The 144,179-nt window shown below is 36.8% G+C and overlaps 1 protein-coding gene across 3 annotated transcripts; it reads right to left on the minus strand.

The window, feature by feature from the left end:
- Positions 1-17,547: 17,547 nt before the first annotated feature.
- Positions 17,548-118,845, minus strand: LOC110460985 (FMRFamide receptor-like). 3 transcript variants are annotated; one of them, XM_021514242.1, is made up of 3 exons: positions 118,731-118,845; positions 59,807-59,889; positions 17,548-20,279 (listed from the first exon to the last, which is right to left on the minus strand). In XM_021514242.1, the coding sequence occupies exon 3, from the start codon at positions 19,134-19,136 to the stop codon at positions 17,607-17,609; it is 1,530 nt and encodes a 509-aa protein (XP_021369917.1). In that variant the 5' UTR covers positions 19,137-20,279; positions 59,807-59,889; positions 118,731-118,845; the 3' UTR covers positions 17,548-17,606. The 3 variants fall into 3 exon arrangements, with proteins under 3 accessions (XP_021369917.1, XP_021369918.1, XP_021369919.1); XM_021514243.1 differs by lacking the exons at positions 59,807-59,889; positions 118,731-118,845 and adding an exon at positions 34,060-34,221; XM_021514244.1 differs by lacking the exons at positions 59,807-59,889; positions 118,731-118,845 and adding an exon at positions 33,894-33,952.
- Positions 118,846-144,179: the final 25,334 nt, after the last annotated feature.

Here is a 144,179-nt window from a genome sequence, read left to right on the forward strand (position 1 = left end):
AATTGTCCAAAACATGCTTTCCAAGGTCATTTCTGTAAAATGCTGTCACCTTATATTAGTAAGTCTCATATACCTATCGTGTCCATTGTGACATCATGATATAATCAGAAAGTCTATTTGTATATTAAATTTCATTACCATATATTTACATTTCCACGACAAGTTCCTCTATAAGCATGACCAGGATAAATTGTGTTCATAGAGATATGAACGCCATTGGATCAGTGTCATTTTGAAGCTTAATTTCTCCTCGCGCCTTGAGTAACATGAGACAACCGTTCGAAGCAAACACTTTGATGACGTTAGGCTGTTCTAGGAATCTCGTTTGCATTGGCAGACACTTCAATATCGAAATAGAAGGTAACATCTATATTTAGGTCAATGATAACAAAATATTTAGAATGTAAAGATAGGTTGAACGGTATTTTTTCAATGTTCATGCAGGTATAAATGCCAATCGGTTATTACATACTTATTTACTACCAGGCCCGAGTTATTTCATGATGTCACGTACAATGGGTTATATATAACTGGACTTCATACAAAAATATATGAATAGAGTGTTCGCAAATTACAAGTGATGGGAATTGGAAATATTTTTGTAGTCAATTATTGGAGGCATGTAACTGATCACTTATCGATTATAAACAGTTTGCATGCTAATTTTAGAATATTTTGTTTGTTTCTCTTGTTAAAAGATAAAGGTAAATTTTGAATTAAATGTTGCAATCACAAGAATATGAAAGCTTTGAATCCATTCTCTCTAAAGCTCAAAAAGTCATTAAACGGGAATAAAGCCTTCCAGTCTGATATTGTTTAAAACACCTCTGAATAACTTAAATTAAACGAAAAACTATACCAGTTCAAATCACTTTTGAGACACAAAAAATGATTTACTGCATTTTCTTTAAGTTTTCCAAAGGTTGCTTAACTTTACCAACAGTGCTTTTCAATTTAAGCATTGATTAATTAGATTTATTCTTTTTATCGATTAATTTTGTATCATCTTTCTATCACTACTAGATACCACAGTTATCATGTGATGAATGTCAGGTTTCACTACAATTTACAATCTGACAACAATTCAAAGACACCCATTGCAACGATACCGCTAGCTGCCATTACAGGGATTTAAAGCTAAATCATTTAATCACACTGTCTTACAGAACGGAAGCCTGTAAGTGTTCGACAGTTGTCAAGTGTTTCTGATATGGACCCGTGTTACTATATTTACCCAATCAAGGGGAGAGAAGATAACCTACTAAGTTCGGGTTCGAAACTGTTGACAGCTTATCCTTTATTTCAACGTCAGGATAGAAGTGTCGAAATGCTTGACCTTTTGTCTGTGCGTCGTCCACAGAGCCCATTTAAAGCCTATATTATAGACATTTGTAGACCTTTTTGTACTCTTGTACAACATAATGGTTTCCTCTAATATGACACAAAGCTTGACCGATGAGAGTTTATGAAACAAGAGATATGACCAAGGAGGAGAAAGGATAAACTAATTGATTTTTTATGGCTGATCAATGCACAAAAAGGTCAGAATAATATCGTGGCCATTAACTCATTCACCCCTGTCTTCAGGGGTAAATGAGTAAGTGGTTAAGAGAAATGATGTTATGGGTGTGTTTCTTTGACGACAATGGATTTGTCTAAGTAGGCTTTTGTTCTCCTCTTACTTTTTTTTATCATCATATTTTTAAAGAAATTTCGGTGCAAACACAATATTGTTGACCATTTAAAAAAAAATCATTAATTAAAGAACAATCTTTCATAATTATACTTAATAGATCTTTATTACAGAAAAGTGTTTAATAGATGTTCACGAAGAATAATATTTTAAATGTGTTCATTAAAAAAACACACCATTTTATAGACATTCACTATAAAAGAACAATATTAATTTTATGACATTCAGTAAAACACAGTATTTTATTCGTGTTCACGAAAAACAGTATTTCATAAACATTTACAAAAGAAATTTATAGGTGTTCGTAAAAGAATTATATTCAATGGATGAACAAGTTTTATAGAGAGTAAAGAAGTAGTGGGTTAATTACCTGTGAACTCTATGTGAAATAATCTAGCAACTTAGCGGTATTTGGTTACATGTGGAACAAGTATGTAACAAATGCATTTGAGAAAAAAAAATTAGTTGAAGAATATTTTAGAATTTCTCAAAAAGAATGACATTATTAGAAGCCCCTGTATTACTGTCTTATATCTTCAACTGTACTTAATTAATTTTACATCTGTTTGCGTTCGTGACAAACCCTGAAATAAATTAAATGAAAGTCATTAAAACCAGGTCTTTGCTGTCAGGTAATGAACCAATTTAATCACATTTCCATGAAATCAGATTTCAGAGGAGTAACAACTTATGCACATTTTGCACTCTTGCAGAATAAATTTGTTTCTGATATTGTCAAATGCTTAACTGATGTCGAGTTCATCGACCTGAAGCATCTATCAGTCTATAGCTACATATAATGGGTTCTGTCTCTACAACGACCCAAACCATGCCTATAGGGACACATACCCACAAACTGCTGGCAAAGAATTCCTCCCTCGAACATTAAATAATGAAATGAACTCCCTCCCCCCCAAACTAGAAATTGAACAAAAATGTTTTACTCAATATTTTGTCTTAATTCCATTACATTTAACCAGTTTTCAAGTTATCTTTCCGTGGCTGACTGACCATTCCTGGCCCTGTCAAGCTTCAAAAGTATCTGTGTCAATTTGTCAATTTGATTTATAACAATGCAGAATTTCTAAAGTCAGAAAGAACGTTCCAAGCCATTTCAGTGGAATTGAAAAGGCAGGGGCTTGGAGGCATTGAACATCATCCGTCTTACAAAGAGGCCTTAATATCATCATTTATTATTGTTGAAGCATATAATGAAAAAGTTATGTACTTTTGTGCAGCAAAAATGATGTGATCTAAACCCAGCTTCACATCAGGTCTATATGAATTTTTCAGGTTCGTATTGTTGTAATCATAATTATTGAACATCACATAAGACAATTACTGTACGATATCACATACTTGTTGTGAATATTTCAGGGAAGATAGGCATCACTGCCATAATAACATAGAATTTCTTTAAGATTTTTTTTCATTCAAATTCACAAGATGAATGGTTTTAATTCATTACAACAAATTGATTTGATTTCCAGATTGAGTAACATAATTTGACAAATCCATGGTTGACAGCAGCTTTTGATTTATTTCCCTTGTTTTGGTCTATCTCCTGGCTGGCATTAGTGAAGGTGTAAATAAATTCTCATTTTATTCAGAACCCTTGTAGGTAATTAAGGTTGGTATTTCAGCCAGGATTAAAACAGGTCCAGTAGCCATGTATTAATAAATCCTGATTTTAGTCACACCCCTGGTAGGTATTTCAGCCAGGATTAAAACAGGTTCAGTAGCCATATATTAATAAATCCTGATTTTAGTTAGACCCCAGCTCTGTATTTCAGCCAGGATTAAAACAGGTCCAGCTGTGAGCCATGTATCAATAAATCCTGATTTTAGTCACACCCCTGGTCGGTATTAGACAGGACTTCAACAGCATAATTTCAACTTCAATAGCTATTTTCATGTATAGATAATTCCTGATTTTAGTCAAGACCCCTGGTCGGAATTTAAGCCAGGACTACAACAGGACTGTTAGCTACTGTCCATCAATCTGTGGATTGAGAAGCTGATGATAAAGAACATAACATTATCAACATCTGTAACTGACATCTGTAAAATACAATTATTAATATTCATGTGTGCAGACATACTGAATTTGTCTCTTTTATCGGGAAACATTGATTGGAGTTGTCCTATAACAGATGTACTATTGATGGAGAAATTACAGAAGGATCACGGGACAGGTTATGTGTTACTCCTGTGGCTATCGTACACAGAGGCAAACAATGGTATTCAGGTTGTTTACTTCTGCATGTAGTCGTGTAACAGATGCATATCTATTGTGACAAAGAGCAGAGTCATGCCAACTAGCAAAAGCTGATTTCACTGTATAGCTTAATAGCATGTGTGTCAGCTCCAGTAAAGCAGTTTCTGATGCACATCGGAAAAAACAACATTCTCCCAGGTCTTAGGAGATTCAACAGTACATGGTCTATTTAGAGCAGATCTAGATGCAAGTGATCACAAGAGACAGGGGAATTGTAAGCTGGCGGAGTGTCTGTCTAGAGTTCATAGGTCCTCGATTCAAATCTTTGTCTGTTATGTAAATGTATTGTGACTTAATTTTTTAAATATCCTTGTCTTAAGATTTATTTCTTGCCATGACAAAATTGTTCAAAGCTGACATTTGACAGTGCAAGTTAAGGACAACATCAGTGTTATAGATACAAGAATAAAAATGGCAAGCCATTGATATCAATTCCCTTGCATGCAAAACCTGTTTTGAAGCACATATACCTTGCATCTTGTAAAAAGTTTATAATTCATATAGTTACTTATCATTTGGACACCTTCATTCTATAATAATGAGTTTTTTTCTATAAGTCCACAGTTTATAAAATTGATAGATACAACTATATATAATTCTATAAATTGTACCCTTGACTCTTGCTGTAATACAATGAAACACAATCTAATTCTAAATATGTTAATACTTGACGTTTGCTCCAGTACTGTATCATTTGGATGAGAACCTTTCCGTCTTCCAAAATCTGATGAAGAAGAATTTAATTAAACAAAAGCAAGGGAGATAACTGTTTTCTCTCATAGATATAGATGTACCAGCCTCCCAGGTAAGATATGTACTAGGTAACACCCCTTATCTCACAAGTACTGGATGTTAACTGGCATCAACAAAGCAATTACTACACAACTCCTAACCCTCCTTACTAATTGAGGGTTATATTGAAGTGGAATTCAATTACACATAGGCAAGACAGATAACTGTTTTTCTCAATCAAGTAAGGGCAAGGGAGATAACTGATTTTTTTCTCCCATTTTCTCTCCGATACATTATTTATGCATCAGGTTGTATGATTTTTTTTAACAATGGAACATGATTAAAGAGAAGACCAGAAAGTAAGGGGAACCCCAATTAAGAAAAGGAGACCACACTGCTAATAATGTTTATCTCCAGTGAATATCAAATAAAATATTAATTTCTATTTGGTTTACAAAGCGGATAAGATATACAAGTTTAAATTACTGGTAACTTAAACAAAATTTACCTCTACTTGTTAGGTTACAGTTCATGAATCAGTATTGTATAAAATACCGGCATAATTTATATACAGTACTTCAGTTTTCCAAAACCTCAATGTTGGGGGAAATTAATTCAAATTAGAGACACTGACATCATCTAAAGAAAATGAAGAAGTTCTTTCTTTGCCTCAAAAACATTAATAGAAATAGCAACATGTATGCTGACACTAAAATAGTAACTCGCAATGAGCCCATGTAATGGTATCTGTCCCAGTACAGGCAAAAAACTTCAGAAATCTACACACAGTAACCTCCCCTTAATTTCACTTGAATTGATATAAGGACTCGCAAGACTAAATCATTTACTATATGTTATTACTAAGCTTTTGAGCCAATAGTGTTAATATTTGAAGTTAAATAATGGTCTAGATTCACAGATACATACCTTACAAAGGTTACAAAATATATTTTTGGGTGGGTTTGGTAGCATATAAGAGCGCTACAGGCATCTGCTTTTGACAACCGGAAGTTTACACGCCAAACCGGTGAAGTGGGACAGGAACACCCCCTGACATTTGACCTCATATCAATCCGCCATTACATGTTAAAATCTACTAAAACTATACATTTTTGTGAAGATATCATTCAATGTAAAATATGTCAACAATAACCTATCTAAATTAATCAAAGGCACTGATTAAACCAAAATAAATTTTAGGTAGGGATAACAATCGTATGAAACACTTACTGATTGGCTGATTAAGTTGCATGAGTCCTATAGTGCCTGCCAGGGTCAGGACACTTACATTAGACAGCTAGCTTAGTTGGTTAGAGCAACAGTTTAATGATCTGAGGTCCAGATTATGTTTACCGTTGGAACACCTTTTTTTTTGTATCATTAATATTTGTCCTATGAAAGTCCTCCAAGGTATGGTTTCCATTTTAGAAATGATTCATCAAAACTACGTCTTCAGGCATTTCAAAGCAGTCTCAGCATCAGCACTGTCTGTTATTGTTCCATCCACCCTTCACCACCTTGCTTGTTCAAGTTTATTTATTCATTTATTTTGTTGAATTATATAGGTACATCATAATATTTCTTGCTGTATGTTTCTATCTATGTTTTTATTGTATCATGTATATTTTATTTTGTTTTTTGTTGTTGCTTTTTGTGTGTGTGATGTTACTTGTTCAGGAAAGAGATAAGGCCATCTAGGGTGAGACAACACCTGGTCAGCTGGTCTGAGCATTGGATAAACCTACCTCCCTGTCCATAAAAATCAGGTTGGGGCCGCTGGCTCGCAGCACTTTGTTTGTTCTACAGTTTCAAGCATACTTGGCATTTTTCTTTCACTTTCCAGATTCTCTATTGTAAATGAGTTGCTCTTATAAGTGTAAGGGACATGCACGCCTGCTAGCTATTCATCAATGATTCTGACTCCGACCGTAGTGATCGTGACGGCTGATACAGGGTACCTGAAGCTCCTGTAGGTACTGGGGAGCTGTTCCATTCAGTGCCTTGTATGTGCGCACCAATGTTGTATACTACGACCTGTATCGTACAGGTAACCAGTGCAACGAATAAAGCGTAGGTGTGATGTGCTCCCTCTTTCGATTACGAGTAACTAGCTGTGCTGCAGTGTTCTGGACCCACTGCAGACGACTAGTCAGTTTGTCAGATATACCACAGAGCAGGGAGTTACCATAATCCAACCGAGAGGTAAAAAGTGAATGCACCAAAATCTTGCATTCATCTGCAGATATGAACTGCCGAATACAGCCGATGTTCCTGATCTGGTAGTAACAGGATTTGGCAATAGCGTTCACTTGTTTCTCCATGTTCAATGAACTATCAAAGTATACCCCTAGGTTTTTAACAGCTGGGACAGTCTCAATAGTTCTGGCACCGACCTTGAGCTGGAGAGCCATTGTTTGCTGACACTTTTCCTGATTAAGCTTTAGCATGTTGGCGTTCATCCAGGTACTGATATCTGTCAGACGAGCTTTCAGATTTTTTGAAATTGTATTCCAACTGTCCTTTGGTTTCATGACCATGTAAATTTGTGTGTCATCAGTATAGCAAAGATAGCGAAGGCTATGGCGACGACAAATCTCTCCAATCGGTTTGGAGTACAGGCAATATTGTCATGGTCCTAACACCGACCCTTGAGGAACCTCGAAATCTAGCACTTTGTCATGTGAGGTGGTAGATCCGATGGCAACACACTGTTGTCGTTCACTCAGGTAAGACTGTATCCAGCATAGTGCTGTATCAGTCACTCCATAAGAGTACTCGAGACGTTTATAAAGTATGCCATGGTCGATGACATCAAATGCAGCTGACAAGTCCAGCAAGACAAGCAACGCTCTGCACTTGTTATCCAATGCAGAAGCTATGTCATTAAGTACATGTAGAAGGGCCGTCTCAGTAGAGTGTCCCCTGCGGTAGGCCAATTGCATGTTGTCATGGAGACTGTTTGCATGGATATGAACTTCTAAACGCCGGGACACAACCTTCTCCAAGATCTTTGACAGAAAAGGCAGATTTGATACTGGGCGGTAGTTCTTCAACTCCTCCTTGTCCATTCCAGGCTTCTTCAACAATGGTCTAACATTTGCCTTCTTGAAACACAGTGTAACCTTGGACTCAGCCAATGATATGTTCATGATTGAGGTAATCAAAGGGAGCAGGGCTTCAAGACATTGCTTCAATAGGTCTGTAGGCAGTGGATCAAGCTCACAGGACTTTGATTGCGAGGTCATGATGATATTGCGCAACTCGTCCTGGGTTGTTGTTGAGAGCTTTGTCATTCTTTTCTCTCAGAATCTTGCCACAGCTACATGCTTGTGACCTTAACAACTGACAGAGATTTACCTTTGTTGTTAGTCTGTACGGCAAGACAGTATTTACCAATCTTTGGAAATCATCATCCAAACCTTCTTAGAATAGAAGATTTCTCCTCTTATCATTACATTGTTTGACCTTTGAAATCCAATTTGACTCAGAAATAGATATGGTCTTGGAAAGTTGAAGGTTTATGAGCAAGTTATTGTGCAAAAGCATGTACACAAGCATTCCATCATCCCACACCGTGGGACTGTGACCACTTAAAAATGTAACTAGAACACAGACAGCTCATGATCAGCAGCTAGGACCGTGTGGTGTGCCCGACCATAAATATCCCCTCAATTACAAAGCAGCAGCCACAGCAATCATTTCGGACTTAGGATATGGGTTACAAACATTACACATGTAATTATGTAATTTGACATCAAGTACAATTTACCACCAAGTATGAACAAGTTATAGCCCAAAAGGTCTCCGCTATCTTGAATTTATGGATCCTGTATATATCATATTATTCATGTTTGATATTCACCAAAAACCATTTACCCTCATGATCAGAAAAGATATTACAATATTTTTTTTGAAAGCATATCCCCATTAGTGACCTTGACATTGGGAACATTAAACTCCAATTACATATCTGCATATAACAGTGTATTGTCATGTGAAATTTCTGAAACAATTTCTGGTAGTGAAAGTGTGGGCAGACGGACAGACACTGCGATTGCTATAGGGTACCCACATCTCTGTTGTAAGATCTTCATATTTAGTACCTTAATCTATAAAGTGCAAGTTGGGTCCATATCTAATACCTCTTCTTAAGTGCAACTTTTATTATCCTCTGACCTTGACCTTTGACCTCTTAAATCTAATCAGTCTAACATATTTATAATGGTGATTTTTTTATGTGAGATGATTGAATACATGTCCAACTGGTCTAAAAAGTAATGTCCAATTTTAACACCTTTCCAATACACAACGCTGTGACCCTTCACCTTCAAACTCTAAACTGCACTTTCCATTAATGGCTACTATAGTGAGCAATGCTTGAAAAAAAGAAAACATATCTAGAGGCATTATTAGAACTGATGTTATCTTTCACTCATTAAATCTAACTATTTGCAACACCCATGGATCAAAATTGGTAAATATACAACAATTAGTTTTTTGAAAAGTCGTGTCCCACAAATTTTAGATTGTCTGATAGACTGCTTCACAATATGAGGCAGAACAATAGAAATATGGTGACAAAGAATACACCCTTAAGGAAATATCAAAGGTAGTATACACCCTTAAGCATACATGCCATAACTTTTCGGTGCAAAATGGTGAGATCATTTAGTGAGATTTGGTCAAAATTAGTGAGATTTTTTCTTAGAATTAGTGAGAAATTTGTGAAACATTTAAAACATACATTATACTGCATATAACATTGTATTATCTCATTTTTGTTATTCTGAAGCCTCCAATTACTTTGTAAGAACCAAAATTGAAGATTTATTGACATTTTAAAGGATTTTAGGGAGGTTTACACGTGACATGAGGTCCAGATAAAGTAATCAACACTTGAAAGTAAATATATCACTTCCATCAAAGGCAAAAAAAAATGAATAATGAAAAGAAGTAAAACTTATAGAGGAATGTCCTCGTTACCCAGGTTAGAAAAAACATATATCTTAAAACATTGGAAATATTTAATATTCATTTGCTGAAAAAAGTAAACCAATACATACTACTTCCACTATTTTTATATATAACTTTATATTATTGTAATAATTATTGCAAGTATATAATTGTGAAGAAACTTGTTTTCTTGTGTTTATGTTTTTTTCATCAACACTCAAACCCATCACGACGGCAAGAAAATAAATTCTGGATTCAATGTCATGAGGGTCCGGTTTCGATTTTATAGTCATGACTTCCATTTCCGTTTGGGTAAACCATGCATGTTTTTGGTTGTAGTTAACAGCTCTTATGTTGCTGTTTAATGTTTATATCAACTGTCATCACATACTAACTAGCAACTAGCCCCAACTGGATGTGGGATCATTGATTTAATTGCTTGACAATTCACACATCGGTGAGCAAGTCAGGCACTGCTAAATCGGCCAGCCGGGCCATTCACAACTTTCACACCTATGCTGCTTATTAGCCTGTCCTGTAATGTAAGTGGCTGGCGTGTGACTTCAGACCTCTTAGTGACCTAGGTCAGTGTGAATCCATGTAGCTATTGTTTATTCACTAAGATTGACCAAATTTAGTTTCTTTTCGTGAGACCGATTGAAATTCGTGAGAAATGGGTCTCACGCCGTGAGGATTTTTTCGGAAGCAATTTTCGTGAGTCTCACACCAAAATCGCTAGATATGGCATGTATGCTTAAGGAAATATCAAAGGTAGTATACACCCTTAAGGAAATAGAACAGGTAAGATACACCCTTAAGGAAATAAAACAGATAGGATACACCCTGAAGGAAATAGATTTTTTGCTATATTAGAGGATTTTAATTTTATTTTTCATTTGTCCAACAATCAACCATTGACTTGTTAACCTGCTCCAGCAAACACATCTACAAATGTTTTGGGAAAAATTCATACAGAGGGTCACAGCATCTCCTATACAGCTGTATCACTGTTCTAGGGATCTTAACTTACTCAGTATATATTATTCACACAGAGGGTCAAAGCATCTCCTATACAGCTGTATCACTGTTCTAGGGACCTTAACTTTACTCAGTATATATTATTCACACAGAGGGTCAAAGCATCTCCTATACAGCTGTATCACTGTTCTAGGGGCCTTAACTTTACTCAGTATATATCATTCACACAGAGGGCCACAGCATCTCCTATACAGCTGTATCACTGTTCTAGGGGCCTTAACTTTACTCAGTATATATCATTCACACAGAGGGTCGCAGCATCTCCTATACAGCTGTATCACTGTTCTAGGGATCTTAACTTACTCAGTATATATCATTCACACAGAGGGTCACAGCATCTCCTATACAGCTGTATCACTGTTCTAGGGACCTTAACTTTACTCAGTATATACCATTCACACAGAGGGTCACAGCATCTCCTATACAGCTGTGTGTGTATGTATCACTGTTCTAGGGACCTTAACTTTACTCAGTATATATCATTCACACAGAGGGTCACAGCATCTCCTTTACAGCTGTATCACTGTTCTAGGGATCTTAACTTTACCCAGTATTTATCATTCACACAGAGGGTCACAGCATCTCCTATACAGCTGTATCACTGTTCTATGGATCTTAACTTTACTCAGTATATACCTTCACACAGAGGGTCACAGCATCTCCTTTACAGCTGTATCACTGTTCTATGGATCTTAACTTTACTCAGTATATACCTTCACACAGAGGGTCACAGCATCTCTTATACAGCTGTATCACTGTTCTAGGGATCTTAACCTTACTCAGTATATATCGTTCACACAGAGGGTCACAGCATCTCCTCCTATACAGCTGTATCACTGTTCTAGGTATATATCATTCACACAGAGGGTCACAAAATCTCCTATACAGCTGTATCACTGTTCCAGGGATCTTAACTTTACTCAGTATATACCTTCACACAGAGGGTCACAGCATCTCCTCCTATACAGCTGTATCACTGTTCTAGGGTTCTTAACTTTACTCAGTATATACAATTTTCACAGAGGGTCACAGCATCTCCTATACAGCTGTATCCCTGTTCTAGGGATCTTAACTTTACTCAGTATATGTCATTCACACAGAGGGTCACAGCATCTGCTATACAGCTGTATCACTGTTCTAGGGTTCTTAACTTTACTCAGTATATACAATTTACACAGAGGGTCACAGCATCTCCTATACGGCTGTATCACTGTTCTAGGGATCTTAACCTTACTCAGTATATATCGTTCACACAGAGGGTCACAGCATCTCCTTTACAGCTGTATCACTGTTCTATGGATCTTAACTTTACTCAGTATATACCTTCACACAGAGGGTCACGGCATCTCCTATACAGCTGTATCACTGTCCTAGGGATCTTAACTTTACTCAGTATATGTCATTCACACAGAGGGTCACAGCATCTTCTATACAGCTGTATCACTGTCCCAGGGATCTTAACTTTACTCAGTCTATATCATTCACACAGAGGGTCACAGCATCTTCTATACAGCTGTATCACTGTCCCAGGGATCTTAACTTTACTCAGTATATACCTTCACACAGAGGGTCACGGCATCTCCTATACAGCTGTATCACTGTCCCAGGGATCTTATCTTTACTCAGTATATATCATTCACACAGAGGGTTACAGCATCTCCTATACAGCTGTATCACTAGTACTGTTATAGGGATCTTAACTTTACTCAGTATATATCGTTCACACAGAGGGTCACAGCATCTCCTCCTATACAGCTGTATCACTGTTCTATGGATCTTAACTTTACTCAGTATATACCTTCACACAGAGGGACACAGCATCTCCTATACAGCTGTATCACTAGTACTGTTATAGGGATCTTAACTTTACTCAGTATATATCATTCACACAGAGGGTTACAGCATCTCCTATACAGCTGTATCACTAGTACTGTTCTAGGGATCTTACCTTTACTCAGTATATATCATTCACACAGAGGGTTACAGCATCTCCTATACAGCTGTATCACTGTCCTAGGGATCTTAACTTTACTCAGTATATATATCATTCACACAGAGGGTCACAGTATCTCCTATACAGCTGTATCACTGTTCCAGGGATCTTAACTTTACTCAGTATATATCGTTCACACAGAGGGTCACAGCTTCTCCTATACAGCTGTATCACTGTTCTATGGATCTTAACTTTACTCAGTATATACCTTCACACAGAGAGTCACAGCATCTCCTATACAGCTGTATCCCTGTTCTAGGGATCTTAACTTTACTCAGTATTTATCATTCACACAGAGGGTCACAGCATCTTCTATACAGCTGTATCACTGTTCCAGGGATCTTAACTTTACTCAGTATATACCTTCACACAGAGGGTCACGGCATCTCCTATACAGCTGTATCACTGTTCCAGGGATCTTAACTTTACTCAGTATATATCGTTCACACAGAGGGTCACAGCATCTCCTCCTATACAGCTGTATCACTGTTCTAGGGTTCTTAACTTTACTCAGTATATACAATTTACACAGAGGGTCACAGCATCTCCTATACAGGTGTATCACTGTTCTAGGGATCTTAACTTTACTCAGTATATATCATTCACACAGCATACCTTGATGGTGAATGCCATTTCAATTACAATATTCTTAAGATGATATTGACGTCAGCGTAGAAAGAATTCTATTTATATATAAGTATACCAGATTGAAACAAGTCATGATTTTCATGACTTTGGCATTCGGAACCAAATCATGCAGACACGATATTGTTCAGGACTCAATCTTTCCGCTGCCAAAGCATAATAATTATGAACTACAAATTGAAGCCAGTTTCATGTCCTTTTTAATGCTTCAGATTGAAATTGATTGATTTTATCATTTGATTTTTTTCTAGATGGAAGTTTGACTAAATTCTGTCTTGCTCATCTAGAAAAATGCACAGAAATTCTAAAACCTAGTTAGGTGTAAAAGATGGAGAGGGCATACAAAGATATTTTGTTGGCATCACGATCGACATTCTTTATTTGCAGAACGAGGCAATAGTGGTTACTTTTATACGAACAGTAATTACACCAAAACCTATTAAATTGAAAGAAATTGATGCCTAGTAATCAATTTTATATGTAGCCTAGCTAACTGTAACTTAATTCAAAAATAATGTGAGTCCTCACCTACCAGCGCCAACATAACAGAGACAATTTGTTTTTTGGGAGGAATTGATGGCCGGTGAAGTGTCGTCTGCTCTGTCTGATAGAGATAAGAGAAACTAAACTAGGCATCGGGTTTGTAACCATCATGTAAGTGATTTCCACCATTCTGTAGGAGCTTTGTCAGATTAACCCTCAAACACTTTGTTGTTCAATGAGAAATTCACTTACTGCAAATGCAAAAAGGTTAATGAAATGAATGTTTTCTCACTTTTCAAGTTAAATTTCACAATGTAGACAAGATGTGCCGGCAAAGTAAGGTTAGACTATATGGAGTAAATAATTAATGTTTTGAACAAGAGGCTCAATAGGCCTTTATCACTCACCTCTTTGTCGACTCACCTCTATGACCTTCAGAGAATTTCAAGGTCAGATTTACCAGGTATTTAAATATTTCACTACACATAATGGATCTTTGTTGGAAGATTTTATTACTCTACACCTTATGAATATTCCTTGAAAAATTTAAACCTTATTTACTAATATGACCTTTAAAGTTGGTCTAGGTCATTTATTCAGAACCCATACTTCAAAGTATTTCCACATCATCAAGCTACAGGATAAATTTACCTTTCCCTCTGGATTATGCAGAAGATTTCAATTAAGGTTTTAATTATTTTACCCCTGTGACCTTCAATGCAAGTCAAGGTTATTTATTGTAACAAAATTGATAGCCTTGTCCAGGCATGCTACTTTTAAGCTGAATATAATCCCCATAGTCCCTTCTAAAGGTCATTTGAAAACTTTCAACAAATTTTACCCCTGCTGCCTTGAAAGTCAAGGTCATTAATTTGAACAAAGTTTATAGCCCTTCCTCCCAGCAAGTAACTGACCAAATATAATCACTCTGGGCCTCTGTGACAAATTTGAAAACTTATTAAGGTAATATATTGTCCCAGGAAGCTATTGGCCTATTATTATGACTCTAGGCTTTTTGGGTTTTCAGAAGAAGCTGTCTGAAGTTTTTGACATATTTGACACTATATTTTATTAACGGACTGATGGAAAATGCAAGCACTTAAAGCAATATAGCCACAATGTTATAGACTATAAAACTGAATAAACATATATATCAAAAGCCTTTTTCCAGTGTTTAATCAATGATAATATAACAGCCATCTGCAAGCAAAGTCAGTGATATTAGAAATAACAACAATTTGTGATGCCGTAATTAATGAAGACATGAAGTATTTGGCAATGTCATTCATGTCATGATGTGTGCAATAGCTATTTGGTTAGTGTATAAAGCAGCTAACACCAACATAAGATACAAATGTAATGATTGGATGTCTGTGACATTGGAAACACTGGTTGTAAAGATACAAATGTAATGATTGGTTGTCTGTGACATTGGAAACACTGGTTGTAAATGATTGGTTGTCTGTGACATTGGAAACACTGGTTGTACAAGCATGTCTATTGTAATTGGTTAACTTACAAACACATAGAATGTCTACAAAACACTAAACACAGATTTTAAGTTGATAATTGTTTTTAATTTCAATTCTTGGTTAGCTTCCTTCACAAGAAATCGTTCATCTCTTCATCAAAACTTTGAACAACTGAAACAAATATACATTTAACAAAATATAAATTATACATAACGTTTGATATAATTTCTGTTGGCATGGCAAATACTTTGTGTGCTGTAAAACAGTAAATATTCATACATCCAGTACTATGATGTCCAAAACAAGCATATCATGGACCAAGTTCTAAAACAAGAATCTCATGGACCAAGTTCTAAAACAAACATCTCAGGGACCAAGTTCTAAAACAAGCATCTCAGGGACCAAGTTCTAAAACAAGCATCTCCGGGACGACTCCAAGGACAACTAAGTGACCAACTTTGGATTGACTCAATGACCAACTCAAGGACAATGCAATTTGAAGACCATTAACTTTTCTGTTTTTAAAACAGTGGTTTTTAAATTACTTTGGAAGAACTGATGTAGAATAGAACTTTAGAGCTGATCAGCCTCTGGTAAATACAAATTTCCTGATTACATACAGTACCGTCACTGGACCCAAATCAGGAAAGTACCCAAAACGGGACACTTGTGGGAAAACGGCCCATGTATACAGTTTTCATTTGATAATACTTTAAATGACAATTAAACTGTATTGAGCTTTATTGGCTGCTAATTATCGCTACATAGACAATTTAAAGATAAGAATAATTACCAAAACAAGACTTTCCTGATTTTCGTGCCGTGCGACGGTATTTATTTGGATATGATTTTCCAAAGTCTATTTTATAAAAACTAAACATAGTTTAGAGAAGAAGTTTAATCAAACCCATCGTTGACTCTAATATATTTCAACTATGCACATTTTCTGCCGATATTGATCGTTTATCCCCATATATTCGCCAAAACACCTGAAGTGTCCCTTTCAGGATACAGTAACGCCAGTTCAAGGGCCTACGTAACTCTGATGGTATTTGGCGTTCTTTTTATAGAACCACGCGCCCGATATATCAAATTGTGATAGAAGTGGAAAGTGGATAGTATCTATTTATGAAAAATGAACAAACATTTTTGGAACTTATAGTATGGTATAAAGAACATTGATATTTATATAAAAAGTGTCCCGATTTGGGTACAGTAGCGTTACAGTTTACCGGATTACACTGTATACATTACAGTATATTATTTCCGTTTAGTGTTATTATCATGAGCATCATAAAAAAACCTTAATCCATGTAAGGATTCCTGTCCAAATGCAGGTAGTACACTAGAAAATGTCACTTGGTTTGTCACAAACACATTCATCTCCCCTTAATTGTATTTTGGCTATAAAGGCCTAACTGTAGAGTATCTGGTTCAGGGTACTATTAATAACAGCTGATCAGAACTAGTTCGTTTTGTTAAAGCGACAGTGCAATGATCAGAAGTCCTGGGTTTGAATCCTGGTGCGCTGCATGGTAACTTTTACACTTAGAACAATATTTGTTTAGTCTTTTTATTTATTTCATCTTTATCATTTATTTTCATAAGTTATAATTTTTTGTTCAGAAATACTTAATCAAAGAAACAGTAATACAAGAAAAACATTCATTAACAAGTTTTTTGGCAGTGGTACAGGGATCCTTACATAAAAAAGTTTGAAAAGCTTGAAATGATGTTGAAAATGTACTAAAGCATCATGGGATATTCTTGTAAATATTCCACAGGAACAGGAAAGGGAAAATGGACAGCAATGCTGTAGGAAGTCATGGACAATGTACAGAAATGAGAGTTAAACAGAATATTGAGTAACATAAACTCTGACACAAGAAAGATAGATCAAGTATTGCTGGAAAAGGTAATGTACCATTATAAGCTTTCACATATATCTCCGAATTCTATTCCAAAGATTGTGTTTTCAATATAGATATATATATTTATATGGTTCAAAGAAGTAATATAGACGGTAAAATCCCATATATAACACTGGATCCTAATGGAGGTATGTCCGTAGGAAACGAATTACTTAAAATATTATATGGGGCAAAGAAAAAATTCCAACAGTGTGGACAAGTTTAGGAACGATATGATGTATATGTACATGTAACTGTTCTGTTTCACTGTGTCTTGAAAAAGGAGCGGATTGCTCCGAAAATTTGACAACCTAAACTTGTCCACACTGTTGGAATTACTTCTTTGCCCCATATATATATATATAAATATATCATAATTATCATTACATGTCATTAATTGTTTTCATTGTCATAATATGGCGTTATAGTTTTGACACTTGTCACACGAGACTGTCGTATCGAGTTTAATCATCTCACAGTTTCCGTTCGTTTCTAGATTCACCATGAGCTTGCATGGTTCAGCAGAGGCACCAGGATCAGGAAGTTCATGTCCCGACCCAGTGGACGAGAAACTGTCATGGTTTCCAGTGTATGCTATTGGCGGAACATTTAATTCCTCGAATGATGACCGCTGGACGTTTGGTATCAGTGGTACGGCGATACTGTTCTTGTGTTTTTTCCCATTCTCCCCCATACCTCCTCGACAGTGGGTTATGTGCTGTGGATTACTGATATTGCTGGCCCTGCGATTGTCTACTGTTAAACTAAGGCTACGCGCTAGGCGACGAATCTCTTCCTTTGTCAATATACAAGAGCAAAATGTTCGCCAAAACTGACGTCTGAATTTCTTCCCGAAAAAATAATATGGCACTATGTTGATGGCAGAATTGATTATGACAAGAAAGTTTGACACTTCGCTGAATGTATACCACGATAACGAAGTGAAAGCTGCATTGAAATCCAACGCCCAAATCATTCGCGACACTAAAGCAGGCCCTTGACATAATAGGAAAATGATCACAACACCGATTAACATTATTGTGGTGTCATTCCTACGCTTGTCTTTTGAGTTGAGCTGCAGTCCTTTCTTACGCGACTCGTGGACAGCCCTTATTAGAAATGTATTAAGAACTACTAAGGCCAAAAATGGAATTCCGGCAACACATATGAGATAGAGCCATGAATGTATGATTTCCCGGAAGAGGTTACTTGAACCAAACTTTGTCAACTTGATCAGCAGTGGCGAGGGAATTGTAAAGTTTGCAATGATATCAGCGGGTAGATGGAACTGTTCTTGTTCAGCTTTATATTCGAAAAATCGTGGAATGTTATATAAAAAACCAGCAGTAACAAGGCCACAAATCACTTTCCTTGCCCGGGACACGCTGCACCAGCGTTCTGCCTTAAACGGGTGGCAGATCATGATATAGCGGTCTACCGTGAACGCGAGAGTCAGCCATATTGACGTGACTTGGAATGTGAGAGCTGTTGGGTGGACATATGGAAACATGTACACATAATAAGGCTCCATCCATCGAATCTCGGATTTGACGGGCTTTTTCGTGTCTTTGATAAGAAGTAACATAGTCATAAAGAGGAAGAAAGAATCACTTAAGGCTAAAGCAGATAGGTAGGAATATGTGGAAGATCTCATCAGCCGCTGGCTAAGAACGATCACAGACAAAATATTGCCGATAATTCCCAAACAGCACAGGCTCATACCACAGATACCCATAAGATAATACATGAGCATATCCTTCTGGTAACCAAGTTCACTGCCTGGCGATTCATTCAAGTTGAAATCGTCAAAGAAGTCAGTGAACGGGTAGTTGGACAGGTCAATTGATCCATTCAGAGGAAATGGGAAGTTTAAGTCAGACAAATTCAGTCCTGACAAAAACGATTGTTCATCTGAAGTGTTGTCATTCTGGTCCGGCATACTAACAATTTTTTCTGAAGAATTTTCCTAAAAAAAAATCAACTCCATTAATAATATGGAATTTATAAAAATGTTCACTAACCACTCAAACAAGTTTTCATTCCAATCATTTGAAAATCACCGTTCATTGAATCAAATTCCTGTAAATTCATCACTTTGCCTTTTTCCTTCTGCTGCAGTTTCTTCATAAAAACTATTCAAAGCATGATTAAAACACAGCATTATGACATCCACTTGAGGAATGTGCCTCAAATCCTCAAAACGACGCTGTTATCAGAGAAACGTTTCCTTGGCTTTACAAAAGCTTGCAACAAGGTGAATGATTTCCCCGCTCCTCACAAGGATATCTTTTGAGAAGGAATTTTCCTTTAACTTCACAACAACAGCCAAACACAAAATAGTATTTCTCCTCTCTCACAATGTCTTCTGTCACCTTCCTTGACCTTACGATGGCATTCAAACAGAGAAATGGGTTTCTCTGTGGTCACATAGATGTCCGACTAGAGAAACGTACTTTGTCACACTCAAAACTCTTCCCAGTCTGAATCTGATTCACTGCTTTGAAGTTTAATTGAATTTCGAAAAAAAAATGCTTCGTCATAGTGTGCACATTATGTCGACTGAGGTTATTCTCTTAACTAACGAGAATTTCCTTTCAAGTTCATTGACAATTTTTCTATATTGTATTTTTATTGTTCATTGGGTGAAGTCCTTTCGAGCAGAAATAATGAAATCTTAATCACAGAGACGTGTTGATGACACAGCGGCCACAGTCAATATCATATTCTACTGGTAATCATCAAAAAAACTCCTCCGTCAATTTTCTTTGTGTTACCAATAGGTGATTGATGTCTTTGGTGAGATATTCCATAAATAACTTCAATGCACAATCTTATTTTTATAATGTCTCTTTTCATATACCAATGACAACTGATAATCCTTTTGCATGAAGTGGACCCGATTTATTTCTCAGCTTTTCCCTTTTAGAACAGATTTGCGTTGTATTTAGCTGCAGGTTATTTCGAAAGCTCTATAGTTTCAACACGTTGTTCCACGATTTCTGTCAAATATTCCAGTTTCGACATGTCGTTCTATCCAGCACACAGCGTCCATTCTTAGTGCAGGTTTCCCCGTATAAGGCTTCTGAAAAATACAAAAAGTAAATTCGTAATTAGTTTCATTCGTTCATGCAATTGAAATCATCCTTCTTGTTGAATATATAAGGTCATACAATCGTATGTAATGACAATGCCTTACTGTTAGTTCAGAACGGGCAAAAAAGGGTTGGAATTCACATACAGGTATATCCTTCATCAAGTTCATACCTTCCAAATCAGCGCATAACTTTTGTTGATTTAGTTGCTGTATAGTAATTTTTATTTTGTGAAGAGTATTTTTGAGTTGTGACCTACCACTAACTATTTATCAACCATCTTCGCTAGCCAAGTGTTCGCTTCGTATTAAGTGGAGTGAAGTGTATACGAAGCGAACACTTGGCTAGCGAAGATGTTTATCAACACGAGAACTCAGAATTACATGTAGTTAGCAATTTAGCACAAAACAATGCAAATTCACACCAGAGGTCAAATGTCAATGACAGAAAATGAAGTCCTAAAATTCAAAATTGAATGTAATTCATTTTTCCATTTTCATTCCAAAATGTGAGTTAACTTTTTAACATTTGAAATTTAAAAATGAAATCTAGGCCTGTCTTATGTTTGGGCAAATAACAATAAAGTTGGGCCAGCCCAGTAAAGATATGAATGGTTACCTTATTGAAGAACAAAAAAAAATGAAAACTTGTACATGTCAAACATCACATACGTTTTTCATTTTATTCCATCCATGTGAGAAAACTTTCAATAAGCGGTATATGTCTTTACAAAGTGCCATGATAGGCCCCAACGAACATTAAATGTCACAACTTCTGAGCATTCCTTATGCCATCATCTATGAAGGCATTTAGCCCCTCCCTGACACATCTTACACAAGGGGGGTAGAACAGTTGGGGATTGTTACTGACAGCTCCCACGTCTTGTTTGTCTGATATTTGTCTAAATTGATGGCTATATAGCCTATCAATGTCCCCCATACAAGTCACAGCCAATTATCAATGCACCACCCACAGAACTCCCATATAGCGTTAGCTAACACAAGAACTGGCTCACTGATATTTGTGATAACTGCATCGCCAGATCAAAGCTGAACTATGATGAAACTTTATAAATGTAAAAACCATGTTATGAATTTTGAAAATTGGCGTGTCATTTGAAGTAACTCAGTTCTGGAAAATATAAAAGAAAACGTTCGAAAAAAAAGAGGTTACAGATTATTTTTTAATAGGATCCACTCTATAATTGAATAAAGCGGCACACAGATTTTCAATCATAATATGCTATTTTGTTTTGTTTTTCTGCGTTGATGTCAAAGATACCATGATGAAACAAAACAAAATCAGTGGTTGTCAACACAAGGTCTGGGCAAACAAAAGGGTTATGTTTTCTGCATCTACCACAATAATTCCATCATAGAGACAAATCTTGATCCAAAATGACCAACTAGTCTATATCATACTTTACTATGCCCTTCATACGGATCACTGTCAACTTTTTGCACCAGAGAAAAGAATGAAGTGTGTCAGGTTTTTCCACTTCACAGCTAAGCTGTTATTATAGTCTGTTTATATGCCGCAATCTAGATGTACTTTTATGCATAGCCAAGTAACTCAATATTACCCTGTGTTCCTATTCCTAAACTGATACAACAGTTGGTAGCCATCAACAGAATCTGTTTTTCCTATTTCCAATTTTCTGTGGGTACATATCTACAGCAAGGAGATCGTATACATTAATAAAGGTTCTTTGTTTTCAATTTGTTTCTGAAAATATTATCATTTATAGGCTATCATGGTCTTTTTTTTTCATCAGCCAACCAACTGAACAGTTTTTAATGAGAAATAGACAATCTATATAGCCAACTTTCAATGAGTGAAATGGTTATGACAGGAGATGACTCAAGAAGATGTGAGAGACACCAGGCATGTAAGAATGATACCACACCGACATAAACAAAGTGTATTTATCAGATTACCCGACCGATCATAGTGCTGCATCACCAGGACCAGCCTTACATTAGTGTGTGGTAGTGTGGCTAAGTGGTTAAGGGTGTATGCTACTTTATTACTTAATTGTCACACTTACCTCCTTTACAAGAGAGTTCCACTTAGTGGTAAAATATCAATGTGAATGAAAAACTCATGCTTGATAATAAGCCCAACCTTCTGTTATATGCATAAGTCAATATTCAGGTTTATTAAAGAACAATAAAAAAACAAAAACACACCTCTGTTCTTTTGTGTAAAAATGTGCTTGTATTTTGCTTTTTCATAAATATGTGCAGTAGTGAATATTTTTTGGTAAAAAGCAGAAAACACATTCTGTTGGATTTTCATTTTTTTTCACCATGAAAGCCAGATTCACCTAGGATACTTATAGATGTAATCTGTATACAGTAAGTACCAGGAAATGTGATCTCATCCACACGGTACCATCATTAGTCAGGAATCACATGTCCTGTTTGTATCTGGAGACGTGACAGGAAGAGCTGAATGTACGGAAGTGTTGACTGGGTCATTCAGTGTAAACAATATCCTACATAACCAGCTATTGCACACACAGGTTGCTTCCTTAATTTCTGGTGAAAACATTCATGTTTGGTCTCTAGACACTTACGTTACTGATAACTCCCAATGGTAAGATGTCTAGGGATGGATGGTTATGATATTTCATACAAACCTGTGTAACATATAGTACCCAAGGGGGGCCAAACCCTCTATATATACAAAGTTGAGTCCCCTTTGTCCAAGGATGCTCTACACAAGTTTTTAAAAGATTCCTCCCTAACATTCTAACATTTATAACTATGTTCCCCACATTATTGGGCCCCACCCCTCTGCCCCCAGGGGGGTGGGGGGCTTTGAAGTGGGGCAAAACTCTCTGTTTATACAAAATGAAGACCAAAATCCACTGAGTCAATTAGGACTAGTAGCATTTTAAAGGAAAAGATGACGGATGGACGATGGACAGGTGAGCTAAAAACCTGACTAAACGGACACTTCCATGAAATAACCTGTCTAATCTGACACCACACATACAAAACATTCCTTACCTATTATGACAGAAGCTAACCTATCAGAGGGTACGGAAGGCCCAATTTACTTCTAGTCGGTTCCTAATTATAGGTGTTAGAGAGTATGACCAGGCAGTGACCCGAAAACCTAAGAACGTAGTTGATGGAAATACAACTTTAGCAGCCGCAGCCCTGCCAGATCAATCAGTGTAAGGCCGGCACTGACCCATGTCACTTTAATTTGTACATCAATAACTGCTAACATACCTACAACACGTTAAAGTATCAGAGGGCAAGTATTTAATGTATCAGGAGGCAGATATCAGAGGAATCAGTGGGCAAATGATTGTATATATAGAATGAATTGAGAGAAAAGTTTAGTGGAGGACAGGTATTACAAGTGTCAGAAAGCAAGCATTACAAGTATCAGGAGGTAAGTATTACAAGTATCGGGAGGCAAGTATTACAAGAATCAGGAGCAAGTATTACAAGTATCGGGAGACAAGTATTACAAGTATCAGTAGGCAAGTATTACAAGTATCAGGAGGCAAGTATTACAAGCATCAGGAGGCAAAAATTTAAATATTAGGAGGCAAGTATTAAAATATCAGGAGACAAGATGTGGTTGAATGAAAGGCCTTGAACTGACAATGAGATGACTATATGTGTATAGTTTAACAGAGAAAGGTCTTGGAACACAAGATGGCATCATGAAAGTTTTTTTCTCAGGGAGGCTTTTGTCTGTAAAACTGAAGCGTTAATTGGCCATATTAGAACATTTAGCACTTGGTATGTTCAGACACTGTCGTCAGTGACCTTTTGACATCTGGACATTCCCATTCCAGCTTCGTACATATCAATTAGAGTCAGCTTCCTTGTTCAGCCATCAACAATGACCTGTTACCCCAAACTGAATGTGATAAGTACGACGTTGCCATGTTACCCAAAATAAGATGTTATAAGTACTACATGTACATGTTACCCAAAATAAGATGTTAAAAGTGCTACGTTGACCCAAAAAAATCCTGATAAAAAATCCCCAAAGCTACATAAAACTGTCATTCTCATAAATGGTTAGATTCCTCCAAATACCTAAATAAAGAACTGTGATTATATTGCTTAACAATGTCTAGCTTCCGCCATGCCATCGCCTTGAAAAAAACGAAAAAAAACGAAAATGGAACTTTCTGTGTGTGAAATAGACAGGAAATTTCCGCTACCCTACCGACACATGAATATTCATCAAGCTTCAATCTGGAACTGAGTGATCTCCGGGTCTCTAAGATGTCTGCTATTATTCTTTGACAAAACCTAGGAGTCACTAGCCTTCTCTCTACAGATTAAACCTTTTCCCCCCGATTTTTTCTTTTTTTCCCAAAGCGACACCATGAGAGAAAGCGAAATCTTGACAATTGAAGATCCAATATCTAGTGTACTTTTACTTCAGCAGCCATTTTCTTTATATCATGTTGTAAATGTTGTAGATAATGATGTTAAAAGTAGGGAGATGACGCCATGAAAAGAAGGCATAAACTGATAAAGGCTCAGGAAAGGACAGATGGAGATGAGTAGGGTCAGCAATAGGGAGGTGTAGAATGGTTACAAAGAGGGAAGTGAATGGGGGTTAGGAGGAGGGAGATGTACCCAGGTTACAAAGGGGGAAGTGAATGGGGGTTAGGAGGAAAGAGGTGTAAGGGGGTTACAAATGAGGGTGGTGATGGGGGCTAGTAAGAGGGAGGTGTATAGGGATTACAAAGAGGGCAGTGAATGGGGGTTAGGAGTAGGGAGATTTAGGGGGTTACAAAGTTGGTAGTGGATGGGGGGTTAAGAAGAGGAAGGTGTACCAAGGTTACAAATGAGGGCGGTGCACAGGGGTTACAAAGAGGGTGGTGAATCGGGGTTAGGAAGAGAGAGGTGTACCAGACTTACAGAGGGTGATGAATGGGGGTTAGGAAGAGGAATATGAAACAACTGTCTCATTTGATCAATTTTTTATAACCTTTGCAGTTTTCCAATATTACTTTCGTTACACCTATAAACATCCTTTACTAGATGTGTGAGAAATTGAGACTTCCCCTGTGTGTATCAATTTGTTATGTCAATATAGTTCAAGGTTATGGTCGTAATGTAGACGTCCCATACCAATAGCTCGTGCCACAAACCAATACATCAAGTTAAAACAGTATAAAAATGGTATGTTATAATAGAGTGACTGGCCACATGTGTCTGCCACTCGCACAAACACAGACAAATTGGCCTAGCAGGACCAATTTACACGTTTATGCCTTGTGGTACTGGACAATACCTCTCCGATACTGGAGGTGTATTTGGACCAGTAGCATAGTCAAATTAACGACAGTTTTCTACCTAATTACCCACACTTGCAATTAACATATTAAAGAGAGGCTGGAGGAAATAATGTTGCTCTATTGCTAGGGTCACGTCCCTTAAACCAAGTGTCCAGGCAATCAATCAACGGCTCGTGTTAAAGAAATATAGGAATTGACATTCAATTTATAACTTAATCAGGAAATCATTAAAACTTGCTGCCAATCATGAAGAGAACTCACACCAGAATTCTTATTTTTTGTTAATATTCCTTCTTGTTTTATAAAATTCTGATAAAACTATTGAATTCTTTCTGGTATTCGACACGACTCCAATTCTCCCAGGATCATCAGTTGTACCCATATGGACACCGTTCCAAAAATCCTGGATTCTCGTTTTATTCTATAACCTACAGAATTGACTGGGGAAATTCAATCAGTTTTGCCAGCATAGCCCATAAAATGTAAATTTCTGCAGGTTTCCCTCTTAAATGACCTAATTATATCAGAGTCACTCCTAGGCCTGATGAATGCCCTCCCAAAACTCTGTGTCTTATTAAAGACCAAGACAAATGGGGCCGTTTTGCAGTCAACGTGCCAAGCTCATCGCCATCTATGATTGGTCGATGGTTCTATTCAAGGATGTGTTGGACATTTTGAGGTTATCCTGACTTGTGTATTGTAACAAAATGATGCGTTAAATTCTACACTTTACTGATTTATACGTTCCTGACGGCCATCTTTACAAACAAGTAACTTCAGCAATTCTGTAGAATACATTGTATTATTTGTTGACCCTAATAAGGTCACCATCTAATCTATCCAACTTGTGACGATAATATGTAGTTTTTGTAACTATTTACACTGATTGAATGTATACTGCTATCGTGACGACGAGTCCTTACTTCATTCAATCAACACCCTCACACTCAAAATGTTCAATTGATCAAACTGAATGGGTATAAATATAAACTTAATTTATTTGACAACAATTATGAAACAAATTTTTACAACTTATATTAATCATTCTTGTTGACCCAAATGTTAGCGCGTGGGGGTCTTAATGTGGGAAGAAATCTGAGTAACCAGGGTATTAGGGAATCAAACCCCGGCCGCCTTGGTGAAAGGCAAGTGCATCATCCACTGCGCCACCAGACCAACCAATGGATATGATCATAATTCATTGTTATTCAATATATCTAATGAAGTTAAAAATCTACCAATTTTACGTCTCTGTCGAATAACCATCAGCATATTATATATATATACAGTTATACTACAATGCATTAAGCAAAAAGGATTTTGTTAGGTTTGTTTGTGTTTTATGTCCTATTAATAGGTGTGGTCTTTTAAGGATGTGCCAGGTTTTGGTGGTGGAGAAAAGCCGGAGTTCCTGGAGAAAAACCACCGACCGAAGGCCAGTACCTAGTGACTGCGCCAAGTAGGCCAAGGAGGCCCAGTGGTGGAGGGCTATAGTGGTACAGGGCTATAGTGGTACAGGGCTATAGTGGTACAGGGCTATAGTGGTACAGGGCTATAGTGGTACAGGGCTAGTGGTACATGTAGCAGAATTTCAGACACTTGGCCACCGGGGGCCCATGAACGGTCAGTAATAGTTAGTAGTGGGCGTTTTGTAACAGCTGAGCATTCTCAACATATTAAGCAATTAGGCCATTGACCTGTATATATACAATCATTAATATAATAGTCTCACAGTGTATTCACCTAACAAGTAGGAAACCAATACAAATTCCTCGTATACAACTGAGTTAATTCACATTTACTTAGATTTGTTAAAGTTATACATTGGCACATAAAAGTAAAACCCTTCGCAGCACCCTATCAATTTATAGAAGGAAACTTTTCTTTAAAGCATTTGAAAACAAGAGGCCCAATGGGCCTGAATCGCTCAACTGGTATTAATTTCACACTTGTTATCTTAAAAGTGGACTTAAATACACCTACAGGCAGAATATTGGTGTTTGATTAATAAGAACCTATTAAAATATTTAAACATATGACACCTGTGACCTTGAATGTTGAACAAGGATATAAGGTTGAACAGAATTTATAGTCTTCCAACCCAGCATGCTTCTAGCAAAATATCATTACCCTGGACTTTTTGGTTATACAGAACAAATCATTTAAAGATTTAAACATATATTGACCACTGTGACCTTCAAAGTTGGTCAAGGTCATTCATTTGAACAAACTTGGTAACCCTTCATCACAGCATGTTAATGGCCAAATGTCATCACCCTAGGCCTCTTGGTTATTCAGAAGAAGTTGTTTAAAGGTTTCATACATATTTGACCCCTGTGACCTTGAATATAAATCAAGGTCATTCATTTGAACAAACATTGTAGCCCTTCATTCCAGCATGTTATTGGTCAAATATCATTATCCTAGGCCTCTTGGTTATTCAGAAGGAGTTGTTTAAATGATTACAACAAATTTGACCCCAGTGACCTTGAATATGATTCAAGGTCATTCAATGGAACAAACTTGGTAGCCTATCATCCCAGCATGTTTCTGGCCAAATATCGTTACCCTAGGCCTCTTGATTATTCAGAAGAAGTTGTTTAAAGGTTTTAAACATATTTGACCCCTGTAACCTTGAATATAAGTCAAGGTCATTTATTTGAACAAAATTGGTAGCCTTTCACCCCAGCATGTTACTGGCTAAATATCATCACCCTAGGCCTCTCGGTTATTCAGAAGAAGTTGCTTAAAGATTTTAACATATTTGACCCCTGTGACCTTGAAAATTGATGAAGGTCATTTATTTGAACAAACTTGGTAGCCCTTCATCCCAGCATGCTTCTGGCCAAATATCATCACCCTAGGCCTTTTGGTTACTGAGAAGAAGTTGTTTAAAGTAAAAAGTTGACACCGGACGCCGGACGACAGCCGGACGTCGGACGCTGCACCATGCCATAAGCTCACTTGGCCCTTCTGGCCAGGTGAGCTAAAAATTGACCTGAAACTAAAATATTTGTTAAGATGAATGTTTGGAATAAAACATTCAAAGTATTGCACAGTATAAAACAGTGTAGGTTGAATTTCCAAACTTTGTATTTAGGAAAATCCAGTCAGATTGAATTATCAAACAGTCTATTTGGGAGTATCAAGCCTGAAGTGGTTTTACGAGACTGGGTTACAAAGACTTGTTATCAAACAAGAACAACACTTAAACATTTTCAAACAATGTTCTCCAGATATCAACAGCTGCTAGAGATTAGGAATTAAACACTTTAATGCGTTTAGGATAATCCTCCTAATGCTAACTCTTAACACCTAGATACAACAGTTATTTTAGTAAATTTAATTCTAGCATATACAGATTACATATATGAATCAGTCATTAGGTGAAAAGTGCATGGTCGATATTCTCCCATATAATGCATTTATGAAACTAGAATACAATTACAACTACAATGAATATTGTAAAAGTTTAGAATGATCGAGCAGGCATGAACTTTTCTAAATAATGCAATTAGACATATCAAAATATGACTTCGGTGAAATATTCTATGAAATGATATTCTCAACACTTTCCAAAACAGAGACCAAAGGTTGGGTTTTTTATTCTAACTATTTATTTATAAAGCACCACTGAAAAAAATAATTCTTTGATTGAAAAATGTTGAAAAATAGAACAAGATTGAAAGGTCTTGCATCATTTAAGTGGATATGGAAACGATCATGGTGAAATATTATCATTAAACGTAAAATTACATATTTTTTCTGATTTAATGAGCTCCACCTCTTAGCATCAAGGGAACAAAACCCTAGATCTACACCCCACTTAATTTACTCCATGATCACAAGGTAACTTGATAGCAACTGGTTGAAATATGATATGATCTAATGTTCGAGAAGAGTATGCTTTTAATGAATGTCAAACACTCAAATAACCCCCATTTCACATTTGAATCAAATGTTATGCAAAAGAAGCATTTATGATTTTCTAGTTCTTCTGGTCCATTTACAGTACATAGTTTTATATAAGAATACTAGCTGATTTCTGAAGAGACATATTTATATGTTTTGTCCGGGCCTTAAATGACCCAGTGACAGCTAAAAGTCATATATGCAAATTCTATGCCCACTGATAATTAATAGGTCTCACCCCTATATAAACAGTGAAATACAACAGAGAATGTCTGCGTTCTGTGTTGTATGTCCTACGAAGAAGTACCAATTTATTTGGCAGTTTCCTTGCCCATTATTAAAGCTAAGATTTATTTTCGAAACAAATTCATTTATCATGATTTACTATTTTATAAAAACACCTCTGCAGCCGGGATTTATCCCCAGCCATCTTGATTATAAAGCAAGGAATCTAATCACGCCCTACAGACCACACGGACTGTGTAAATCACGCCCTACAGACCGTAAGGTTTGGATGGTCAGGTGACACGGATTGACATCAACACCTAGTTTACATCCACAGAAGAAGAAACTGACTACAGCCCAGACTTAAACCCGAAGTCCTAGGCTCAATCAATGGCCAGTATTTGCCCACATGGGTCACTGCTCCTCATCAACAGATGTGTGTGTACTGAAGTGCTTCTTCTAATAGACCTGCTATCACTTAATCATCGATAGCATGTCACTTTAAATAGACAGAGAACAAGAAACTTTAATCATTGATTGCAATCTTTGTTCCGAAGGTTCCCCTTTTGTTGTCTGTCGACAAACTGGGCCATATTTCAGGGACACTCTTGGCAGTTGTTTTTAAATCTGAAGCATGCTCCAACCACCCTGCCAAAAATTAGGGAGCTGTCCTATCACATCACATCAAACGGCATGTAAAATGGAGTTTGTCTGCGGTCACTGCTCCCTGGCCAATGGTCTACGGACACGGATCCTGAATGTTGTATATTTTCAATAAGGACATATACTTTAGCAGTTTTATTTTTCTTAGGATATATTTCACTGGCTGGAAATAACATCTGAATAAAAAATGCCACATACGATGTTGTTGTCTATCTGAATTAGTAAAACTATTCACTTTCACTTAGTAAGATGTCCACTATGGACAGGTAATAATTGATCCAGTCAATATAGCCAGGTGACCACTATAGACAGGTAATCACTGAAACAGTCAATATAGCCATGTGACCACTAAAGACAAGTAATCATTTATACACTCAGTATAGACAGGTGACCATTATAGACAGGTATTCATTGATAGTCACTATAGTCAGATGACAACTAAAGACAGGTAATCATTGATACAGTCACTATAGCCAGGTCAGGTGAATACCATAGACAGGTAATCATTGATAGTCAGTATAGACAGGTGACTACTTTGGACATGTAATTGTTGATACAGTCACTATAGCCAGATGACCATTATAGACAGGTATTCATTGATAGCCACTATAGTCAGATGACAATTAAAGACAGGTAATCATTGATACAGTCACTATAACCAGGTGACCACTAAAGACAGGTAATCATTGATACAGTCACTGTAGCCAGGTGATTACTATAAGCAGGTAATCATGGATAGTCACTGTAGCCAGGTGACCACTATAGACAGGTAATAATTGATAGTCACTATAGCCAGATGACCATTATAGACAGGTAATCATTAACATAGTCACTTTAGACAGGTGATTACTATAAGCAGGTAATCATGGATAGTCACTGTAGCCAGGTGACCACTATAGACAGGTAATAATTGATAGTCACTATAGCCAGATGACCATTATAGACAGGTAATCATTGAAACAGTCACTATACATACGTTAAACATATAATCATGAATAAAACCAGTATGATGAGCTTATCAACAAATTATCACTATATAACATGGTATGACTTTAGCTTAATGATAAGATGGCCACTATAAAATAATTATCACTATATAAACATGGTATGACTTTAGCTTAATGATAAGATGACCATTATAAAATAATTATCACTATATAACATGGTATGACTTTAGCTTAATGATAAGATGACCACTATAAAATAATAATCATTATATAACATGGTATGACTTTTAGCTTAATGATAAGATGACCACTATAAAATAATTACCACTTTATAACATGGTATGACTTTAGCTTAATGATAAGATGACCACTATAAAATAATTATCACTATATAACATGGTATGACTTTAGCTTAATGATAAGATGACCACTATAAAATAATTATCACTATATAACATGGTATGACTTTAGCTTAATGATAAGATGACCACTATAAAATAATTATCACTATATAACATGGTATGACTTTAGCTTAATGATAAGATGACCACTATAAAATAATTATCACTATATAACATGGTATGACTTTAGCTTAATGATAAGATGACCACTATAAAATAATTATCACTATATAACATGGTATGACTTTAGCTTAATGATAAGATGACCACTATAAAATAATTATCACTATATAACATGGTATGACTTTAGCTTAATGATAAGATGACCACTATAAAATAATTATCACTATATAACATGGTATGACTTTAGCTTAATGATAAGATGACCACTATAAAATAATTACCACTTTATAACAGGGTATGACTTTAGCTTAATGATAAGATGACCACTATAAAATAATTACCACTTTATAACAGGGTATGACTTTAGCTTAATGATAAGATGACCACTATAAAATAATTATCACTATATAACATGGTATGGCTTTAGCTTAATGATAAAATGACCACTATAAAATAATTATCACTATGACATGGTATGACTAAGCTTAATAAGATGACCACTATAAAATAATTATCACTATATAACATGGTATGACTTTAGCTTAATGATAAGATGACCACTATAAAATAATTATCACTAAATAACATGGTATGACTTTAGCTTAACGATAAGATGACCACTATAAAATCATTATCACTATATAACATGGTATGACTTTAGCTTAATGATAAGATGACCACTATAAAATAATTATCACTAGTACAGAGTTGACAGCAAATAATATGATAATATAATAATAATATCTCGATACTCCCTACGTTATGTAGTTTTCTGTGTAGAATTACATCTCACAGGTGATATTTCACATCAAATGCTTAATACTATCTGTGTCACACATTAACCTATTAACATCTGATGTTAAACTAAGAAACCAGAGTAGTTTTTACAACCTTTAACATAAAGTTTGGCTCATATACACAATTACTCAAACCTTTTCTCTTGATATCTAAAACAACTGCTTTGAAAAAGGTGTTTAATATCAGCTTCTTTCAAAACATTTTTGTGATTTCCTAACTGACATTTAACCAGAAAATTTGAGTAACTTCATAACCTACTAAAAATAAGATGTTTAACAACAAAATCTCCTTACTTATTTTACATATGATGGTTAACTACAAAACCAGAGAAATTTTAAAGCCTTTTACATAAAGCTAAACGTACATACACAAACACACAAATCTTCCAACCTTTTTCTCCTGATATCTAAAGATTTTCTTTAGCATAAATAAATACAAATCATTCTTAGAAATATTTTTTGTAGTTTTTCATTATTAACTTGTCATGCTTGGGTTTCTCAAAATTTAGGAAAAACATTTCAATCACCCATAAAATTGTATGATTTTTACATATGATAATAAACCTCGTAAATACACTACAGTAAGAAAATGGCAAAAATCGTTTTTTTGTGAGGAATTTGATTTTAACTATAAGAGTATATTCTGTTCTGAACATAAGCAAAATCGTTTTTATGTCCAAGTAATGTTGATCACATTCCAAGAAACAAAACAAACTATATAAAAGGAAAGTTCCTCACATCAAATTTGTTCACACTGATGTCTTGCTGTGTTTCACTAAATGTATAAATATAAATGTTTTACTAGTTGTATATACTGTATATTGAATAGTTTTAATTTTTTCCTTTGAAGATCTGAATCTGAATATGCAGATTTTTTTAAAATTACATGGGAAAGTATGACTGGCATGTTTAATCATATTTATCCCAATAAGCTGGTCAGTTGTAAAAAATATTACGCCTCAAATAATAAACTCTCCATCAACACAGTAGAAATCTGTTATCTTATCAATTTAAAATACATTTGTCTGTTGTTGGAGAAATCATCTATGTTGTATCTTGCTGTAGTTAGGGACACTTACCTGTAGTTAGGGATACTTACCTGTAATAACAAGCCGTTAAGAATACTATTAAGTAAATGTTAATTCCAAATTTTAGGACACATATGGTCAAAATTGTCCAGTTACACCGGATAAAAACATCCTCGAGACAACAGGTAAGGTTATCACCACACTTGATAGGATAAAACATTTACCTGTGATCAAAAACAGAATTTCCTAAGAAGAAGATTAACGGGAGGTGGACAGGTTACAGTGTGAACGTTAATGTAACTCTAATTACAGTACACATCCAATAACAAGTCACCTGTAATACACCTTAATAAGCTCACACGGTGCTGTGTGTACGGTTAGCTAGTTTACCTTTCTGGCGTAGTAGTAGTAGCAGTTGTAAGTATATACACGTCAGGTGCTGAAGTAAAATCCATAATAAAAAGTCTGATAGGGGGAGAGCAGGAAAACTACTGTGTAGGAATTCTGTCACAGTCCCTGCCTCATAACATCATCACTGTAGTGTGTGCTGATAGCCACACACAGATCTCCTTAGCATCAGTCCAACCAATGAGAGAGACTTCTGGAGCTCTGGGCCACACTTCTCTACATACTTTTGGCTACACTACACTACACGTAGGTAGCTCATTCACGACGGCATCCTCCTCGCTCAGCACAACTAATTGCTTATAATGACATTTTGTAATTCCTTATTGGGTGCTTACACCAAGTTAAACATTTCTTTTTTCAATTTCTGCCCCGCCCTCTTCCCTTGGGTCAATTTAATAAAAAGAGATCAAATGAAACATTAACCCAGCTAGCTGTCATCTGCTGAGCACTTAGTTTCGATTAGTTGTGATCAGTGAGGTATCTGTTTAGATTAAGTGGGGGAGGCGGATGAAAGTACAACTTCTTGTATCTATAATAATGGAGTAAGTAACATCAAGCTCATCCTCAGGTCAACCTCTGTTTCATTCTTCAGGAGAGCCGATTCCCACGTGTTGTCCTCAGCGGGGACAAAAACATAGAAATTTACTGTTAGACGCCTTGATCTACTTAGGGAACAGATGACAAAGTAGGAGTGTTGAAAGTACGAAGGCGTGTTTGCTTCATGAATTGTCTATTTAACGTCGCATACAGGTAAACAAGGAACATTAGCTTTTGAGAGCTATTATTGCGACAAAAATGTAAAAATAACAATAACATATTATATTACAAGTAAAGGGAGATCATCACATATATTAATAAAAAAAACCCAGTAATAATCATCACAGAAATAGAAAGTATACATATCCCAGGTTTCTAAGTGATTGGGAGTCCCCTACCTACAAAAGCCCCCGGGATATATATATAAAAATAGTGTTAATATATGAAAAGCATTAAATGTGATCACAGATAAGTAGTATTCAGAATAGTTAAATAAAAGACATAGTTAACAGTGAATGAATACTTGTATATCACACAAGAATTACTTAGGACTTAAAAGAATGCATTGTGGGGTTTAATTTACAGCGGCAGTTTTGTATCTATGCTATCCAATTCAGTATGCAGTAACAATAATTAATAATCTAGACCTACATTTATACATTTTGGAATTGATCCCCAAATTTCCCATCCTCGATATCCAGGGATTATGCTCACTTTTGCTCTCTACACCCCTGGAATATGTCATAGCAAAATTGAAGGTGCGCAGCAAGCTATTTGATTGGTGTCAGGTAAGAAAACCTGACCAATCACTAGGCTGATACTTGTCCTTTGAAGATTAGAATGGAGCTATGCCCGACTTCAAAGCCTGTCAATTTTTACCGTTACGCAACCGCGAGATTCTTTCCACAAGGTGTTGCACATTGAGCTTCAATTTTGCTATGACATATTCCAAGGGTGTAGAGAGCGAAAGTGAGTGTAACTAACCCCTGGATATCGAGGATGTAAAATTAAAATTTTTTGAAACACATTTCTTTGCTACCGATAATGAGCTATCAAACCATCGCTAACAATTCTACTTAAGATGGACATTTAAAGACGGTGTGAATTTTAACATGCCAATTGTACAACGCATCATTTTGTAAATTGAAAGATCTTATAAAAAACAACGTTTTTAGACCTGATTGGATTACATTTTATTTCCAACTCTGTCATTCATCTGGAGTGATTGATTTTGTTTGTTGTGCAAAAGCCGTTATCATATTTTAATTCTCTCGTGTGGCACGACAGCTTGCCATCGTTCACAGCATCCTCTTGCCGTTTTGAACATCTGATCTTCCTCTTGCTGTAGTCAATGATTCCACGTTTAATTAAAGAACTAATCCCGCGAAAGCTAGCAGAATGATGGATATGAATACCACCAACAGAAATTTCATTATTTTATAATCAGAATTTAATTGCTTCAGATTTGAGAGCAAACAAAATCGAAATCCTATCCCAGCAATGTAAAATATATTGATCATTATAAAATCTGACAAGCAGATTTGTTTCTAAACTCCACTGACATTATATGACCAATACAATTAAATTTCCATGCAATTAAAACACTGTCATCAAAAATACTTTAAACTAGAGATTTTTTTTATATCATATCAGTAATTAATTTTTTTCAAACCATGCACAAATTATAAATTTATTGATTTTTTTTTAAAATCAGTATAATGCAAATTAGTAAAGCAAATGAAATTAAGATGGATAAATTGTACAGTTTTTGAATGTCTGTTAGTCACATTCCTTAATTTTTAACGTATGACAAATTTGTATCCGAACACGCATACTACACATTATCAGGACACATAATGTCATACAACATATTATCAGGACACATAATGTCATACTACACATTATCAGGACACATAATGTCATACTTCATATTATCAGGACACATAATGTCATACTACCCATTATCAGGACCCATAATGTCATACAACACATTATCAGGACACATAATGTCATTTACTACACATTATGAGGACACATAATGTCATACTTCATATTATCGGGACACATAATTTCATACTTCATATTATCAGGACACATAATGTCATACTTCATGTTATCAGGAGACATAATGTCATACTTCATATTATCGGGACACATAATGTCATACTTCATATTATCAGGACACATACTGTCATACTACATATTATCAGGACACATAATGTCATACTACATATTATCAGGACACATAATGTCATAGTACATATTATCAGGACACATAATGTCATACTTCGTATTATCAGGACACATAATGTCATACTTCATATTATCGGGACACATAATTTCATACTTCATATTATCAGGACACATAATTTCATACTACATATTATCAGGAGACATAATGTCATACTTCATATTATCAGGACACATAATGTCATACTACATATTATCAGGAGACATAATGTCATGCTTCATATTATCAGGACACATAATGTCATACAACACAATATCAGGACACATAATGTCATACTACATATTATCAGGACACATAATGTCATACTACATATTATCAGGACACATACTACACATTATCAGGACACATAATGTCATTTACTACACATTATCAGGACACATAATGTCATACTTCATATTATCGGGACACATAATGTCATACTTCATATTATCAGGAGACATAATGTCATACTTCATATTATCGGGACACATAATGTCATACTTCATATTATCAGGACACATCCCCTCATACTTCATATTATCAGGACACATAATGTCATACAACACATTATCAGGACACATAATGTCGTAAAACAATAGTCTCATAGGAACCTCTATTTCAGATTACACAAGTCTCTATGGACACATAATGTCATATTTATTACACCAGCCTTTATGGACACATAATGCCATATTTATTACACCAGCCTTTATGGACACATAACAAAAAGTTTCAAAATAAGGTTTCAAATAATTTCTCTGAAGTTGTTTTGTTGTCTGCCTCTACCGCTGTTGATGTTATCAGATGTGTTCCCGAGTCGGTTTGGACTGAAATTACCCAAGAGATTGTGTTTTTTTTTTAAATCCTACATTTTCCATAGAATTACCAAGTATGTACATCTTAAGTGAAGAAACCCATTTCCTAATGCCGATATGTCTGATTACTGTCCTTCCCACGTACTGATCGCATGACAACAGATTCGTGCATGCGCTCGGACGGACATCATGCAAGTCACCTGTGAAGGTAGTTATCCTGGCTTCTCATTGGTCCAACAAAAGGTTGAGCATCTGAATCCTGAAAGTGTTTGTGTTCCCTATTCACTCGTATATAACACACGGCACGAGACACTGTCAGGTACACATCAAAGTTCCATGTTTTGTAGTGTAAATGAATTTCCTAATTAAGTCTCCCAATGGTGGGAGAACACTGGGCCCAGGAAGTAAGTGATTAACCAGAAACCTGTTCCATGTTCAGAAACAAAGTCCCACATTATATGAAGGTTGCATGCTAAATGAAAATAGGATATGGACCTGACTTCCTTTCTATGGAAATGCTGTCACCTTCCGTGAACTATCAGATTACTTCATCATGCCATAAAATTTCGAACATTACAGAAGCATTATCCGATACTGTCTCAATTCCGATACCAAACCCGATAAAGCCAAATCCTTTGAAATACTGCTAACAGGTATCATTACAGCATCATGGTAGGGGTATCTTTATATGCCGTGCTGAAAATTAATTCAATTCACAGACACGATTCATGAGGAAGGGAAATCCAACCAATATCCCAGATATATATATCTCCAAAGTACAGGTGTGTCAAATACGAAGGAAATCAATTATTGCTATGTTGGCCCAAAAAGGTCAATCTGCTAATAAGTTTAAGAACGCAAACAGAGGTCATACAATAGGTTACGACTGTCATGATCCCCCACACTTCCCGTTATGGCTTACTTTGACTTTTTATGACATATTCATTATAATACGACATTCTGCTCCACAATAAAATAGGAGTACTAAAGAACAAGTTGCAGAAAGAGTCTGACTCCAATGTCTAGTAACATAGGGAAAAGAAAAAATCGGGCTCTTATATTATCTTATCATGCTAGACACAATGAACTCTTATTACTTTTTGATATCAATTGTTTTCGTTTTCTTCTGCGAAAGGTTGGTGTAACATTTTATTGACATGTGCTGTAACGACTTCAGAAAGGGCTAATTGTCTGATATCTACTCTCAAGGAAAGGTCAAAACAATCTGAAAAGTATGAAGGTTTTCTAAAATGAAATAAAAAGACTTTTTTATCGGTTTTTCAAAACTTCTCAAAATTACATAATCAAATTAAGAAACATTGAGAACTAATTAACAGTTTGAGTGTAGTGTAATAAAAGATAATTGGGGATTAAGGAACAAAAGTTTAGGTAGGTGTGCAAGCTATGAGTTTCAAGGTCATTTTAACGACTTTGCACATTTGTCCTTTTGAGTACATATGTCAAAGACACCTGATGACCTTGCATATTTGAAATGTGAGTATATATGTGTTATGGTCATTGCAAAACCCTACACAATTGTTATAAATATGATATATTGTTATTTGCTTAGCAGCCATAGTGAATAACTATGTTACCGTGGAAATCTTATCCTTGAACCTATCTTTGTGTTTTTTTTAATAATTGATTAGGACACCAAAGACATGGATTGACATGTGGGTGAAGCAAACATTTGCTAGTCATTAAATAATTTGGGCAGCTCCTAAATTCTTCAATAATTTCAGCAATCCATTAAAATCATGAATCATTTTAGCAGTTCACTAAAGTCATGAGTTGTATGAGTAGATCACTAAAAATCTGGATGAACGCCAACATGCTTAAACTTAATCAGGAAACGACGGAACTAATCGTCTTTACCCCAAAGTGTCAGCAAACAATGGCTCTCCAGCTCAAGGTTGGTGCCAGAACTATTGAGACTGTTCAAGCTGTTAAAAACCTAGGGGTATACTTTGACAGTTCTCTGAACATGCAGAAACAAGTGAACGCTATTGCCAAATCCTGTTACTACCAGATCAGGAACATCGGCTGTATTCGGCAGTTTCTAACTGCAGATGCATGCAAGATTTTGGTGCATTCACTTGTTACCTCTCGGTTGGATTATGGTAACGCCCTGCTCTGTGGTATATCTGACAAACTAACTAGTTGTCTGCAGTGGGTCCAGACAACTGCAGCACGGCTAGTTACTCGTACTCGAAAGAGAGAACACATCACACCTGCGCTTTATTCGTTGCACTGGTTACCTGTACGATACAGTCGCAGTACACAATTCTGGTATGCACATACAAGGCACTGAATGGAACAGCTCCTCAGTACCTACAGGAGCTTGTTACCCTGTATCAGCCGTCAAGATCACTGCGGTCGGAGTCAGAATCTTTGTTGTGTGTCCTAAAATCTCGTGACCTACGGAAACAGATGTTTTGGGAGGGTTTCGGCTACGTTGTTGAATAGCTTACCATCTGCTATTAGGAAGTCAAATACCCTGGCCAAGTTCAAGAGGGACGTCAAGACGTCATGTAAATACCACCCTTTTATTTGTTCAATTATGTGCACATTGCTTGTTAAATGTATGAAAGTGATTGCAAGCCTTTGTTGTTTGTTTTCACAATTGTAACCATTACTTTTATCCATATGTTGTAAAGCGCCTTAGAGTAATTTTACAAATTATATAGGGCGCTTAATAAATGTTGAATATTATTATTATTATTATTAAAAAAATGAATTGTTTGAGCAGCTGACTAAAGTAATTAAAAATCATTAGAGCAGCTCACTAAAGTAAAGAATCATTTGAGTAGCTCACTAAAGTAAAGAATCATTTGAGCAGCTCACTAAAGTCATGAATCATTAGAGTAGCTCACTAAAGTAAAGAATCATTAGAGCAGCTCACTAAAGTAAAGAATCATTAGAGCAGCTCACTAAAGTAAAGAATCATTTGAGCAGCTCACTAAAGTAAAGAATCATTTGAGCAGCTCACTAAAGTAAAGAATCATTAGAGTAGCTCACTAAAGTAAAGAATCATTTGAGTAGCTCACTAAAGTAAAGAATCATTTGAGCAGCTCACTAAAGCCATGAATCATTAGAGCAGCTCACTAAAGTCATGAATCATTTGAGCAGCTCACTAAAGTAAAGAATCATTTGAGCAGCTCACTAAAGTAAAGAATAATTAGAGTAGCTCACTAAAGTAAAGAATCATTAGAGCAGCTCACTAAAGTCATGAATCATTAGAGCAGCTCACTAAAGTCATGAATCATTTGAGCAGCTCACTAAAGCCATGAATCACTTGAGCAGCTCACTAAAGTCATGAATCATTCGAGCAGCAGGAATACTGAACTTTATCATAGTTTTGATGCATGTTTTACCTAACATCTAAAAGACAACTATTTTTATTGTGTTAAAATTTACAGCTTAATAATGGTCAAGTAGAGGATGGTATGCGAAGTCCCTTAATTAGCTACAAAGATGAGCTTTATTATCATTAAAGACATACAACAGTTAATTAGGTGTGAAGGTTGATGCTTACTAAAGTAATGCATATTTAGACAACCTAATACTATATTATAAAGGCACAAAACACTTACAATATATTGAAGTTATTACCAAAGGATTACAGTCTTTGAATCCCATACAAAATTCTACCCATTATGGGCTAACTTCCAATTTCTTACAATGTCTTTCATGAAAATCTGAATACGATAATGAAGCTATTTCATGCTGAACTAGACATGGGTAGTGTAAGAGTTTTATTGGAACTATAATCTATTACATAATGAGTTGACGGCCATGAGAACGGATGGATCCACCTGATGTATGTAAATTCCGTTGATTCCTGTTTACCCACTGTGACAGAGGATGCTAATGTGTGTGTATCCAGCGCAGCATGATGGATGGGGTTTTGATGAAATTATTAAGATTATTCATTCATTGCTTAAGTTACTCATGTAGAATGGAAAATGGACTTAACACCTTCATGAACTTGAAATGATATTTTGATGAAAATGCTGTCAATCCTGCCTGACTGAGTGGAAAACCTTTTGTTAGGAAGAATATGACTGATGTAAAAGATGGGGCTGAATCTGGGGGTGCTTGATTTATTTAGGTTGGCTGAATTAGGACAGATGGTTGACAGTAGGATTTGGCTGATCTAGAAAGGGCATTTGACAGTAGGATTAAGCACAATTAGGATGGATATTTGACAGTAGGATTGGGCTGAATTAGAACAGGTATTTCACAGTAGGATTGGGTTGAATTAGCTAGGACAGGTGTTTCACAGTAGAATTTGGCTGAATTAGGACAGGTATTTCACAATAGAATTGGGTTGAATTAGGACAGGTAATTGACAATAGGATTGGGTTGAATTAGGACAGGTATTTCACAATAGAATTGGGTTGAATTAGGACAGGTATTTGACAGTAGGATTTGGCTGAATTAGGACAGGCATTACAGTAGGATTTGGCTGAATTAGGACAGGTATTTATCAAATTCAAATTAACCCAATTTAACTATACATCTGATTCAGTGACCTAGATATTTGACCTACTTAATGTTGTTTGTTACAGAAGACCTAGAAAGCCAGGCTACATGAAGACATGATCATTAAATGATAACTGGTGATACCCACGCAATGTTTGATATATAGTGTCACTTTACCCACAGGCACCTTCCAGATCCTGTTCAGGTCACTACTGTAAACACCTACATATCTTCAAGCTTTGTTATGACCCTAATGATTTATGTATATATTATCATGAAAAGTATCTATTGATAAAAGATTTAAATAAAATCAAAGATTGTTTTCCCATTTTTGTCACGATGATTTCTTTTCCTCTTTTTTTTTTGGTAGATCAGTGTTGATTTAAATGTGTATCTAATATGGACCACACAAAAACAATCCTATTAGTTATCCATTATCTGGCTTTTGTCTTCCAGCAATGGTCTTAACCTTTCATGTTCCCCTTTTATACATAACACAATTTTTGATTTTCAAAAACAAATATTTGTTGAGAAAAGTATCCAACTGAAGAAAATGACATAGAGTCAGATACTTTTTTTTGTACAGTAAAGAATGTAACTAAATTGTGAAATGTAACCACAAATATTTAAGACAAAAAATTTAAACAATTGCAAGCAATCTATAAGTTCTCCACCTCTAGACAAACCCCAATATTACAAACAAATAAAGGGCCATTACTCTGTATGCAATTAAGCACCAGACCTGATTTTATTACACAACACTCTGTCATCTCAACAAGTACTTACATACAAAATCTGGAAAGTGTAGGCAATGTAGTATAGGTTGTATAATATGCTGCGGACAAGGTTATGCACAACAAAGGGCTATAACTCTGTATATTTAACAAAGGGCCATAGCAAGGGATCCACTCCAGTACATGGCACTCTGCCTTCCGAAGAGGTTGTCATACCAAATATGGAAGTTGTAGGTAAGAGTATATCAGATTTGCTACGAATAAAGTGGTACTAACAGACAGAAAGTCTCCTCCGATACTGTATGGTTATTTAACCAGTCCTGTAATTGTCATTGTTTCAAGTACTGAGGTTTCTGTGCTGTAAACACATCCAGATGTTGAATGTTCCGCATCAAGACGATCATCCACCGTTGTGTACAAAAATTATTTCCTATGTTTATATCAAGACTATATGTCACTATGTCTGTTGGACATTTTCACAGAAACGTTCACCTTTTCATGCGAGTTTAATTTTTGCATGTAGACTCCGTCACCCACTAACCATATGTTGAAGTCACAAGGATGAGCGAACAGGGTCAGCAAGCTAAGGACAATGACCACAACTTGACACTGTAGAAGAAACTTTCAACCCCGAGCCCCAATTAGGGACACAAATGTTGTAGGTGTGTCCGACAATATGGAGGTTTATTCTACTCAAGTCACCAGGCAAATCAGTTCTCACCCAACACCCACATTTTTGAGACGACCATCTAGTCAACATTAATTGATCACGACAATGAGGACACTATCGAAGCATTCGAGCAATCAGATAATGTCATACTCAAAACTTACCCAAGTCTGTCGCTATTATATTTTATATCATCAAGCACTCCAATTTAAAAGACTCCTATGTCATAACTTATATGAATGGAATTATAACATTACATATTTTTTTTTAACAATTTGGAAAAAAGAAAATTGCCTTCTACCTCTTCAGGCAAAATAAACATTTTGAGTAGTGCTATTTCCACAGTAGTTACTTCTAAAACACACAGTACTATTTCTTACATACAGCATTTCACTTTGCAAATGGTTATAGCCAGGCTAAATGAATCCAGAAAAATCTAGAAACCTGTATAAACCAGAACCTCCAAACACCTATACAAACTGTTATCTCTAAAAACCTGTATAAACCATACCTTCAAAAAGGGTATATAAAATTATACGTTTATAGGAACTTTTCCCAAGTCACATCTGTTTGAGATTGGTTTTCCTTTTACACCACTATTTTTAAGAGACCTTATTTACCTCAGTTTTTGGTAAACATACAGTTTTTAAACTGTACAACATTTGATACTCACAAGTGTGAAGTATTTGGAGAAGTAAGGAAACTGATCATGATTGATTTGAGTTAAAAAGTCTAGTAAACAACCACAGATGTGTTCGTGTTCATCGTCTCCATTAAATCTGGATTTGTAGACAGCAGTATGTCTTTATTAAGGATTCATCACTCCCCATTATCAAATACTCGCCAACCACTCACACAATACACAGAAGGTATCACATTTATATGGCTTTACCAATTGATTGTTCCAAACGTATCCCCATAACGTAACCTTTGTATTGACAGCGTGACGTCTGGTTTGGGGGAGGGAATCCCGATCAGACATAAATGGAAAAGATGAAAAATCATCGCAAGCGTCAAATCTATCATCCGTAAATCCCGATTTGGGCGGGGTGTCTTCTATTGGTCATTCCCTTGAGAAAATAAGCCGTGCTCAATCATGGAGCATCTCGCACTTTAGACAATTATCACAGTGCGAGGTGTTCGTTGATCTAAGCAGACCTCAACCGTTATCTATATGGTGTGTATTAAGGATATTAGCCGAAGCACTGTCTGTCACTGTAGCTAGCTTTGACACTATGTTGGTAAATAATAAAACTTGAACTGTAAATCTCATGGTGATCGTGACAGATACTGGATCTCACAATTCATCACCAACGGCAAAAAAAAGAGAGAGGAAATAATAGAATTAAAAAACAAAATTCAGGAAAAGGTTTAAGGATTTGGTATCACAGTAAATTCTGACAAACAGCATGTATGTGCAAATGTTAATTGAAGCAATATTTTGATATTTGCTTTAAAAATGAATTTATTTACTCAAAAATAAACCACAAATATCTTTAATTTGAGTATGAATTGAAGTTCGATTTATGTACAACTTTATTTGTGTTATTATTTTTGGCATTTTTAGGATCAGCTTTTTATTTATTTACCTGAAACAAGTAACTTGTGCATATATTTATATAAATATTTTAATAATGATATCAACAGCATTATTTGTGAAAGAAAATTGTCTAATCAGCATTAATTCAAAACCGATTTTACTGATGTATAATAACGACTATGAGATCCAATTCATAATCAACTACTGGAACTGAAGGTAGAATGCTAACAGTTTAAACATTTATATTTCGTAGTTGACAATATTTTAGCGATTAATAATTGACTGTCTACATGAAATATAAACCTCAAAAACAGAAGAAGATCAAGAACATCTCACCCACGAAGATCAGTCATTATTGTTAGACGGATTCGATATCAGATAGATTTCACGCAATTATTCAATTGTGTGAAATAAAATGTTTCATTGTAACCCTTTAAGTACCGCTGTCATAACATCTGCATATTACTCTTGGAAGACTATATCATCCAATCTCCGAATTATCTAGAAATGCAGGAGAAAATCACCTCAAAAACAAGATCTGTTAGAATGTGATCACGATTTTAATCTCCTGTGAGAAATTGTCCTTTCCTACCGTTCAATTAATTTAGCCGTAAAAACTATATATGCACACCCTGACACTCCTACTAACATTATTTGACAAAATTACAAATAACTATCATTACATTCTGTACAGCCCAGTCACATTGTTATTGCCACACCAGCTTGAAGACATTCATTATTTATTGTAAGTGTTCCGATCGTAAAATTAAACAACCGATGTCCAGCGTGAACAATAGTAAAATTTTCCTTTTCTTGTGTCTGTATGTATAATAAGTAGTCTTAAAAGAGTGCTGCTTGCGATCTTCATGGCACCAATGCAAGACACTGCATTTTTTTGTCTTTATGGCTGTGCTTTTTGGTATTTCTGACAAAATTCCTTACGTATCTTTTATATCTTAATGAGTTGATGATATCTTTTCCATAAGAATCCTTGAAGACAATTTTACACCACTAATTCTGAACTAAAACACCCCTGTAAGACATGCTGAAAGCCTCCTCGTCCATGAACTCTCTGTAAACTGATGACAGTGAATCTGTTGACAAAATAGCAATGGTTGGCCTATAAATAGTAACAGCGACCTTGGTGTTGACCTTGGGACACCGAAATACAGAGTTTGAACTCGTCTGGAGTATATCCTCATACCTAACCTCTGTATAAGAAGTTGGTAGAGCCATAACAATGAATTGCGATGTGTCACGACCTGACGAGACGGACATGGGTACATTATGTTCCCCCCCCGATTTTTATAGAGGGCATAAAATAACGAAATCAAGAATTGTCATAAATGTCTGTTTTATTTTAGTATACAGATATAATTTATGTACTCCTCTATAAAACGCAAGATCAACAGTTTTCTACACGATACCTGTATGACAGGTTCTGTAATTTGTTTTGAAGAATTTCAGTGAAAATAGGGAAAAAGAAATTGCTTTTTAGTTAGGGAACCTTAAAATACAAATTCACACGCTCTTAAGACACTTCAAAAACAGATGATTATTGTCAATCCATAACTCTTTACGCCATTAATTTGTTTTTCAATTTCAAAAGCAATCTATTTTAATAGCAGTTTTAAAAGATTTTGTCATGTTAAAGTCATTCCTTGATCACATGCAAATACATAACATATTTTTCTTATACTCGGAATGAGATTTTACTTACATACAGTAATAAATCTGTTCATATTTCAATCAGAATGTTCTAACTTCAATTTTTTAAATCCTTCACTGATTGTAACTCATCATAAATGTGTATATAAGGATTGACAGATAAATATCACCACATGAGCTTTTAATTGAGGAACAGATCCTGAAGTATTCAGTTTTCAAGAAACCGCTCAGGATGAGAAATTATATGTACTTTTAAAATTTGTTTATCGTACACAGAGATAGAAGTGTTTTGTAACTGCCTAAATACATTAAATACTCCGTAAGTAGTATTTCAAATGTCAGTCAGTGTGATTACTGAGTAGCTGTAAATATTGTACATTTTATCATACATTGTATCTTGACTATGTGTAAGATGAGCTTCATGCTCAATATGTTATCAAGAATAAATAAAGCCTATTATTATTATAGTATTTAAAATGTCAGTCAGTCTGATTAATATTTAAGTAAATTAATACGTACAAATATCACGCACACCTCTGAACAATGAAAAACTGGATCAGCTTAAAGAACTAAATGAAATAAATACCAATGTAAATTTCATCTCAACTGGTTCACTTTGTGTGATGTTGAAATATACCTTCTAATATATCACTAAAAGCTATTTCTGGAACATTAATTGTTACCTTCAAGTACATAATTTTTGTGTGAAAATTTATCATTTAGTTCACTATCTAAAAAAATTAGCATTCAATTGTTATTTGAATAGAAATAAATTGATGCGTCAAAACTTGGTTAAGCTATACAAGCATAGTATGTCTATATAAGTATTAGACTTGTGTTACTAATTGAACGGCTTTAGCTAAGTACTGGTCACACTTCTATTCAATTACCGAAGGTGCTTATACACACAAATTGCAATTTATTTAATCATGTAAGATATAAACATTTGGCAAGATTACAATTCCTTCCAGAAGCTTAATTATGGAAGTCAATGAAATATTAGAGAGGTATAACAATTCTCATACACTGAGAATATGATTGAAAATGAAAGAGATTAGTATATCTATGTGAACTTAAATCTGGGTATTTCATTGTGGACTAAAGCAGGCCAAACTCAATGTTTTTCCATTTGTTTTAAGTATCTTCTGAAGTTCATTTATATGCAGAGACCATGAACTCATCTCTTACTTAATATATATACAATATCGTTCTTGTAACTTCAGTAGCTTAACCTCACTGGTGATATTTGAATCTTATATAATGATCGTAGCCTATTCTTACTTATGAAGTAGGCGTCCTATTCATAGTGGCTGTAGTCTTACTTTCAAAGTATGTGTCCACTGTTACATCTTATGTCTGAAGTAAGCGTCCTCTGTAGTTGTAGCTTTTAAAGTGTCGCTGTAGTGATTATTTTGGTATCTGTAAATGTCTTTTACATAAGCACTGGGCCATGATGAGACCTTTATATTATTGTCGTATCTAAGGAACAATTCTACCAGTGGCTGAACAACTAGACAAGTCCGTCTAACTGCTCAGGGAGAGCAACCCCTTATATCCAAACCAATCTGAACAAAGTAAACCATTGATGATCGGGAGGCACTTTCAAAGTACACTTATTTCATGCAGCTCAGCTAGTCAAAATTGAATCTAGCAAAATTGAATACAGAAATCTTAGAAACTGTTCATATTTATCACAGTTATCTCTCTTGTGATACATCACAGTTACTTCCCTTTAATTCATCAGTTATCTCCCCTTTGATTCACTACATTTTTCTTTATCACTGATCAGTTATATCTCTTTGAATTATCAGTTATTTCTTTTATCACACTTATTTCCCATTAGATTCATTGCGGTTATCAAATTGATGCATGGAAAGTTGGACAGAGTGCAAACCTATAGATTCTAATGATAATGAACTGCCCAAGATAGCCAGTAGCAGATCAGGACGAGATAGCCATGCAGAGTTCCTGTGTAAAGTAAAAGTACTCTTAGTCTCCTGACAAAAAAACAAACCACGGGCTGTTAAATCATCAATGTTCTGTGTGTAAACAAGGGCAGAGAACTCTTCAAAGTACGAATCACGACCGACAGTGATCTATACAATATCGGGAAGCTGTATCCAGCACCATAGAAATAGTTATGATCCAGACCTAGGGTCCAGCACCATAGAAATAGTTATGATCCAGACCTAGGGTCCAGCACCATAGAAATAGTTATGATCCAGCACCATAGAAATAGTTATGATCCAGACCTAGGGTGAACACCAGAGTTCCAGGATTTTGTCACGCATGATCAGAGATTCAGATAGAGCAATGTGCAGCAAACCTCAATAGAGAACTTTCTCAGAAATACAATGCATCATATAATCTCGTGTTATTATAGTAACAACAATCGGACGGCAAGCCACTCAAAAAATTGTATACCAGCTCGTAATGAAATTAATGGAAAGTTAATCTTGGAGAAACGAGAGGCCCATGGGCCTAAACGGTCCTGTATTTATTTTTGTTGTTAAAATATGTACCAATTTGAGTAAAAAATAGTTGAGTATAACGTTAACTTAATTTTTCAGGACCATGAGCTGATCATTCCTAGACCGAGTTTCAGTTAGATCGGCCTATTAGAACTTGTTTTTAAGTTTGAAATAGTTATTTTCAAAATACCTGCCATGGCAGCAAAATTGTATTTCTGATCGACCGGAAAAATAACAACACTTTGTCAGGACCATGAGACGATCATTCCTAAAAAGTTTCAGTTCAATTGGCCCAGCAGAACTTGACTTTAAGTTTGAAATTGTTTTTTCAAAATGACGGCCGTGGCGACCATATTGGATTTGATATTGACTTTAAGTTTGAAATAGTTTTTCAAAAAGGCGGCCATGTCAGCCATATTGGATTTCTGATCGACCCAAAAAATAACAACACTTTGTCAGGACCATGAGTCGATCATTCCTACAAAGTTTCAGTTCAATCAGCTTAGCAGAACTTGAGTTTAAGTTTGAAATAGTTTTTCAAAATGGCGGCCGTGGTGGCCATATTGGATTTCTGATCGAACTGAAAAATAACAACACTTGGTCAGGGAGATGTCAGTAACCTTCCCATGAAATATTAATGAAATCCCTTTGCTAGTATTTCAGCTTAATTTAAAATGTAAAATGTTAACGGACGACGGACGAAGACGGATAGCAATAAGTCACTTGAGCTAAAGCTCATGTGACCTAAAAATTGGTACTCTCACTTTCGACTTTAATGTTAAAATATATTGGGAAAAAATCTGTTTCTACAAAAATAACCACTCTGAATTATTGCTTATAACATTTCAGGAGCTTGTGAGGTCTTCTGACGAACATGATGAACAGACAAAATAATGGACAGAAATGAATTTCTTGTTTGATATTATTGCTTCTTTATCATATTTCAAAGACCAAACAGATGAGAAAATATTATCAAATTTCATGCATCCAGCTGATGATATCAATGAAAACATCCAGACACACCAGCTCTGCTTAATTGTATTGCCACCTGCATGTAAGGTTGGTGAACCTTTGAACTTTTGAAATCTGACCATTCAAATTTGTTCCCATATTCATGGTAATCAGCATCTGTGTTTATCATTAGCATGAGAATCCAAGAATATCTTGACATTGGATGCCACACAAATCCTGGCAGCCACACAAAATATTTGAAGATCACTTTCATTACCCTAAAGGTAATGAAAAATACCTGAACTTACAAACAATACCTGAATACCAACAATACATGGGGATGTACAGACAATACCTGAAGGTCATCAACAATACATGGGGATGTACAGACAATACCTGAAGGTCAACAAAAATACATGAGGATGTACAGACAATACCTGAAGGTCATCAACAATACATGGGGATGTACAAACAATACATGGGGATGTACAGACAATACCTGAAGGACACCAATAATACATGGGGATGTACACACAATACCTGAAGGTCAACAACAATACATGGGGATGTACAGACAATACCTGAAGGTCATCAACAATACATGGGGATGTACGGACAATACCTGAAGGTCACCAACAATACATGGGGATGTACAGACAATACCTGAAGGTCACTGACAATACATGGGGATGTACAGACAATGCCTGAAGGCCACTAACAATACATGGGGATGTACAGACAATGCCTGAAGGTCACCAACAATACATGGGGATGTACAGACAATACCTGAAGGTCACCAACAATATATGAAGATGTACAGACAATACCTGAAGGGTAGAGGTTCTGGTTTAAGGTCATAACTATTTTTTATCAAGATTTTTAACAATAAAACCCTATTACTTTACCTACTAAGAGTTGTGTAAAATAACTATTTAAACTGATGGCTTGGACTGGTAAATTGATAACAAATTCAAAATGAATATCCCAAGGAGTGAAAATTATTGTTGGGTAATGATAATTACAATTGCTCAAGGGGGATAACTCTGATATGAAGTTTTGAGAAGCATATATAGAATCTGCAAACTTGGAAACCTGAATTTCCATGAAGATGACTGGACATTAAGTCTATGTATGTGAACCTCATGTCAACATGAAGCTGATTGGATTTGGCTCTATGTATGTGAACCTCATATATGAAGCTGATTGGACTTGGCTCTATGTATGTGAACCTCATGTCAACATGAAGCTGATTGGACTTGGCTCTATGTATGTGAACCTTATGTCAACATGAAGCTGATTGGACTTGGCTCTAGTATGTGAACCTCATGTCAACATGAAGCTGACTGGACTTGGCTCTATGTATGTGAACCTCATGTAAACATGAAGCTGATTGGACTTGGCTCTATGTATGTGAACCTTATGTCAACATGAAGCTGATTGGACTTGGCTCTATGTATGTGAACTTTATGTCAACATGAAGCTGATTAGACTTGGCTCTATGTAAGTAAACCTCATGTCAACATGAAGCTGATTAGACTTGGCTCTATGTATGTGAACCTCATGTCAACATGAAGCTGATTGGACTTGGCTCTATGTATGTGAACCCTTCATCAACTTGGTTGTCCTAGACTCCCACCAGACAGATGGTGGTCAGTGTTGTCAGTGGTGTTTCTGACCCTTTGTCAATACTCCCCTCACACCAATGACCGCTGAGGGAGCATTTTATGAAGTTGTTGAATGCTTAATACAGACCAGTATTGTCCTAAACGGAAGTCAATCATAAAATAAAGTAATAAATATTATGTCTTTACAAAGCTAAAAGCATGGTGTGTCCCCTGTATGTGTGCTTTAAACAAATACCAGCATTAGTGTCAGATAAATCGTTATCTATGATGATAAAGAAGCAACAATACATCCCTGAAGGTCGATAAATAACACACCTTTACAACATATTATATACATGAGAACAACTGAAGCCTATACAACCACGATAATTAAGATTCTGTCTATAAGTAAGTTGCGACGCCCAGTGCTCAGAGGTCATTTCAAGGTCACTGACTGATGAACAATATCTGAGTCAATCAAGAATGCTAACCAGACCAGAAAAATATGAATGAAATCGGTTGATGAGTGGACTATAGAAATGAAATTTAAAGGATAAAAGTAATGTCGACGGGTGGATCATTTCAATGGTGGTAACCGAAACATGGATCGACATTGGTTAATGAGTGGGTTAGTTTTAATTGATTGTTTAGTTTTAATTGATTGTGATCCTGCTCAAAGTTCACACAGGTTTGACTGCATTTTCACATCATTGGGAAACACCATTCCTGGGAAACAACTGCAGTGTTACGAAATTGTGAAAACTTCTATCCTGGTTGGATACGAAATCAGTGGCACAATATAGCAAAAACACCATTCATGCTAGGATAATCAAACCAAAGGCCAAGAGGGTCTGCATTCCTCACCTGAATATTTAATCCATCATTGCGAAATGTTCTTTTTGAAGATAATATTGAGATATTATAATATACCTCTCAAGGAGGAAACAGTCTTTCTTTACAGAACGTTTGGGTTCCTGATATTGATGATGCTTGATAGCAAATTTGTTTAAAATGTGATCGACAATTCAGGAGGAGTATGATTTTAAATATTTGAACACCCGAATGATCACCCTTAGAATTCAGTCTCCAGGGTATCTTCATGCCTAGTAAACAGATATATGCTTACAGGGTAGTGGTCTCAACCATTTCAAAGTTATGATCTAAGGAACCCAGTCATCTTGAAAATAATTCAAGGTCATTTATATGATGAATTTTAAAGAGCTTCATCCCAGGTACCTACACATGTAGTGCCTATAAATATCATGAAGCTGTGAATTATTGAACTTTTTCATCCCTTGTAATGTTTTTTACTAAAGTGAAATTGACAACATTTTAATAATCTGCATGACCTTAAATGACCTTAGCTGTTAATAGGACGTTAAACAAAATTAAACTAAACCAATCCAATAATCCGACAAGCAGTTCACACAAGGTCACTGACCACTGTCCAGGTGTTCAAATAAATGAACACCTGTTCAATTTATACAGGTACCACTCTCAAGTTGTTAAAATATCTATCATTATTCATCAATTAGTAACCTGGCACTTAAAACATGCTCTAAACACATGTCTCTGTCAATGACCAGTAAACTTACCGTAATCCACCTTACAAAAACACTCTAAACATATGTCTCGTCACTGACCAGTAAACTTACCTTATTTCACCTAACAAACACGCTATAAACATATGTATTCATCACTGACCAGTAAACTTACCGTAATCCACCTAACAAACATGCTATAAACATATGTCTTCATCATGATCACTGACCAGTAAACTTACCTTATTTCACCTAACAAACACGCTATAAACATATGTATTCATCACTGACCAGTAAACTTACCGTAATCCACTTTACAAAAACACTCTAAACATATGTCTTCATCACAGACCAGTAAACTTACCGTAATCCACCTAACAAACACGCTATAAACATATGTCTTTATAACTGACCAGTAAACTTACCGTAATCCACCTTACAAAAACACTCTAAACATGTCTTCATCACTGACCAGTAAACTTACTGTAATCCACCTTACAACCACACCTGCCATAACGAATATTTCTAGTAGCAGGTTTATTTTTATGGGAAATACATGCAGTCCTACCGCACATCCATCCTACATCCATTATAAGGTCATGTATGGTACACCATTTCCATCATTACATCTACTGCTCCTCAGGGTAAGGCAGTTATTGATTTAGTATAATAGTTCACAGTGTCCTGGGAAAAAGGGCTAAAGACCTCCCTTTTCTGTCTGAGAAAATATTTACCAGGTGGAACACAAGCCCTACCCAGTGTTTACTTTTGTCATTGAGTCCTTGACCAGACACACACAGATAGCTATACATGTAATTTTATTTGGAAGGTTGAACGATACTCTGTAACTTTCCTTTATTACATTTCCAATTCATGAAATTATACATAAACTGAGATGGAGAAATGATTATCATACCAAAAACTCACTGTACAGAATTAAACTAATCACTTTTATACCTATTTTCGGATCCAATGAAACTTTTGTATGTCCCTACGAGTTTAACCCTCCTTGTAAACAAGGGTTCAATGGCTGATGACGAGCATGCAATGGTTATTAAGGGCTTATTGTAAGTATAGGAAGGATTAAAGGTTAAAAACTGAATTATGATGCAGTCTAAGTAGATTATGTGATTTGCTGGAAGATTTGTAGCAATATCTACAAGGTCATGATTACCAATGCACTCAACATTAGAGCCATCTATTTCGAGGTCAAAGGTCAGGGGGTCAATATACTACACTATTCAGTCACCTATTTCAGTGATTGGTCGGTAATAGGGGTAAAACTAAGGTGAAAGAGGACAAATACTGTAAAACCCCTAAAAACAAATTACTTGAGAAAGATATTGATATCATACATATGATTAAATTTTTGCATGATATAAAATATTTCTGGATATTTGTTATGTCTTAAAATTGTTTTGCTCAAGTATCAACTCGGCAGAGTATATATAAAATTTAACACATAGACAGTGAATATCTACTGAAATGAAAAATTTAAAGGTTTCAATATCAATTCATATATTGTCTCCTGTACCTATAGCTAATAGCCATGGTGTCATATTGTAATTGAGGTCAATGAACTGTCTCACAAAAATCATCATTGAGGTCAAGGATGAGTGCTGACATATAAGTATTGCTGAGATCAATGTCAACTCATTAATAAGGTCAAGGAAGAGTCTCAAAATACACTTTTTTTACTCATTCACTCCTGAAGACACATTTGAACTCTTCCAATTCAAAGGTTGGAATAGTTCATTATGAAATTTCAGGGGTGAATGAGTTAAAGATTTCAAGGATGAGTCCTGACATACTATTACTATGTTGCTGGACGGATACTGGCATAAAATCATTACTGTGGTCAAAGGTGAGTACATACAGACAACCATTACTGAGGTCAAAGGTGAATCCATACAGACAACCATTGCTGAGGTCAAATGTGAGTCCATACAGACAACCATTACTGAGGTCAAAGGTGAGTCCATACAGACAACCATTACTGAGGTCAAAGGTGAGTCCATACAGACAACCATTACTGAGGTCAAAGGTGAGTCCATACAGACAACCATTACTGAGGTCAAAGGTGAGTCCATACAGACAACCATTACTGAGGTCAAAGGTGAGTCCATACAGACAACCATTACTGAGGTCAAAGGTGAGTCCATACAGACAACCATTACTGAGGTCAAAGGTGGGTCCATACAGACAACCATTACTGAGGTCAAAGGTGAATCCATAAAGACAACCATTACTGAGGTCAAAGGTGAATCCATACAGACAACCATTACTGAGGTCAAAGGTGGGTCCATACAGACAACCATTACTGAGGTTAAAGGGGAGTTCATAAAGACAACCATTACTGAGGTCAAAGGAGAATCCATACAGACAACCATTGCTGAGGTCAAAGGTGAGTCCATACATACAACCATTACTGAGGTCAAAGGTGAATCCATACAGACAACCATTGCTGAGGTCAAAGGTGAGTACATACTGACAACCCTTACTGAGGTCAAAGGTGGGTCCATACAGACAACCATTACTGAGGTTAAAGGTGAGTTCATAAAGACAACCATTACTGAGGTCAAAGGTGAATCCATACAGACAACCATTGCTGAGGTCAAAGGTGAGTACATACTNCAACCATTACTGAGGTCAAAGGTGAATCCATACAGACAACCATTTCTGAGGTCAAAGGTGAGTCCATACAGACAACCCTTACTGAGGTCAAAGGTGAGTCCATAAAGACAACCATTACTGAGGTCAAAGGTGAGTCCATACAGACAACCATTACTGAGGTCAAAGGTGAATCCATACAGACAACCATTTCTGAGGTCAAAGGTGAGTCCATACAGACAACCCTTACTGAGGTCAAAGGTGAGTCCATACAGACAACCATTACTGAGGTCAAGGCTGAATCTCAACATACAATTTTTACTTATTAAGGCGAGGATGAGTCCACATGTGCAATTATTACTGAAATTTAAAAAGAAAAAAAAGTATTTATGGTGCTGCAAGGACTATTCAATTGAGGTTAGCAATGATAATGGATTGATGAATTAATCTGACAAGCTTGTACTGCTATTGAGGAAAGGGACATTCAATATTTCTAGATATGACCTCAGTCAGTAAAATTGTCCGTTAAAAGGATAGTTTGGGGGCTTTAAAAAAACTATATGAGTTACTGCATAAATATCAGAGACAGCAAGACTGTTACAACAGTATACAAATAGTGTATGTCAATCAAATTAACGTTATCTATTTCTTTACTCCCCTTGAAGTATATCAGTAACTAAATAGACTGTGAGTGATATGACGTATACAGCCTGATGATACCCGTCTGATATGATAGAGAGCTAGTTAATTACTCTCGGCCAGTAAAACACATCAAAAATAATTATCATTGCTTAATGTATCCAAAACAGGGAAATCATGTCTATATCAAAAACGTGTCACCTGGGATCCACTAATTGGTCACTTTTGATTGGTCAGTAGCTTTCCCTTTATCCTCATTTCTCTTTAACTCTGACGAGACAGATGACCCACACTGACCACAGCTGAGGTAAAACCTCCAGTAATGTTTTTCCTGTGCGGATGTGCGCAGGATGGAAAGGAGACTGTATTTTTTAAAATTCATTATTAATATATAAAGATTGTTTACCACATGAAGGAGTTGGCGTCTTCTATATAAATCCCACAATGTATTTCCTGTACATCTTCACTCATATCAATGGTTTGTGATAATACAGGATAATCCCTCTGATCTTCTGGGTTAAACTGAAACTAAACCTGACTAAGGCCGTGTGATTGAGAGCCTGTATTACTCAGCTGTATCTAATGTTTCAGCGGAGCCGTGAAAACCTTTCTTTTGTTAAATTTACTTTGAATTCTGCTACTTGGTAATAAGTTAAATTCTAACCTGCCTGGTGAAACTAAGAAGGAGCTGAAAAATGTATCCTTACTTCCCCTAATCACCCCCTAATGGATACAGCCATTGAATTCTCAATATTAAATTTGGTTGAAATCTCTTCACTCCTTCATGAACAGTAGTCTTTTATATAATAAGATTTACACCAAAATTTCCCCCTCCCCTCCAATGCAGACAGGGGGGGGGGAATGCCCTTCAGCTATTCAGCATGAATTCCCATGCTCCATAGATGTTGAATGCTAAATTTAGCAAAACAAGAAAAAAAATGCCTCATCAGTTCTGGTCAATTAATATTTTTCAAGAAAAGTAGATGATTAGTGATGTGCCCTAGCTGCAAGCAGGAGGCACTAATGGCCCACTGAGTAAGCTACCTGAAAAGGAACTTTGATTGGACACCCAACACATTTACATGTACTGTACATGTGATATAAGTCAAATACTAAAATGATGATTTTGAGACAAAGTTTGGGAAACTGCGGAGCATCAAAGACTGGCAGGCTGCGATGTCAGAGACTCCTGGAGATATAAAACATGGAGAGCCCCCAGAATGATGGCCGACAGAACTTCAAGGCATGAACGGACTGATGACGGAGAAACTGGCTGAAATCAGTGGTGGTATCAACAGCATGTGTATGGATTCCGAAGTCTAATTGCTACTGTGTTAGGTTCTATCTGGTGCTAAGGTTTATCTTGAGGGGATTGACATAGACCTTAGTTAACATATTTACAGAAATATACCATTAGGTGTCCTAACAGACTTTAACTTTTAAATGTTGATACAGGCTAGCTTTCTCTCTCAAACACATACACCATTAATAGGAGGCATCAAAATAAATATTTCAAAGACAAGCTATGCTCAAATCATACAGAATGAACCATTTCTACTAGATTATGATGACTTTAATGCAAACAGGTTTTGAGGCGCTAAAATTCTCCTTCAGTGATTGATAGAAGAGATATTCCATCATCATTCACTTTTGATATAAATGGCTTTCTTGAGGTTTTGATGAAAATCCCTATTTTGGATTGTGAAGAAATATTTTCTGACTAGAAAATGTCTGTAAGACACGAATGCCCCTTGGCCCTAGCCTGTGTTTGACCTGTTAATAGCAATTGACCTTGGAACACTGAACACTTATCTAAGGTTTTCTCCTACCTGACCCCTTCTTAAATGGCAAGGGCATAACAAATATACAGCAGGGCCCAGTTGTTCAAAAGGTGATTAGCTAAATCAGTTATTAGCGCAAATTTTTATTTTTGAGTAACTTTAAAACACAACCACTGAATTAGTTATAACTCTCCAGATATCAAATATTTAGTAGCGTAAATTTACATGTAAAATTGTGAGGTTTTACCTTGTATATTGACAAAATTGTTAAAGGTTGAAATTTTTTATTAAACAGTAAGTAAGCTAACCATCCTTTGAACAACTGCATGGGCCCAAGATGCTATAGCAGTTGTCAGAAGCCTTTGATCATCATCCAATTAACGACTGAGATTTATTGATTAAACCTATAATCACCAAATATACAGTTATTTAACGTAATCAAAGTGGCTAGAAAATATCTTGAAGGAGAGAAACAGTAAAAATTCTTCACTTAGAACACAAATCAAGATAGTGGCTCATTAATGTTTACAAATTGTTGTAACAACTTTTTAAAGAAAATCAAATTATACTGACGGCTTTCAAGGGGTTGAAAAAGCAACAGATCAGGCCCGTGGACAAGCTAGAATTGTTAGTCGTGGACAAGCTTGAATTGTTAGTCGTGGACAAGCTTGAATTGTTAGTCGGGGTGGAAGGGTTGAGGTATAATAGGCTTAATCACATAAATACTTCACACCACTGTCAACAAACCAGCTTCATTTAAAAGATTTTTGCAGACAGACAGATTAATCTACTAAATCATTCTGTACCAATCACCTATGCTGTCTGAATGTCTGCATCTAAAATGGTCCCCCCACCCCCTGCGACATGGTCAAAACCCACCATTACTTCTTCGGTCTACCTCAAACTTTTTTTTTAATGTTTCAAACTATCAATCGAAATTAAATGTAAATATCAATTAAGTACTGTGCCCCAATGTCATCTGATAAACACATTTCAACAGATGGGGTGATGAAAAATGCTAATTTCAGAACTAAACACTCACATAAATTTGCATCCAGAAATTAGAAACGTATGAACACTTAAAAACATTGATGTCCACACAACGATTTAAGTTAACTCAAGTCATTAAGTATCAAAAGAATTAATTTCATATCAATAACAAATTAAACACCCAAGCATTTTAGTGATTAGTTAAGAATCAAACTTGTGTGTATTTTAGTATTGTGCATTACTTCTTTCACCAGCACTGACTAGAAAGAATCATTAACGAACCCCCCCCCCCCATCTCATCTCCTGACAGTTATGTGTGATGTATGATCATTATCTACACAGAAGAGTATCATTAACAACCCCCCCACACACAATTACCTACACTGACAAGTAGCTAGGGCAAACATCTTAGTCCGGGTTAGCAACCCTGTCTATAATTAATAATGTAGGTAACGACACAACTTACCTTTGTGAAATCAGCCGTTAAATGATGTTCGTATTCAATACTCGTTAAGCACAGGTAGGCCAGGTAAAGACACGAGGCAACACCTGAGAAAACAGGAAGAAACACATCTTTTTAGTAAATAATTCATAGCAGTGTGTTTAGGTATTGATGTTTTTTTTTATCAAGGTGGTACCTTAAGATTGTAGGACATACAGTGGTTACCCTGTAATAACCCCGGGGTCAACACATAAACTCGGATTTGATGAGAGTGGGTCTATTGCTGGACAGTGAAACAGCACCAGTTAGTAGTCATACTAGACAGTATTTCAAATGAGTGGGCTTATCCATCAGGCATGGTCTTATCAATAAATATGGCAAACCATTCAGAAGGATATTTCTGCAGGGATGATATTTTTGCGATTTCGTGGGTCAATAATGTGATTGCGAAAATATGATCTGCAGAATAATATAACGTATTGTCATTTTATGTGCAGAGTGCTTCGTCTCTGTGTTAAGACACCATGAAAACTTAGTTCCTTCACACATTTAGATTGAGAAATTATAATCCATGTAAATATAATTTTCTAATTTTTGTTCAAAATTGCGAAAATTAAATACCGCGTAAATAACCCATTATACGGTATCAATTTTGATAATTACACTATTCCTGCTTATGGTTTAGTTTATTTCCTGATCTGTATGATCCTCTCTACAAACAAGTTTTCTTTTGGGAGCCCTTCCTTGGTTTGGTTTGTTAGTGTTTTATGTCCTTTTAACAGCTATAGTCATTTCATTATGGACATTTTGGTGGTGGAGGAAAGCCCGAGTACCCAGAGAAAAACCACCGACCTACAGTCAGTACCTGGTGACTGCCCCACGTAGGCCTCGAACCTGCGACCCAGTGGTTGAGGGCTAGTGATCAAAGACGATCAGACGCTGTAACCACTCAGCCACGATAGTCCTGCCCTTCTTTGGACTCATTCCCATAAATCATATGTTTTAACTTTTTATCGGCACCATACCATGTTTGCATATTCTAATCGAACACAAACAAGAGTTTTATATAATCCCAGGAATGTGTTCTTTCATGTAATGAAAAATTCATCGAATGACAGTGGACACTGAATTTAGCCTTTAAATGTTAGGGTATTGTATACAATCGCTCCAAGATCCTTCTCATGGCCTAGTCCTCTTCTAGAGCTTTCTCACTTAAGTAATATGCTTGCATGTTCTCCTAATATATGACGGATGTGCATGGATTTACTTTTTCCAAGATGGAATCTCGAAAGCCATTTGTCACTCAAATCGGAGATCATTTTCATATCAATTTGGAAAGTGTTTGGATCTTCAAACCAATGTATCATCTCACATTTAAATATCACCAGCAGCAAGGCACTGCAAACCGTGGCATTTTCCCTTGAGCACTACTGATAAGAAGATAGCCGAAGAAAGAAACATGCATATATCAACTGTATCCCATCACTCTACTTGTATTTGATGTAAATCCTCCGTGTGTTTTACTGTTAATGTTTTCAAATATTATGGTTATAAATGGACAGAAAACTCTGTATGGTCAAATTTATGGCCACGGTCAGATGATGTCCCGGTAAGAAAACTACGAATTTAGTATGTTAAAATATTTGTTTCCATGGTTACAGGGAGGACAATTAAAAATCAGAATTTCAAAATAGGAAAAGTCACAAATACCAGTAGGTAGCTAGTCTGATGCATGTACAAGGTTTCATAGAGATATGTGGATTGATTTTAAAGTTGATGTCCAGACAAATTTTGTAAGTTTTGGGTATTTTATTCATTTCCACAGAAAAGTAACAGAAGCAGATATTGAAAATAAGAATTCTGAAACAGCAAAAGGTATAACTACAGCACTAGACTATAGCCTGCATGCTAAGTGTACAAGGTGTTGTAGGGATACGGAAATGGTTTTGGGCTGCAGATGCTGCGAATGTATGGAGAGATGGAGAGATGGACAGATGGACAGAGCCCAACTTAATACACCTGGCAAACATGTTTCACAGGGGCTAAAACATCAGTGAGTGTTTCTGATCATCCCAAAGCATTTAGTTTTACAGGTTATTTATGTTGCTTGATTTTATTGAAAATTGTACTTCCGTCAGGTACTGTCAACCAAAGTACATATACAATATCATAGGTATGAAATATACAAAGTCACCAAGGACTTTCAATATATGAAAGTCATGTCTCTACCTAGAAACAGTTTATTTCAAATGCAGGGGATACCAGATTGAAGGTAAAATATACACCTTAATATGGTGAGCATAACTGTAATGTATAACTACACTGGCTGTTCAACTGTAATATATAACTACACTGGCTGTTCAACTGTAATATATAACTACGTACACTGGCTGTTCAACTGTAATACATAATTATATAACTACACTGGCTGTTCAACTGTAATATATAACTACACTGGCTGTTTAACAAAAAAACAACTCAAATACGAAATTGAAACCCAACATGAAATTGAAATTCACATACAAAAATTCAAGGATTATATTTCGTTTTGGGGTTTAAATTTTTATCACAAAAATAAAATTTGTTCCATGAAACTGAAATCTTGAAATGAATGCATAAATCTAATATGAAATGTTGTCAGGATAATTTGTTGAAATTGATATATTTTTATGAATGTCTTAAGTTCATCTGAGAAGCTACCCTTATTTCTATAACAGGATACTTACCATCTCACTGTAGACATACATCAAATTCCTTTTAATCCCATAGCTGATCATTACTAGGCCTGGTCAAATGCACTGACCATTGAATTAATACAATTCAGTATGACCGATATGACCCATGTCTACATGTATCTCTTAAGTGAAAACGGCGGAATGTTGGCAGGAAATCACACCTACTATAAATTACCAATTATTGTAAAACTACAGGTATATATCTCACAAATTGACTTAATTGTTAAGTTCAAGGTAAGTTTCCTGATATGTCGACAATAATAGGCTGTTGTTGAAGTGTATTGATATGTAGTATATTTATGTATCTCTGACAATGATAATTATTTATAAATACATTTTTCCTGACTGTCTGAACTGTCTTTAAGTATTTACAGGTGATAACAGCTACAAAGTTGAAGCTGGTCATTGAGCGGTCAGTTACCGTAAAACTGGACATTTATAAACTCTGCAAATTTCTGTTAACTTCACTTTTACTATATCATTCCAAAATAATGCTCTCCTGAACATACTAGAGATATTTGTAGTGGCATTTTGAATGTAAATAATGCCACAATGAAAATAGTTTAAGTTGAAAAGTTCAACACGAGAATTTTCCCTGTTACTTACAGCAATAAAATGGTCACAATAAAGGTGAAGAACCAATCAAATATACCATCAATCTCTGATATCTTCTGACTTTCAGGATTATCCCATACTTGCATTAAATGGTCCTCATTTGCCTCGAAATCCACCCGGAGGATATTTCTGACTGTTGTTTGTCCAGTAATAATGATATGTGAACATGTTACAAATAAAAAAGACTGTTTGGATTGCTAAGTAAAGACAGATGTGTTTAAACATTTAAACCCTACAGTTTCAAGGTTGTTCCCCACACTGACTAACAAATGCTAATGTATGACTGTATTTGTAAACATTTTTAAGTAGATAGACACACTACTATCAAGATTGGTCAGTGACCTCTGACCATGACTGATTATTCATGATGAATGCAGTACATGTACACACTACACTGACCTTCAGGTTCAAATTTCAGGTGATCTGTAACTCACGGATTGGAAGAGCTTCTCAGATACGAGATTTGAAAAAGAAAATACTAAATCACATAAAAATGCCCTTTTAGAGCAAATGGAACCTGCTGTTCGATTTTTTAAGTATTTTAAAGTAGTATGTATTTAAGAATTAGCATACATTTTATCATTGCTGAGGATATATAAACCCGACTTCATATGACCCTAGCTGTTGTGAGGATGGGAGTTTAAAATATAAAGTTTCTTTCAAACATTTCTTCAAAAGATGTGTATTTTGAAATTTGTCATATTTACCTTAAAAACAACTAGGAACATTTGTTTTCTACCTTTTTGAGTGGTCTCTCTCGATTTGTGCCACATTTTAAACAAGAGGCAAAGGGGCCTTAATAGCTCACCTGGTGTTTTATTTTTCAATTTAAAACCAGCTGAGTACCATACAGGTTTATCAGAGGAGTACAAAAACAAAGTTGCAAGAAGAACTACATATAAATCTGTTTTGGTGGGAAAGACACCAAGAAAATGAGTTCCCATGTTATGTCCCAGTTTTCCTCTATTTTCCCTATTGGCCCTCACATGCACCTTTTTATACAAATTAAACAAATTGAGTTTTTTTCCCCTAAGCATGCTTCAGACTATATTTGGTTTAAATCCCTTCATTTGTATAGTAGGAGAAAAAAATCCTCTATTTCCCCTATGCCCTGCCCCTATGCCCCCAGAGGGGCCACACCCTCCGTTTATACAAACTTGAGGCTCCTTCGTCCAAAGATGCTCTAGAACAAATTTGATCAAAATCCTTCAATTGGTTGAGAAGAAGATTTTTAAAGATTAACTATTTTCCCCCTATTTGGGCCCACCCCCAGGGGGACCATATACCCTCCATTTATACAAAACTGAGAACCCTTTGGCCAATGATGCTTCAGACCAAATTTGGTCAAAATGCCTTCATCGGTACAAAAGGAGATGAATCTTTGATGTTTTCCTCTATTTCCCCTAATGGGCCCCACCATCTGCCCCAAAGAAGGGGGCCCACACACCTCAGTTTATACAAAATTGATTCTTTTGTCCCTAATCATGCTTCAGACTGCATTTGGTTTAAATCCCTTGACTTGTATAGTAGGAGAAAAAATTTCCTCTATTTCCCCTATTGGGCCCCGCCCCCAGAGGGGCCACACCCTCTGTTTATACAAACGTGAGTCTCCTTTGTCCAAAGATGCTCTAGGACAAATTTGGTCAAAATCCTTCTATTTGATTTACCTATTTTCCCCCTATTTGGCCCGCCTCTCTGCCCCCAGTGGGACCATACCCTCCGTTTATACAAAACTGAGAACCCTTTGGCCAATGATGCTCCAGACCAAATTTGGTCAAAATCCTCTGAGCCGTTCAGGACTAGTAGCGTTTTAAAGGAAAAAGTTGACGGACGCCGGACGCTGCGCCATGGGATAAGCTCACTTGGCCCGATGTACGTTAGCATTGGTCCCTAGTGACTTCAGCAGTAGGATGGAACGAGCAGAATTGTTTCTGTCACATGTAACAGTTCGTTTCAAAGACAAATACAGAGTACATTTACCAATTGCATGGCATTATAGCAATCTCAGATTTTGAATTAATGCAAGAAATACCAACTCATGTTAGGGTCTTTTGGAGCATCATTCTCCCAAACTCAGAAATATAATCAAGAAATACCAACTCATGTTAAGGTCCTTTGGAGCATCATTCTCCCAAATTCAGAAATAATCAAAGAATTCTAGAAAAGAAGTTGAACCATGCCAGCAATTTTCGATTTTGAATCTGCATAAAATGAAAATTTTTTGGCAACGTCCAAAATGAAATCAAGACCAACTTGGACAACACATTGAGAATATTGTCCAAAATAGAGAATACTAACGGAGATACGACTGCAACAACTTGGACAAAGTTCTTTTTGCATTCAAAATAAATCTAAGGTAACAATTCTAAGCACTCTACACATTAAGGTATATCATATAGTACACATATATAATATCTATAATGTACTTAGTGTATATGTCTATATATCTATAGGCCACCCAATCAGATTTCATTATTCTATAAAGGCTTGTGCTGAAAGACTATGTACCCTGCCCAGCGTTGATTTGAGTGATGGCTACAGCACCCCACTTTTGATTTCAGTGATGGCTGCTCCGAGGGGGCAGTAACCCGCCCATCAATCAGACCTATTCAGTAGCTCGGCAGTGAAACCATCACCCAAGTCATCATAAGTTCCCGTTTTATAACCCCTCAGTGTGATGTTCCACACTCCAGCAATCGCAGACAACTGTTTTCGAGTTATTTACACCCAGACCCTATCACAGCGGGTTATTTTTTATTTCGTTTTCATCTTCGGTTACAGTAAAAAGCATTTTACTGCGGTTGTTTTTCTTTTGATCTGTTATTTCTGTGATGTTATCGTTTGTATCCACATAAAATAGTTCTAAACATGTTGATGTGTGTAATTGTGTGAGGTAGACATTGCTGTGTGCCATACAGCCTTAATTTACAACCTTGTTAGCGGTATGGCTTTCACTTATCAGCTAACAAACTCAGGAAGTACACACATATTAACTAAACAACAACTAAAAACAAACATAATTATTTCCGGCCTATAAAAATCATGTTTTTGTCTGTAACCTCAGTCTCAAATTTTATGTATTTCTATTTATCTAGTTAGACGATTCAATTAATACTCTCATCCAACGTTATCTGTACCAATCTTCCCGCTTTGTAACACCCATAATTCTATCAAATTCCACTTACAGTGCGCACGAAAATTATCTTCTCCAATATACGGTTTCCTTCACTTTGCTACAAAGATAGGACAATATGAACTCCAGCACATCAGGAGGTGAACAGGTTTATATACACCATGGGAGAACGTCCCATCCTCTATTGTTGAACAACATGTTTGTATTTTGACTAAATCATGGATCAACAAAAGGAAAATACATTACTAAAACCATACATGTGAGAACTAGAGAAATCCCTGTCACTATATGTATAAGGTAGAAACCAGTGTAGGGAAATCTTCCTGTATGGAAGTCTTGGGTTGGAGAGGACAGAAGCGTTCGCAATGAGATACAGAATGGCTATAAATAACACATTAGCGACAATAGGTGTGTGCGTGTGTAATTAATCTGACAAAAGGATTGGGCAATGCTTCCTATATATAGCTACAGCTCAAATCAAATTACTAAAAACACCTCCAAATTTGGAACCTTTTTCCCACAAGTTGCCATGTCAAATACTGTATCTGTAATGAAATGAAACTGGGCAAATTTGCTAGAATCATAAAAATTTATCTTTTATATTCAAAAACTTTTTTCACAACCTTGACTTTTTATAGTCGTTTTTTCTCTCTCTTAAATACAAATGACTGACCTTCTTTATTCTAAATATGGAAATCAGTTGACCTAGAATGTTCTGTTTTTGTCCCTGATTAGTAACATCCCTGTGATGTCAAATGGCAGCATTCGTTTTATCTTTTATTTCTAATATGACTTTTAATTTATTTTCAGATCAATGCATTAGGGATATAACAGGGAGGATTACACATCAGCCTTAAAAAACATTGTAATCCCTTTCTGAACTAAACCAAACGTAAACCATGGGGAGCTTGCAATGTTGCCGACTTTTCAACATGTTGTTGGAACTCTTGTATGCCTCATTAGAACTCGCTAACATCATCTCATCCGAGTTATTAGCGCACTTGTGTACAATAATACCTTGCTCACACAATGAAAGCTTTTTTATGAGTTTAAAATCAGCGGATTCTGTCAAAACATAATTCATTTTTGAAGAAAATGTGGCATGTTTAATTTCAATTTTCTTATGAAATATCTAGAAATGCTCAGGGGTTAAAAAATTGTGTGCTGTTTATGTAAACATCGGAAGTCCAACATTAAGTACGCAGTGTAAAACGGAACCCTGAGGGTATGTAGTAATTAACTAGTTGTGTTCCTAACAAAGCCGCTCCCTAATCGGGGATTTCTGATTATACAGTTGATGGATACCTAGTTTCTTCCCTTTAGGCTATAATTATCCTTAAAAGCATTTCAGTGCCAGAACACATGTCTTAACATTTATAACAGGGAAGTGATATCTGTAATCATTGATTCTAATGTGTTGAAAAGCAGCTGCTGAACCAAACTGTGGTGTAATTCTTTTTTCAACCCTGTTTTTAAATCATCTTACGTAATCTTTGGTGTTTTCTTAACCTCTAACAGATAGCAGATAAATATTTCCAAGACTTCCGACAAAGATTTGGAATTCTGACTGATGTCTGCGAGACGTGAATGCCCCCTTGCCCTTGAAATCAGTAAACCGATGACAATGAATCTGTCGACAAAATAGCAATGCTTGGCCTATAAATAGCAACAGTGACCCTGGTGTTGACCTTGGGATCTTGAACTTTGAACTTGTGAGGTATTCTCATACTTGACCTTCGTATAAACTTTGATAAAAACCCTGTTGAGAAATGAAGTCTGTTGACCATTAAAGCAAATTGTTACAAGTTTCATTTATGTATCAACTGATTTTAAATTACATATATAATTCATACCTTCGAGCGTTCACTTTAAAACTGTGTACATACACTATGTAGTTTTGTCTTTGACCTAACTAGAATCATGTTTTTCTTTAGGAACATAATGCTGCAGATTTTTTTTTAGACTTTCCCTACTTGGCAAGTGAATTTAGTAATCAAGACTGATCTACTGTTAACAGAAGCTTTAAGTCAAGAACTGCACCACAGATTTAACTTTTGATCAACGCCTTTGGACATTAAGGGAGACCTTTGTTTGATAGTGTCATGTTTTAAGTTGTCGATGGCTTTCTATCTGGTGTGTACGATATAATTGGCTTCCTATCTGGTGTGTACGATGGCTTCCTATCTGGTGTGTACGATGGCTTCCTATCTGGTGTGTACGATGGCTTCCTATCTGGTGTGTACGATGGCTTCCTATCTGGTATGAACAATGGCTTACTATCTGGTGTGTACGATGGCTTACTATCTGGTGTGTACGATGGCTTCCTATCCGGTGTGTACGATGGCTTCCTATCTGGTGGGTACGATGGCTTCCTATCTGGTGTGTACGATGGTTACTATCTGGTGTATACGATGGCTTCCTATCTGGTGTGTACAATGGCTTCCTATCTGGTGGGTACAATGGCTTCCTATCTGGTGTGTACGATGGCTGCCTATCTAGTGTGTATGATGGCTTCCTACCTGGTGTGTATGATGGCTTCCTATCTAGCGTGTACAATGGCTTCCTATCTGGTGTGTACGATGGCTAGCTATCTGGTGTGTACAATGGCTTACTATCTGGTGTGTACGATGGCTTCTTATCTGGTGTACGATGGCTTACTATCTGGTGTGAAAGATGGCTTCCTTTCTGGTGTGTATGATGGCTTCCTATCTAGCGTGTACAATGGCTTCCTATCTGGTGTGTACGATTGCTTCCTATCTGGTGTGTACGATGGCTTCCTATCTGGTGGGTACAATGGCTTCCTATCTGGTGTGTATGATGGCTTCCTCTCTGGTGTGTACGATGGCTTCCTATCTAGTGAGTATTATGGCTTCCTATCTGGTGTGTATGATGTCTTCCTATCTAGTGTGTACAATGGCTTCCTATCTGGTGTGTACTATGGCTTCCTATCTGGTGTGTACAATGGCTTCCTTTCTGGTGTGTACAATGGCTTCCTATCTGGTGGGTACAATGGCTTCCTATCTGGTGTGTATGATGTCTTCCTATCTAGTGTGTACAATGGCTTCCTATCTGGTGGGTACAATGGCTTCCTATCTGGTGTGTAAGATTGCTTCCTATCTGGTGTGTACGATGGCTTCCTATCTAGTGAGTATTATGGCTTCCTATCTGGTGTGTATGATGTCTTCCTATCTAGTGTGTACAATGGCTTCCTATCTGGTGTGTACGATGGCTGCCTATCTAGTGTGTATGATGGCTTCCTTTCTGGTGTGTACAATGGCTTACTATCTGGTGTGTACTATGGCTTCCTATCTGGTATGTACGATGGCTTCCTATCTGGTGTGTAAGATGACTTCCTATCTGGTGTACGATGGCTTTTTATCTGGTGTGTACGATGGCTTACTATCTGGTGGGTACGATGGTTACTATCTGGTGTGTACGATGGCTTACTCTCTGGTGTGTACGATGGCTTACTATCTGGTGTGAAAGATGGCTTCCTTTCTGGTGTGTATGATGGCTTCCTATCTAGTGTGTATGATGGCTTCCTACCTGGTGTGTATGATGGCTTCCTATCTAGTGTGTACGATGGCTTACTATCTGGTGTGTACGCTGGCTTACTATCTGGTGTGTACGATGGCTTACTATATGGTGTGTACGATGGCTTACTATCTGGTGCGTACGATGGCTTACTATCTGGTGTGTATGATGGCTTCCTATCTGGTGTGTACGATGGCTTCCTATCTAGTGTGTATGATGGCTTCCTATCTGGTGTGTATGATGGCTTCCTATCTAGTGTGTACAATGGCTTCCTATCTGGTGTGTATGATGGCTTCCTATCTGGTGTGTATGATGGCATCCTATCTGGTGTGTACTATGGCTTACTTTGCTGTGAAGATTCACGCCACTGTCGGCTTATAATCAGCACTTCTGTCAACTTCTTAATGCACATGTCTTGGAGTTCGTCCAGAAGTGAGAAGAACTGTTAAATATTAATAGATATATGGACAGCTTTTGTACGATACGTCTACAACTTATTGTTACCTTTATGTATTTACCACTTCACACAAACTAGAGAATGTCGGAGCATGTAAAAGTGATCACCAGCTTGTAATTCCAACCGGCATTTACTAGGCTTACCGTGTGAAAAACCTCACAAATACTCTTAGACAACCTAAAGCACACAAACATCATTAAACATTTATAACTTGCAGTATGTTTTCAATTGATCAAAGAGAAAAATCAGAACTTGTGATGAAACTGATTTCTGGTGAACTTTACCAAACTGCATAAAAAGGATTATGAGGTAGGAGGGATCCAGACTTAAGCCATGAAATCAAATGTGGTACCCTGCGTGGCGGCTTAACTCCTCGATAATAACCTACATATGATGACTTTTATTTTAATGTATCTAACCAGTAAAAGGCCAAACAGGCCTGTTATGCTCAGATCTGGTAACATGGGATAACCTGTGAACCAAAACTGTCATGACAGAAAATCAGCCCAAGATGAAGGACAACCAGTCCTGTTATTAAAGAGTGTTATGAAGAACAACCATTCCTGTTATTACAGAAATATTATAAAAGCACAACCACTTCTGTTATCAAAGTGTCATGAAGCACAACCACTCCTGTTATCAAAGAAGTTTTATGAAGGACAACCACTCCTGTTATCAAATAGTGGNCACAACCACTCCTGTTATTACAGAAATATTATGAAGCACAACCACTCCTGTTATCAAAGAAGTGTCATGAAGCACAACCACTCCTGTTATCAAAGAAGTGTCATGAGGACAACCACTCCTGTTATCAAAGAGTGTCATGAAGCACAACCACTCCTGTTATCAAAGAAGTCTCTTGTAGGACAACTATTCCTGTTATCAAAGAAGTGTCTTGCAGGACAACTATTCCTGTTATCAAAGAAATGGCATGAAGGACAACCATTCTTGTTATCAAAGAGTGTCATGAAGCACAACCACTCCTGTTATCAAAGAATAATATGAAGCACAACCACTCCTGTTATCAAAGAATATTATGAAGGACAACCATATTCCTGTAATCAAAGAAGCGTTATGAAGGACAACCACTCATGTTATCAAGGTGTCATCGGAAACAACTTGTCCTGTTATCAAAAGCGAAAAATTAATTTCATGACAAAGAACTGCTTTAGAGACAAGCTGGCCCGTTATTGAGAGACTACCAGTACATATACGAATTAGAGAGGTCAATTTTTATTTCCATTTTATCACACACAAACGAATTTGTAAAAATTCCATGTAAGTACGCAGTGATTTTCTAGCCTGTTCTTTTATACAACCATTAATATATAATTACATAGGTTGAGAATAATAAATACAAGTTTAAAATATTCACACCCAATTTAAATTCCTACAAAGGTTTAAACATTAATGATTTTTACACATATCTTTCTGTAACTTGATTTGACCGTCTATCACCTATGTATACCACATCCTCAATCAGGGCGACTAATGGCCATTTAAATTGCCTAATCTTTCTACACTAAGCACATCCTTAACATCACCCCATCCAATTTTAAGTTCTTTTTGAATGTATATCCTGGATGGGTTTTCAATTACATGTATCTATCCTACTGAAAATTCATTCCTGTTTCCTCAATCTTTTCTTGCATGAAATACTAATTTAAGGTAGCTCATTACTTATAAATGAGATTTTGTAAGACTTCATGTATGCAGGGGAAATTTTACAATGTGTTTTTGGACAAAAACCAAGCAGGATTTAAATATATTACAACTGTGCCTGTAACACGCTGTGTATGGAACATTTAACTTTTTAAAGCCTTATATACATGGCTATATATACACGACTCTTACACTGGACGCCCCATAAAGGTTTGGTATCATACATAATGCAATTTTGACAACTTCATCCACTTTTAGACTTTAAACAGAGATGAAATGGGCTTATGGACAAAAATGCTGAAAAACAGATATTCTAATCCTTTCAGTGGGACAAAGTAATAGTTTTACATTAAACTGAAATTCTATAAAAGGCTGAACATTTTCAACTTCTTCATGGCAAAGATTTTGAATCATACAGCATTTCTTTCTACCTCTTAGTATGTGTTTTTTGTCTCACCAATGTATCTAAGACCATATATTGTCATCTTTAATATCGTTAAGGGCATAACGGCCACCAGAAACTTGATTCTGTGTCGATGGAGGAAGGAAGACATCGGAATAACATTTCACAGAAGCAGACATCAAAGGTCCATATAGCAGCAGACATTGTCAGAAAAATAGCAGATAAATTCTCATAATACAACAAAATGTGACCTTCAGGGATTGCTGTGCATCGGAGGCGCATGCTATCCAGGTCTTGTCGCCTAATAAACCGGTGATCTCAGATTTTGACAGCTTAGAAATGTTTTTGCAGATGTAATTGTTTGAAATCAACCCAGATCAGAAGACGTCAACTCCACAACAACCCTGGTTACAGTCAGTGCTGTCATTTACAGTAAAAAAAATCCACAACTTGTGATGGCAAAATGTCTGTATGCATACGGAAATAAGATTAGTCAGACAATCTTGTCATGCCCTACCTGTAACAGGCCACATCTCATGGCTTACAGACCCAGAATCAAACTGCTGTATACTTTTCCTTTCAAGAAATCGTAAAAGAGATGATGTTTGTGAATGCATGAATGCAGTTTCATGACAATGGGATAAAAATGAAGTCTATAAAGTGACAATGCCAAACTTATATTTATAGAAACAGTGACCTTGTTTTTGACCCCTGGAGGTTGACATTATGTTTGTAAATGAATACATGACGCGTCATGACATGTCATGGCAAACAGGTAATAAATAAAGCCAGTTGAGTGATGACGTCATTGGGAATACATACTGGCAGATCCCTGAATGACTTTGACGACTCCTCGTGAAGGAATTAACGTTTTAACACTGGTTTATCAAATAACACAGTATCACCCTCAAATTTCTTTTAGTGCAATTTACGGTAAAATATTCACATATTACAGATTGAACATGCAAATTTTCATATCTAGCCTGCTAAATGATGTCTTTGATGAAAAGGTTGTAATTTGGGAGCATGTTTTGTGGCTGGGAAGCAGTACTCAGATCACCCCTCTGGGGGCAGTAATACGGATCAGGATTGACCAACGGATACCTGATCACTCAGCCAGCCAATCAGACCTTCAACAACCCTTAGTGGCCACATCAAAATGCCACTTCGACCATCTTATTATCCTTGTGTATCACTCTCAGCACTAATGACCTAAAGAGTCATTAGTGTTATCAAAACAGACAGGTACACTTTTCTGGAAATTCGGATTCAACCATGACACTTATGAACATACCACTGCGTCAATTGTTTATATTGTGTAAGCTTGCATTAAGAGATTGTTTCTCAGGCAGTCTAAATATCAAATATTGTATAAGCTTGCATTAAGAGATTGTTTCTCAGGCACTCTTAATATCAAATAAACATCTGCATATTTTTATCCTCAAGTAAAGCTTTTGAAGAATTCATTTTAGTTTTTGTAATTTGTTCGTGGAATGAATTCACCTGCCTCTGTTCTGGTGATTTGACAGCGATAACATTCTCCCAGCTGACTACGTCACAAGAATTAACACTGATTAGAACTTAGGTCAAATGATCATGACCTCAAGTATTTTGTGAGACAAAGAGGATTAAGTGTCATGGGTATTATCCAGGATACGTTAAATCGGACAGGATATACCGGATACCCTAATGGAGACAATGATAGTATATCATACGATAGAGAATATTGATGTTTTAGCCTTATGGTGGAAGTATGTAGATATTTGGATCAGTTTGATGGCAAAAAGACCTGATATCTCTAACAAAGACTGGATATCTTGAACAAAGACTGAATATCTTAAACAAAGTCTGGATATCTCAAACAAAGACTGGATATTTGGATCAGTTTTGATGGCGAAAAGGTTGGATATCTCAAGCACAGACAGGAAATCTTTTAAACAATGAATGGATATCTCAAACAGAGACTGGATATCTCAAACAAAGACTGGATATCTCAGACAAAGACTGGACATCTAAAACAAAGACTGGATATCTAAAACAACGAATGGATATCTCAAACAGAGACTGGATATCTCAGACAAAGACTGGATATCTAAAACAAAGACTGGATATCTTAAACAAAGTGCATATCACAGACAGACTGGATATCTTAGAAATAGACTGTATATCTCAGACAAAGACTGGACATTTCACCTGACAAAAGAAGACTGGACACTGATCAAGGCCTTAGTAACTGTTTTCTACATTCATGGTAATACATTCAAAACAGTATTTGAGATCTGTTTCATAATGTTTTGTTTTACAGTAACAAGTGTATTCTCCATTACAACATTTTATTATCTATTTCAGCTAATAATATCTCTCTATAGTGCTATAATTATGATGTGTTTTTCGGTTATCATGAAGCCAACCATTTTTTTAATAGGATGGATACATACTATTCGTCTTTTCTTTCAGAATTGATTGTGTTTAATCTGCCTGAATTATTTTCATTTCCTTACAGTATATCATCCTACAATTCAGCACGAGGGACATTGACTTGTTGTTGTTGTATTTCAGTATAATAACATAATATCACTAAAACTCAAAGAAAAAAAATGGCAGTCATGATCATGACTGCTGTAACCGGATCATGAACAAACGTTTATGAGGCAATCAATAGGTAACATAAAAATATTCCATACATCAGTCTATTAGTATCACTGTGTATTGTCAATTACTATGTCTGCATGTCTTGCAAGAGCAGTTGTACTAATTCTCATAATGACAGCAGACAACTTCTATAAAACACATATCTTTGTGACCTTGATCACTTTTGTTTTAGCCTGAAATGTACAATGGATATGATAATCAAGTACAATTTCTGAATTCATGCGGGAAATATTTTATTAGATTATCGTTGGTTTATTTGTTCATTACAAATTAAAATTCAAATATGGAAAATAATAACAAAATTTATAGACATCTCAAAACAGACTTAATCATCCCTATCTCCTGTTGTACTAAATCAATAAATCTTTTTGCATCTTTTATCACTTCTGTGATTCCTAACCTTGGCTTTTGACGGCAAAGCAAGTACAGATCCAGTCCTACAAAATATCACTCATCTATTCCTATGTCTAAGGTAACTGATACGGGAGCAAGGGAAATTAACTTAAATCTATCACAGAAGGATTGGGTGCAATGAAGGTAAATTAAGTTAATCACAGAGAGAAGGGGGCAAGGAATGTAAATAAAGTTAATCACAGAGAAAAGTGTGCAAGGGAGGTAAATAAAGTTAATCACAGAGATAGGTGTACAAGGGAGGTAAATAAAGTTAATCACAGAGAGAGGTGTACAAGGGAGGTAAATAAAGTTAATCACAGAGAGAGGTGTACAAGGAAGGTAAATAAAGTTAATCACAGAGGGAGGTGTACAAGGAAGGTAAATAAAGTTAATCACAGAGAGAGGTGTACAAGGAAGGTAAATAAAGTTAATCACAGAGGGAGGTGTACAAGAGAGGTAAATAAAGTTAATCACAGAGAAAGGTGTACAAGGGAGGTAAATAAAATTAATCATAGAGAGAGGTGTACAAGGGAGGTAAATAAAGTTAATCACAGAGGGAGGTGTACAAGGGAGGTAAATAAAATTAATCATAGAGAAAGGTGTACAAGGGAGGTAAATAAAGTTAATCACAGAGAGAGGTGTACAAGGGAGGTAAATAAAGTTAATCAAAGAGAGAGGTGTATAAGGGAGGTAAATAAAGTTAATCACAGAGAGAAGGGGGCAAGGAATGTAAATAAATTTAATCACAGAGAGAAGGGGGCAAGGAATGTAAATAAAGTTAATCACAGAGAGAAGGGGGCAAGGAATGTAAATAAAGTTAATCACAGAGAGAAGGGGGCAAGGAATGTAAATAAAGTTAATCACAGAGAGAAGGGGGCAAGGAATGTAAATAAAGTTAATCACAGAGAGAAGGGGGCAAGGAATGTAAATAAAGTTAATCACAGAGAGAAGGGGGCAAGGAATGTAAATAAAGTTAATCACAGAGAGAAGGGGTGCAATGAAGGTAAATAAAGTTAATCACAGAGAGAAGGGGGCAAGGGAGGTAAATCAAGTTAATCACAGAGAGCAGGGGTGCAAGGGAGGTAAATACAGTTCATCACAGAGAGAAGGGGGCAAGGAATGTAAATAAAGTTAATCACAGAGAGAAGGGGGCAATGAATGTAAATTAAGTTAATCACAGAGAGAAGGGGGCAAGAAAGGTAAATAAAGTTAATCACAGAGAGAGATGTGCAAGGGGGGTAAATAAAATTAATCACAGAGAAATGGGGTAGATGAAGGTAAATAAAGTTAATCACAGAGAGAGGTGTGCAAGGGAGGTAAATAAAGTTAATCACAGAGAGAGGTGTACAAGGAAGGTAAATAAAGTTAATCACAGAGAAAGGTGTGCAAGGGAGGTAAATAAAATTAATCACAGAGAGAGGTGTACAAGGGAGGTAAATAAAGTTAATCACAGAGAGCAGGGGTGCAAGCAAGGTAAATAAAATTAATCACAGAGAAAAGGGGTACAAGGAAGGTAAATAAAGTTAATCACAGAGAGCAGGGGTGCAATCAAGGTAAATAAAGTTAATCACAGAGAGAGGTGTACAAGGAAGGTAAATAAAGTTAATCACAGAGAGCAGGGGTGCAAGGGAAGTAAATAAAGTTAATCACAGAGAAGGGGTACAAGCAAGGTAAATAAAATTAATCACAGAGAAAAGGGGTACAAGGAAGGTAAATAAAGTTAATCACAGAGAAAAGGGGTGCAAGGGAGGTAAATAAAGTTAATCACAGAGAAAAGGGGTACAAAGGAGGTAAATAAAGTTAATCACAGAGAGAGGTGTACAAGCAAGGTAAATAAAGTTAACCACAGAGAGAAGGGATGCAAGCAAGGTAAATAAACCTTGGTGTAGACAGCAGAATCATATCTTCAATCAACCTTGGTGTAGACAGCAGAATCAATACAAAACTTAAATTGTTTCCAGAGAATACAACGAAATAATAATTAAGCCGTGACAGCTGAACGTCAATTTCAATCTTACAATTTCATTCCTGGTTATCACTTTTTATCTGGTAATTCAAGAAAATTGGGTTCATATGTTTTCAGCCTTCAACAATAGTGAATTTAAATCAAGTTTATTGACACTGTCATAGTAATCCAATAAATCTTCTACACACATTAAGGGAAACATTTTTTTGTATACTAGTAAAATATTTCAAAATTTACTGAAATAAATTAATTAATACGTTTCCACTCCTACCAGTTCAAACTCATTAAAAAATATTCAACTTTTGTGTATTACTGATCGTAATCATGAAAAAAATATCAACAAATCACACACTATCTTCATGTGTAATGGAGAAAATGGCATACAGGCACCAATAGCCAGACAGGACCTACATAATTTGCCCACCTGGTGAAGGGCAACAGAATAGGTTGGTACTTTGCTCAATTGGAGCTCGTGTAATATCAGTGAGTTATTTGATGTCTGACTTCACTGTACAAGTCAAGCAGGTTCCTTGATGGTCACTTTTTCCAGCAGTCTTGTATTTGAAACTACATATAAATTTTGACAATAGATTGTCCTGATTAATAGTAATTATCTATGGCCTTTGGATTTCTTCATTTTTTCATCAAAATCATTCTCAAAATATCAGGAACACACATCAAAAATTTCTTAATACTTGAAATGACATGTAGAAATATCACTTAAACAAAACATTGGCACAGACATTTTTTCCTTCTATCAACATATGAGCTTCACACCAAAAGGTCAATTATGTAACTGTCAATTTTTTTCCCCTCAACTAATCTATATTGTTAACTTTTTTCATCATTTACATAATTGATTGTTCATTTCATTGATTCTTATTAATTGTTTTTCTAACGTGTAAAAAATAACATTAGAAATGTGTTGAATAAAACAAATAAGACTTGAGAAATATTTTTTAAGATCTGATTGGCTTGGATGATAGTAAGATTAATGCCCTCTACGAAGTTGACCTTTTTGACGTTTATTGGATTTGTATGGATACATTACGAGGAGTAAGGTGTGCTACTTGTGTCTATATTAAAAAACAATGTTGGTACGGCTGTGACAGAAGTGTTCCACGTCCCTGAGTGGGAAACACAATATCCACCACAGACCCGTGACAAACCATGCTGGTTCCCTGATGCATGTGAGTTCTCTGTTGACATTGATGGTTTACTTGGTCAGTCGTCGGTCAGTAGGAGTACTGACCAGCATTGATTGTTAGGTGAAAGTCAACTGGCATCATACACTGCAGACTTAATAGGAACATGGCATAGATTTTATTGTTTCCAGTTACGCACAGTGAGATCTAAATGAATCTATCACGAAGGCGAAGTATTCAATCTGTCAAAAAATAAAAGACATCAAGTGAACAGACTGGCTGTGACAATGATAACGAAAAAGTTATGTTCTTAACCAATCAAAAAGCTTCTTTGGCACAAACAAATTCATTTATCACGTAAAAATACAAATAAAATGAGGAGCCGAGGGTCACATAGATGTACCCTCCACACCCCTACAATGTCATCAAGTGTTACCACTGACCCTTTAACTTTGCCAATAAACACCAAAACAATGGTGTAAATATAAACTTAATCTGCTGAGGGGATTGTGAGATATCTTGAACACTAGCTTTATACTATGAACACACAGACAAAGTGATAAATTAAGGTACTAGAACACCGACAGGTCAGTAAGGACCCCGCCAAGTGCCTGCCCGACAGGTCAGTAAGGACCCCGCCAAGTGCCTGCCCGACAGGTCAGTAAGGGCCCCGCCAAGTGCCTGCCCGACTCCATCCAGTGTATTTTCAGTAACAGTAACCTTGGCCTTGAACTTGAAATTTTTTAAAACCCCTTTGCATATCTACATATAACAGTGTATTGCTATGTACAAATTTCAAAAATATATATAAGACTTTTGGATTGTGAGATAAGGGCTGATACCCCCACCCCCAAGCCCTCAAGTCTATTTTTAGTAACAGTGTCAAATTTCACTTACAGAAAGATTAATCTTTTGGTTTCCAAGATAATCTCTGGAAAGGAAAGTGTGGATAAACAGACAGAAAGACAGGTACCCGTTACTAGTTATTACGACAGGGCACACCCATCTCCAATGGGGAGCCCTAAATATACACAAAATATTCTTTATCAGTAAATCTGGATACTGTAGATGTAAGTTATTGTCATAACAACGCAATGCACGTCAGTTGAATATTTTTACATTTGAATGAACTGTTTAACACAAAAACTTCATTGACTGGTCACCAGCCATCAAAGTCACGAAGAAACAACCTTAAAAAGTGTCCTTGGAACTTGGACAGGGGTCAACTGACCGGTCCAGTACCCTCCCTATGGGATATATTGACGTATATAGAAATTGAACATGCTCACACTAGTGTCTGGTCAATCAGTAAAAATTCTCGTTAGGCAGGTGTCAATTCCTACATCGGTTGAACACAATTTACAAGTATTGCCTATGTATCTGGTAGCGAGCGTTACCCTGGGATCCATTAGGCATAAGAACTTCCTATCAATGTCCCAGCTTTGTCCCTTATTTAAACACCCCCTCACACACAAAAATTTCCCGCCAGGCCGAGTTAAACACCTCGCATACACGGAGAACCTGAATCCCAGACATTATCAATAACAAAACAAGAGGCCCATGGGCCTTAACAGTCACCTGATATATTTATACAGCGAGTTGATTTTGTTTTTAACAGGAACAGAAATATTATTCCGTGACAAAAAACAATAAAATCACCTTATTCAATATCTAGCATACAGATTTAAGACTAAAAAGTATTTGAAACTAGCACCTCTGATTCTAAACAAGGAAAATGAAGAAATTTTAGCACACTGACTCCTTTGGGCCCCACCCTACAGCCCTTGGGGGTAGGGCTGGCTCAAAATTTTCAAAGTATCAAACTGTCAACTCAGGGTTATAATTCCAATCAAGTTATTAACATGTTATATTCAAAGTATCATTTGCCATTATAAACCATAATAAATTTTGCCAATACTGATAATGTTAACCTAAATTGAATTACCTCCAATGACAATTAAACAAATGTTGGTCCAAAATGTGATTTCCCTATATAAACTATAGTAAAGTTTACCCCCTCCCCAGGGGGAAACGTGAGACCCCAGGGTCAAAAAAAAAAATTCACAATTTTGGTAAAGCACCTTAAGACCCTTCCATCTATGGAGTATTTGATTCTACCCTATCTGGGTCTTGAGAAGAAGATTTTTGAAATTTTAGTCAATTTGACCCTTTTTGGCCCAGCCCCTCAGGCCCCTGGGGGCTGGGGACCAAACCGGCAACTATTTTTGTTGACATTTGGCCATGGAAGGTTTCTGCAAAATTTCATTGAAATTGGTTCAGGGGTTTTGGAGAAGAAGTCGAAAATGTAAATTGTTTACGGACGGACGACATTGGACAAAAGGCGATTGCAATAGGTCACTTGAGACTTTGTCTCAGGTAACCTAATAAAATGTTGTTAGTCTGGACCTCTGTACATTTCACTTAATTCAGCAGGTTCTTCCTCTTCAACACTTAAATGCTGAGTGCTGATTTGAAAATAACAGAATGCATGATTACCATATCCAGGAAAGATTTTTTCACGTGGATCTAGTTTTGTGAGACTTGTTTAAGTATACATAGTCATTTCTAAACATAAAAGTAAATTGCGTTAGGCTGTACATTTGCTCAAGGAAAAGTCAGTGTGCTTTAGTGAATTCACCCCTGAAAATTCATTATGAACTATTCCAACCTTTGAATTAGATGGGTTCAAATGTGTGTTCAGGGGTGAATGAGATAATAGTATTATATTATACACTGTCTGATTGATGGCTAAAAATAAGAATCCTCGTACCACTGGCAGAAACTGCAACTAAGAGTTGGAACTTTAATACTGACAAAATCTTTGATCGATCCATAAAACTTCAGTTATCTCCAAAATAAAAAACTTAGAGGAGGTTGATGTATGCATGAAAAATTACATATAGTAGAACTCTAGAATTTTGCCTGTAGTGTGAAAGAGATGCTTTATTTATTATTAATATATTTCTGTTTTTAGCAAATCCTACACAGAAATTAAAAGACTTTGTACAATACAACACCTCCACTCGCACAGAGATAGATATATGACACGTGCCTACAGGTGACGGATAAAATCTCAACAAAAAACAATTATTTCTGGCACACGATTCTAAGGAAGCAGGTTTTCTTTTCTATTTCTAGACTTATAATTAGGCTGACATTTGGTACATTATGCCTCAGGGTAAAGTCGTGTCTTTCCTGGTCTTTTTCCTCAAACACATCATCAGTGCTATATCAACACAGGAACAAAGGCAGTGTCTGGGGGAGATGATTTACACAACTTACAATATCATCACAGGAAAACAAAGAGGATATCCAGGCTTTACACCACTATAGCTCTTCCATTTGTCACAAATTCAGGTGCGTTACCATATAAAGTATGTATTCATAGGTCAATTTTCTTCATTTCGGTAAAGCATCTAGGTTTATCGATTGATAAAATTCAAATGAGAAGATTTATAGAGCTATATATCAGATGCTACAGATGTACTGGACAAGATTTGATCTTTATTACAGCTATATTGAATATCTCACGGAAATTCATGGTCAACCGTTCATCATAAATAAGCCATTTTCAAAAGAAACCAACTTTATGAAAACTGGACAAACATCTATTTTGAATGGACTGTGCTAATTTCTGTAATAAAGATTTAAGTATTGCTTCAAGCATCTTGTTGACTTCAAGTTTCACCTCCACAAATTATGTTCTTCAACGACACCTATAGCTATTCACTAATCAAAACACCTTGCCATAACACTCAAATTTAACATTCTTTGTGTATGACAGGACATTGAAATCAAACATAAAGTTGATTCAGATCAAATAAAAAGTATAGTGACCTTTTTATGCAAATCCAACACAATCTTAGCCTTCACTTGCTCTCATAATGATATGAAGCCACAAGGACATCTTCAAACTTACTTTTAGCCCTGACCTTCTGGTCACCTTGTCAATGAAATCACACAGGTTTGGAAATTGGTTTGTTATTAACCTAACACAGACATTAATGGATCCGCACGACAATCTATCGTGTACCTCATGGCATTAGTGATCAGCCGAACAACACTACCTTATTACAGGGAGCATGCAATGTGGTGACTTAATGGAAAAACCTCATGGTTCTACATAAAAATACAATGACTATAGGCAAAAACAATTTCTTTAAAAAATATCAGAAAGCATTCTGATTTCAACAAGATTTTAGAAAATTGAAACATTTTAAAATGATTTGAAAATTAACTATTCCAACCTTTGAATTGGAAGATTTCAAATGTGTCTTCAGCGGTGCATGAGTTAATATTCTGTTTTTTTTCAATATATATTACTGAACTTAGATAGTAAGTATGAAAATTATGAATNGTCGTAGAATTGATTTTTTCGTCCTTAAGTGTTTCTCAGTGTAAACTTCTTTATAATATGAATACGGGTAACCGAAACCAATTTGGTAAAAAATAGATTGAACAATAATTCTGGAAGATAACCTTTTAAACACTGAACAGTCCTTTTTGTATTTTCCATAAATTTACAAAAGGCAGTTGTGCAATTGGCACTCTTTACCTAATGCCTTGTGTAATTTTATGGAAAAATACAAAAAGGACTGTTTGGTGTTTAAAAGGTAATCTTCCACAATTATAACTTATGCATAAGTTATAATTGTGACGAAGAGTTCCATTTCTTATCTCTGTATGTATATGCTTCAAGGTTTTTTCAGAGTTACTTCCCTTAACGAGATATTCATCTTTTATCAGGATACTGTGCATTTACAGTTCCATCGGTAAAGGTTCTGAGTTTGAAATCTGGAATGTTATTTTCCATTTGTTCATTTTTTGTATATTTTCTTCCACACACTAAAATTTCAAACAACCGTGATTCTGCAAAACATTGAAAGATTTATATATATGAAATACATCAGTAGAAAATAACTTAAACATAAAACATCTTATATTAAGCGCCAACGGTATTAACAAATTTTAAATTGATGGTACTTATTACCTTTACTTTCCAACAAAAAATTATACGATTTTAATTTCTTTGCACATAAAATGGACAATCTTGATATTCCAATTATACGAAAACACATCCTTCTACATCAAGTGCTAAATGGAAAGAGGTTACTTGCTGACCATCATCCCTACCGGGCTACCGGGAGTTCCTGTTATTTAGTGACCGCCACTCTGGAGGGGGACTTCCTGTTCGACACAGCAGGTGCTGCCGTCAATAATCACCACATGTCATCAGGGACGAACAATCATTCCTGTTTTGGTCAAATCTCATGTAAATACACCTAAAAACTGCGGCACAATCCTGCTGTGTTCTGCCACAAGGTTCAACTGTTTGGTGTGACGGTTAGCCAGACTTGTCAACATGACACCTTGTAATTTGATGACCAGCTTTCTAATAGAAGACAGGCTGATGAGATAAAACCTTTAAACCATAAAACCAGTGACGAATACATATATTTGTGTCTTTCCTTGGTTTCCTGATTGACTTGGACTGCCTACAGGGATAAATAGAATTGTTTCAGCCATCCACACAGCAGCTGAACTGACAATGCTAGATAATTACACGAAGTTAACCTACAGTCACTTAATTAGGGGCTAGTGGTCAGTGTCCCTGCCTCCTCACGAAAGTGACAGCAGAAATGACCTCAAGGTTTCTCTTCTTAATGGAAGGACTCTATTAGATCTATTATACACGGTAGCAACTTAAGATAGAAACTAGGCTGGTCTTACCTAGGTTTTCTTATACAAGGTAGCAACTTAAGATCGAAACTAGGCTGGTCTTACCTAGGCTTTCTTATACAAGGTAGCAACTTAAGATAGAAACTAGGTTGGTCTTAGCTAGGCTTTCTTATACAAGGTAGCAACTTAAGATAGAAACTAGGCTGGTCTTAGCTAAGGCTTTCTTATACAAGGTAGCAACTTAAGATAGAAAGTAGGCTGGTCTTAGCTAGGCTTTCTTATACAAGGTAGCAACTTAAGATAGAAACTAGGCTGGTCTTAGCTAATTAAGGCTTTCTTATACAAGGTAGCAACTTAAGATAGAAACTAGGCTGGTCTTAGCTAGGCTTTCTTATACAAGGTAGCAACTTAAGATAGAAACTAGGCTGGTCTTAGCTAGGCTTTCTTATACAAGGTAGCGACTTAAGANAGGTAGCAACTTAAGGTAGAAACTAGGTTGGTCTTAGCTAGGCTTTCTTATACAAGGTAGCAACTTAAGATAGAAACTAGGCTGGTCTTAGCTATAGGCTTTCTTATACAAGGTAGCAACTTAAGATAGAAACTAGGTTGGTCTAAGCTTGGCTTTCTTATACAAAATCTACTCAAGATTCTATTCTTTTCTGCACAAGATCTCAGCTAAATTTTCCTGTATAAGATCTTGGCTAACCTTGCCTGTATAACATCTCGGCTAGACTTGCCTGTATAAGATCTCAGCTAGACTTTCCTGTATAAGATTTTGGCTAGACTTGCCTGTATAATGGACAAAATAGCTAGGCTTTCTTAACATCATGGCTAGACTTGCCTGTATAAGATCTTGGCTAGACTTGCCTGTATAAGATCTCGGCTAGACTTTCCTGTATTAGATCTCTGCTAGACTTGTCTGTATAAGATCTCAGCTAGACTTGCCTGTATAAGATCTCGGCTAGACTTTCCTGTATTAGATCCCTGCTAGACTTGTCTGTATAAGATCTCGGCTAGACTTGCCTGTATAAGATCTTGGCTAGACTTGCCTGTATAAGATCTCAGCTAGACTTACCTGTATAAGATCATGGCTAGACTTGCCTGTATAAGATCTTGGCTAGACTTGCTTGTATAAAATCTTGGCTAGACTTGCCTGTATAAGATCATGGCTAGACTTGCCTGTATAAGATTTTGGCTAGACTTGTCTGTATAAGATCTTGGCTAGTCTTTCCTGCTTGTGATCTCAAACTGTACTTTTTTGCCAAAGATCTCAGCAACACTTTCCTAAGCAAGATCACTGCTAGACTTTCCTATATATACAAGATCTTAGCTGTGCTTTTTCTTAGTCCCAGTAGACCTCTTTTCAAGATGACTCAGTTATTGATGTTGATAGAAGCCTGTATATATATACAATGTACAGAGAAGTATTTTCGCATCATACACAGGGAAAATTTAGCTTACTATAGTCATCCTCCAATTAAAGCCTGAGGGCCAAGTTTCTGACTGAAATTTAAGGATATGGAATCACAGGACAATATTACATAACATTTGTAGGCATTTCGACTACAATAGACATGAGCGGGCTTATTACCAGGCATTGGCTTATTGCTGGATATGGTTTTATTTTGAAAAAGTTACTTGAGCAATTTAAATTCCTGGGTCAAAATTTTAGTTTTTTTTGTTTTCCCACGAAATAATCTGCACATTCAAATTTTTTTTTTTTGCATGACTGTTAAAAGTCAAGAGGGCAACAATTTTGTGGGGTTTATGTATTTTGCATATTTTCTCAAACATATTTTTTAAAATATTACTTCAAATACAAGTTACATCCAGAGGACAAGGCTTTGGGACTGTGCCGTAAAGTACTTGTCGGGTACAACGGTAAAGTGCAAAAGTGACCAAGCCATAATACATGCTTATAGAACATGTCTACAGAAAGCCAGAAACCTGATTCCCCAGCCTATCATATCAACAGTCTCAAGGCTTCCTCTATACCACCAGGTGGAGTGCATACCAGAAGGAATGACCGCCATTACAACTCCACATTCTTTATATCACCTTTAAGAGTACATCTAGTAGCCAGTCTCCGTCAAACATGGCCCTGCATGGACAGCTTACAAACTTGTCAATGCAGAATTTTTTTGTGTTAAAATTTACATAAATTGAAACATTTACTGTTCATTTTTAAATCAATTTTGAAATGAAAGTATAAAACTAGTTCATATCAGATAATATGTATCCAAACCGGATATGTTTTGTCTAGAGAAAAGAGTGAAAGTTGCACTAAGATCTTTTAAACCATCCTGCATGAACCTAACAAGGCTTACAACAAGGAACTCGTTACAAACACCTGTAGTCTATTTCAATTGTATTGTTTATATTGTTGAAGGGTTAATCATATGAAAACAGAGCTCTTCCGTATTGGCAAACACTTACATATTATAGCCTCAATATGTTGATATTGGATGCCAGGGCAAACATGTTTTAGTCTAGATGAATGTGTGTATTTCATGTAACTAGTGTTACTGTGTTGATATCTTAAATCAAGGTTAAATGTTTTTAAATCTGGTCACTATGTTCATATCAGATTACCAGGGGCAAGGTTTTGATATCTGGTAAAGAGGAGCAACTTCTGGTCAATGTGTTGATATCTGGTTACTAGATCAATGTACTTATATCTGGTTACTAGATCAATGTGTTGATATATGGATACTATATCAATGTACTTATATCTGGTTACTAGATCAATGTGTTGATATCTCGATACTATATCAATGTGTTGATATCTGGTTACCAGATCAAAGTACTTATATCTGGTTATCAGGGACAATGTATTGATATCTTGTTACAAGGGTTAATTTATCAATATCTGACTACAGTGTCAATGTGTTGATATCTGGTTACCAGTGTCAATGTGTTGATATACCTTGTTAACAGGGTCAATGTTTTACTTTCTGGTTACCAGGGCCACTGCTACAATATCTGGCTACAAGGGTCAATGTGTTGATATACCTTGTTAACAGGGTCAATGTTTTACTTTCTGGTTACCATGGCCACTGTTACAATATCTGGCTACCAGNATGTGTTGATATACCTTGTTAACAGGGTCAATGTTTTACTTTCTGGCTACCAGGGTCAATGTTTTGTTATACTGTTAACAGGGCTGACATTTATATCTAGTTACTATCCAATGCCACTCATATGTTAACTCATTTAGACACATCCCCTCCCTCATTGAAATACAACAGCATGTAATTCCTTTGTACCTAGTCTACAGAATGAAATCATATGGCCAACCCACTTGTACTGTTACATACAGCTGCAATGTGGTCAATTCCTGATGAGGAACAATTTAATGAGTAAACGTCTGAGCATGTCTCTGTAGGTCCATTGACCACATTCCTTGACCAATTGATTACCATACCCATTACCATACCCAAACTAAATGATTAATAGTCGCTAACTTACAGGACGGGACTTGGACAATGATGACTGGGGCTGTAATTACTGTACTTCAATTTCGAGGGGGGGGGGCAGGAGAATGACCAGACCAGTCTGCATTCCAAAATTTCAACTGGTCACTTTTTAAGCAATCGTTTTGGCTCCTTAAGATAGCTTACAATATTGCAGCTGGAACTGAGGTCTGTGGTATGAAACCTCTGGGAAACTTCAGTATAGCACAGAGTAATATCTACTAACACAGAAGATCCACCATACAAACTTGTGACCATTTCTTAACCAGAGAGAGTTGTGTGAAAGTTTTTTTCCAAAGTAAAGACTCAAATTCAAATTGATTATGTATTCAGGTTAAAAAAGAAAGGGCTTTCATGATCAAAGCGACCTCCTGGATCCTGCATTGTATGCAGACAATTGCATTGAGATTTCTAGATCACTCGTTTGAGCCTTGTAAGAAGAAATCTTTGTATTATGATTAAGTTGCCTTAATATCATGGCTTTTTCTTTTTATTTCTAAAAATAGTGCAAACCAAGGTCACATAACAGTAGGTCACCATTTATCAGGAAATTTGGAATGTAAAGTTCGGAAATTAGGAATCTGGCCAGTGCCAGCAGTGTGCTCCGGCATCTGGCAGGCTGCATGACTACAGATTCATCTGTTTGGCAGACTATCTGAGAAGAAACGAACCGAAGAAACATCATTGTTGTGATACTGAAAGGTCTTTGCACCTCAGAATGTATTTACTATAAAATACCAGCGTTCATAATTACTTGATTATTGTGACATGGCAAAGAGTCACGCTAGATAATAAGATCACTTCAGTGAAGAAAATTGATCACTTGCGATGATAAGGTCGGTCACAGCAAAATAGGTTACAAAGATGATAAGGTTACCAGTGGCCAAATAGGTCACTCATGATCACGGGAATGAAAGTCATTCAAGATGATATTCGACCATTGGAAACAGAAGTAAGTGAATAACTTCAGATGGCAGGGTTTTTCAAGGCAACCAAGGTCATCTATGATGAAAAGGTCACTCATGACGAAAAGAGGGTTATTCATGATAATGGCAAAGAAAGTCCCTTCAGGTGATGAAGGTAAAATGATTTGTACAATCTATAAGCATGGTTTAAAACATGGAAATTAAAATTCCAGGCTCTCAAATGCAAGTTACTTACATTGAAGTGCAACAAGAAATTATAACATGTCTGGAACAGGAGAAGATAAAGTGAATCTTGAGAAGATTTCATCCGAAAAGGATATCAGAGCAATGTGAGATGAAGATGATAGCTTTCATCACATATACAACAAGCCGTCAACAAGGCAAACAGTATACTGGGACTTATCAGCAGACCCTATATACATTTAGATGAGATAACCTTTAAAACTGTTTCACAGCACTGGTCAGGCTGCCCTAAGAATATGCAGCGAATGTGTGGAATCCATACAAAACGAAAGGGACATAGAATCAATCGAGAAAGTGCCGAGTAGAGCTACGACATTTATACCAGGGCTAGATTAGGCCCAACCATACAGTGTCGTCTACAAAGGTTTCAATCCCTACTGTTCATACTGAAAACTGAGAGGATATATCAACCAACGTGTACAATATAATAAACAATTTCCATAATAAAACATTAATATACAGAGTTACAGCAAGCTGTCATTTAGAACAAAAGGTCATACAAATAATAACATAAGACATAGATAATAAGAAAGAAGGTCAATCACTAAAGATGACGGACGGTCAAGGCAAAGAAGGTCACTCCAACTGCTGTAGGTATAAAGATTATTTCACAATGCAAAATTATAAGGTTATTCAAGGTCAATGATGGTGGTGAAGGTCAAAGATCACTTGAATCAGGGTCATTCATAAAGGTAAAGGTCACTGCTCATTGGGATCAAAGTCACTGGTTGAGGTAAAGGTCAAAGAACATGGGGATCAATGTTACTCACCGAGGTATAGGACACTGGTCCTGGGGATTAAGGTCACTGGTGGAGGTAAAGGTCAAAGAACATGGGGATCAATGTCACTCACCGAGGTATAGGACACTGGTCCTGGGGATTAAGGTCACTGGTGAAGGTAAAGGTCAAAGAACATGAGGATCAATGTCACTCCTGGGGGTAAAGGTCACTGATCATGGGGATTAAGGTCACTCCTGGTTCGTATTGAAGGTAAGTTACAGAGCTAACACTGTGTTCCTTACTGATAAACTTGGCTTTAGTTCATTTCATGTCAGGACGTCAATGTTTGAATGCAAATTTGACCATGTATCTTTCTATCTGCTCTCAAAATTAAGTACAGCACCATTTCTTTCAGAAAAATACTCTCACCCAAATTCTCTATATACTCCAATATCAACTTGGGGATAATAGTTACTGGACCACGAATGACCTTCAAAGAACCATCCCAGTTGACCCTATGTGTGGTATTGCCTACATATAATGCCATTAATTCCGATATCAGATCACTGACCCGCATCCTGTGGGTCAGATCAGGAAACTGGGGGCGTAACCCACACACTTTTAGCTATCCCAATGGGTCAATTGAATCTAATGCATTCTTACCAGTTCATCGCATCTATATACTCTTCCGTAACATTTTAAAGTATTCATCTCCTCTCGGGAGGCATCAGACATCCCCATTGTTGTTCAAAGTGATTAGTTGTCTGTAAGGTGGTAGGAGTTTTTACAGGCAATTACAAATATCTATCAGCTATGCTAAATATTTGCTAACCGATGGTGACAGTTTAACCTGGCAGGGTGTAGTAAAGTTAGTAAAGTTAGGACATTGCTAGGACAGACAGAAGTGATAAGTAATGTTAGGACAATTTTAGGACAGACGGAAGTGATAAGTAATGTTAGGATGTTGTTAGGTCAGACAGAAGTGATAAGTAATGCTAAGATGTTGTTAGGACAGACAGAAGTGATAAGTAATGTTAGGATGTTGTTACGTCAGACAGAAGTGATAAGTAATGTAAGGATGTTGTTAGGACAGACAGAAGTGATAAGTAATGTTAGGACAATTTTAGGACAGACGGAAGTGATAAGTAATGTTGGGATGTGGTTAGGTCGGACAGAAGTGATAAGTAATGTTAGGACAATTTTAGGACAGACGGAAGTGATAAGTAATGTTGGGATGTGGTTAGGTCGGACAGAAGTGATAAGTAATGTTAGGACAATTTTAGGACAGACGGAAGTGATAAGTAATGTTGGGATGTGGTTAGGTCGGACAGAAGTGATAAGTAATGTTAGGACGATTTTAGGACAGACGGAAGTGATAAGTAATGTTGGGATGTGGTTAGGTCGGACAGAAGTGATAAGTAATGTTAGGATGTTGATAGGATAGACAGAAGTGATAAGTAATGTTAGGACGATTTTAGGACAGACGGAAGTGATAAGTAATGTTAGGATGTTCTAAGGACAGACAGAAGTGATAAGTAATGATAGGATGTCGTTAGGACAGACAGAAGTGATAAGTAACGTTAGGATGTTGTTAGGACAGACAGATTAAGTGATAAGTAATGTTAGGATGTTCTAAGGACAGACAGAAGTGATAAGTAATGTAAGGATGTTGTTAGGACAGACGGAAGTGATAAGTAATGTTGGGATGTGGTTAGGTCGGACAGAAGTGATAAGTAATGTTAGTACATTGTTAGGACAGACAGAAGTAATTAGTAATGTTAGGACATTGTTAGGACAGACAGAAGTGATAAGTAATGTTAGGATGTTCTAAGGACAGACAGAAGTGATAAGTAATGTTAGGATGTTGTTAGGACAGACAGAAGTGATAAGTAATGTTAGGATGTTGTTAGGACAGACAGAAGTGATAAGTAATGTTAGGACATTGTTAGGACAGACAGAAGTGATAAGTAATGTTAGGATGTTGTTAGGACAGACAGAAGTGATAAGTAATGTTAGGACATTGTTAGGACAGACAGAAGTAATTAGTAATGTTAGGACATTGTTAGGACAGACAAAAGTGATAAGTAATGTTAGGATGTTGTTAGGACAGACAGATTAAGTGATAAGTAATGTTAGGACATTGTTAGGACAGACAGAAGTGATAAGTAATGTTAGGATGTTGTTAGGACAGACAGATTAAGTGATAAGTAATGTTAGGACATTGTTAGGACAGACAGAAGGGATAAGGAATGTTAGGATGTTGTTAGGACAGACAGAAGTGATAAGTAATGTTAGGACATTGGTAGGACAGACAGAAGTGATAAGTAACAATGATTTAAAACCATTATGATATGACAAGAATCAAATTACTGCAAGGTATGTGATCATAAGTTATTGTCGGATATTAGTTTTAAAAATTAATCAGTTATAGGAATGCTTGTTAAACCAGGTGTATCGCTGTGTGGATGTGTTTTTGAAGTAACGTAATAGTTGACTACGCCTAAACCAATAACTTTTAAGGAGGTTTTAACCATTGGGGCCTAACTGCTGTATAAAAGTAAGATTTATTTACATCCTAACAATGTAAGTGCTATGTATATCATGAATAATTCAATTTGTGGCACCATATTCAGAGTAGTGTTAACAATGTTTTAACTTTTTCACCACTGTAGACCCTAATGGACTCATCCACATCAATGCATGGTAGAGTCTACTAAAGTTACAGAGGGGTGAAAGGGTTAAATAAAGGTGCATGCCTCCATAAATAGGGGAGGTAACTCCAATGTATGCATTATTTTTATATCCTCTCAATGTTAGTGTTGTGTACCAAGTATCATTCAAATTGGTTAAGTATTGAGAAGGAGTAGTGCAAATAATTCATTTAAACAAATTAAAAGGTCCATTTTTAAGGAGATAACTCCAATTTACATACTTTATTCAAATCCCCTAAATGTAAGTGTTACATACTCAATTATTCAAATTGGAACAGTACTTAGGAAGGAGTAGTATTTTTTTTAACAAAGGGACATATCTCCATCAATAGGGGAGTTAAGTCAAATTCAACAACATCTAAATGTAGTATGAGTTATTTGTACAAAGTCTCTATCTTATTAACGCAGTATTGGAGGAGTAGTGTGATCAATGATTTTAACAAAGGGACATAACTCCAGCAATAATGGAGGTACAAATGTAATTCCAATATGTATTTTATTGATATTCTCTCGATGTGTTATGTGTAAGTATTGATCAAATTTGAGTAGTAATGTGAACAAGGTGTTTAAATAAAGGGGCGCAACTCCATATATAGGGGAAATAACACTCTTATTTAAATACTTTTTTTTACACCTTCTCAATGAAAGTTACATTTGTATCAGGTAACATTAAAACTGATGCAGTATTGAAGGAGCAGTGCAATGTCTTTAAACAAAGGGGCATAACTCCATAAAAAGGGGAGGTATACTTTTTCACTGTATACCCTTGATGTATGGGCTGCTCAATCATTTAAATTGGTGCAGTACTTTCGGGGTAGCGTAAATGTTTTGTCTACTGACAGATAACTGAAAGACAGACAAATACATATCTAAAGGGAGATAACTCAAACTAAAAGTATAGAGTAGCATATAGCCTTAACACCTAACCAGGCTGAGGCTGAACTTTGCCTTACAAGATTTATACAGGAAACAATTATCTTGGTTAGAGCCGCGTCCCCGAGGGAGTGCGCCTACCACGACATCCTAATGTCACACAGTCAAGACGATACCCACACTGACCATAAATATGGCGGCCATCGCACCTCATTCCTGTAAAATTTTCAAACCACTTGGGATATTATTGTTCCAAAAAAAGGCAGCATAGTTATTTTCTGTTCAAATTTGATCAAATTGTATTCAATTATCTACATTTTGTGGATTTTAACCATTAATTTAGACCCACTAATGCTTGTCTAATCCAATTGTCAACGGCGATGAAATGATTGTGTAAATAAATCTGGGCCAGATTAACCAGTTTTTATTTTTATTTAATTTCTGTTGACTGAGCGCATGAACTTTACCATATCATAGCTTTAAATAACAATACCTTTTTATCATACTGGCATTCCATCAGTCTAGCATGGCTCCAAATAAACAAGATGCCCAGAGGGCCTGTATTGCTCACTTGAACATGTTTAAAATAATGAAGTAAAGATATAGCACTCCATGGTAGGTGCTGTAAGTACATATGAAATTTCAGAAAGATCCATCCAGTACTTGAGATATAGCAAGAAAAGAATTCAAACAGAGCCCCACCCCTATGCCCCTAGGGGAGTCATACCCACTGTTTATACAAAAATAAGTCCCCTTGGCCAAAGGATGCTCCAGACTAAATTTGGATAAAATCCCTTAATCCCTTTTGGTAGAAGAAGGATTTTAAGGTTTTACCTCTATTTCCCCTATTGGGCCTCGCCTCTCTGCCTCCAGGGGGGTTAGACACACCGTTTATACAAAATTGGTTCCCCTTCACCCAAGGATGCTTCATACCAAATTTGGACAAAATCCTGTCATTCGTACAGAAGAAGAAGGATTTTGAAGAATTTGCTATGTTTCCCCTATTGAGCCCCTTCCTTCTGCCCCCAGGGGGGCCACACTCACTTTATATATGAAATTGAGTTTTTTAGCCCAAGGATGCTCCAGACTAAATTAGGATAAAATCCCTCAATCCCTATGGTAGACGAAGGATTTTAAAGGTTTTACCTCTATTTCCTCTATGACCAAATCCTTTCATTCCTACAGAAGAGAAGGACTTTAAAGATTAATTTGCTATGTTTCCCCTATTGGGCACTGCCCCTCAGGCCTCTGCTGGGCCAGACCCACAGTTTATACAAAATTGGTTCCCCTTCACCCAAGGATGCTTCAGACCAAATATGGAACAAATCCTTTCATTCCTACAGAAGCAGAAGGATTTTAAAAAGTTTGCTATATTTCCCCAATTGAGCCCCGCCCCTCAGGCCCCTGGGGGGCCAGACCCACGATTTATCCAAAATTGAGTTCACTTAGCCCAAGGATCCTCCAGACTAAATTAGGATAAAATCCCTTAATCCATATGGTAGACGGACAGACGATGGACCAGGTGAGCTAAAAACTAGTTAAATTTTGGATGACACATTCTTATGTTGTCCTTTAATTAGTACCATTCTTTAACTCATTCACCCCTGAAGACACATTTGAACTCTTCATTATGAAAGTTAAGGGATGAAGGAGTTAATATTTTTACAGAATTTTACATGGAAAGATCAATTTAAATAAACAAAACATTAACAACTGTTGTATTAGGAACTAATTTTTTTTTATTAAGGATCCCAGTCCCACTGCAGGCAAAACACTAGAGAGTTCCACTATAGTTTCATACATACAGCTACCTCCCCTTAATTTTGTTTTGGATATAACTTTAGTGTAACTGAGCACAGGAATTTACTTACCCTTTAACAGGTAGTGTAGTTGGTTAGAGCAACTGTATTATGATAATATTTCCATGGTCCGAAATCCAGTCTGGCCATGTTGTATTATTTACTGACATAATACTGTTGTTATATTTTTCCTTCATTTCATCTTTAATATTTGTTTTCCCTCTTAGTTCTGCATAGAATAGATTTCCTTCCCGAAATTATTTATTGAAGTTGTATAGGGACCTTTCAAGTCTGATCAGTGGGTAAGATTACTTAACAACACCAAATTCTAACAATGAAGACAAAAAGAATAAAATCCTTTCAAGCAGTGGTGTAATTAAACAATCCCTAATTAATACATCCTTGTAGCTATCTTACCAATTCCACCAAACACAGTGTTTTTTCTGAACTGCTGTCGATATTAATACACACGGCCTTGTTGGAACTACCTTTCGAGATCTGACCCAATTTCCTATGTCCATCATATTTCCTGACAGGTCTATGACACCCAATATAAATGAAAGAAGACCTAAATCTCTGCAAAAATCTATCTAGACAGTTTTAATGCCAGAGAAGGTCAAATATGAAACAGAAAGGTTGTGCTGTGCCAGGAATGCTGGCTGTCCATCCGGCCCCTCCCTCTGTCTGGCCAACGCCAGCCAGGCCTGACAAGAACTGGACCTCGTCCATGCCTCTGGGTCCCGAGAGATGAGATTTTCCTGTCTGGCTAACATGAGATAGTATTATATAAGAGGCTAGCTAAGTTGTCCATCACCAGAGGGTTTCAGGCCCTACATGGTTTGTAGGGTATATAGCTGTCTGATGTTTTATAAAGCTTTGTTTGCTTAAAAGTTCGCCATGTATGATTAAAAATGCCTCTAGAAAGGCTTCAAAACATGTTTCACAGAAAAATTCTCAATATTTTCTCAGCTCTATATTTTTCAAAGGGTGCTCAATGAAAAATCTGAATCTTTCTATGCAGAAAATTGCACAACAATCCCACAATTGGCATACAGGACCCGACTGACGACAAATATTCGTAGGATAACCTGGTGAACGGCTTCATGTACAGTTCTATATATATCCAGAGCTCACATAGAAGCCACATGGTCTGTAGCCTTTTTCGGTCATTCCAGTCCTAAGTAAGAGCTACTCCGAGCAGAAACAAAAGGTCTACGGGGGACACTTGTGTAATGAGGTAACACAAAAGGAACTCGAGCCCGAACTGATGACCATATTATAATAGACATTTCGTAAGTGAGGCAAAAATGGCGAACTATAGCTAATTTCGTAAAAGCTTTTCTATTCCAGTTTTTTGTAAGGGCTGTTCTTAGGGTGAATTCTTAATAAGAGAATCAAGTTCTTCACAATTTAAAAAAAAAAGTATGATTGGATTCATGATCAATTGGCTCTTAAATCTGCCACCAATTTCGGAATTCTACAGGGTAATTTTTCAATTTGTTCCATTTTCCGATGAACACATTAGATTTCCATATATCTTGAAGTCGTCAAGATTCCCTGGAGGTATTCTGCAGGACACTGCACTATATCACAAGCCAACACCAGGGAATGTCAAGTCAACCAACTCTATAGAGAACCCATAAACCAACAGCAAAAATGTCTGACTACATGCTTCCTGTTAATAAGGTGATGTCTTGCGGAAAACTTTTATTTGTATGACACCCTAGTGTTTTTTGCACTGTGAGCTTTATGTTTTGTTATTGAGTTGAAGACAATTTGTTTAAATTGTATAAAGAAATATTTTATCTATATTTTGACGAGTAAACAGCTTAAATGCAACAAAGAGCAAACTAAACCTGCAAACCTAGTAAATGGACTTAAACACAAAAATTTGACTCTAGTGCACTGGCTAATGTGCACTAGAGTTCATTATGTACACCTTGTACACTCGAGTTCACAACCTTGTGCAAAAGAATACACTTCCTTCAGCAGTAGTGTTCAAAACCTAGTGCATTAAGGTTCACTACCTTGTGGACTAGAGTACACTACTTTGTTCACTAGAATTCACTACCTTGTGCAGTAGTGTTCACAACCTTGTGGACTAGAGTACACTGCTTTGTTCACTAGAGTTCACCAACTTGTGCAGTAGTGTTCACAACCTTGTGTACTAGAGCACACTACTTTGTTTACTAGAGTTCACTACCTTGTGCAGTAGTGTTCACAACCTTGTGTACTAGAGCACACTACTTTGTTTACTAGAGTTCACTACCTTGTGCAGTAGTGTTCACAACCTTGTGTACTAGAGTACACTACTTAGTTCACTAGAGTTCACTACCTTGTGCAGTAATGTTCACAACCTTGTGTACTAGAGTACACTACTTAGTTCACTAGAGTTCACTACCTTGTGGACTAGAGTACACTACTTTGGTTACTAGAGTTCACTACATTGTGCAGTAGTGTTCACAACCTTGTGTACTAGAGTACACTACTTTGTTCACTAGAGTACACTACTTTGTTCACTAGAGTTCACCACCTTGTGTAGAAGTTTTCACAACCTTGTGTACTAGAGTACATTACTTTGTTTACTAGAGTACACTACTTTGTTCACTAGAGTTCACCACCTTGTGTAGAAGTGTTCACAACTTTGTGTACTAGAGTACACTACTTTGGTTACTAGAGTTCACTACCTTGTGCAGTAGTGTTCACAACCTTGTGGACTAGAGTACACTACTTTGTTCACTAGAGTTCACTACCTTGTGCAGAAGTGTTCAATACCTTGAGCACAAGGGTTCACTACATGAACCAAGCTACAGTGCACAAGGGCACTAACTACATCCTTTGTCTATTTCATAGGTTCTTAATTGTACAACTCAATGTGTTATTTGGTGTTCATTCTAGACCCAATGAAAACAGTGCATATTCTCTATCTAACCAACAAGCGTTACCATACCCAGACTTATGCATACAGAGACAAACCTACTTTTTTTAATCTACAACAATGATAAACACAGTAGTTTACTGGGAAATTTCAATGTTGTAATAAGCATGGCTCCTACACCGGCATACGACTATAACATACCCCTGAGTACGGAGGAATTCTTTCATATTCTCAAGGTCTGTCCAAGTCATATCGATAAGTATGGTATCCTTGTTAGAGAAATGTGGCAAGACCAAGTCATATCGATAAGTATGGTATCCTTGTTAGAGAAATGTGGCAATGTCATCATCAATAAGGTTAAAATAGGTCCACAATTCATCAATCCGTCACGAATAGGACGGTTCAGTGTGAGCCATTCGTCCCTTAGATATGATATAATATTTGCACAGGATGTGGAATAGCTGATAAAAACACCCTACAGAACAAGTGATTATTTGGATGATTCTAAAGACGTGCCACTTGAGACGGTCATTAGAGCCATAATTCTACAATATGGAGATCCCGTTAATCGTTGAGGCTTCAGTTTTCTAGATTATTCCGAGCCTAAAAACTTGTAACACACTGTGATCAAATTTGTTACAGAAATCTGAAATATTTGACTATACATATGCATTAAATTAAAACCAGATAGTTGTAACAATGTCTCTACCAAAGATATTAAAGTGTCTTACAATATTCCTACACACAGAAATGATGATGTCTTAACAATGTCCCAACACACAGAATCAAAGTGTCTTAACAACGTCCCTACGAACAGTCAACAAATTGTCTTAACAATGGTAGACAGGCTGTATATACATATACAGGGCATAGGAAAGTTCCTAAATAAGTTTAGAAATAGACTGTATTGGACGTTGACCTTGAAAGGCTGAACTTTTCCCGTCCAATGACCGTTGACTGTAGCAGATATGTAACGTCCAGCTCATGTATAGATGTTGACTGTACCAGATATGTAGCATCAAGTTTGTGTATAGATGTATCATACATATATACAGAAGACAGAGGAAATGAAGTCACACACATAACAATGAGCTATTAAGACAGTAATATTTCTCTGCTCGACTCATTTCATTTTTTCTTCCGCTGTATCTGCTCGGGACATCTTTCAAATCATTCTTTTGTAATGACTGCCAGTTCAGCTAATCGGAAATAAAATCGTTTTCATTCATGGCAATTCAATTGCTGCCATTTCTCTATAGACGTCTGCATGTAATTACCCCCAGTACTCAAAACTTCTTCTCTCGGGCTCTAACACACTAATATATGCAAATCTCACTCATTACTGCAAAGCTGAAGAAATTTCAAAGAAACAGCCATTTTAAGAATATTGTTAGAAATGTGTCCATTATTTCTAATAACTTCCTTTGTTCTTAAATGTCAAAGTATGCACTTTTTGAGTAAGAAGAATCGTTCAGGAAAATGACAAGAAAATGTGAATGGGAGATTTTAAAGGAAACTGGGGATGTGGACCAAAGGGCAAAACACGTTGTGAAAAGGACAAAAGACTGCATGAACACATCAGACAGGGGAGGAAAGACACTGGTTGGAAAGTTATCTTCACCAAATTACTACAAAAAAATCCAAAATCAAATGTCTTGGAAGTAAATATAATGCTTTCCCTATCATTTGTACTGCGGACAAACTTTACTAGTTAAAATATGAGGCACAAAAAATGAAATAGATACAAGAGTTACCTCCCTTTGGCAAAAAACTAAAATCAAGAGTACCGCAGGGCGGAACAATATACGCATGTCCCATGCAAATCAGATCTATTTAAAATCTTTCTGGTGCATAATACCATATTGAAATGTATGAGAATAATGAAATATGAGAAGAGGCAACATTTGTACTGTATTACTCATAGAAGTTAAGAAACTATTTCTGAAATATGGTGAAAGAAAACAACATACTGTACTTTAACCACCTTCAGCTGAAGGAATCTTTAAATAATTGATTTTCATATGAATTGTCTCCCTTTGGGTACACTTCAAAACATGAAAATAGAAACTAGATTTGCCCCTTACTGCCAATAATCAATTCATCTCATACAATTAAAACTAAAGATATTTCTATTTGCTATTAAACAAAGTGAAATTATTTACCGAGCCTGATCAGAATACTGCCATATTTGACAGAAACTGTCAACCAATCAGAGCACAGTAAGCTCATTAATTATGTGCAAATTTTGCTCAACTTCAAACTTAGCCTCAGTCTTTGTATAATGTACATGAGTACACCAACTTTTATAAAAATTGAATGATGTTTAAGCAAATTTCCATACCATAATAAGTCCCGTCAAATTTTAGACAAAAAAAGTTTTGCCTAAAAATATTACTTCAAATTGATATTTACTGAAACTAAAAAGAAAACTAAACTACTTTAAACAAATCATATGGATGCAGCACAGACTACACAATCTTGAACCAGGACAAAATCTTCCATGATTGAACCAATTCCAATTTGTGAGAGAAACTGCAAGGCTTGCAAGACTGAAGAAAATCTAATATTGACAAGATAGCTATCACAAGGAAGATTTTAGACTCCACAAGAAATTTATCAATCAGTTTTGTCAGTTCTAATCACGTGAGTGTTTATCAGTAATCTATTGCATGTCGGGGTCGTAAGAAAATCCATCATTTCTTGTCTTACAGGCAACCCACTGCATAATCGCGGTATCAAGTTATAAAATGTGACAAAGAAATATAAAATACCATCTTTCTATTCCCATTGAGAAACAGACGTAATTACCTTGTCATTAGAAGAAATGTCTTCCCTAATCTAATGATTTTATTGGTGGGCAAAGAACCTGAAATTCCATGTGTATTAACGACACAGATTCTGGCTGATCATCCACAATATTCCACTACTTATAAGATCTTAAGCATTATGTGTATGTATTTTATCTCCAGCATCAAAGAATTTCTTAACTTTCCAAAAATACCAACAGTGAAAAAAGGTTCATTAAATAAGTGCTATGATAATGAACAAGAGGCTCAGAGGGCCAGTATCACTCACCCGACTTAATGAATCTTTATACTAGCATGCTACTGGTCAATTATCATCACCAAGGGCCTCCTGGGATTGCGGAAGAAATTGTTTAAAGATATTTACATATAAAATATCTTGGTAATTGTAGTTTGTAGGGGAGGAGAGAAAACCGTCCTGTACCCTAATAACCAGTAACATGACATCAGCATTCTGTCCTAGACATCATTTTGTCTGCCGTTAATGTTAAATTTTAATTTCTGGAAAGCAAAATGAACATTGATGCAGGCTGATAAGAAATACCACACATTTTACCTTGCTATCCCAGACGGCACTGGTTTATACACGGACATATCAGACAGGACATTCTACATGGATATCTACTTGTCCTGTTTGTGAGGTCAGATATTGCGTGGAATTGCTTATATACATCACTGATGACGATAATTCAATCAATATATTTTTTGTTTTATCCCAAAAATGTTAACTGATTACAGAAACATTTTAATAACAGATAATGTCCTTGTAGCATGTAAAAAAACATCAACAATTTTACAATGCAACATTCATGTCTTATGATGTTCTTTCTAGATTTACGTTAACAAAATGTTACATATTAATTAGGACTGACCAGTCACATTTGTCCAAATAATTAAATATGCTTGTTACAACCATGTTACACAGCTATGCATCAAATCTGTGTTAGTTCCTACACATAATCAACCTGCTCTATCCCACTGCATGCTGTCTGAGTTAACTAAACTGTTGATAGCTGACATTTCTTGTGATATTCATTTCCACATGAATTCTCAGAAACAATGACCACAAATTCTATTTTTCAATCATTTACACATTACTTTATGCCAATACACTAATTGAAACATACTCACGTCTTTTTGAACAAGTACGACAAGGCGAGCTTGCCAAATAATATGTGAGGAAATATCATTTATCTGCAATGCGAGGTTCTCTGCAGAATCTGGGAACTTCTATGCCTTAAAATTAGAGAACGCCGAAGAAAAATTAATAGTCATACAGTCAAATAATTACCACAGTTGAGAGCTCTATTTTTTTCTCTTTTTATTCTTTGTCTAAATTTATACACTTCCGTGTCTGTCTTGGCACATGATGCACTACAACTTCAGGTGAGTCTGAAATTGTATCACCGCCAATTGATCAACTGTTATATATCTCTTACACATGCTGGAAACAACCTGTCACCAAAACCTGTCTCAGACGGATGTTTACAACAAGATTTTCTACAAATATAGACAGCACTATTCCTCACTGTCAGATCCGTATTATAAAAAGTCAATAGAAAACATCGGAAAAAATACTGCATTAACATACCAGTACAAAACTTCAATATAAATGCAAAACTATCACAATGTATCACAAAACAGGGGGTAATATAAAATTATATTAGATAGTGCTCGTCTGGAAAATGTGCACATCAAAGGTTTATTATATTATACCACTAGTCATTATCACAGGGGCACCTGTACCTACATGTGTTAGAGTGACTTGGAGTCAGAAATTCATTTCATTAACTCGATCATTCACCCCTGAAAACACGTTTGAACTCCTCCAATTCTAAGGTTGGAATAGTTCATTATGAAATTTCAGGGGTGAATGAGTTAAGGATGACTTAACAGTCACAATTTTCTTCTGACCTCATTTTTAAATAAATGATCATTAAAAGTATCAAATTTCTGGAAAAATATCAAATAATATATGTGATAAATCATGAATTATTATGTTTCAAAACAGAACAAAAAAGTCTGTCAAACATAAGAAGAAACTTGATGTTTAGGAAACAATACAAACCCGATACTCCTAAAAATAATCTGAAACCAGATATTATATGCCCCGATGCATTTAAGAAATAACTAAAAAAAAACAAAATAGAACTGTTGCTGTTGTTTTTTTTGTTTTTCTTCTACATTATTTCATTTGAACATTTTCCATAAATGTTCACCAAGGTATCGCTTTCTTTTGAGAAATGATTTATCGAAGCTCTAACCATGCCAGGAAAAGTTCCAAGCGCAAAGTTATAGTTTTGGCGATGGTACGGGGATCCTTAAGTCGTTAAAATCTAATAAATCAAACGGTTATCAAGAAGTAATGGAATGAAATGTTATTAATATATCCGGTCATCAAATTCTCCAGTTAAACTGTTTTCTCCATAAAACTTGTAATCTTCAATATTTCACTAGCAATAAATTGAGATTATAGATAATTTATGGTCTGTTTTTAAATGCACGAAATTGATTTTAAAATGGATCTGGCATAATTATTTTTATTAAAGTATTTATCTATTTGAAATACATTTTTTCTCCATAAATTCTGTAATCTTTGACTTTCAATAAGGAGGGGGAAGAACCTTTTTAGTACAAAAGATATGGCCTGGTTTTTAAATGCATGAAATTTATTGAAAAATGAATGTAACATTAATATTGAACATATGACATTTGAAATCGACAGAACTCTTATACAAAATGAACATTTTTGTGACTGAAGCACACTATGAGGGCTCAAATAGTGACCTAACACTGTCTATAACTTACAAGAGCACTGTGTTGTCTAAAGGGTGACTAAATGAAAGAATATTTTCAAGTACTCTTCTATTTTTGTTTTGTATGCATAAGTACAATATTAAATTTGTCATAGACAAGCCATTAATATACAAGAGCTGATGTGAGATAAACAATATCTCTATAATTATACTCAGGTCCAACGTAAGGACTTTCAGACGCCAAGGAGTCGAACCTTCACCCATAATTACAATTACGGTTAAGACACTTTCAGATCCTTGGTTGGACAAAACCGATGTAAAATCCTGACATAATCAAGTGAATTGATGTAAGTTGTCACTTAGCAGACCGCACTATCAATATTTTTGAGCAGAGAATCCAAAAAGAGGCGAAAACAACTGCAAATTATGAATTTCTAACCCAATATAATAATGTGAATATCAGCTAATCATAAAACACAACAAACCAATAACACGATATCTGTTTTCCTGTAAAGTATCAGTTGTTTGGTGCAGTAAAACTTAATGGTATACAAAATTTACATACATTTGTTACGCGTTTTGTCTCAAGCATAAAACATGTAATAATCATTAAACTCGTTTACGCAGACAAAATGCAATATTCTGAACCAATCGCATGATAATGAAATTCATATTCGAGACATTATTTTTGTCGTAAAATATGTCTGCCATTTTAGTAGAAAAAGATATATCTTGTGACAAACATTTAGCAATAATACCGGAAATAGTTTTGCTCTCATATGAATACTATGTCAGCTCCAAAGCAAACTGGAAACCCTTTTTTCTTCATATTTATTTTTTTAGAATTTATTCATCAGGATTTTGTTTTTCATTTCTATTTTTTTGTTAAGGGGAACTAATCATAATATATATTCAGTCTTTTATTTCTTAATTATTCAAGTACTTAGACGCTATTGTTTTTTTCTCGAGAACTTTGATCTTACCCAGGCAGACATAGCACCATTTCATCATCAAATTCCACGCAAGCTATCATATAGATATCCCATTTCCATAATATTTACAGACTGTTCACAGATAGTAGATAAACGACCTTATCAGTGGCTCCCATAATGGTAACCTCTATCAGGCATACTATACCAGTATCCCAGACATAAGCTATTTAGTGTGACGCATGCCACAGGACAACATGATCCGTCTACGACATCTATAAACGCGATGTAATGCATCAAAACACTGAAACAGTAAACAGTTTAGTAGCGAGTCTCTCCAGGATCTTTCTGCAACTCGGAGAGTAACAATGGAATGTGTATTTGGTCTTCACAGAAGACATGGATAATAGTGATCTCCCGGACTGATGTACTTAGACTGTTATTATCCAAGAAATCCTGAGACTGCTGACGACCGTATAATCAGAAATTATAGTTCTATGTTCACATACATTTTCTCTTTCTGATACCTGAAGCATTAGTGGGGAGTGGGTCACAGGGTGCGGGCTCGAAAAATAGGAAAACATCATCTCCTTGTGGCTATCTCTCTGTAGAAATGCGGATTTGCAAAGAAATTTGTACACACTAATTAAAACAAAATTTACATGTTTTCATGAAATATCACTCAGAGATATCACAAGAGGTCCACAGGGCCTGTATTATTCATCTGGCTTTCAGCAATCATGTTACAACTTCTGTTATTTTTGTGTTTCCTTCGTACCAATTGTCTTTTTCTGAAACTTTTTTTCTATCTAATCATGCTCACTATATGTTTTAAATATGTATGAAAAGTGAAAGCATCAGCTTGCTTTACAGATCCATATGTTTCTGATTTTTTTAACTTTTCATATATCTACAGGACAATGAGAACAAAATTAATACATTTTAGTATATATGTATATATGTTCTATATGTTACTTTCAGAATTCACTTCAAAACTGTATTGCACGGTAACATTATTTATGATTTAAGGAGACATGGTTCTTCACTATGATATCCTCCTCCCTTTCAGGAGAGTTCCACACAAGGGAAGCTATTAAATATCTTTGATAAACAGAAACTTAGTAAAGGTTAGTTAAGCTACTTATACAATGACAGCAACAACTTTATTGAAAATTATTAGACATTGCTTAATTGTACAACACTAAGGGAGACAACTCTTAACACAAAATCACTGGTAGAATAATATAGCATATATTACCTTAAAGCTGACAGTGCAAGTTAAATAGCTTTCAATTGATTTTTTTTTGGTTTTGAGATCTTCCCCATCGCTTCCGACTATCGTTTCTAAGGACGTGCCGACATTTTAGTTTGTCCTTGCTTTGGTAACGAGTATGGGTCTCGCTGGGTATAAAAACCCTGAAAGAAGCAAACATACAACAAATGCTAATACCTACCTTTTAGATATCCAACTAGTTATAACCTCCTGTGTGAAAACAATATTAATTCCAATTATTTCCATGAGAACGGTTCAATTATCAAATTTCACGTGGGTGACTACAAACCTGGGAGTGTCGCATTTCGCACGTGCTTAATGCTAGTAAAGCGTCTACACGACGAAGACTAAGAGTTCATAATAAAGTTTTCGTGTGTTGGTGCAGTTCTATGCACATGAAAGACTGATGATATATATTGGATTTATAGAAGTAACTACAGTAACATATCTTTTAAATTGGATACACAATTTCGGGAATATGCATTAAGTAACAACCAGATTGGCCGTGTTTCAAAGTCTTCAGGTGAGTGTGTTTGATTTTAGATATTGGTGTGCGGTGCATTGAATCGCAAGACGGTCAGTTGTAGAATGATAAACCACTTTGACAGGTACTGCACTTTTTATACCCAGTGAGACCCATACTCGTTACCAAGCAAGGACAAACTAAAATGTCGTCAATTCCTTAGAAACGATAGTCGGAAGAGATGGGGAAGATCTCTAAACCAGAAATTCTTTTTTTTGAAAAAACAATTGAAAGCTATTTAACTTGCACTGTCAGCTTTAAGGTATCAACATAAAGCACAAGAAAATCATTCAAAACCAGTTAGTTACGTCTGATGAAACAATAACTGGCCATTATTCCTAAAATGAAGCTTCTAGAAAGTCTGTTCATCAAAATTTATATGACAATGATCAGCAATGTTAGCTAGTTTATTGCAGCCAATATGAAAAGAATAATTTTTTGTTACACAGACAGACAAATATATTAACCATAACTGAACCAGACCTGGGACATAAAATGCGGATCAGTCTCCACAAATTATGTATGCTAAGTATTTTATGTCCCTTTCCCCGACCTAACAACCACGCAGAGGACAAACTTGCATGAACTGCCCTTCACAAACAACCTCCGACCATCATTATGTCATTAAAGTACGAAAAGAAAAGTTATTACATAACAGCTGTGATAAAACTTTTAGTACGGTTCCTATGGCAACTAATCTGCCGCGCGAATACTAATAACCAATCAGAAATACATATTATGCATGTAACAAAAAACACTATTCCAATATAAAGCGTTGTGATAAACAGTTTATATATCAATCGAGCATGTTCCCGGATACACCAGACATCATAACATAATTACGTTCTTTCGTGATCACAAACCTGTATCAATATTCAGGTAATTTAATGGTTTGTCTAATGGACAAAATGTATGCCTCATTGGAATTTATCCTTTCCATACCGAGTCACGAACCAGTTACAAACATCCATTTCAGCAATTAACAAACCTACCGTATTTGACATGGTAATGGTTCTGCCTCTAATAAGGGTGCTTCCAATAAACCAGAACACTGACAGATCAGCAAGGGTCCCGCTGTATGCCTGACAGTATATCTCCCGTATAGAATACTGACAGGTCAGCAAGGGCCCCACTGTATGCCTGACAGTGTATCTCCCGTATAGAATACTGCCAGGTCAGCAAGGGTCCCGCTGTATGCCTGACAGTGTATCTCCCGTATAGAATACTGCCAGGTCAGCAAGGGTCCCGCTGTATGCCTGACAGTGTATCTCCCGTATAGAATACTGCCAGGTCAGCAAGGGTCCCGCTGTATGCCTGACAGTGTATCTCCCGTATAGAATACTGCCAGGTCAGCAAGGGTCCCGCTGTATGCCTGACAGTGTATCTCCCGTATAGAATACTGCCAGGTCAGCAAGGGTCCCGCTGTATGCCTGACAGTGTATCTCCCGTATAGAATACTGCCAGGTCAGCAAGGGTCCCGCTGTATGCCTGACAGTGTATCTCCCGTATAGAATACTGCCAGGTCAGCAAGGGTCCCGCTGTATGCCTGACAGTGTATCTCCCGTATAGAATACTGCCAGGTCAGCAAGGGTCCCGCTGTATGCCTGACAGTGTATCTCCCGTATAGAATACTGCCAGGTCAGCAAGGGTCCCGCTGTATGCCTGACAGTGTATCTCCCGTATAGAATACTGCCAGGTCAGCAAGGGTCCCGCTGTATGCCTGACAGTGTATCTCCCGTATAGAATACTGCCAGGTCAGCAAGGGTCCCGCTGTATGCCTGACAGTGTATCTCCCGTATAGAATACTGCCAGATCAGCAAGGGTCCCGCTGTATGCCTGACAGTGTATCTCCCGTATAGAATACTGCCAGGTCAGCAAGGGTCCCGCTGTATGCCTGACAGTGTATCTCCCGTATAGAATACTGCCAGGTCAGCAAGGGTCCCGCTGTATGCCTGACAGTGTATCTCCCGTATAGAATACTGACAGGTCAGCAAGGGTCCCGCTGTATGCCTGACAGTGTATCTCCCGTATAGAATACTGACAGGTCAGCAAGGGTCCCGCTGTATGCCTGACAGTGTATCTCCCGTATAGAATACTGACAGGTCAGCAAGGGTCCCGCTGTATGCCTGACAGTGTATCTCCCGTATAGAATACTGACAGGTCAGCAAGGGTCCCGCTGTATGCCTGACAGTGTATCTCCCGTATAGAATACTGACAGGTCAGCAAGGGTCCCGCTGTATGCCTGACAGTGTATCTCCCGTATAGAATACTGACAGGTCAGCAAGGGTCCCGCTGTATGCCTGACAGTGTATCTCCCGTATAGAATACTGACAGGTCAGCAAGGGTCCCGCTGTATGCCTGACAGTGTATCTCCCGTATAGAATACTGACAGGTCAGCAAGGGTCCCGCTGTATGCCTGACAGTGTATCTCCCGTATAGAATACTGACAGGTCAGCAAGGGTCCCGCTGTATGCCTGACAGTGTATCTCCCGTATAGAATACTGACAGGTCAGCAAGGGTCCCGCTGTATGCCTGACAGTGTATCTCCCGTATAGAATACTGACAGGTCAGCAAGGGTCCCGCTGTATGCCTGACAGTGTATCTCCCGTATAGAATACTGACAGGTCAGCAAGGGTCCCGCTGTATGCCTGACAGTGTATCTCCCGTATAGAATACTGACAGGTCAGCAAGGGTCCCGCTGTATGCCTGACAGTGTATCTCCCGTATAGAATACTGACAGGTCAGCAAGGGTCCCGCTGTATGCCTGACAGTGTATCTCCCGTATAGAATACTGACAGGTCAGCAAGGGTCCCGCTGTATGCCTGACAGTGTATCTCCCGTATAGAATACTGACAGGTCAGCAAGGGTCCCGCTGTATGCCTGACAGTGTATCTCCCGTATAGAATACTGACAGGTCAGCAAGGGTCCCGCTGTATGCCTGACAGTGTATCTCCCGTATAGAATACTGACAGGTCAGCAAGGGTCCCGCTGTATGCCTGACAGTGTATCTCCCGTATAGAATACTGACAGGTCAGCAAGGGTCCCGCTGTATGCCTGACAGTGTATCTCCCGTATAGAATACTGACAGGTCAGCAAGGGTCCCGCTGTATGCCTGACAGTGTATCTCCCGTATAGAATACTGACAGGTCAGCAAGGGTCCCGCTGTATGCCTGACAGTGTATCTCCCGTATAGAATACTGACAGGTCAGCAAGGGTCCCGCTGTATGCCTGACAGTGTATCTCCCGTATAGAATACTGACAGGTCAGCAAGGGTCCCGCTGTATGCCTGACAGTGTATCTCCCGTATAGAATACTGCCAGGTCAGCAAGGGTCCCACTGTATGCCTGACAGTGTATCTCCCGTATAGAATACTGCCAGGTCAGCAAGGGTCCCACTGTATGCCTGACAGTGTATCTCCCGTATAGAATACTGCCAGGTCAGCAAGGGTCCCACTGTATGCCTGACAGTGTATCTCCCGTATAGAATACTGACAGATCAGCAAGGGTCCCGCTGTATGCCTAGCAGTGTATCTCCCGTATAGAATACTGCCAGATCAGCAAGGGTCCCGCTGTATGCCTGACAGTGTATCCCCCGTATAGAATACTGCTAGGTCAGCAAGGGCCCCGCTGTATGCCTGACAGTGTATCTCCCGTATAGAACACTGACAGGTCAGCAAGGGCCCCGCTGTATGCCTGACAGTGTATCTCCTGTATAGAATACTGCCAGGTCAGCAAGGGTCCCACTGTATGCCTGACAGTGTATTTCCAGTATAGAACACTGCCAGGTCAGCAAGGGTCCCGCTGTATGCCTGACAGTGTATCTCCCGTATAGAATACTGCCAGATCAGCAAGGGTCCCGCTGTATGCCTGACAGTGTATCCCCCGTATAGAACACTGACAGATCAGCAAGGGTCCCGCTGTATGCCTAGCAGCTGTCAGGCATACAGCGGGACCCTTGCTGACCTGTCAGTATTCTATACGGGGGATACACTGTCGGGCATACAGCGGGACCCTTGCTGACCTGGCAGTATTTTATACGGGAGATACACTGCTAGGCATACAGTGTATCTCCCGTATAGAATACTGCCAGATCAGCAAGGGTCCCGCTGTATGCCTGACAGTGTATCTCCAGTATAGAACACTGACAGGTCAGCTAGGGTCCCGCTGTATGCCTGACAGTGTATCTTCCGTATAGAATACTGCAAGGTCAGCAAGGGCCCCACTGTATGCCTGACAGTGTATTTCCAGTATAGAACACTGCCAGGTCAGCAATGGTCCCGCTGTATGCCTGACAGTGTATCCCCCGTATAGAATACTGCTAGGTCAGCAAGGGCCCCGCTGTATGCCTGACAGTGTATCGCCCGTATAGAATACTGACAGGTCAGCAAGGGCCTCACTGTATGCCTGACAGTGTATCTCCCGTATAGAATACTGACAGGTCAGCAAGGGCCCCGCTGTATGCCTGACAGTGTATCTCCAGTATAGAACACCGACAGGTCAGCTAGGGTCCCGCTGTATGCCTGACAGTGTATCCCCCGTATAGAATACTGCTAGGTCAGCAAGGGCCCCGCTGTATGCCTGACAGTGTATCTCCCGTATAGAATACTGCCAGATCAGCAAGGGTCCCGCTGTATGCCTGACAGTGTATCCCCCGTATAGAACACTGACAGATCAGCAAGGGTCCCGCTGTATGCCTGACAGTGTATCCCCCGTATAGAATACTGACAGGTCAGCAAGGGCCTCACTGTATGCCTGACAGTGTATCTCCCGTATAGAATACTGCCAGGTCAGCAAGGGTCCCACTGTATGCCTGACAGTGTATTTCCAGTATAGAATACTGACAGGTCAGCAAGGGCCCCACTGTATGCCTGACAGTGTATCCCCCGTATAGAATACTTACAGATCAGCAAGTGTCCCACTGTATGCCTAGCAGTGTATCTCCCGTATAGAATACTGCCAGGTCAGCAAGGGTCCCGCTGTATGCCTGACAGTGTATCCCCCGTATAGAACACTGACAGATCAGCAAGGGTCCCGCTGTATGCCTGACAGTGTATCTCCCGTATAGAATACTGCCAGATCAGCAAGGGTCCCGCTGTATGCCCGACAGTGTATCTTCCGTATAGAATACTGCCAGGTCAGCAAGGGCCCCACTGTGTGCCTGACAGTGTATCCCCCGTATAGAACACTGACAGGTCAGCAAGGGTCCCGCTGTATGCCTGACAGTGTATCCCCCATATAAGCACCAAGCAAAAGTGATCATTGACTGTTCAGAAAGGACCATTTACAATAAATTTTTGACAATATATGCCGTTCTATTTTAAAGTAACGACCATATGACCTTCAAAACTTTTTAAAGCCCTATTGCACATGTAACATCTTGTGAAATTTCAGAAAATTGGCCGTCTGTAAGGGCCTTATATGATGTATATTTGATAGTATATTTACGTTTCCATTTTTAGTAACAGTGACCTTGACCTTAGGAATATTTTAAACCACTATTGCACATCTGCATATAATTACAGTGTATCATCATAAGAAATTTCAGAAAGTTTGACCTTCTGTTAGGGCCTAATTATCTGATGTTTTTTTGACTGTATATTTCCGGTCTTGTTTTTAGAAACAGTGGCCTTGACCAAGGAATTTTTAAAACCACAATTCTACATCTGCGTATAATCACAATGTATCATTCTATTTTTAGTGACAGTGACCTTGACCTTAGGAACTTTTTAAACCCCTTTTGCACATCTGCACATCACAGTGTATCACCATGTGAAATTTCAGAAATTTTGGCCATCTGGATCATGAGATAATCTCCGGAAATAAAAGTGCTGACGGACATACGGACAGACGTCATAATTCTCTTCAAATCAACGGATTTTGCTTTTGCCTTGTTTTACAGTCCTTTGCAATCAAGTGTGCAGAGACTTATGTGATGGACAAGATGAATGGGCAAGATGTATGCAAAGCTAACAAATTTTCTTCTTCAATAAAATAACAAGAGGCCCATGGGCCTTAACGGTCACCTGATATATTTATACAGAGAGTTGATTTTGTTTTAAACATGAACAGAAACATTATTCAAAGTGACAAAAAACAATAAAACCACCTTACTCAATATCTAGCATACAGATTTCAGACTAAAAAGGATTTGAAACTAGCACCTACAGCCCTTGGGGGTAGGGCTGGCTCAAAATTTTCAAAGTATCAAACTGTCAATTCAAGGTTATAATTCCAATCAAGTTATTAACATGTAATATTCAAAGTATCATTTGTCATTATAAACCATNTAGGACTAAACCGGCAACTATTTTTGTTGACCTTTGTCCATGGAAGGTCCCTGCAAAATTTCATTGAAATTGGTTCAGGGGTTTTGGAGAAGAAGTCGAAAATGTAAATTGTTTACGGACGGACGACGGACGACGGACGACGACGGACAAAAGCCGATCGCAATAGGTCACTTGAGACTTTGTCTCAGGTGACCTAAAAATGCAGACAGGATGATTTTTAGGAGTTTGTAAATTAATAAAGAAAATTCAGTCAGTACATAGAAATTTCACTTCAATGACCAAACTTTTCTTATTTATATAAAATGATGGCTACAAAACATGTCAGCTAAAGGATTTTAATGGATTTTACTTAATTTGTTCAATTTGATATAAATAGTAATGTAAGTTTATAGGGATGTTAAACAACTTCTGAAGCAGGAATATATTTCAGATGAATGACAAGGTTTGTGAAGTTAAAATGCTGCCTGACCTTCCTCTCCAGTTCATCACACAAATACCTAATAATTTTAATTTCATATTACACTTTTCTTTGTATAAATATAGAAGAAGAATACAAATAACAAATATAGCAGGAAAACAGCTTTTCAAGATATACAGTGATGTAATAGGACTGTCTTTATGAATTGGCAATTGTTGAGAATGGGAAGGACCTGTCCTTCTTGTATATTGTGCTGAAAAGAAGCCTCCCCCCCCCATAAGATAATTGTTTACAAAAGTAGTTATGTGCCTTGTAAACAGTACACCATTATGTACTACGCATACACTAAAACAAAGCAAGTGATCATGCAGTTGCATTATGCACATTTAAATACTAAACCATTTCCATGTCGCAGATAAATCCAGGCCAGTCGCTTTTTCTTTGAAATTACTTATATGGGTTAAATGTGTAAAATTGGATCAAAGGCTACTTAAATGTAGACAACATTCATGATTGCAAATGATGCACAGCTTGTTCCTGCATCTGCATCAGATACATTAAATAGAATGAGAAAAACAAGGCAATTTTGTTTACTACAGCAAATACATCCCTTTCATGTTCTTAATCTGTCAGGAATTGCAGACACAATTCATAATCTAATCTTCAAATTGCATTTTTCGGCTAACACAAAAAAACATGTAGACTTACTTAAACTATCATGAAATGGATGGTAAAAGTTTTTCATTCTTATTTGAAAACAAAACAAAGTCTGAAATCCAGAAATGGATTTAACTTGCTTGTTAACTCATTCACCCCTGAAGACATACTTGAACTCTTCCAATTCAAAGGTTAGAATAGTTCATTATGATATTTCAGGGGTGAATGAGTTAAGTCTTCTACCTTGACCGATGACAACCAAATGCTAATCTAATGTGGAAGTTTATATAAGCATTCTCTGATGTAATTATGAACTGTTTTTTTTTGAGGAGTTGATATACCGTGTACACAACCTTTTTACACTATACAGACACATACATGGACACACTGACAAAGCTGGGGATTACCATAATTCTCCCCCTCAACTAAGTGTGGGACAAAATATGAGGTATATTGTTGAAAATATTATCTCCATTTCCTAACAGCAAAATCTCAATATACTGCAACAGTTCTGCTGACAGAATCTTGAAAATTTTATGGATCTGAATTAAAAGCATCCACATAAAACATTTTTTTTTATTTTTCACTCTTTTTTTAAGGAACCTTACAAGTCCTTACTAACAAGTCTCCAAGGACTTTATGATGCCCCCTGTTGGCAAAAACCAAAGTGTCCTTTTAACAAGGTTCCACTGTATATTAAAAGAAAACTTCTCAAATCTGTGAAAATCTGTAAACTTTATAATATTGGATAGATATAGTCTTACAGAGAGTACATGTGGATGCTTCAAGAGAATAAGGGGCAGACGACTATGGCTCTGAGTCAGACAGCCTCTACACAGGAACCATACCAAGACACAGAGTCTGACACAACATTGGCGGACAATTAGGAAAAGACCATTTAACCTGGCTGGCTAAGATTTGTTTACAGAATTTGGGCGATTGCTTAATATGTTCAGTCACGGAAAAGCTGACTCTTGATTTTGAACATAACCGCTGTAACTGGAGAGAAAAAACATAGTTATATTAAATACAAACGTACCAAAGATGACATAAGGTTGTAGGGGACATGTCTGCAGTGTGATATGTGGTGTCCCAACAGGACGGCAAAACATTCACCGTTACCAAACATGCAAGTCTGCCGTGTGATATATGAGGTAGTTGTCCTAACACGACCAGAGATTTGTTGATTCTGTGCTTTAACCTAACAAGGAAGTCTGGCGGTAATCAATCCTTGTTATTTTATATACCTCCAGGTCAGTCACATCTAAATTCTCAAATACGAAAGGATCTTAGCGTAAAATTGGGGTTAAGCATCATCGTCACTTGTTACTTTGAATATATGCAATCAACAGTCTTTGGTAGACAACAAATTTGTTAACAATAGTGAAAGAAATATATATAAAATTACAATCAATATTCTTTGAACAATAGACAATCTTTAAAAATATGTAAACATTTGTTTGAGCATTCTCTGAAAAATGACAACTCAAAATTCAAACACTGACAACCTTTTTTCACTAGACAAACGTTAAATAATATTGTTGATTATGTCGGCCCGATCGAAAAATTGTTTGCCAAAAAGGCAATTTCCTGTTTTGGTTTTAGGTAACATGCGATATTTCTTTCACCACAAAGGGACAGAGTATGGTGCCTCTGGGAGTCAAATTTGTCCATTATTTCTAAAGAGCATTTTCTACATACAAATCTAATATAATCCGGAAGGCAATCATAGACCTGTGACCTCCGACAGTATCCGTGAAATATGTCACAAAGACTTGTTACCACAGTGCCATCAATTATTGTGTAGTTAATCTGGACTTGATCAATTGATGTTGACCAGATACCTCAGTTAGTGACGCTACAGTCTACAGACTGTAAGGTTTTAGGGCTTACTGTCCACAATTAGAGGGAACTTTATTCCAACTTATACAGTATAAATGGACTTCAGTTCTACTGTCTACAGACTGTTAGGTTTTAGGGCTTACTGTCCACAATTAGAGGGAACTTCATTCCAACTTATACAGTATAAATGGACTTTAGTTCTACTGTCTACAGCTAGACTGTAAGGTTTTAGGGCCTACTGTCCACAATTAGAGGGAACTTTATTCCAACTTATACAGTATAAATGGACTTCAGTTCTACTGTCCACAGACTGTTAGGTTTTAGGGCTTACTGTCCACAATTAGAGGGAACGTCATTCCAACTTATACAGTATAAATGGACTTTAGTTCTACTGTCTACAGACTGTTAGGTTAAAGGGCCTACTGTCTACAATTAGAGGGAACTTAATTCCAACTTATACAGTATCACTGGACTTTAGTTCTACTGTCTACAGACTGTAAGGTTTTAGGGCTTACTGTCCACAATTAGAGGGAACTTAATTCCAACTTATACAGTATAAATGGACTTTAGTTCTAGTCTACAGACTGTAAGGTTATAGGGCCTACTGTCTACAATTAGAGGGAACTTAATTCCAACTTATACAGTATAAAAAGACTTCAGTTCTACTGTCTACAGACTGTTAGGTTAAAGGGCGTACTGTCTACAAGTAGAGGGAACTTAATTCCAAGTTATACAGTATAAATGGACTTTAGTTCTACTGTCGACAGACTGTAAGGTTTTAGGGCTTACTGTCCACAATTAGACGGAGCTTAATTCCAACTTATACAGTATAAATGGACTTTAGTTCTACTGTCTACAGACTGTAAGGTTTTAGGGCCTACTGTCCACAATTAGACGGAGCTTAATTCCAACTTATACAGTATAAAAAGACTTCAGTTCTACTATCTACAGACTGTAAGGTTTTAGGGCCTACTGTCCACAATTAGAGTAAACTTTATTCCAACTTATACAGTATAAACAGACTTCAGTTCTACTGTCTACAGACTGTAAGGTTTTATGGCCTACTGTCCACAATTTAAGGGAACTTTATTCCAACTTATACAGTATAAAAATGGCATACATGCCAGAATTCTTGGAGACCAGTCTGTGAGTTTTACGATCATTTTAAGGGAATGGAGGTGAAAATAAGGGGGGGTTTCACAGCAAAAAGACTATCTTACTCAGCTAAATCACGGACTTAGATTAATTCCGTGGCTAAATTAATGAAATAAAGCACAAAATCTTAAAGTAAGGAACTTTGTTTTGACTTTGGCAGGTGTTTTTTGGTATATATTGAATATGATTATATACATTTAATAGCACAAAGTTAACAAAACAAAATTCACAGCAGCCACAGTACTACTGATGTTCAGTTTAAACTTTGAACTATGTATTTGGATAATGGTTGTCTGTGTTCATTTACATTTGAACTTCTTGATAATGTAACAGAATGTTGAAACATGCATTTAAGAAGAGGACAGAAATAATCAGCTGTGAAAGTGAAGAAAACTGTGTTCAGCATTTGAACTTTTAAATTACATATTTCAGCATTCAGAACAAATACTTTTCCCATCTTCTTCATGACGTGGCCCCTTATATATTTACTGGTCGTTCTCTTTACTTTCATAGTGAAATTATATTTGTAAAGAAACACTTAGCCAGACATAGTATTTATCAAAGTTTCTAGCAATAAAATAACCTTACAAACATGACAGAAAACATGTTTTGTGCTAATTCTACGGACAGTGTGAGGTATCAACTTCACGGGAAATGTTGATGCTGAACAGCTGAACCCGACACCGTCGCGTAGTGGCTAAGACTAAGAATGTCAGGCATTCTGTAGTATCACGGAAATTAATGGCAACAATAAGTCTTTAATATGAATTTATTTTAATTGTTCAGATAGATTACTTAAATTGTAAAACACACCGAAATCAACTCACAATTTCAATCTGCCCATTTCAACCAGCTAAATTTTCCGGAAGTTATCAAAAGAGCTCTTCGATCACATGACCAATCACATGACCGCTTATCGAGAGTATTCGTGATTTATCACTGTAAACATTGTGGAATCTTGTAAGACTTTGAGTAATCAACAACAGCAAAATGGTTCACCGATCGATCATTAAAAAACGTGAGGACTTCAGGACTTTCCGTAAATTTATGTCCCACGCCGTGAGACTTTATCAGAGGTGAAAATCCGTGAGATGTTCTACAGCCAGTGTCCCTGTGGCACCATCAGGTAAAACACAAACAACCTGTGGCATTATGATATAAAGTACAAAACACATGGTCAAAGGTATCGTAGCAATACAAATTTGATGTAACACTATAAGCTTAAACTTAATAGATATACTTGTACCAGTCCAGTCCCAATTTGTATTTCTGTCATTTTTACAAGAAAACATGAAGCGTACCTACACAGCATGTCTGTTAATGAGACTAAGCTATGGGACATGTATGGATATTGGCTCAAACAGGACAATATCTGGTAAAGGGAATTAAATTGCAAGGTATATATAGTTTAAAGGGACGCTGACCTAGCTGTAGAAATGAAGATGAGCGGATTAAAGCCATAATGTCTGAAGACAAGTTTCCTGTACATGACAGCTGATAAAGTCTCCGGTGAAAACTACAAAGTGATAATTGACTTTATAGTATGTGTTTTAACTGTGAAGAAAATGTTAAAAGTCTTTTCTCTTTGGGTGTTTAATGGTTAAGGAAATGTAGGTCACTGGGAACTTTTTATGGAACATGACACTCCTTCAACCCTACTTGTTACAGCTAACGAAGTTTAGTGATTCCATCTTCATAAAAAACGCAAAGAAACAACGGCCTATAGATTTTCCTTCAGACTTTTTTTATTTAGTTGAGTGGAAAACACAGTTTACATTTACACAGCTAATCTGTTGTGTGTAAGAAACCTTCCTTTTAGTTTTAACAGGGCCTGTCATTTAGGGAACCTGTGTGAATATGTAAGGAAATAATGTCCAGAAAAACTTTATTCATCAACAATCCATCAATTCCACTTGTAACATCGCGATAAGTTTGACGAAGAAACATTGGCAAATAGTTAAATTTTAATTGATGTTCACAGACTTTTTTTTATGAAGGGCAAAATTAAATTAAAAAGGGCAAATATGGATTTTTACCAGTGAAGGGCGAAAACTTCTCAGGATAAAGTATAACGGATACACAGACACATGAATAAAATGAATACAATATCCTCACTTTTTTAAACAAGGGTATGAAACGAAACAGTCAAGGATTGGTGGCAAGCCCCATCAAATACAAAACAACCAGTTGGAGAAGGCACTTCGGCACACTGCTATTGAGTGTCAGGCAGGTGATACATTTAGCAGGTGACTGGAAATCCCAAACCGATCAGAACGTCAAACTTTAATGTAGAATACTTCAACACTCACCGTTGCCATTTCTGTATCTGCATCTGTTGACTTCCTCGTGCCTCTGTGGATTCTCAAGAGAATGCCGACAATTCACGATCGCTCATACCAGTCACTTTGTATGACAAATTCCATTTCATTCCGTGAAGTTAAAACTGTAGCCATGTCTGAAAAAGATCAAAGTGTTAAGAAATTTTAAATGATAATTTGACATGTGTGTTAAATTATAGTTTATATACAACTTTTATTGCTCCCTTGCTTATATATATCATAGGTTNTTGTATCTAGGTTTTTCATGTTTATGTTTTTATGCAAATTAGGGGAGTGTTAACCAATCAGCATTAACCCCTAGAGGGTATGTGGTATTGTCAGTGCCCCTCATTATTGATTTACGGCGGGTGTTGGTGTGTTTGCTTTTCGCGTATTCTTCGACTTTTCAAGTGTTTACTACACTATGGATTTATCTTAAACTACACCACGATTACTCAGTGACAGTCATCGCCGTATGATTTAACTTTCGCCAGTTTGTTACGTTGTTAACGTGAATCAGTATGAGGAGAAACATTTGTTTACTTTTTGCGTGATTTTTGGACTTGAGGTGTGGCTACGCTACTGTACACACTGGGAGCAAGGCAGCCTACTGATTGTTTACTGTTGTACGAATAATACCACCTTACAACTTCGTGTTTAAGGACTTGACGCACTGCCTTTACAATTATAGCAAGCAAAATACTTCACCGTGATTCGTCATTACGGTGTGAACTTGACATTGTATGTGCATTCAACCTTGCCAACCTACACCTTAGGCTATTTATAGCATTAATATTTAGGCCTATCGACAATAGTTTTAAAACATGGGGTCTAAGTAGCAATTCTACAGTTGTTCCGTACGATCCGGTAGCTCATTTCCGAGAGGAATTGACAAGATTGACGGTACCGTTCAGTGCCAACGGGAAACGAACGGGTTTGATAAATAATTTGAGAGACTCGAGGACAAGAGGTGCGCGATCCCACAATTCCGTGCGACAAGATGGCAACCAGGTTACTTCGAATCGATATTATTCCTCGATGGTTCGCATATGCAAACGTTGGTCGACATCGTCACTAGATTGGCAGAGAGTGTGTCAACACTACAGGACAGTTATGTCAGACTGGAAAGGCGATTAAGTGATTCCGTTACTAGCGTTGCCACAACAGTGAGTTCTGTGACTATTCTTCCCGGCATCAAGTTTCTCCTGCAGCAGTGGCCGGACATCAACTCGGCACGGAATCGAGGATCCTTAATCAACCTCAAGCAGAGTACACCTTAGAGACTGCATACATAAGTTGAAAAACATATGCATCACCAGCATGCACTTTCAAAGTTTCCAGGTGAAATCCGTCCTACAGGCTCCCTGAACAGCGAAGAATGTCGACACTGTCACAACAACAACACGTGTGTATCTTCTCTGGCTGACATCAGAGGTGTGACGAACGCAACGCGTTCGGTTTAAATGAACCTCAAGTCTTACTCAAGTCCTTGGTTCTTACCAGACAGGTTCCAGGCTATCGGGCTACTCCCAGGGCTTTATGATATCGTCTATTCTGCATGCTACGTGGGCGCTTCTAGGTCTATTCGATTTCAAGTCATAGAGTTTAGTCGCTTCTCTGCAGCACAGTAGAGTCAAGCTTCTTCTCTAGGTCTATTCTATGTCAAGTCTTAGTGTCAAGTCGCTTCTCTGCAGCACAGTAGAGTCAAGCTCCTTCTCTAGGTCTATTCGATTCAAGTCTTAGAGTCAAGTCGCTTCTCTGCAGCACAGTAGAGTCAAGCTTCTTCTCTAGGGTTATTCTATGTCAAGTCTTAGCGTCAAGTCGCTTCTTTGCAGCACAGTAGAGTCAAGCTCCTTCTCTAGGTCTATTCGATTCAAGTCTTAGAGTCAAGTCGCTTCTCTGCAGCACAGTAGAGTCAAGCTTCTTCTCTAGGTCTATTCGATTTCAAGTCTTAGAGTCAAGTCGCTTCTCTGCAGCACAGTAGAGTCAAGCTTCTTCTCTAGGTCTATTCGATTTCAAGTCTTAGAGTCAAGTCGCTTCTCTGCAGCACAGTAGAGTCAAGCTTCTTCTCTAGGTCTATTCGATTTCAAGTCTTAGAGTCAAGTCGCTTCTCTGCAGCACAGTAGAGTCAAGCTTCTTCTCTAGGTCTATTCGATTTCAAGTCTTAGAGTCAAGTCGCTTCTCTGCAGCACAGTAGAGTCAAGCTTCTTCTCTAGGTCTATTCGATTTCAAGTCTTAGAGTCAAGTCGCTTCTCTGCAGCACAGTAGAGTTAAGCTTCTTCTTTAGGTATATTTAATTTCAAGTCTTAGAGTCAATTCGCTTCTCTGCAGCACAGTAGAGTCAAGCTCCTCTAGGTCTATTCAATTTCAAGTCTTGGAGCTCGAGTCAAGTCGCTTCTCTGTAACACAGTAGAGTCAAGCTTCTTCTCTAGGTCTATTCAATTTCAAGTCTTAGAGTCAAGTTGCTTCTCTGCAGCACAGTAGAGTCAAGCTTCTTCTCTAGGTCTATTCGTTTTTAAGTCTTAGAAATGTGTTTTGCACGATACTATTAACATTCGTATGTGTGACATAGTGGTGGTGCCGGACAAGTCTTCCTTTACTCTTTTTCTACGTTCATCAAAACGGACCCCTACGGTAAAGGAGTGAACATTAAAGTGTTTGAAAACAATGTTTTGCATCCTGTGCTAACCATGATTCCCTATTTAGCAGCAAGTNGATTATCATCTTCTCTCAGTTTGATTGGTTAACATAGAGAACTATAGAATATGGTAGTTTGTATATTAACACTTTGTGCTCTTAGCCATTCAACTGAGATGTAATACACAATAAATACTTAGTTAAATATTTACAAGCAGTTATACAATTTTCAGCTCAAATACCAGAGGCCTCAATCCTCAAACTCAGTCTTTCATTGTATAAGTAAATCTTCAAATTTCAAAAAGAAAACTTGCTTAAGATCATTTTCTTTTCAAAATACATGAATATATTGATAAACAACAGCTACTCACTATAAAACCTACGTGTTTCATGTCCGTGTCCAAAACCTACGTATGTATTTCATGTCCGTGTCCAAATCCTACGTGTTTCATGTCCGTGTCTAAAACCTACGTATGTATTTCATGTCCGGGTCCAAAACCTACGTATGCATTTCATGTCCGTGTCCAAAACCTACGTGTTTCATGTCCGTGTCCAAAACCTACGTGTTTCATGTCTGTGTCCAAACAAATCATTTACAAAGTGTACACAGACAAAAACTATAATGAAAGAAGTTATGAGGTCGGTAAGGCAGTAACAAAATTTATTGTGTTATCTATGTTATCTATAAGTATTTCAATGGGATAAGAAATGTATGAAGTCATATTGTCTTTGTACCGAACAAATAAAGGACTGGATTTCAACTCACTTGTAGGTAAAACAAGGGACCTGCTGCAAAGGAACGGTAGAACTAGTGATTTCTCTCAGTCAGCAAAGTGATATACGAAATGTATGGTTGAAACTTTATTTATTTTCAAACAATTATGAAACAACCTTTTCCAGTTTCTATAAATAGCTCATGCTAGACTGGATGGAAGCATGCATGCAGAGGGTCTTAATTTGGAAGCAAACCAGAGTACCCAGAGAAACGCAGGTGGTAGGGCAGGTCACCCAATACCTTTTCACATCTGATCTGGGAAGATACCCAGCTATATTGGTGAAAAAGCATTTGTGTCACCCACTGTGCCATCCAACTAGATTGGCCCATCTGAGCCTCTTTGTGTTACCCACTGTGCCATCCCACTAGATTGGTCCGTGATGATGAGACTGAGCCTCTTTCATTTTCATCATCATTTTTTGTTTGTAAATAAATCTCTTGATGCTCTGAGAAGGGCATAATTAATAGTTGATGTACTTTATTCACAAAGTCTTAATTTCTGAAAAACTCTGTAAAACTCTTATTTTCTCCATCAAACCCTTGTGTTCCTCATATTTAACCTTTAAATCACTTTGCCCTGCTATATGTTATCAAGAGCAAAGTGCTAAATCTTTTGTGAAAGCAATGTTAGGTCAAAACACACAATATCATAACAGAGTTAAAAGGAAAAACTTGATTGGAGTTCACAAATACATTATCATCATGAAGGTCGTAAACCAGCTTCAAGGTCATCAGCTAGATATTGGCGATTTTCCCAATTTGTTTTCTAAGTAAAGAAGGTGAGAGGTTAGATGTTTGCAATTCAGCCATATCTAACATGTAATTTAGTCAGAACGGCTAAGGCTAGAATGCTGTCTTGGAAAAGAGCTTCTCTGGTGGGGTTAAATTCTAAGATGTGTCAAATTCTATCGCATCACCATGCATGCAAAATCTTACTGCATTCGTTGATTTTTACGTTACACAGTATCTTTATCAACCGAAAGTTGTTAAGTCCTTCGTCTGTGTTGACAGTCACATAGACAGTCCTCAACTCATTCACCCGTGAAGACACATTTGCACTCTTCCAATTCAAAGGATGGAATAGTACATTATGAAATTTCAGGGGTGAATGAGTTAGTTAATTCAGTGACTGGCATTATGATGTCAACTTTGTTATATATGTAGTAAGTGTAGGTTTATGGTTACGGGGTAAGGAAAAGTCTCTCTTGCATACAGTAAGGAAAAACTCCATTCTACATGTTGAAATAGAAGGATTTTTAAAACAGTATGTCTTTAGATAAGAAGGACAAGACCAGCACCGAGAAGCTGATTCCACTTCAAATCAGAACATGAATTTTAATATCAAACATAATCATAATTACTCTGTTACCAGATTCCTTTACTTCGTTTGCATATAATTATAAGCCCCCTTTATATAATTATTTTCAGTCAAATTTTAAAATGTTACAGGTTACATTTCGAATGGTATTTATTTGTTCATGATTGTATGTAATTTCAGTCTAACTAAAAAAGTACACAAATTTTACAATTTTACAGAAAATGACCAGATATTCTAAATCAGTCTCCATTTATAATTAGACATACTTTTACAGGCTTTCTCTTGAAAAACTTCATTTTAAATTTTTTGTTTATTTTTTCGGGAATATAAGACGTCAGCATCTATTTGTCTTTATAATGGCTATTAATTAGCAATATCCTGAAGGATTTGACCTAAAATCAGTATCAAATCAGTATCAAATATCTTTTAGTAGCACCATCTTTGACTGAGAGAAGCTTCAGTTTAACTGAAGGGTTACAGTTGCTGGGGTAAGTTTCCAAAAATCTTTTCAAAATTCAGACTCATTACCCCAACAAAACTCACAATCCCAATTAATTTTATCCTTTATTGCCTTATAGCTACCTACTTTTTCTGTAAACAGATACTAACTTTTTTGTCAGACTTTGACCTAGACAACATCACTGACAATAAAGTTCTATAACGAACCTTACTGATTATTCACAAACAACACGCTTTCATGCCCACCTCACAAAACACTGACAACAGACACATAAAGATCTTACATCAGAATCACACAGAGAGAAAATGGCCATTTCAGGTGTGCATGTTTCCATACATCAAAGGACTCTCTAAGGTAATGTCTCTGATGTAAAGAGCACCTGTGCCTTAGCTAAGACCTCACGACATGCATGCATGTCCGATAACTAGGTCACCTAGATCTCCTCCCACAGACAGCTTGCCTGCTGTGTTTATATATTGAGTAGTTTCTACTAGATAAGAGTATATTTAAGATACACAAAAAAAGTACATTTCATACGATTTTTATTTCAATAACTCATGTAATCTGTTTAGGTGACAGCTGATCCTACTTAAGCGTCTGTTGTTGTTGCAAAACACCCAAGTCTATAAGATCTCTGTATCTTAGATACAGTATTGAATAGTAATAGGACCTATGTATTTTCCAGGTACTGTATTTATTATGTATTTATTAGTAATAAGATCTGTGCGTTTTACCATATCACATTTTCTGCATGCTTGGAGCCGACAAAAAACATCATACCTCCCGTCAGAGCATTCTCCTGTGATGATCGAAACTCTAATTGTTTTACAAGAGTTATCACCCTTTGCTGTAAATAGCAAATAGTCTGTTTGATCTAAATCTGAATTTGAATCTAATTCTAAATGACCTTTGGTTACCACACTATTTACAGGCAAGTCAATATTCATATTTGGAGCAAAGGCAAATCTATCAATCAAAATGGTCACCAACTCTTTCAGCCCTATGTAACTTAAGTAAGCTCTACCATGCATTGATAAGGATGAGTCCATTATGGTCTACAGTGGTGAAAATGTTAACATGTGGGCACCTCTGAAATATTAAAAAATGCAATATACAATTCCACTGAAAGTTCAACGCAAAAGGTCATTTTAGTCTGACTGACCATTATACCTGCATGCCATGTTATTCAAGCAGAAAAACGGAGCTTGAGAGATATAATCGCCACGTGACTGTCAGAAACAATGAGTTTCTATTCAGGATTCCCATATCACTGTCAAAAACTTTCACTATTCATTGAAAACTATTTTTCCAGCATGACTATAGCTTTGATAAATAATTTTTGATAAGAAAACCATTCCTTGCCAGCACTCTGTCGACTGAACTATATGGTCAACGCACGTCTCCTTGCCAGCACTCTGTCGACAGTTATATCCAAAAGGAAGTTAAGGGGAGGTAACTGCATAAACAGGATAAACCACAGTGCAGTGGGACAAATGTTTCTATAATAATAATAATAATAATAATAATAATTTGAGGTTTTTATATACCGCTTTATCACAACCTAGTTCGTAGATTGTCTCGAAGCGGTTCACAAATTATTATCCGTGGTTATATATAGGCTTTTGCAACCAACCAATATCTTTCTCAACTTCCTGGGGAGCATACAACTGGAGCTGCCATTTCGTCGCTAACAGCTAGCATTCTACAATTCTAGCACTGCCCAACCACGTACTCATTTACAGCTGAGTAGACTAGTCCCACCACTAGACGACCGTGCCTCCTATAGGAGTAAACAGAAGTCACCAGTATATTTCCACAGGAGGAAGTGTTTTCATATATGTATACTATTTTGGTGTTCCTTATAATATTACAACTGCGGTTTGTCTATTTCTGATAGTAAAACTTGATGCTTCCTTTCCACTGTATAATATTACAACTGAGGTTTGTCTATTTCTGATAGTAAAACTTGATGTTTCCTTTCCACTGAATTTGGCAGCGGAGGAGTCTCCTTCACATTTAATGAGGGACAAAATGTCAACTCGACCATCCAATCATATTATTTTTATCGTTATAAACCCTGACATTTTACATCAATCTTTGAAACTCTCTTTATAAAGCTATCACTAATACCTAAGTAGGGGGTTAACATCTTGACTTACTACAAAACACTTGGAGACTTTAAAGAATCTGTAATCCTGTAATCAATTACGTTCGCAACGTGTCAACCTAAATTCTACTTCAAATGATCGCAATGTGAAATCCTTTAAGAATTTATTAGTTATATTCAGTAATTAAAACTAATGTATACAAGCTGTCTGAACTCACAACAAAGCTGGCAGGACATCCATATGACACAATTTGTATTTAATTAGAAGGACTTGTTGTCTCACTGAGTACTAACATGTAACACCTTGTTCTCACTAAACCCTCTATCTACACTGGGACATACAAAGAAATGTACAACTTTCATTATAAGCAAACAAAGATGTCACTTTTAAGGAACACAAAGCTTATAGCTCAAAAACCTGTCATTTCTAAAAAAAAAAAAAACAATATATATGTATAGGATTTTACATAAGTTTCCATCTCATATGAGATTTATGAAACGAGTATAAGAATTTTTCAATTTAGCGAGCCTCTGGCGAGTTAAACTGAAAATTTGTGACAAGTTTCATTTCATATGAAATTAAAATGAGTGTAAGATCCTTTTTATCACATAATCAAGATTTGTGGCATTTATTCGTGTAAAACGACAATTTTTATGCAACCTTGAAATGTAAAAAGACACCATTTTGACTCCAGTGCGTAAATCTGTGACGTCATGTACTTGTCCTAGGGGGGACGTCATAATTGAAACAATTGAAACTTACAACCAATCACAGGGCTGATAGATCATATCACATGGGTTAATACGCCAAAACAAAATGACATGGGAATGTTCACTTGATAACACAGTACATTATGTAATAAATATATATCTATATATGTCAAAAGTAGGCCAGCTGTCACTAAGATAATAGATTAACTTTAAAATAAGTTTTATTTGATCTAAGTATATACATGTCCTTTAATGACCTCAACTGTTAAAAGGACGTCTAACTCTATAAAACCCAACCAATTTGCAGTACAGTCAAGGTAATACCACATCAATATCACTTACTTTGAATTAAAGCAGAGCTGTTTCTATGTAAATTGGAAAAGGCCCCTTTGCTAATAAGGGAAAGTTTATGAACAAACAAAAAAATAATAAAAACAATTTACCTACATAATCTTAAATAAATTTATGTCCATCTCCTATCGTAATTGGTGTCTCTTATCAGCTCCTGAGACAACATAGAAAACTGATAACCCCCTTCCCTCTTTCAAGAATTCACCTAAGCATATCATCAAATAAATTTATAATATATGCTTACCGTATATCCACATTATTGAATAATGTAAAAGGATTAACTTGTAATCTTACCTTTTCAAGAAATGAAACATACCAGGAAGGTTATGAACTTAGCGACAGAAAAGTAAGTCTTCTTCATTTCATAATTATACATGGAAATTATAATTTACGTCAGCAAATTCTGACACAAGACAGAATAACTTAATTTTTTCATGAAACATTACCATACTATCTGTTTCTGTATACTAAAACATTACAAGGTTAAAAACAAACCGGTAGGTTTATAAACATTGAGGTCATTGAAGTCAACATATTACCCAAGACACGTGAAAAAATGCAACAAACATGTTTTTCTGGCTAATGATGTTTACAAAATGCAATAATTAACACCGTATGAGGTAATTAAGTTTCCTTCCCCTCTTACTGTGATTATGTGGACCCACTTGTGTGAAGCTTGCCTACCTTACCAAAACATTCACAAACAGACTTTCATTTTTTCACAAACAGACTTTTATCTATTATTTTTCCTATTCTTAATTTTCTGAACATGAAAACAGCGATGTTGGGATTTGATATGTTTGGCATCCATTAGCAATAATAAGCAAAACGATTTTTACCGTTATCTAAAAAAAAAAAAAATCAATGTTAATGTATTATAAATAGCCAAGGGTATGATCCCACCGCCGTACCCCCACATCACACAACTATAGGGAATTGTGTTAATGTATGTAATGCAGGTCTCTCTCATAATTTATTGCCACCGAAAATTGCAAAAACTGGATTCCAAATTTATTTGGTCGAGTAGGCTGAACATATGACGTCATCACGTCAGGAGAAATCTTTATAAAGGATGTACTCCGCTGCCCCCTCCCCCAAGAGATCCTACCTCAATAGCAGATTTGAAAACAAATGCAGTTGGAAGTGAAAACATTTCATCCTTTTGATTTTTGTTAATTATTACATCCTTGATAATGTGAAAGATTACCACAAATAATGTTTGTTAGGCTATTAAATATCAAGGATCTTTTTCCCTTTGAGATAATAGTTTAAAGTAAATATCTGCGTTCTTAATGACAATAATCATCAATCATATTTACAATAAAAATAACCAGAAAAGACAGCTTCCGTATTTTACAAAGAGTTTTAAATCTGACACTGTTTCTGTTATATCTTATTGACATACTTCCACTAACTTGCGCCTAATCACTTAACACAGTATTAAAAGGTTCCTACGGGAAGGCTAATTAACATGACCTTAGTAAACACCATCTATAACCTAATTACCTCCTCCAGAAAATTCCATTAGGTAGAGTATGTGGCTATATGAAAGCATCTAAATATATGTACTTTTTTGTACAATGATTTAACTAATCAAGGCTTTTGAACTTAATGTAAATAGAGGGGTTGTGGGTTTGGCCCTGAATAATGATTATACAACCTGTTATGAGGCCGATGGGAAAAATTAACAATGTAAAGTCACGACAAAGCTACATCGGTTTTTCTTTCTTAACAATGAAACAGATTAAGTTAAATTAATGTCTGTTGATCAAAGATAATGACAGCTTGTGTTATAAATATACCACACCATCCTCAAAGCATTTGATCTGTTTCCATACAACCCACAGTGTCAAACTTCAATGCTCAGAGTTTGTATGAATTCAATTGACATTCTTAATCAGTTACTTACATTTCTCTTTATAACCAGGAACTTATACTATTCAACCTAACCAGTGACCTATATCTGTCACCTTAACCAGTGACCTATATCTGTCATCCTAACCAGTGACCTATATCTGTCATCCTAACCAGTGACCTATATCTGTCATCCTAACCAGTGACCTGAATCTGTCATCCTAACCAGTGACTTAAATCTGTCATCCTAACCAGTGACCTATATCTGTCATCATAACTAGCGACCTATATCTGTCATCCTAACCACTGACCGATATCTGTCATCCTAACTAGTGATCTGTATCTGTCATCCTAACCAGTGACTTATATCTGTCATCCTAACCAGTGACCTATATCTGTCATCCTACCCATCGACCTATATCTGTCATCATAACCAGTGACCTATATCTGTCATCCTAACTAGTGATCTGTATCTGTCATCCTAACCAGTGACATATATCTGTCATCATAACTAGTGACCTATATCTGTCAACCTAACCAGTGACCTATATCTGTCATCTTAACCAGTGACCTATATTTTTCATCCTACCCAGTGACCTATATCTGTCATCCTAACCACTGACCTATATCTGTCATCCTAACTAGTGACCTATATCTGTCATCCTACCCAGTGACTTATATCTGTCATCCTAACCAGTGACCTATATCTGTCATCATAACCAGTGACATATACCTGCCATTATAACTAGTGACCTATATCTGTCATCCTAACCAGTCACCTATATCTATCATCCTAACCAGTGACATATACCTGCCATTATAACTAGTAACCTATATCTGTCATCATAACTAGTGACCTATATCTGTCATCCTAACCAGAGACCTATATCTGTCATCCTAACCAGTGACCTATGTCTGTCATCCTAACCAGTGACCTATATCTGTGACCTAACCAGTGACCTGTATATGACCTAACCAGTGACCTGTATATGTGACCTTCTCAGTGACCTGTATATGTGACCTAACCAGTGACCTATATCTGTGACATAACCAGTGACCTGTATATGTGACCTAACCAGCGACCTGTATATGTGACCTAACCAGTGACCTGTATATGTGACCTTTCCAATGACCCAGATATGTCATCCAGTTATCTATATCTGGTTGTCTTAACTGAAGACCTTTATTCAAAGTTTAGGCTTATATCATGCTTCAATGCAAGTAAGCAGGTTTTTTTTTTTACCGAATATTAACTCATTCACCTCTGAAATTTTATAATGAACTATTCCAACATTTGAATTGGAAGAGTTCAAATGTGTCTTCAGGGCTGAATGAGTTAACAGATCATTCAGGAGAATGGCAAGAACGTCTTGCGTCATCGTCAGTGTTATTAATTTAATACATCCTTTTATAGATATCATGGAGTGTAGAAACTCAATCACAATACATCATCCTAATGACTCAAGAACACAAATATATTGTCTGTGATCAGTTCTATATTTACAACCAAGAGCATCATACTATTTTTATAACAAATGCATCCCACGTGAGATCTACTTTCAACTGTGACCTTGAGTCATCTAACCCGAGGAGATACATACATATATATATATAATATAAAGAAATGACACAAAGAGTTCCTTTTACAAACTTTCACCAGAAGACGTGAAGACTTACCCAACATGATAATAAATAGAAAAATGATGGACAAGAAGAGGACATGATTAGGCTTTGAAAGGATATAAATCTACTTAACATTTAGAACCCTTAATGGGTATAATCCGTCCACGGATCTGTCACAAACCCTTTGAAACTTGACACATTTTCTTGGACAGAGATTAATTTGTGATGTATAAAGAGCTGTACTCTACCTGACAAATCATACCGAAGTAAGGTAGGGGTTAATTGAATATTTCTGTGCTATAGTACAAAGGACACTAGCACTTATTGATAAATAAAATCTTAGCCTTAGTGTGTTATGACGTTGGCCATTTGCAATGAAAACAGGAAAAATTCTTTGAAGTATTTAGTAATAGATACTAATTGTATATCTGTACTGTTGGCATTGTAAACTGGAACATAAGGTGTGTAATGTAGGACGGTACATAAATAAAAGTTGGGGGGATGGGGATGGGGATGGGGGGATTGGGATGGGATGGGGGGGGAATACAAAAAGTCTTTCATGTGACATGATCCTAATTGGTGATTAACAAAGGCCTGTGCTCTACGAGAAAGTGTTATACTTGATTACGGAAATGCGTGTGATTTAAGGATCCCTGTCCCACTGCCAAAAACTCTAACCATACATTGGGAACTGTTTCCAGCATGACTACAGCTTTGAAATAACTTTTCTGAAAAGAAAGCCATATACCTTGCGGGACCTTTGAGAAGAAATAATAATATAAACAAAATATAATTAACAACAGTCAGTGTGATGGGACCAAGATCCAAAGTCCCTGGCCCTCAGATTGAGATGTTTTATACAAGTGGACCCTGGCCCTCAGATTGAGATGTTTTATACAAGTGGGGCCTGGCCCTCAGATTGAGATGTTTTATACAAGTGGGCCCTGGCCATCAGATTGAGATGTTTTATACAAGTGGGCCCTGGCCATCAGATTGAGATGTTTTATACAAGTGGGCCCTGGCCCTCAGATTGAGATGTTTTCTACAAGTGGCCCCTGGCCCTCAGCTTGAGATGTTTTATACAAGTGGGCCCTGGCCCTCAGATTGAGATGTTTTATACAAGTGGGCCCTGGCCATCAGATTGAGATGTTTTATACTGTAGCTGTCACCGATTCAGCTACATCCAACAATGTGCTAAAATGAAGTATCACTGTGTATATGTAAAGCCATAGTGGACTCTCTAGTTTTCTTATCTGCAGTGAGACAGAGATACTTCATGAAATTCAAGCCTTGGAATACAGAAATATCCAATAGATTTTATACCAGTTTTTAAATTCCTGGTTAGCCCCGTCAGGGTAAACACTACTGTGTATAAACAATATGTGTAGTGAGCCCAGACTGAATGTGTCCGAAGATAAACTTGCCACAGTTAAAATGTGAGAAAATTCAAGTGTTAGAATCTACGATTACCATTACACAGTTATATACTACATCTCACATTATAACTGTAATTTATATCAGAGCTGTCTCCCTCACTGATTAATTTGTATTAGAGTTGTCTCCCTTACTCATTAAAACAATCATCTGTGTGTTAGTTGTTTCCTTTTCAAATTCTCACTGTAATATGTGTTCGAGTTGTGGATTCCCTTACACACTATAACTATAATTTGTGTAGGAGTTGTCTCCCTTGCACATTATAAAGGTAATGTGTGTTCATTATCTCCCTTTCACCTTTTAACAGAAGTTTTTTAAAAGTTGTTTCTCAAACAAATTTCGAGTTTTCTCCCTTACATATTTATAAACATAATTTGTGTTGTGGCTATCTCCATTAAACATTACATCTGTAATTTGTGTTGGAGTTGGCTATTATATATTATCAATATAATTTGTGCTAGAGTTGCCTCCATCCAGTACACACTGCGACTGTAATTTGTGTTAGAGTTGTCTCCCATACAAATTATGCATTTTATTGTTTAGAGTTGTCTCCCGTACACATTAAATATGTGTTTGTGTAGAAATTGTCTCCCTTTCAAATTCTTTTCCCTTGTATCCAGGTGCCAAACTGAATGGAATGTAGATACATGTCAATAATTGGCCAGACAGACATATCAAGCCCATGCAATCTCTTTTACACTAAACAAGCAAATTCGTGGAATTTATATCAGAAGCCTTTGTATGGTTGCTATGGCAATGAAACCTATGCGGTTGAATTAGCAGTCCCCTAATAACCCTATATAGAAATTTTCATCAAAATCGAACAATATCTTAATTTCGACCAATCAGAAGCCTCAGTGTGGTAGCTACAGCAATGAAACCTATGCGGTTGAATTAGCAGTCCATTAATATCCATACAGCCCAATTTTCATCAAAATCAAACCAAGTTTGAAGAAAATCGGTTAACATTTGTTATAGTTTTTGCACAGAAACATCGCACTTGGCCGAGCCCTTATGGCATTTAACCCTGTGACCAAGTTTAAAGAAAATCGGTTAATATTTGTTGTAGTTATTGCACGGGAACGAAGCGTGACAGGCCGACAGACAGACAGACAGACGGACAGAACCATATTTATATCCCCCGTTTCGGTAAAAGCGGGGAATAACAAAATAGCTGTCTAGAGACAGCATTCTCTAATTTCGATAATTCTTTTATCAAATGTAAGACAGGAACAGGAGTTCCAGAGAGAGAAATAAAATCATAAATGACTGTGTTGTTGGTGATTTAAGGAAACTTAATGACATAAAACAAAAAAACAAAAAAGACAAATATGAAAAAAAGAATGCTGTAATCTAATATTATATAAGTTTATCTGAAAATATCATCGTCCTTCAGTATCATTAGAAACCCTCTGGGATTATAGCCAGAGACAGATTGGAATTACATAAATCTAAATCATATCATCTGTGATTCCATTATACTTACCTTACTATAGCTTTTACATGCAATCCCATAGTGGCAATAACACACTCAGACCATTTATATGTCTACCACGGGACTTCAGACATGGAACATGCATTTCAAGGCAACGAAAAAAAACATTGACAGAGTTGACCTTTTCTATCAATGTCAGTCAGGCCAGGGAAACACAAGTACAGTCCATACACTTACCATCGGTTCAGTCTCAACCTATGACAGTGTATTTTTATGTACACTTTTATATACAGTAAGAGATGATACTTACCTGCCAAATTCCTGAAAGAAATCGCAATAAAGCGCCTTACACTGTTATTCGTGGAAGAAGCTAATCAAACTTCAAGGCTAACAAATGCAATGTTCCCCCACGACCATACAAGGTGTAAAGATACACGTGGAAACGTCAACGGTCAAACAATACGGAGGATAGGAAAAAGAATCAATGCTTATCCTGGATAGGGAAGCTTATTGTAACATCTTGTAACAGGGCAGAAAAAACCCAAGATATTCAATTGTTACGTGTATAAGACTTGCGTGTGTGTACTGATCAGACCGACGGAAGACATAGGATGTGCAGTTAAAGTCTGGTACAATCCATGTCAATCAAAAGCTTAAGTTGTCTCATAAATGCTGGCTATGGTTTATGAATTCATGCATCACACTTTCAGCATCAGATACAGCATTATACTGCCCTGGGGACACCAAGTTCCTGTTTCGTTGGTACTGAGGTATGAAAATATGATGAGCTGTATCGCTTTCCGACTAATGCTGTCCGTTAAAATGTTCATCTCCACTGGAGAGATCTTGTATCATTAAACTTACAACAGTTTGTATTTATGCCCCAAGGAAGCCACTTAAATATATATCAAAATAAAGAAAAGCTTGCAAAATGAAATTGCATGATTTCATACAAATTGCCACAAAGTCTCACTGCATAAATGATCATCCTAAAACATTTGGTTAATGCTTTAGTCTTTGTTATTTGTATGCCTTAGGTCATTGTTGTTAGTTACAAGAATCAGATACGAGATCTGAACATATATTGATCTATTATGAGATTATTAGCGTATCTGAGAGATCAATTATCTTTTTCAGAGAGTTCCCATCATCCTATTTAGACATTTGACCTATTCCTTGTCATAATGGATATTGTCACTGAGGGTATTAATTAGAAGGTAACATGGTGAGTTAAACAGCTCTCTGACTTCATGTATTAAAACATGGAAATTTTACCAACATGTACCAGGTACCATTAAAAATTTCATGTTGACCTTGAAATATTAACCCTTTCACCACTATAAACCATAATGGACACATTCAGATCAATGCATGGCAGAGTCTATATTCAATTAACATAGGGATGAAAGGGTTAACTATCAAAAGCTATAACCACAATTATTTCAAATCTCATGTCCTAAGTTGAAATATAATAAACAACATGTTGACCGAAGTCTTGAAATCTTTGTTGACCTTGAAATGATAATTATTATTATCATCAATAACTGACCAAAGTTTAAAAGTTTTCTGTTAAACATTGAATTATTGATTATCAACACATTTTCCAATCTTGGTTGTTTAATTGATTTTTTTTACAGAAGATCAAGAAAATCATGATAACACAAAATTGACTAAATTGGCAAAAATTATTTCTCATGGTTCCACACAGTTTTAGTCTGTCGCTTCACAACATTTCTATCCTAGACTAAGCGGCATTCAAGCTGAAATCTCAACAGTATTTTCTTCAGGTCAATGTTGTTAAATTACCAAACAAAAAGGTGGGAAAAGCAAACTTCCATTGTTGTTTTATCCCTTTTCCTGTCCTTGTATTTGTTAAAGTAACAAATGCAGTATGAAATCAAACGGTCAAAATTAATGGTTCTAGATTTGATTAAAAAACAGAGAAATTATGTGAGGAAACACCTTATTGAACTGCAATAAACACACACTGGAAGAATACCCAATATCATTTCAATTTTAAGCACGTTCAAGACATATCTACACAATCATCGAACACATCATATTTGTTGTTAAATAACTATTGATATTTACTGACGACTTTGGTGAGAACAGCATTTTCATTAACTCAGATGTGACAAACTTTTTGTTGTAGGCCAATTTTTTTCCCAATTACTCCATTTCCTTCAACCTGACCTTGGCGATAGGACATTGACCTTGGAAATGGCAGGACAAATATGATAGATGGAATTCTGAACACCAATGTAAAACAAAACTCCAATCAACACCTAGGTTTCTTTGTGTACAGTGGAGACCTATCTTCAAATCTTGCCAAGTTAGCCGCCGATAGCTCGCCACTGATCAATAAGGCTTGTTCTCGCCAAGCTGACAAAGGTATCCCTCAGATACACTCGGCTACTGAATGTCGAGTTCCTTGTTAGCTTACAATGAAAACTTAGTACAATACTTGTCCCTTTATCTGAGTCCAGTATCAAGTTGACCATACACTCATGATTATTAAACCAACATTCAGGAATAATATTCTATATATAAAGTTAAAAATTTCATTTCATGACAGACAAAATTGCCATGCGAATCGGAAAAATGTGTCAGTTTTTTTGCAAAAGAACGCTGGTTTTATTTCAGACCCGTTGTTGGTATACATAGGAACCTCCTACCATATATCATTTGTTATCAGCGCGGACAAAGTGTTCATGTGCAAACTAAACAAAACATCACATCATTATTTAGAACAGCGAAACAAACACTGAAATCGTTCAAACAGCGGAACAAACACTGAAATCGTTCAAGTTCCAAAAGACTAAATGTGCAAAGTTGCAGTCTTCAAGTCTTCCAAATTTCATAACAGAAAAAAATTCTTCATTCTTTTAAACCTCATTTTAGATTTTTGTGAAAATGTTGAAAATACTATTATTGTGTATTCCACCTGTCTTGTAGAACAGCTTTTTGGCAATTACTAAATCCGATTTTACTACACTCACTGAGTCACTCCGGCAAAATAGAAATTAGTCTTGTAAACATAGTTAAAGTATGACAGACCTCTGTCTACTACAAGCAGAAATGATCAGAAAATATCCTCAGTCTCTACTTTTAGTGAAAATGTACACATGTTTTCTTCAACAATATGTACGGGGAAAACAGTAGATAAAGACAACTCTTAAAGCAACTATAAAGAGCTATTTTCAAGTTTCACTTGAAGAAGATTGTCTTGAATGACTACAAAAATTGAGGCACAAATTGTAAAATTTTGAGAAATTACCAAACACTTATTCCACAAGCCATTGTTACAGATATTTGTTTGAGGTCATGTGTTCAAATACAATCTGAAGGGAAGGTAGAGGTCAACAATTCTCCTTTAATGACATAACATACAACTCCTAACTTGATTACAGATCTGGTAATGATTTGAAGCCACGAACAGGTTCTAATCATCCCAAATAAACCATGATGTGGTCCTAGTACCACATAGCTGTGTAGTAAGGCATCTCACTTAACTACATTTCACTCGAGACATCTTTTTTTTTTTGTTATTCCACAACAACAGTGAAGAGTGCAAGTTTTTGCTTATCTAGAACAATTTCACCGCCCTTTTTGATGTATGGGATGCGTGTTGACAGAGAGCTCGTTCAATCCCATCGCCACCGAAAACACACTGCCAATTAGTGAGGGAAATCGGAGCTACGGAGCTCTCAGACTTTAGCTCAAGTTGTAATACAGAGAAACGGTGAGACATGACACAAACGATGCTGTAGATACGACGTAGGTTTTAAGGTACATTAGAACAACCTTGACCATCTGATGGTCAAAAGATTTGTAATTATGTTACTCTTATCTCCATCACTGATGATAATGACACCAATTTTTTTATTTTTTTTATTTTTTTTATTATGCTTTTTTGCTATACTTGAGTGGATTGTCCTTTGACCCCCAATTTATATTATGACTTTTAACACTAACACTTTACTAATACCTGTGAGGTCGAAGTCAGCGAAGAAGATTCCTGAATTGTCTCCTGCTCAAAACTTAGTATAATAATTTTTGCCACCATCAAAGGAGAATGACACAAATGACTGGTTTTACATTGAGATTAGTTAATGTTTTGACTGTAGCCAAGTCAGCTTGAACTTTAATAAAACTTAACCTTTGACATAGGGTCACAGTTGAAAGTGAGTTTAATTTTGAAACAGAAACATGTCAAAGGGAATACAACACATACACAATCAATAGGTTATACAAAAGCCAAATTACATCCATGCTTGTACTATTGTACTTCTTAATATGCAACAAATGGATGGAGCATGGCAAAAGAGTGCAGTCTGAAAAAAAGGACTTCTGACAAATACATATTTTGCATTAAAACAAGATTCTTATCACAGTGTAGTAATTTCATCAATTGAGACATTACTTGATCCCTACCAAATTAAGATGATTTTTCCGCATTGAGATGGCCTATTCACTAAGGACGTCTGCTATACTTATTAGCTGTGTGTATGAAGTTTCAGAGTCATACAAAAGGAAACCAGTGTACCGGGACAACCCCACTGTGGTCTGGTAGGTGGCCCAAAAGCTTTTCACCTCTGATTGGGGAGTCACCTGGCTATCCTGGAGAATGATCTGATTGGGGAGTCACCTGGCTATCCTGGAGAAATGATCTGATTCGGGAGTCACCTGGCTATCCTGGAGAAATGATCTGATTGGGGAGTCACCTGGCTATCCTAGAGAAATGATCTGATTGGGGAGTCACCTGGCTATCCTGGAGAAATGATCTGATTGGGGAGTCACCTGGCTATCCTGGAGAAATGATCTGATTGGGGAGTCACCTGGCTATCCTGGAGAAATGATCTGATTGGGGAGTCACCTGGCTATCCTGGAGAAATGATCTGATTGGGGAGTCACCTGGCTATCCTGGAGAAATGATCTGATTGGGGAGTCACCTGGCTATCCTGGAGAAATGATCTGATTGGGGAGTCACCTGGCTATCCTGGAGAAATGATCTGATTGGGGAGTCACCTGGCTATCCTGGAGAAATGATCTGATTGGGGAGTCACCTGGCTATCCTGGAGAAATGATCTGATTGGGGAGTCACCTGGCTATCCTGGAGAAATGATCTGATTGGGGAGTCACCTGGCTATCCTGGAGAAATGATCTGATTGGGGAGTCACCTGGCTATCCTGGGAAATGATCTGATTGTGGAGTCACCTGGCTATCCTGGAGAAATGATCTGATTGGGGAGTCACCTGGCTATCCTAGAGAAATGATCTGATTGGGGAGTCACCTGGCTATCCTGGAGAATGATCTGATTGGGGAGTCACCTGGCTGTCCTGTGCACTATCCACTGCCCCATGTGACCACCCTCTATACAGAGTTGTAGATAGGGACAGTATCGGCCTGCCCACCCTCTATACAGAGTTTTAGATAGGGACAGTATATCGGCCTGCCCACCCTCTATGCAGAGTTGTAGATAGGGACAGTATCGGCCTGCCCACCCTCTATACAGAGTTTTAGATAGGGACAGTATATCGGCCTGCCCACCCTCTATGCAGAGTTGTAGATAGGGACAGTATCGGCCTGCCCACCCTCTATACAGAGTTTTAGATAGGGACAGTATCGGCCTGCCCACCCTCTATACAGAGTTTTAGATAGGGACAGTATCGGCCTGCCCACCCTCTATACAGAGTTTTAGATAGGGACAGTATATCGGCCTGCCCACCCTCTATGCAGAGTTGTAGATAGGGACAGTATCGGCCTGCCCACCCTCTATACAGAGTTTTAGATAGGGACAGTATCGGCCTGCCCACCCTCTATACAGAGATGTAGATAGGGACAGTATCGGCCTGCCCCCCCTCTATACAGAGTTGTAGATAGGGACAGTATCGGCCTGCTCACCCTCTATACAGAGTTGTAGATAGGGACAGTATCGGCCTGCTCACCCTCTATACAGAGTTGTAGATAGGGACAGTATCGGCCTGCTCACCCTCTATACAGAGTTGTAGATAGGGACAGTATCGGCCTGCCCCCCCTCTATACAGAGTTGTAGATAGGGACAGTATCGGCCTGCCCACTCTCTATACAGAGTTGTAGATAGGGACAGTATCGGCCTGCTCACCCTCTATACAGAGTTGTAGATAGGGACAGTATTGGCCTGCCCACTCTCTATACAGAGTTGTAGATAGGGACAGTATCGGCCTGCCCCCCCTCTATACAGAGTTGTAGATAGGGACAGTATTGGCCTGCCCACTCTCTATACAGAGTTGTAGATAGGGACAGTATCGGCCTGCCCACCCTCTATACAGAGTTTTAGATAGGGACAGTATCGGCCTGCCCACCCTCTATACAGAGTTTTAGATAGGGACAGTATCGGCCTGCCCACCCTCTATACAGAGTTTTAGATAGGGACAGTATATCGGCCTGCCCACCCTCTATGCAGAGTTGTAGATAGGGACAGTATCGGCCTGCCCACCCTCTATACAGAGTTTTAGATAGGGACAGTATCGGCCTGCCCACCCTCTATACAGAGTTTTAGATAGGGACAGTATCGGCCTGCCCACCCTCTATACAGAGTTTTAGATAGGGACAGTATCGGCCTGCCCACCCTCTATACAGAGTTTTAGATAGGGACAGTATATCGGCCTGCCCACCCTCTATGCAGAGTTGTAGATAGGGACAGTATCGGCCTGCCCACCCTCTATACAGAGTTTTAGATAGGGACAGTATCGGCCTGCCCACCCTCTATACAGAGTTTTAGATAGGGACAGTATATCGGCCTGCCCACCCTCTATGCAGAGTTGTAGATAGGGACAGTATCGGCCTGCCCCCCCTCTATACAGAGTTGTAGATAGGGACAGTATCGGCCTGCCCACCCTCTATACAGAGATGTAGATAGGGACAGTATCGGCCTGCCCCCCCTCTATACAGAGTTGTAGATAGGGACAGTATCGGCCTGCTCACCCTCTATACAGAGTTGTAGATAGGGACAGTATCGGCCTGCCCACCCTCTATACAGAGTTTTAGATAGGGACAGTATATCGGCCTGCCCACCCTCTATGCAGAGTTGTAGATAGGGACAGTATCGGCCTGCCCACTCTCTATACAGAGTTGTAGATAGGGACAGTATCGGCCTGCTCACCCTCTATACAGAGTTGTAGATAGGGACAGTATCGGCCTGCTATACTACTGCGGGTGAATGGAGTTAAAGATACCAACATTGCTGGTCTGCTGCGCTACTGGGTCTGAATACGGAGACAGCATACTGATCCATGATGGGCTATAGGAACCGTCTGCTGTTTGGACAGAAAAGCAATGAAAGGGAGCAGGCTAGGAAACTGGCTTCAGTATCAATCCACAGCCGTAGCTACAATAAGGCACCATCTTAATCAATTCACTTTCCAATTAACTGTACGACAGCAGTGGGATTTCCTTAATATAATACACAAAATGCATCAAGTGTTCATGCAATGACCTGCCATTTATGGGATGGTAATACATATTGTCTCTCTGTACAGGCTTTTCAGATTGATCCCCATGTCTTTCCAATTTAGTGATAATAGAGAAGTCAACATGTCAGCACAGGGAACAATGTCTGTCCCCCAAACATCATACATGTTTCATATATCATAAAATCCTATGCCATTTGCCACCTATTATTACTCTTTTTTCCCCCTTCCATCAGGGAGTCCCATGCTATCTGTCCCTATTCCTCTATTTGTGAATTTCCCTTATCAGGGAAACTTATGTTTCATTTTGATAAGAAAATATACAGAAATTGACAAAAAACTTTTCCTATCAAGATTTTAACACTGGAAGGGAGATAACTCAGCATCATTTACATCTATATTTGAACATAGTGTACCTATGTGATAATTACCATGTGATGGTTACCGTATTTATAAGACAACGTCACTCATTTGAAATAAGCTGCAGGTCAAATACCATCACATATACATGCCAGAATTCTTGGAGGCCATTCTGAGAGTTTTACAATCATTTTAATGGAATTGATCGAGGTTAAAATAAGGGAGGTTTTATTCNTGTGAGTTTTACAATCATTTTAATGGAATTGAGGTTAAAATAAGGGAGGTTTTATTTGCGGCGTTTTTCACAGCAAAAAGTCTATCTTACTCAACTAGATTAATGAAATAAAGCACAAAATCTTTAAGTAAGGAACTTTGTTTTGACTTTGGCAGGTTTTTTTTTTGTATATATTGAATATAATTATATATATTTAATAGCACAAAGTTTACAAAACTAAATATCACATATCGTTGAGATATACTGAAGAAGCAGATTTTACTTTAAATTTCGAAATTAAGTTGGACAGGCCAATATTCATAGCAGCCACAGTACTACTGATGTTCAGTATAAACGTTGAACTGTGGTTTTGGATGGGTTTGTAAAACTAAGGATAATAGTTGTCTATGTTCGTTAACATTTGAACTTCTTGATAATGTAACAGAATGTTGAAACATGCATTTAACAATTAAAGAGGACAGAAATAATCAGCTGTGAATGTGAAGAAAACTGTGTTCAGCATTTGAACTTTTAATTACATATTTCAGCATTCAGAACCAAGACCTTTTCCATCTTCTTCATGACGTGCCCCTTATATATTTACCGGTCGTTCTCTTTACTTTCGTAGAAAAATTATATTTGTAAAGAAAAATTTAGCCGGATCTATCAAAGTTTCTAGCAATGAACTAACCTTACAAACATGACAGAAAACATGTTTTGTGCTAGTTCTACTGACAGTGTGAGGTATCAACTTCACAGGAAATTTTGATGCTGAAGCCGACACCGTCGCGTAGTGGTTAATACTAAGAATGTCAGGCATTCTGTAGTATCACGGAAATTAATGGCAACAATAAGAATGGATCACACTAACTTTATAATATAAATTTATTTTAATTGTTCAAATAGATTACTTATTGTAAAAGACACCGAAATCAACTCACAATATCAACCTGGCCATTTCAATCAGCTAAATTTTCCTGAAGTTATCGGAAGAGCTTTGCGATCACATGACCAATTACATGACCGCTACTCGAGAGCTCTCGTGATTTATCCTTGAAAACATTGTGGAATCTCGTAAGACTTTGAGTAAACAACATCAGGAAAATGGTTCACCGATCGATCAATAAAAACGTGAGGGTTTGAGGACTTTCCTTAAATTCATGTCCCACGCCTTGAGACTTTATCGGAGGTGAAAATATGTGAGATATTGCCTCATGCCGTGAGATCTGGCATGTATGCCATCACTCTTTGCTTCATGGATTTTTCAGACGTAATGCTTTTCAACACATTTGGCCCCTTTAATCTAAATAGGTCTCACCAAGATATCAAATGTAATTCTCGTTTTCTAAATATAATCACATTACATCAATACCCATTACTTCCATGGACAAAGATAGAGGCCACATAGCAACACAAGATTAACTGCTGTTCAACAATGAGAACTTTACCGACTTTTGAGGCAATTTTACACAGCATATGTTAGCGAATAATGTTTTCAGAGACTTTTTATTCTGTTGACATCGAAAATGGAAACATTACAAGGTTTAGACAATTTTAAAGTGAAATAATTAACCTAAGACAGAATGGTTCCTGCCAAGTAGAAACAATTCAGAAATAGATAAAGTTGGAATTGGAAATGAAAATAGTAAAATTACTCAATATTACTTACTAGCTGGTATAGGGAATATAATTTCATTACCTACAGTTCAGTGTTACAGGGTTTCAACAATTTTAATGTGAAAGCACNTAGACTTGCACAGGTTATTATTACATGTAGAAGGCCAAATAGGTCCTTACAGTGAAAAGCCCGTCAAATTGTTAGCCAACAATTTCTAGTTTACAATGGAATTGTTCAGGCCAAGAAGTAACAATTCAGAAATTTTGGCTTTGAATTAAAAATAGTGAAATTCTTTTATTTCACGTAACGGTCCCCCGGGTAGAGAGGAGATAATTATGTAATGCAGCATACAAAGAAATGCAAGGTTCAAATGATTTTAAAGCAAAAGCCCCATGCTGAGAAGTAACAATTTGAAATTAAAAACATCTATTCTTTTATCTTCATTAATGGCCAGTTACAGGGGAGAACATTTCATTGTGTCGCAAACAAAGAGTCAACACAGGAAACACTGAAAAAGCCTCGTTACATTATTGATGACTCTACCATCAAGAGGCATATCTGGCCTGTATTACTCATCTGTTTCCTTTGTTCTGCTATCTAGACGAAAAGTTAAAGGTTTTTGATATATTGAGATCATTTTTACATTAATCATACCGCAATCGGTAAATATTTCAGGTATTGACAAAACATCACTGATCTTACTGAAGACAAACAATGAAATGCTATATAAGGACATCTGTATTTACTTCTGTTGTAGCATGTGATTTATATATATATATGCCAGAAACAATAATGAATGGTACCCACCAGAAATGATGCTGTTTGACAAATACATTACGAAGAGAAACAAACATGCCGTTTTCATGCAAGGGTCTCTATGTCTCCCTTTCAAGATGTATGGCTTTTCATAAAACTGACTTGCAGTGCTCATGAATGTGGCCGATGATTATCAAAAAAAGATAAATATTGGCATGCATGCACAAGGCATTTTTACTTTTACATTCCAACACATAACATCAGAAATCAATATTTTTCAAAAAGCATTGTCAACTTTACGACATAATGAGATTACAAAAATAAGGTTGTTTACAC

This window comes from Mizuhopecten yessoensis, unplaced genomic scaffold (genome assembly GCF_002113885.1).
Source record: "Mizuhopecten yessoensis strain PY_sf001 unplaced genomic scaffold, ASM211388v2 scaffold10529, whole genome shotgun sequence".
NCBI classification, from domain to species: Eukaryota; Metazoa; Mollusca; class Bivalvia; order Pectinida; family Pectinidae; genus Mizuhopecten; species Mizuhopecten yessoensis.

Coding starts and splice junctions, on each gene's coding strand:
- LOC110460985 (XM_021514242.1), bottom strand. CDS start 19,136: ATGCCGGACCAGAATGACAACACTTCAGATGAACAATCGTTTTTGTCA.